The sequence below is a fragment of the Dermochelys coriacea genome, chromosome 8 (assembly GCF_009764565.3).
Source record: "Dermochelys coriacea isolate rDerCor1 chromosome 8, rDerCor1.pri.v4, whole genome shotgun sequence".
NCBI classification, from domain to species: domain Eukaryota; kingdom Metazoa; phylum Chordata; order Testudines; family Dermochelyidae; genus Dermochelys; species Dermochelys coriacea.
In genome coordinates, this window is record NC_050075.1 from 46,609,588 (window position 1) to 46,753,766 (window position 144,179).

General features: G+C 47.4%; 1 protein-coding gene and 1 long non-coding RNA gene across 3 annotated transcripts; both read right to left on the minus strand.

The window, feature by feature from the left end:
• Window positions 1–41,929: 41,929 nt before the first annotated feature.
• On the minus strand, window positions 41,930–77,512 carry LOC119860038 (flavin-containing monooxygenase 5-like). Of its 2 annotated transcripts, XM_043490916.1 has the most exons (10): window positions 77,271–77,512; window positions 75,280–75,401; window positions 68,551–68,688; window positions 64,313–64,501; window positions 61,369–61,531; window positions 59,960–60,102; window positions 58,254–58,453; window positions 55,755–56,110; window positions 53,811–53,883; window positions 41,930–44,859 (listed from the first exon to the last, which is right to left on the minus strand). In XM_043490916.1, exons 2-10 carry the CDS (start codon window positions 75,280–75,282, stop codon window positions 44,505–44,507), a joined length of 1,620 nt encoding a protein of 539 aa, XP_043346851.1. In that variant the 5' UTR covers window positions 75,283–75,401; window positions 77,271–77,512; the 3' UTR covers window positions 41,930–44,504. The 2 variants fall into 2 exon arrangements, with proteins under 2 accessions (XP_043346851.1, XP_038269068.1); XM_038413140.2 differs by lacking the exons at window positions 75,280–75,401; window positions 77,271–77,512 and adding an exon at window positions 69,349–69,620.
• Window positions 77,513–77,997: 485 nt separating this feature from the next.
• LOC122455540 lies at window positions 77,998–94,410 on the minus strand. The gene is made up of 3 exons (XR_006273780.1): window positions 94,213–94,410; window positions 88,929–88,934; window positions 77,998–78,007 (listed from the first exon to the last, which is right to left on the minus strand). It is a non-coding gene; the product is annotated as an uncharacterized LOC122455540 (long non-coding RNA).
• Between the last annotated feature and the right edge of the window lie 49,769 nt (window positions 94,411–144,179).

Consider the following 144,179-nt stretch of genomic DNA (forward strand, 5'->3'; position numbering starts at 1 on the left):
AAACTGGAGGATAAAGAAAGAAAAAGGAAGCATGACCTTGAGTTAGAGACAAAACACTTAGAGATGGCAAGGGCTAAGCAGAATATACCAGACAACCCTAGCAATCCTCCAGGTACCGCTTCCCATCCCAGAAAGTTCCCCACCTACAAGGCAGTTGATGATACTGTGGCCTTTTTAGAAAATTTTGAAAGGGCCTGCCTTGGGTACAGCATCTCTGCAGACCAGTACATGGTGGAGCTGAGGCCGCAGCTCAGTGAACCTTTAGCAGAGGTGGCGGCTAAAATGTCTAAGGAACACATGAACAGTTATGAACTTTTCTTAAAAAAAAAAAAGCTTCCTCCCCACCCCCCAAGATTTGAAAGTATCTTCTTTCCCCATTGGTCCTTTTGGTCAGATGTCAAACAGGTTATTTGAGCTTCTTAACCCCTTAGACGTAAGGAGGAATTCTAGGCTAATCTTAGCTATATGGTTATGACAGGGGGGTCATGGGTGAGCTGGGTCAGATGCCAGGGAAGTCAGGGTCAGGCACCAAGCTGCAGGCGAATAGCAGAATCAGGGTCCAGCTGGCCCAGGATACCAGGAAGTCAGGGGACAGGCACCAGGTTATAGAAAGCAAGAAAATAGAAAAATGAAGGACAAACCAGGGTCAGAAGCTGAAATCTAGAGTCTACAGCAAGCTGAGTATGGAGCAGAAGCAGGCAAACAGTCTGAATTGTTGCTTAGACTACTGCCCATCATGACTTCCTGGTTTAAATATTAGCAGCAGTCAATCAGTGGGCTGTAAAGGGCTGCTACTCAGGCCTTGCTGGGTGGTACTTCCTGCTGAGCCTCACTTCACAGGGTGTCCAGCAGAACCGTAGCCAAAGCTCCCAGTGGTGATGCAGACACTTCAGTTACCCCAAATCCCTATGGTTCTAGGCTCTAGTCCTGCAACTTCTGTTGAGAGTGTGTCCCTCTGTCTTTGGACAGAGTAATCCCTAAAAAATCAACTGTGTTAGCAAGCATGTCTTGGTTGGGGTTGCGCTTCAGACCAGCTTACTTAAGTAGCTCATCCAGAAGCCTAAGGTTCTCTTCCTGGGTAGCAAAACAAGGGTCATCAGCATACCTGAGAGAAAAAAAAGAGAAGATGGTTTAGAACACAGAAACAATGTGTGCTTCATTTGCCCATGACAGATAGGAGAGTTATGAAAACCCTGTTGGAGGCAAATCCATGTATACTGTTGTCCCTCAAAGGTACAAGCAAACTTATACTGACATTCCAGATCTAACAGAACAAATCAAAAGCCATTCAATATGCAGGGTAGAAAACCACCATCAATCAGGAGCTATGGCCAATGTGGATGAACATGCAGAGCTCATGCTGTTCGCTGTGAAAGCAGCAGGTCTGCGGCTCAGCACCAGATCGATTGTTGCACTTCCTGGCCTTTTGGTACACCTGCCACAGTTCCTTCCCCTTCCTATAGCACTGCTTCTGGTCCCTGTTGTACCCCATTTCCTGCATCCTCTGTGCAATCTTTTTGGGGAGGTCCATGTTTCTACTGCTGGTCTACAGCTGGGCTTCCCATAGGTCCAGGAGATTAAATACCTCCTGTCTGCTCCAGGCAGGAGAGTGTCTAGAGCGTGGAGCTGGCATGGTCAGTTGCACACAATAGAGCACTGCTAGGTGTGCTCACCAAGCTGGGCAATCAGGAAAAGGCCTTGCAAAAATATGCTGGCTGTTTTTAAGGATGGGGATGGGTGGTGTCTGGTCTCTGCCTTGATCTCTGGGCGGTGAGTAGAGTTCACAATTATGACCAGAGTGGACGCTGTTGCAGGGCATAGGGCATTGTAGGACAACTGCTGGAGGACTGTTAAGGTCAACATAGATCACAGAGTGTCTATACTCACACTGTTTTGACCTAAGTAGGTTGACAATGGCTCAACACCATTCAGGGAGGTGATTTTACTGCATTGCCGTAATGGGTACTTATGTCGGCTGGAGACAAATTTGAGTGTAGGCATGTGCATAAATAGCTCGACACAAGGCAGTTTATGTCATCTGTGATGGGGCAAGGCCAGACGGCTATAGAAAAGTAGTCTTATTGGGATCCGGGAAGTGGGCGGGCGAAGCCCGTCCACTGCTAAAGGATCCTCCCCAGCCTAAAAGGGGGATCCACAGGACCTAGATACCCAAAAAATTCCAGGGGACAACTAATAAAATAACAGGGACAGGAGTGCGGTCAAAGGGTCAAAAGAAGGGAACCGGACGGGGACACCGAGCAGAGAACCCTGGACAGCGCCCACTGCTCCTCAAAGGCGTCAAGGGAGTCAGAGGACGCCGCCCAGAGGAACTCTGCCCGGATACGTGAACGGACCGAGGATCGGAAATAGGCCCCACAGTCACAGGAGACTCCATCGGCCAACCTCCTCACTCTGGTTTTGTAGATGGCCATTTTAGCTAGGGCCAGGAGGAGGTTGACCAGGAGATCCCGTGACTTTGTGGGGCCACGGATAGGGAGTGCATAAATGAGAAGGTGAGGGGAGAAGTGCAACCAAAAACGTAATAAGATATTGGTGAGGAGCCGGAATAGGGGCTGCAGCCTGGCACACTCCAGGTAGACATGTGCCAGGGTATCCCTCACGCCGCAAAAGGGGCAGGTGTCTGGGATTGTGGTGAACCGCGCCAAGTACACGCCCGTGCTCACGGCTCCGTGAAGGAGCCGCCAACTGACATCCCCGGCGGGCTTTGGGACTAAGATGGAATATAGGCTGGCCCACCGGGGCTCTTCACCCTCCAAAGGTGGAAGGAGGTCCCGCCATTTTGTATCGGGGCGGGACACGAGGGTGCGGGCGTGAAGGGTGTGGAACACGAGCGTGTAGAGATGTTTTCTTGGCGCGGTTTGAAAACAGACCGGCTGCATCTTGTGCAGCCGGCTTCTAGTGAAGGGGTGAAGGGATCGGTTGGGTCCACGGGGGAGGGGTCCAATTAAAAGGTCCGGCGGGCCTGGGGTAGTGGGTGGGCGGGGCGTGCCCTCGTGCAGGACCCGGTCGAGATAAACCCGAGCAGCGGGCGGCAAAGCGGCCTTCACCTCCTGAAGTATGCATCGGGGAGTACAAGGTCTGGAAAGCCCCATGCGCTGAGCGAAGGTTAGGGGATCCAGCCAGTCTCCCCGGTCATAGTCCAGGAGGTCTCCGACTCTTGTGACCTCTGCCAGGACCAACCTCTGGCGCACCGAGCGGGACTCCGCCACCTGCAAACGGAGCTGGGGGTTGTGTAGCAGGGGCTCCGCGAGGAGATCTGCCCCCTCGGTGGCCGCCACGGACCTGCTCGTTGTAAAGAGTTTCCAGGTCCGGAGGAGGTCCTGGTAGAAGACTGGCAGCCCGGAGAGGTCTCGCGGAAGACCTCTCGGATGGAGATAAAGGAGCTGCCGGTCGTATCGGAGCCCTCGGAAGCGGCGCAGGAAGGCGTGCGCCAGTATGCTCCACGCCGGACTACCTGCACCATAAAGGAGCCTCTGCAGGGTCTGGAGGCGGAAGACATGGACCTGAGTAAGCAGACATTTGAGGCCCTGCCCTCCCTCCTCCACAGGTAGATGGAGAACCCCTGCAGGGACCCAGTGCAGTCCTGACCAAAAGAACTCCAGAATCGATGTCCGCAGGTTGGTCAGGAAAGCCGGGGCCGGGACCAGGGTGTTGAGCCGGTACCAAAGCATGGACAGGACTAGTTGATTAAGCACTAACGCTCTCCCTCGAAGGGAGAGGCACCGGAGCAGTCCTGTCCATTTCCGGAGCCGCTCTATCACCCCGCCCTCTAAATTCTGCCAGTTCTCCGGCGGAGAGGGATGCGTGGCAGAAAGGTAAACGCCCAGATAGAGCAGCGGACCCGTGCTCCACCGGATGGCTTGAAGCGCGGGTGGGCGGGGGCTCGCCTGCTGCCAGTCCCCTACCACCAAGCCAGAGCTCTTGACCCAGTTGACCCGCGCGGAAGAGGCTGCTGAATAGATGGCCTGGCAAGCCTCCACTCGCACCAAGTCGCCCGGGTCCTGGACCATGAGGAGCACATCATCAGCATACGCCGACAGGACCAGCCGCAGCTCCGGCTCCCTCAGCACCAACCCTGTCAACCTCCTTCGGAGGAGACAGAGGAAGGGCTCGATCGCCAGAGCGTAGAGCTGGCCTGAGAGGGGGCACCCCTGCCGTACTCCTCGCCCGAAGTTGACCGGTTCGGTCAGGGTCCAGTTGAGTCTTACCAGACACTCTGCGGAAGCGTACAGCACCCGGAGAAAGTTCACAAACCTGCGTCCGAAGCCAAATGCCTGCAGAGTGCTCATTAGATACCCGTGATCCATCCTGTCGAACGCCTTCTCCTGATCTAAAGACAGGAGGGCGAACGACAGACCATCCCTACACCCAAGTTCCAATAGGTCCCGGACCAGATATAGGTTGTCGAAGATACTGCGGCCCGGGACGGTGTAGGTCTGGTCTGGGTGGACCACGTCCGCCAGCGCGGACCCTAGCCTCAGGGAGATGGCTTTTGCCACGATTTTGTAGTCCGTGCTGAGGAGCGAGACGGGACGCCAATTTCGTAAATCGCGGAGGTCCCCCTTCTTCGGCAATAAGGCGAGCACGGCTCGCCTGCACGAAAGAGGGAGGACCCCGCTCTGCAAAGACTCGGCCCAGACGGTGACTAGGTCTGGGCCCAGGACGTCCCAGAACACGCGGTAGAACTCCACGGTCAGCCCGTCCATGCCCGGAGATTTATTGGTGGGCATGCGACGGAGGGCTTCCGAGAACTCGGCCAGAGTGAGAGGCAGCTCTAGCCGGTCTCGGTCGCCCACGCTGACCGTCGGGAGCTCCTCCCACAGCACTCTGCAAGCGTTAGGATCGGTCGGCTCCGGGGAGAAAAGGCTTGCATAGGCTTGCATCTCGCCCTCTCGCACATCTCCACCGGATCCGTGAGGGGGGTGCCATCCTCAGTCAGTAGGCAGATGATATGTTTCTTAGCCCCCCTCTTTTTTTCCAGGGCATAGAAGAAGCGGGAGCCGCAATCCATCTCCCGAAGGAGACGGATGCGGGATCGAACAAAGGCACCCCGGGCCCGATGGTCCTCGAGGCTCCGGAGCTCCTCCCGCTTCTCCCGGCACGCTCCGCAGAGGGGTGGATCCTCGGGGCTGGCGGCCAGACGCCTCTCCAGCTCTAAGACCTCCCGTTCCAACTGCTCTATCGCTGCATCCCTCCGTCGGCTGGTGCCCCGGGTGTAGTCACGGCAGAAGAGCCGAGCGCGCACCTTCCCTACGTCCCACCACCGCCGTGCCGAGGGAAAGGCACGCCGCTGCCCTCGCCAGGCCAGCCAGAACTCCCGGAAGGACGCCACGAAGCCCGCATCCTCCAGCAAGCTGTTGTTAAAATGCCAATAGGCCGGCCCCGGCCTCTCCGCGCAGAGGGAGGCTGTCACGGTGGTTATGTGATGGTCAGAAAATGGGGCCGGCCGGATGCTGGAGGAGTGGGCTCGTGTAAGATGAAAGCGTGATAAATAAATGCGGTCCAACCGGGAGTGGCGCGACCGATGGGCCTCCACCCGGACAAAGGTGAACGTGGAAGTGTCATCCGGGTGGTGGTCGCGCCAGACGTCCACCAGGGAGTGGTGTTCGACTATCTCCTGGAGGACGGCCACGGCGGCCGGGCTCTGCTCGGTTCCCGAGCGGTCCCGTTCCTCAAGGGTGATGTTAAAGTCCCCTCCCAGGACCAGGCACTCCTGAGGATCCAAGGTGCCGAGGAAGGCGGATGCCTGCTGATAGAATTGCAGCCGCTCTGGGCTCGCTGCTGGGGCATAGATGTTGACGAGGTTGACTACGAGCCCCTCCATTTGGACCCGGAGGTGCAGCAGGCGACCCGGCACAGCCTCGGCGACCCCCAGCACCTCGGGCCGTAGGTCGGGGGAGAACAGGGTCGCCACTCCACCCGTATGAACTGTGAGGTGGCTAAAGTAGACCCTGTCTCCCCAATCCAGCCGCCAGCTGTCTTCGGCGGTCGGATCCGTATGGGTCTCCTGCAGGAAAACCACAGAGTACCTCCCCTCTCGAAGGAAGGAGAGCACCTGGGACCTGCGGAGACCCATCTTACAGCCACGGGTGTTCAATGTTGCGATGGTAAAGGGTGCCATGAGGAGGGCTGGGGGGGATCCTCGCCGGCAGGGATGCTCGTGGCTCCCGGCGGGCCGCGTAGCAGTCCGTGACCCACCCCGTAGGTGAGTAAGGAGTCACGGAAGTGGCGGACCCGCTGGTAGGCCGCGGCGCCCTGTCTCCCGGTCCTTTTCCCCTCCCGCATGAGGGCCCTTGCGGCCCGGAGGATTTGATTAAAGTCCCCCCATCGCTGGAGGGCAAGCTGGACTTTGTTGCGGGAGCCACGGACGTCTTCTAGGAACTCCCGCAACTCCTCTCGCAGCGCATGGGGGGCTGGGGTTATGGTCTGGTTGCTCCCCGATGGGGCCCTTGGTACAGCCCCCTGGCCCAGCGAGATGGGCAGACAGGGTGCGGACCCCCGACGGGGCTCCTGATGGGTTGACCTGAATGCTGGGGCGATAGGGGGCGGCGGAGGGAGGATAGCAGCCCCTGGTGGGTCGGGACGGGCAAACACAAAGGCCATTCCCTGGGAGTCATCTGTTGGAAAGGGGAAGGAGACTGTCCCAGGGGTGGCAATAATATCTCGGGAGGTGGGCGGGAGAAGGGCAGGGGCAGGGGTAGAGGTGAGATTCTGGGTCGGGAGAGGGCTCTCACCGATGCCGGGCGCAGCTGTCTGGTGGATTTGGCAGCCACGGCATCAGGAGGTGGACTTTCTTCTGTAGGGTCCTCTCCCGGAAAGGAGGTCGAATGCTCCTCACCAGCGAGGGATGCCCCTGGTGGCTCAGGTTCCAGCCGCGTGGCACTGGCCGTCGCCTCAACTGGCTCGGTGGCTCTCAGCAGGGTGCCTTCTGCAGCCGGGTTGATGGAGGAGTCCAGGGGCTCCTCGGAGGTGGGAGCAGAAGCAACGGTTACGGGGAGGGAGTATGGGGAAAGGGGGGCTGGAAAGAAGTCACCCAGATCGAGGCCCGCTGGCATAGGATCGTCCTCCCCCTGGGTGACCGGGGTCAGACCCAGGGCCTCGATCTCCTCATATATAGAGGGGAAATTGTTTTCTGCTACCCCGGGATTCTCCCCGCCGGCACCTGATGCGACTATTACTTCGGGGCACACTGGGGTTTCAGATGGTGCCTCGGGGGTCTTGGAGGGGAGGGACTCCCATGGAGGGGAGATACCGCCTTCCAGTGCTGCCACGTTTTCCCCAGCCGGCTCTGGTGGATGGAACACACCCGTGGGTAGAGCGGAAGGCTCGGCATCGGTGCCCCCCTTCCTGGTCTTCCGGGGGGCCTCCGCGTCAGATGGGAGGAGCGGAGCTCGAGCCTTCCGCTTGCCCCGCTTCCCCTGGACTAGAGCCCAGCCCTCCATGGCATCATCCAGGGGCTGGCTATTAGGGGTTGTGTCAGGGGGCAGAGGCGATGGCTCAGGGACTCGAGGGGGTAACGGTGGGGCAGCACAAGGGAGGGAAGATTCCCCTTGGGGCGGGCCCTCTCCCATGCAGGGCGGTGTCCCTGCCGCACCCTCCTCCACAGGCCCCGCCAGATTGCAAACAGCGGGGGCGGGGCTCTCCCGCTCGTTTGGGCATAGTGGGGGAGGTACCCCTTGGGCCCGAGCGGGAGCAATGGTGGACTGGGAAGGAGGAGGGGCAGTTTCGGGTGCCGGGCAGCCAGGGGCGTCGGCGATGACGGGGCCGGTGTCCTGCCGGGGCTCGGCTGTCCTGGATGCCCCTCCTTCTCGGGCCAGGGGGCAGTCCCTCCGGACGTGCCCCATCGCCCGGCAGAGGTAGCACCGGGCCTCCCCCGTGGAATAATGCACCCTGTAATGGGTCCCCTGGTAGGGGACTAGGAAAGACCCCTCGAGTGCCTCTCCGTCGCGCGCCGCCGGCGGCAGTTGAAGCTGCACTTGCCGGCGGAAGGAGAGGACGTGACGGAGGGCGGGGTCTTTGCAGCCCAACGGGAGAGGGCTGATGACAGAGATGGGTTTCCCCAAGGTAGAAAGGGCGGGTAACAGGGCGGCATTGGGGAGAAAGGGAGGGACGGAGGTCAGGACCAGGCGGACGCCCAGGTCCTCTAGCGGCTCTAAAGGGACGAACACGCCCCCCACCGCCAGGCCCTTCTCCACTGCCTCCTGGGCGGCGGCCTCCGATGCTAAGAAGAAGACGACCTTGCCATACATTTTGGAGGCCGCCACAATGGCCGTGGGCCCCACCACCCTCGCCAACGCCCGCACATAGGTCTCCAAGTGGGGTGAGGCGGGCACCAGGAGGCAACGGACGCCGTGCTTCCTGGTCATGGTGGGAAAGGGGCCCCGGCCGCTATAGATGGTAGCGGAGGTGGTGGGCTGGAGAAATGACGTAGCGGCAGGCGAAGGGGCTGCCGCCACCTGGGCGTATGCTCTGGGGGCCTGGGGAGGGACACCTGCAGAGCTGGTGGAGGGAACAGCGGGGAGGGGCGCCCCAGCTGGAGATGGGGCCGGGGCATCGGGGGCAGCCCCTGCCATGGAGGGCCTGGTTTTTTTAGCAGGGCCTTTCCCCTTCTTCTTCCCCTGGCCCTTCCCGTGGGCTGGGGGGGCTCCCCCCAAATCTGAGGGGGTGATAGACGTGGCAGCAATGGAGGTCACCCCGGTGCCCGTCGCTGCTGGTGCCCCAGCGGGGGCGATGGCAGATGGTTTGGCAGCGGAGGTAGAAGCTTGGAGGGGTGACAGAGGGGCATGCGGGGGAGGGGGAGCTCGGGCTACTGGAGAGGTCTCACCCGTCTCATCCCCCGCCATCATGAGCAAGGAGGAAAGGGGGACACCAAAAGGAGAAGGGGAGAGGGGAAGCAGGTCGACCACTCCTCCCCGCTAGGCTGCAGGCAGGGGAGGAGGGCGCCAAAAGGGGTGGGCTGGACGGGGGGCAATGAGGGGTTAGGGGTCAGTCACCGACACAAGGTGGAAATTCCGGCTCCTCTTGGTGCACTATGGGGGGGGATTCAACAATATTGAAGGTGCAGTGAAGAGGGTTGCAACTGAAATGGGGAGTTGCACAAGCGCTGGCACTGGCCGTCGCCTCAACTGGCTCGGTGGCTCTCAGCAGGGTGCCCTCTGCAGCCGGATTGATGGAGGAGTCCAGGGGCTCCTCGGAGGTGGGAGCAGAAGCAACTGTTACGGGGAGGGAGTATGGGGAAAAGGGGGCTGGAAAGAAGTCGCCCAGATCGAGGCCCGCTGGCATAGGATCGTCCTCCCCTTGGGTGACCGGGGTCAGACCCAGGGCCTCGATCTCCTCATATATAGAGCGGAAATTGTTTTCCGCTACCCCGGGATTCTCCCCGCCGGTACCTGACGCGATGGTTAGGTGGATGGGGGGCAATCAGGGGTTAGGGGTCAGTCACCGACACAAGGTGGAAATTCCGGCTCCTCTTGGTGCACTATGGGGGGGGATTCAACAACATTGAAGGTGCAGTGAAGAGGGTTGCAACTGAAATGGGGAGTTGCACAAGCGCATGGGAGGGGGCATGGGCACACGGAGCGAGGGGCTAAGCGGTCTGGGGGTAGAACAGGGAAACCAAGGGGCTAGCTTCAGAGGCTGGGGCGGGGCAAACAAACAAAGGCTGAAGAAGGAAATGGGCGGGGCAGGCAAACAAACTGAAGCTAGTAAGGGGGGCTGGAGCAAAAGAGGAGGCAAAGCAAGTGGCAAATGGGGCAGGTAGTAAAGGGCAAAGCTGGGGGTTAGGCAGTCCGGGGGGGGCACATGTGCCCATGTGCACTTGCACAAGTCTTTTTTAGCTTGCTGCTGCTTCTGGCCCAAAGGGTGGAAATAGGGCGTGGCAAGCCAAGCAAGCAGCTGAGTCCAGAGGTAGGAGCTGAGTCAGATGGTATACAGCCAGTGGGGGTGGTGGAGGGGGCAGCGGTGGTGGTAATAGTGGTGGGGGTTGGGGGGGACACACAGATGGATCCGGGGGCAGCTCCACGCCACACCCCCTGTGTCCCTACAAACACAGTCAAAACCCCCACCGCAAGCGCACAGTTTGAAAATTACTCAGTCTTAGGTCCCCTCCACGGTGGTCTGCAAAGTCTCTAGGTGCTGCCCCACTGGCAGATGATCCTCTTCTTCTCCTCCTCGGGCTTCAGCAGCTCCAGGCAGCTGCCTCTGCAGCAGCAGCAGCTCCAGGAAACTCCAGGTTGTAGTCCAGGCAGGCAGAAAGGACCCCTCTCAGGTGGTGATGGTGGTGGTGGTATCCACAACAGCAGTGGCTGGGGTCCCTCACTCCTCCTCTCTGGGGAGTGGGCTAGCAGCCCCCCCCCAGGGCTGCTGTTGGAGCAGTAGCAGCACCCAAGAGTGGGGGGTCCAGCAGCCAAGTAGCAGAGAACGGGGTGGGGGTGTCTGGCTCAGCCAGGGGAGCAGCAGGGAGAGCTTAGGGCCTAGCAGCAGCAGGAGTAGCAGCTTCCCACCTCCCTCCAAGCTAGAAGGCTATGGGAGAGCAGTCTTATTGGGATCCGGGAAGTGGGCGGGCGAGGCCCGTCCACAGCTAAAGGATCCCCCCAGCCTAAAAGGGGGATCCACAGGACCTAGATACCCAAAAAATTCCGGGGGACAACTAATAAAATAACAGGGACAGGAGTGCGGTCAAAGGGTCAAAAGAAGGGAACCGGACGGGGACACCGAGCAGAGAACCCCGGACAGAGCCCACTGCTCCTCAAAGGCGTCAAGGGAGTCAGAGGACGCCGCCCAGAGGAACTCTGCCCGGATACGTGAACGGACCGAGGATCGGAAATAGGCACTACAGTCACAGGAGACTCCATCGGCCAACCTCCTCACTCTGGTTTTGTAGATGGCCATTTTAGCTAGGGCCAGGAGGAGGTTGACCAGGAGATCCCGTGACTTTGTGGGGCCACGGATAGGGAGTGCATAAATGATAAGGTGAGGGGAGAAGTGCAACCAGAAACGTAATAAGATATTGGTGAGGAGCCGGAATAGGGGCTGCAGCCTGGCACACTCCAGGTAGACATGTGCCAGGGTATCCCTCACGCCGCAAAAGGGGCAGGTGTCTGGGATTGTGGTGAACCGCGCCAAGTACACGCCCGTGCTCACGGCTCCGTGAAGGAGCCGCCAACTGACATCCCCGGCGGGCTTTGGGACTAAGATGGAATATAGGCTGGCCCACCGGGGCTCTTCACCCTCCAAAGGTGGCAGGAGGTCCCGCCATTTTGTATCGGGGCGGGACACGAGGGTGCGGGCGTGAAGGGTGTGAAGCACAAGCGTGTAGAGATGTTTTCTTGGCGCGGTTTGAAAACAGACCGGCTGCATCTCGTGCAGCCGGCTTCTAGTGAAGGGGTGAAGGGATCGGTTGGGTCCACGGGGGAGGGGTCCAATTAAAAGGTCCGGCGGGCCTGGGGTAGTGGGTGGGCGGGGCGTGCCCTCGTGCAGGACCCGGTCGAGATAAACCCGAGCAGCGGGCGGCAAAGCGGCCTTCACCTCCTGAAGTATGCGTCGGGGAGTACAAGGTCTGGAAAGCCCCATGCGCTGAGCGAAGGTTAGGGGATCCAGCCAGTCTCCCCGGTCATAGTCCAGGAGGTCTCCGACTCTTGTGACCTCCGCCAGGACCAACCTCTGGCGCACCGAGCGGGACTCCGCCACCTGCAAACGGAGCTGGGGGTTGTGTAGCAGGGGCTCCGCGAGGAGATCTGCCCCCTCGGTGGCCGCCACGGACCTGCTCGTTGTAAAGAGTTTCCAGGTCCAGAGGAGGTCCTGGTAGAAGACCGGCAGCCCGGAGAGGTCTCGCGGAAGACCTCTCGGATGGAGATAAAGGAGCTGCCGGTCGTATCGGAGCCCTCGGAAGCGGCGCAGGAAGGCGTGCGCCAGTATGCTCCACGCCCGACTACCTGCACCATAAAGGAGCCTCTGCAGGGTCTGGAGGCGGAAGACATGGACCTGAGTAAGCAGACATTTGAGGCCCTGCCCTCCCTCCTCCACAGGTAGATGGAGAACCCCTGCAGGGACCCAGTGCAGTCCTGACCAAAAGAACTCCAGAATCGATGTCCGCAGGTTGGTCAGGAAAGCCGGGGCTGGGACCAGGGTGTTGAGCCGGTACCAAAGCATGGACAGGATTAGTTGATTAAGCACTAACGCTCTCCCTCGAAGGGAGAGGCACCGGAGTAGTCCTGTCCATTTCCGGAGCCGCTCTATCACCCCGCCCTCTAAATTCTGCCAGTTCTCCGGCGGAGAGGGATGCGTGGCAGAAAGGTAAACGCCCAGATAGAGCAGCGGACCCGTGCTCCACCGGATGGCTTGAAGCGCGGGTGGGCGGGGGCTCGCCTGCCGCCAGTCCCCTACCACCAAGCCAGAGCTCTTGACCCAGTTGACCCGCGCGGAGGAGGCTGCTGAATAGATGGCCTGGCAAGCCTCCACTCGCACCAAGTCGCCCGGGTCCTGGACCATGAGGAGCACGTCATCAGCGTACGCCGACAGGACCAGCCGCAGCTCCGGCTCCCTCAGCACCAACCCTGTCAACCTCCTTCGGAAGGAGGTTGTAGTCCAGGCAGGCAGAAAGGACCCCTCTCAGGTGGTGATGGTGGTGGTGGTATCCACAACAGCAGTGGCTGGGGTCCCTCACTCCTCCTCTCTGGGGAGTGGGCTAGCAGCCCCCCCCCAGGGCTGCTGTTGGAGCAGTAGCAGCACCCAAGAGTGGGGGGTCCAGCAGCCAAGTAGCAGAGAACGGGGTGGGGGTGTCTGGCTCAGCCAGGGGAGCAGCTGGAGCAGCAGGGAGAGCTTAGGGCCTAGCAGCAGCAGGAGTAGCAGCTTCCCACCTCCCTCCAAGCTAGAAGGCTATGGGAGAGCAGTGGGAGAGAGAGAGAGAGAGAGAGATTCGCTCCAGGCTAAACAAATCCCTGGGACCAGGATAAGTGAAATGGCAGCTGCTCCAGGTCAATTAAGACATGTGGGGCCAATTAAGAACTTTCCAGAAGGCAGGGACAAGGCTAGGTTGATTGGGACATCTGAAGCCAATCAGGGGCAGGCTGAAACTAGTTAAAAGCCTCCCAGTTAGTCAGGTGGGTGTGCATGTCAGGAGCTGTGGGAGGAAGTTGCGCTGTTGGAGAGGCTGAGTAGTACACACCATATCAGGCACAAGGAAGGAGGCCCTGAGGTAAGGGTGAAGTGGAGCTTGAGGAAGTGAGGGCTGCTGTAGGGGAAGTAGCCCAGGGAATTGTACATGTCATGTTTCTAAAAGGTCAGCAACCATAGCTCATACTATTAGGGTTCCTGGGCTGGAGCCCAGAGTAGAGGGTGGGCCCAGGCTCCCCCCACCTTTGCCCCCTGATTAATCACTGAGACTGGGAGACAACAGAGACTGTACAAGGAAGGATAACTTCTCCTTACTTCCCTCACTGTCTTATGATGAAAATGGCTCAGTAGACTGTGACCCTTGTCTCTAGAGAGAGAAGGGTTACGTGCAGGGTCACGGTGAGCCTCTGAGGCTACCGAAATCCGCCAGGAAACACAGGACCCACAGAGGCAAGGACAGAGCTTTGTCACAAGTGGTGTCAGGAGTGGGACTTTGTACACAGTGCGGCAGAAGAAAGAGGGTTTAAAAAAAAAAGTGCACTGGGGTTTTGGATTTTTTTTTTGTTTTGGTTTGTTTGTTTGCTTTGTACCACAATGGAGGAGGTGGTAAGAGCTCTGGTCCAAGCCACGGCAGCCCAGCTGGAGGCCACCCAGGTTCAGGCAATGACACAACAGGAGTCTATGCGGCTACAGCCAGAAACCAATCAATTATTGATGAGCCAGGCGACCCAAGATCGTGCCCTGTTGAGGACCAGCTGAAGGTCCTCACCACCCAGGCCCGGGGGTCTGATGGGGCAACCCCGAGGGCCACTGTCTGTCTGCCAAAGATGACGTCAGGAGATGACATAGAGGTATATCTCCTCTCATTCGAAAGGACTGCTCAGCGTGAGGCGTAGCCCCAGGAGCAGTGGGCCAGCATTCTTGCCTCTTTTTTGGGTGGAGAGGCCCAGAAGGCCTACTTTGACTTGCCTGCCATGGATGCCACTGACTATACCCTTCTGAAGGCAGAGATCCTAGCACGATCAGGGGTAACGGCAGCGGTAAGGGCCCAGAGGTTCCACGAATGGAAATACCAGGAGAACAAACCCCCGAGGTCCCAGCTATTCGACCTCATACACCTCGCACGGAAGTGGTTACAGCCCGAGGTGTGCAGGCCAGAGGACATTTTGGAGACCCTGGTCATAGACCATTACATGCGGGGATTGCCGCCAGATCTCCGCAAATGGGTAGGTCAGAACGATCCGTCCACATACGACGAGATGATCACGCTGGTAGAAAGATGGATGACAGCCAGGGAACTGATCTGACTACCCAAGGAAGGCCCCTTTTGAAGCAAGCATCCGACCCCAACCCTGGAAGGTTGGGCAGCCAAATCCCTCGGGAGTCCTAGGTGGAAGAAGGGGGGGGGGGGCGAAAACCAGCGGGGACCCCAGAAGGAAGGGTTTGGCCTGAGTTGGGGGGAACCTTGGGACTAAACCCCCTAGCCCCCGGGATAGGGGAGTGATTAAAAGCAATTATAGATGTTATGCATGTGGGGAGTGGGGACACATAGCAGCATAGTGTCCCAGCACCAAGAAGCCTATGCAATGTAACTTGGGGGATTGGGAGGTCCCATGCTCCCTTATCCACCTCGCGGGGGTCGCATTGGCCCTGCATAATTACACCAGGCCAGTGAGGATAAATGGAGCAGATACTACAGCGCTTGTGGACTCTGGGAGTGCTATCACCCTCATATCAGGTAAGCTGGTAAAAAGTAGTCAACTGCTACAAGCCAAATGCATAGCAGTGACGTGTGTGCATGGGGCCGTGAGCCATTACCCCACCATCCCAGTGGAGATAGAGGTTCAGGGAAACCCCATTGAGGTGACCGTGGGCGTAGTTCCTAAACTCCCATATCCTGTAGTCATTGGGAGGGACTATCCAGGGTTTGATAATTTATTCCCCCTGGAGAGGCTGGAGGGAGGTGGGGACCCTGAGGACAGCGACTCATCACCGGGGGAATGTCAACTCCTGATGTTCGCTGAGATTTCTCAGGTTTCAGAGTAGCAGCTGTGTTAGTCTGTATTCGCAAAAAGAAAAGGAGTACTTGTGGCACCTTAGAGACTAACTAATGCTCAAATAAATCTGTTAGTCTCTAAGGTGCCACAAGTACTCCTTTTCTTTTTGAGATTTCTCAGGATCTGTTCTCAGCCCCCCGAAAGACCCGGAAGACAAAAAAAGAGAGGAAGGCTGTGAAGGCCTTGGGAACCCGAATCCTGACCCAGGGCCAGAAGACCTCCCTAGTAGACAGATGGATGTGAGCAGCCAACAGAGAAACTTCCACCACAGAAGGTGAGCCATAAGCTGACCCCAGCCATGACAGCAGCGAGCTGTTGGAAGAAGCAGAAGCCAGCCCCTGGAAGCTTGGGCAGGTTAGTCCCGGGAGAGAGACTTTTCGGCGGGACCAGGTGGAGGACCCCAGATATGATAACGCCAGGAAAGAGGTGGCCGAGATCGATGGGATACCCGTGGATGGGAAGGTCCAAGGTCCTGGGCCTTACTTTATAGTGAAGAAAGATCTCCTGTACTGTGTGGTGCAAATGCAGGAGCAAGAGATACAACAATTTCTGCTGCCACGAAAACATCAAAAAGCCATATTGAGTCTCACCAACAGTCACCTGTTTGGAGGACACTTAGGGGTAGAGAAAACCCAGGCATGGATCCTGTGGAGGTTCTTCTGGCCAGGAGTACATGAAGATGTCCGGCGATACTGTACCTCTTGTCCGGAGTTTCAGTTACATAGCCCTCGCCCGCACTTGTGGGCTCCTTTGATACCTCTTCCAATAATAGAGGTTCCTTTCAAACGGATAGCCATGGATCTGGTAGAGCCCCTAGAGAAGACAGCTCGGGGCCACCAGCATGTGCTTGTTGTACTGGACTATGCAACCCGATACCCGGAAGCTGTTCCCCTGCGCAACACATCTTCCAAGACAATAGCTAAGGAGCTAGTACAGATCTTTGCCCGGGTTGGGCTACCCAAGGAGATATTGACTGATCAAGGGACACCTTTCATGTCTAAGTTGATGAAAGATCTCTGTTCATTGCTCCATGTACAAGCCCTACGGACCTCTGTATACCACCCGCAAACAGATGGCCTCGTGGAAAGGTTCAATAGGACCCTCAAGGCCATAATCAGGAAAGTGGTGAGCCGGGATGGGAAAGATTGGGATACCCTGTTGCCTTACCTCATGTTCGCCATCCGGGAGGTTCCGCAAGCCTCCATGGGTTCTCTCCATTCGAACTACTATATGGGCACCACCCTCGGGGCACATTGGATATAGCCAGAGAAGTCTGGGAAGAGGAGCCAAATCCCGGAAGGAACATAGTTGAGTATGTACTGCAGATGAGATAGCCCGAGTTACGCCCATTGTACGGGAACACTTGGAGAGAGCACAGGAGACCCAACGAACTCATTATAACCACCAAGCGAAGCTTTGACGGTTCCAACCAGGGGATCAGGTGATGGTACTGGTGCCCACAGCAAAAAGTAAACTGTTGGTCCAGTGGCAGGGACCCTACAAAATAATCAAAGCCATGGGAGATGTGAACTATAAGGTGCGGCAGCCAGGCCGCCGGAAATCGGAGCAAATTTACCACCTCAATCTTCTAAAACCTTGGCACGATCGAGAGGCATGCTTAGTCATGCAGGAGACCCTTCCCCAGGAGGATAACTTACATGAGCAAGTGAGGACATCATCCGATTTGACGCCGATCCAAAAGATTGAGGCAGCCGACATGATTAATCGCAACCAAGATGTGTTCTCTACAAAACCAGGGCAGATGACTGAGACCTATCACCATATCCACATGATCCCCGGAGCCAAGGTAACATTGAGACCCTATCGAATCCCAGCAGCCAAAAGAGAAGAAATCAAGGCCGAAGTAAAGAAAATGTTAGAATTAAGGGTTATTGAAGAATCTTACAGTCAGTGGTCCAGTCCAATTGTTCTCGTGCCTAAACTTGACGGTACCATGAGATTCTGTAATGACTTTTACCGACTGAATGAAATATCCCAGTTTGATGCATACCCCATACCACGCATCGATGAACTGGTTGACCAACTGGGTAGTGCCCGATTCTTGACTACACTGGATCTGACAAAAGGGTACTGGCAGATTCCTCTGACCAAAGAAGCTAAAGAAAAGACAGCATTCTCCACCCAGGATGGCCTATTCCAGTACACCGTCCTCCCTTTTGGGCTACATGGGGCCCCAGCCACATTCCAGCGCCTCATGGATAAGCTGCTGCGCCCTCATACTAGTTATGCAGCTGCATACCTAGATGATGTCATCATCCATACGCCAGACTGGGGAACCCACTTGGAGAAAGTTGAGGCAGTACTGCGCACCTTAAGGCGGCCTGGCCTCACTGCTAATCCTGCTAAATGTGCCATAGGGCTAGCAGAGGCTAGGTACCTGGGATATATTGTGGGAAGGGGCATAGTGAAGCCCCAAACAAATAAACTAGAGGCAATTCAAAACTGGCCCCAGCTGACCTGAAAGCAGCAGGTCCGTGCATACCTAGGCATGGTAGGTTACTACCGACGTTTTATTCCCCACTTCGCCACTAGGGCAAGTCCCCTAACGGACCTGGTGAAGGCCCGAGGTCCAGACATGGTAAAGTGGACCGATGCAGCAGAGGGGGCATTTACAGACCTTCGGATGGCCCTCTGTAATGACTCCATACTCATAGCCCTGGACTTTAATAGGGAATTTATTTTAAAAACAGATGCTTCCGAGGTGGGGTTGGGGGCAGTTCTGTCGCAAATGGTGGGAGAAGAGGAACACCTGATCCTCTACCTAAGCAGAAAGCTTCTCCCAAGAGAACAGAAATACGCAGTAGTCGAGAGAGAATGCTTTGCTGTCAAATGGGCTATGGAGACACTGCGTTATTACTTCTTAGGCCGGCGATTTACTCTTGTGATGGACCATGCACCCCTCCAGTGCATGCAGTGGAATAAGGAAAACAATGCAATGGTCACTAGGTGGTTCTTATCCCTCCAACCATTCCAGTTCTGCATACGGTACAGGGCTGGATGCCATCATGGCAACGCTGATGGTCTGTCATGAGCATACTGCCTGGCGTCCCAAGTTGCCCAACTCTATGGTGTTGAGCAGAGGCGGGGGGGGGGGGAGATATGTGACAGGGCAAGGCCAGATGGCTATAGAAAAGTATTGGGGATAGATATATTAGCTCCAGGCTAAACAAATCCCTCATACCAGTATAAGTGAAATGGCAGCTGCTCCAGGTCAATTAAGACATGTGGGGTCAATTAAGAACTTTCCAGAAGGCAGGGACAAGGCTAGGTTGATTGGGACACCTGAAGCCAATCAGGGGCTGGTTGAAATTAGTTAAAAGCATCCCAGTTAGTCAGGTGGGTGTGCATGTCAGGAGCTGTGGGAGGAAGTTGTGCTGTTGGAGAGGCTGAGTAGTACACACCATATCAGGCACAAGGAAGGAGGCCCTGAGGTAAGGGTGAAGTGGAGCTTGAGGAAGTGAGGGCTGCTGTGGGGGAAGTAGCCCAGGGAATTGTACATGTCATGTTTCTAAAAGGTCAGCTACCATAGCTCATACTAATAGGGTCCCTGGGCTGGAGCCCGAGTAGAGGGTGGGCCCGGGCTCCCCCCCCCCCCCCTTTGCCCCCTGATTAATCACTGAGACTGGGAGACAACAGATACTGTGCAAGGAAGAATAACTTCTCCTCATCTCCCTCACTGTCTTATGATGAAAATGGCTCAGTAGACTGTGACCCTTGTTTCTAGAGAGAGAAGGGTTATGTGCAGGGTCACAGTGAGCCTCTGAGGCTAGCGAAATCTGCCAGGAAACGCAGGACCCATGGAGGCAAGGACAGAGCTTTGTCACACATCCTAACTTTCTAGTATAGGCCAGGCCTCAGAGTTAGCCTGGATACAAAGGATTATAGATTGAAAGCAGTATGCAAAACTTTGGTTCATCCACAGAGGATCATGGGATTCTGGTTTATCTGCTAAAGGTTTCAACTTCTCTATGAAGCCTGTATTTCAATGCCATTCCTTTGTAACTTTCCAGAATTCACTCTCCCTGTTCCTCCCCAGAACTTCTAGAATAATTTGCTGGCCTGTAACTAATCTCCTCCTTCCCTGCTTTGCTTCTTTCCAGTTTCAGACTGCTGATTGTTCTCAGCTCACACACAGTATTAATCTATCTACACTCATTTTGGGGGGCTCTAGTTAATCAAATGACCAACCACAAATTAGTATTTCACATCAGGGCAGAAGTATTTACAGTCTCTATTCCTGAAGCAGGAGATATTCATGCACCTTGGCTGAATCTATGTTCTTTGGCATCCTACCACGTTTTCTTGCTTAATATCTAGACTGTGGCTGCAGCCTGATTTGGAACCTTTGCTTGGTTTCCACTGTAATGGAAATTTACAGTATGTTAATGCTACCTAGGGGCCTCTCCTAACTTCACCAAATGTAGGGTCCTTAAAACAACTGAGAATCACAATGTTACTGGCTCTTGGAGCCCATTTGTCACAGATCTTCATCCTTGAAATTTATTGGGTCCCCCCTCAGTCTTCATTTCTTAAGACTAAATATGCCCACGTTTTTTTTAGCTTTTCCTCATAGGTCAGGTTTTCTAAACCTTTTATCATTTTTGTTGCTCTCCTCTGGACTTTTTCCAAAGTGTCCATATCTTTCCTGAAGTGTGGCGCCCAGAACTGGACACAGTACTCCAGCTGAGACCTCATCAGTGCCAAGTAGAGTGGGACAATTACCTCTCATGTCTTACATACAACACTCCCGATAACCCCCTGCCCCCCAATAATATTAGCCAGCTTTGCAACTGTATCACATTGCTGACTCGTATTGAATTTCTGATCCACTATAACCCTCTATTCTTTTTCAGCGATATGATCACCTAGCCAGTTACTTTCCATTTTGTAGTTGTGCATTTGATTTTTCCTAAGTGAAGAACTTTGCACTTGTCTTTATTGAATGTCACCATGTTTAATTCAGACCAGTTCTCCCATTTGTCAAGGCCATTCTGAATTCTAATTCAGGCCTCCAAAGTGCTTGCAATCCTTCCCCACCTAGTCTCAAATTGTATAAGCACACTCTCCATCCCTCTATCCAAGTTATTAATGAAAATATTGACTAGTATCAGACCCAGGACTGAACCTTGCAGAGCCCCACTAGGTATATCCTCCCAGTTTGACAACTAGCAATTGATAACTACTCTTTGAGTGTGGTCTTTCAACTAAATTGTGCACCTACCTTATAATAATTTCTCTTTGCTCACGTTTCCATATTTTGCCTAGAAGGCTGCCTTCTCCTTCTTCTGAGGCATGCTGGGTAAAGCCAAGATAAGGAGGCGCTCCCAGGTCCTAATCAAGTACTGCAGGCCTGGGTCAGGGCCTAATGATCCAATTGCACCTTCAGTTGGAGGTATGTGATAAACTGGCTATTTTATTCTGGAGTTGAAAGGCTGAGGTGGCCAATTCTTGAGTTGAACTTTAAAGTGCAAGGAGCTCACTACATGAAATCCCTTGCTGTGGGCAAGCTGTGCCACCATCACACAGGCCAAACTCATCAAGGAACTTGACCTTAGACACCCAAATTGGAAAGTTTTGACCATAGCCTTTTACCTTTTGGATACCAGTTTATGTCTACTCCAGAGGAGTAGTGCCATCTGACAGCCATTCAGCAGCTACGGTGAAGTCAGTTGGTGGGTCTCAGTTGAGTTCTTGGTAAACATAGTCTCAGCATTTAAAACAAACAAAACCAGAAATGAAATAAAAATTCTATCAGTGCTGGCCTCCTTGTTGGCACTATCAACAGAGAGGCCAAGAACTAAATGGATCCAGAGACCCTCTTTTCTTTCACCACTAGAATTGATTCTTACAGTGCACCGCTAAGACATATTAGTGAGGTGCTGTTGGGAAGCTATGGATGGTCATGCCGTTTCTTTATGAGAGTGACTAGCAGAGAGGAGTAAATAATTGATTTTTAAGTTCAGTGACCAAACTGAAAAATCCTACCCCACCATCCCAAAAATTCATTTCAAGTTGAACTGAAATTGAAAATTCAAGTTTCATTTGGAGCTAAACAATTTTTCTTCTGTGTTTTTTTTTTGTTTTGTTTCAGCTATTTCCAGTTTTGTTGTTTTAAAAACTGGCCGCATTGGAAAATGAAAGGCAGTTTTGAAACAAAAACTTGAAATGAAATGTCTCACCATTTTCTTTTAAAAAAAATCATTTTTTTCAGACAAAACTATACGTTGAATTTGATTCCACTTCACAAATAGTTTCAGGGCCCCCTAAAATATATTTTTGGTGAAAAAATCTACTCACCAACCCTCCCATAAAGTCCAACAAACCAAAATTCACCTCTAGTTTCAGGTCTGACCTAGGGTTGGTTCCATCTAGTTGTCTATTTAATCCTGGGGCTCTCTGATGCAACTGTCAATAAGGAAGCCAGTTGCTGCTAGGTGTGGGATGGTGAGGTGGACACCTAGTCACTAAGAACTGGACTCAGTTCCCCCATCTTATTTCACATCCGTCACAACTGTGGCCTGGGTCAGCTTTGTCCTGGCCATCCGGAGAGGAGAGGCTCAAGTTCACTGCTTGTCCCTTCACCCATCCATTCTGCCTTTTTTTAATGGGGAAATGATGCTGGGCAGATAAGTCACTGATAAGGCAGACAACAGTGGAACAGAGACTGATTCATTACAGGCTGTGAGGAGTCCATGGAGTTAGCATAGACCCATGCGTGTTCCTTGCATATGAGCATGTTGAGATGCTTTGGGAGAATGGCAAGGATGGGGGAGGATGGAACTGAGTCTATGCAGATACATCAGCAAGCCCTTCTCCCCAGCAGCTACTGCAACCCAGAATGAAAGTCATAACCTCAGAGTAGTGTCTCCACAAGCTGTTGGGGGAAGATTCTTCCTCCCTTGACCCCCTCAGACCTCCCCAATGCACAGCCCAGTTACTCAGGCTGTGAGACATGGGAGGAGATGTTTGTGACCCTATGTAGACTTAGTGCTTATGGAAGATGCTGACTTGACAGCATTGGAGACTTAAGTTCTCTTCCCACCTCATAGGTCACACATGCCATGGACAGCTTCTCCTGCATTGGCTCACCATCTTCTTCAAACCTGCAGGGCCTCCTGTATGCATGAGAGGGGAGTCCAGTCCTTGGCAGGTCTGCTAAGACAGCCAACAACTGGCCCAGTCGGCCTGGAGGTTGTTTTCCAAAAGTACATTCCTCTTCTGTGTTTCAGGGCCAGAAACCTTCTGTGAGCCTTGCAAAAACATGCCTTGCATTTCTTTAGAGGTCACAATAAATGCTGGTGGATGGCATGGTAATTACTGAAACGGGAGAGCTGTATTCACCCCTTCTAGTGGAAAGTGCAATAATCTACTGCTAGGGTTACATGCATTGGGTTTCTCCAGGGACACCTCAGCCTTCAGGTAAACATACAGATTGCTGCTTGCTGAGTGGGTTTGATTTGTAATTTTTCAGGGAGGGACAGAATGGTTAGTGGATCACAGCTGAGCATGGGTCTCCTTTTAGGTAACACATTATCTCCTACAAGACTGTCACGAAAACTTGCCAGCCCAGGCACAAATGCTACTTGCCCCCCTTTGCCTATGACAATTATCGTGGGAAGTAATAGTAAAAATGTATGTTATTCATGGTAGAAAAGTGGCCTCAATGTTGGCATGCCCCCTTGTGGCAGGGGGTGATGTAGCAGGCTTGTCATCTGGCGCCCCCTGCAGTAGTCAGTCTCTTCTTGTGACTCAGCCCTCTGGCCAGCTCATTTAGGGCATGTCTACACTGCACACTTCTTTCGGCGACATGTAGTGTACATACCTTTGTAGTCCCCCTAGCATGGGTATAAACAGCAGTGTAGACAGTGAGGCATGGCTTAAGTAAGTAAAAGACTCACATGAAGGGTATGGATATGTACCCAAATATATACCCTGCACAGCTCTCTACTCATCCAAGTTGGGCCTCCCCATTTACATTGCTATTTTTGCCTCCCCACCGCTGGAGCCTTTCCCCCGCTGCAGGGTAAGACTCTGGCAGCAGGGAAAGACTCCAGCAGGGGGAGGCAGTGGGGAAAGTCTCCGGCTGCAGGGAGGGAGCCTTTTAGGGTGACCAGATGTCCTGATTTTATAGGGACAGTCCTGATATTCAGGGTTTTTTCTTAAATAGGTGCCTATTACACCCCCATCCCGATTTTTCACATTTGCTATCTGGTCACCCTAGAGCCTTTCACTGACACATGTAACTACACAGCGCAGTGGGGACATGGTGTGTTTTTCACTGTGGCGTCATGTATGCTTACATGCCACCACCAGTGGTGTGTAGGGTATATGTAGCTTTATAGTCCCCCCCCCCACTTCTTGGGTAACAGGGAGTCCAACAAAGAAAAGTCCAATGTCCTTACATCGGGTCTTTGGCCCCTGACTCTAGGCCAGTGGTCCCTATACCCCGTTGTCTCAGGCCTTCAAAAGTCCTTATCTCCTTATATCAAGGAGCCTCACACCACATTCCCAGGCGGCTGGTTGGAGAACCCAGGCCCTCCCTCTCCTCTGGGTTCCAGCCCAGGGATCCTGTAGCGAGCAGGTAAGGTCTGTTTATCAGACCCACTCCATGTTTCCTCCCTAGGCTTCTTCCTACCTCAGCCTGTCAGCAGGCCTTTCCCACAGCCCACTGTGCAGTTGTATTCCCAGGTTCCATGACCAGTCTAGGTTCTCTCTTCTTTCAGGCCAGGGCTCACAGGGCTCCCCCTGGAGTTCTCCAGGAAATTCTAACTGAAAAGAGAAACTCACATTAACTTCTGTCCTCCTGAGGCAGGATCTTTCGCCCTCTTCAGTTACCCCTGCTCCATTCCCCGACTGAACACCTCCCATGGTGCTCTCCTTGGACATCCAGACCTGCCCTTATATCAAGGCTCACCACCAAAGCTTGCTCCACCCCAGTGGCTGCTCTGTATCTCTCCTGACCCCTCACCAGAGATTCTTCTCAGGGCAGAATCCCAAGGCTCCCCTCTGTCCCCCCCTGCCCAGAAGTCCTTCCTTTGCAGGACCTACCCAGTTCCTTCCCAGCTGGGCTTCATCCTTCATTGGGCCTGGCCCACACTCCAAGTGCAATCAGGACCCCTCATTGAGCTCTCCAGTTCCCCATAACCCTTTCAGTGCTAGCGTCGGATTTATACCCCAACACATTCACCTGTCTGTCTAAAATATGGACACTTTGGGCAAGTGGATGTTACCATTAGCACATCCAGGCCAATTTCCCTACACTATAGGATGGTAAAGCACTGGACTGGGACTCAGGAGACCTGGATTCTATTCCCACCTCTGCCACTGGCCTGCTGAGTGACCATAGGCAACTACCTTTAACTTCAATCCCACTCATCTGTAAAATGGGGATAAGGATACTGATCTCCTTTATGAAGTGCTTTGAGATCTACTGGTGAAAAATGAACGATATTATTATTGGTATAGAGCTCCCTGTGGAAAATCACCCTTTTCAAAGCTATGCATGTATTGGTAGATCTGGATTGTCTTCTACTGGATCTACCTTGGAAAGAAATGTAGGAAATGGGGGGTATCAGCTCAAAGCCACAAGACATCAATAAGTGGACAGACCCAGAAGAGCTGGACTTGCTCACCATGCATTTTTCTAATACACACCAGGGCAAACTCATCCCAAGGAGAATTCCACTGAAGTCAACCTACCTACGCACAGGATGAGTTTGCTCCATTTTACCTAAGTAACTTGGGCTTCTTGGAGGGCCCCTGTCCAAGTGCGTGTATGCTCCACAGGAGATTTACTCTGGAAACCTGAAACTTGTCCCAGAAGGCCAAGCGTCTCCTGTTCTGACCGATCTCCTGCACCTGGCGCACCTTCATGCCTCCTGCTGCGAAGGTAATCCAGTTCTGCAAAGCACAAGATTATGTAAGTGTTTGCTAAGGTCTTAAAGAAAGAAAAACCACCAGTCAAAATAACACGCCCACAAAACAATAGAGAGGATTCACCCACAAATGAAACACTGGTCCTGACTAGCCTAGCCACCAAGGAAAGGGGCAGCCATTCCAACAGAAGATGCTGCAGGATTGGGATTTGACATACCAGACCATGGATCCATCCAGTCTTATGTTCTTTCTCCAGCAGAGGCCAAAAGCTGGTGCTTCCTAGGAAACCAGGGCCCCACTCTCCATAACGAACAGAAGCTCTACGCTACGTACTATGAATGGGAACCATTTCCCTCCTGACCCCTACGGGGGCCGGGTTTGCGTCTGAAGCATGAGATTCGTCATTACTGCATCCCAGGTTGCACGGCTACAAATATTACTGGGGAAGAAACTATCTAGTCCCCTTTAAAGCTTAATCTGACCCCTCCCTGGGTGACGTGGCTCTGTATCAAGCCTGGAGCCTGTCTACAGGTCGCAGGCTCTGTGAGAGATGATGGTACCCTGCCCCTCCCCACGTATGTGGTTGAACCCCCTGCACATGGATCATGCCTGATATAAGGAGAATCTAAGGGCTTATTGTTCCATGAGTCGGACTATTCTGTGGGACCTGTGCTTCAATCCATCCCATGTGCTCCCGCTGGACAGGTGCCCCTCCAAGTCACCCTCAATGCAAGGCTGTCCCTTCATTACTTCCCCTGCTTACTGCAGGCCTGGATTTCAGCTCCATCCTGTGGCTATTTCTCATCCCTCCCATTCCCCATTTTCCATCAGACTAAACACAGCCTAACTAAGCATGCAGAGACAGGCTATCCTGCAGTGACCCAAGCGCTGTGATCTGCTCTGCTCTGCAGGAGGGACAAAGCTGGAAACTGTCAACTACCAGATTGGTGGTTTTTTTGTTTTTGCTTTTTAAGAATCCTTTATCCCAGTTCCAAATCAGTCTAATTGCCAAATGAGGCCCTGAACACAGCTGGGCAGCAAGACTGAATTATGGATGTTTAAAGAATTCTGTTATGAAATCAAGTGGGATTCCCACCCCCCTACCCCCTAAGCAAACAAAGTGTAGTATTTACCCTGGCCTGCCCTCTGCCCAAGAGAGAAATCAGCAAGGTCAGTGACAGGCAGCTCAGCCTCAGGCCCAGATATGCATTTGTGTCAGAGGGCACAGTTACAACACAGTTAAAGCAACGTTCTGGTTTGTAATAGGGGGAACATTAGCGGAGTCCTGAACTTCAGTAAATCCTCGATTAGTTCAGGCATTACAGAGGGCCAGATCTGCAGCTGATGCGAACTGGTGTAGCCCGATTGAAGTCAGCTGAAGATCTAGCCCAGAAAGTTTTAAAACAAATCCTAAGTGATACACATTGTGATCTAGTGGGTAGGGCGCTGGACTGGGATTCCTGCAGGCATGGATCCTACTCACAGCTCTTCCACTGACCTGCTGTATGACCTCAGCTCTCTGTGCCTCTGTTTCCCTTCCTACACACTGTCTGTCTTGTCTATTTAGACTGTAAGCAGTTATGTGTATGTATTAGATCTGGTACAATGGGGCACCAATCTTGCCTGGAGTTCCTACGCGCTACCTTAATACCATTTTGGGAGAACATAATTTAAGTTGATCAACTACATTTCTTTTTCAGTTAGGTTTTTTAAAAAATGTGACAGAGCAAGAGGGTATTGTTCAGTGAGCAACTAAGAGCAGAATATTTTTGTTTAAATGGGACACACCGTCCGCTTGACTTCTAGGACATGAACAAGTTAGAGTAATGTCTGGTACCAAACTTGTCCTGGACCCCCGCCCTTCCTCCCTTCAGCAGGTTTTGTGGTTTAACAAAGCACAATTTCCTGTTTTATAAATATGTTTCTCTCTCTCTGCCTTGGTAAAGATGCGCTCAAACCAGCAGAGGAAACAGACCAATTTAATTGACTCTACAGAGGAAAGAGTGAAACTGACTAAACATAAAGGCCCAGATCCTCAAGGTATTTACATGCCTAACTTCCATTGAAATCAGTGGGAGTTCGATGCCTGAACACCTTACTGGATCTGGGCCAAAGTGCTATCAAATGCACAAAGCAAACCTACGAAAAATAGAGATGACTGTTTCAGAGTAGCAGCCGTGTTAGTCTGTATTCGCAAAAAGAAAAGGAGTACCGGTGGCACCTTAGAGACTAACAAATTTATTAGAGCATAAGCTTTCGTGAGCTACAGCTCACTTCATCGGATGCATTTGGTGGAAAAAACAGAGGAGAGATTTATATACACACACACACAGAGAACATGAAACAATGGGTTTATCATACACACTGTAAGGAGAGTGATCACTTAAGATAAGCCATCACCAGCAGCGGGGGGGGGGGGGGAAAGGAGGAAAACCTTTCATGGTGACAAGCAAGGTAGGCTAATTCCAGCAGTTAACAAGAATATCAGGGGGACTGTGTCGTTCTTACCTCTGGTTTCTTTCAACTGCAGTAATGGTAGATGTTATCTCCGCCTTAGCGTGGATATGTTGACCATGTCCTTTTAACCTGTGATTTGGAGCATGATGTTGCATGTCAGATTAGGTGTGCAGATGCACATGCAAAAATGCTCTTTTCCTAGTTGCTTTCACGGGAAAATTTTCAAAGGCATATCAAGGTTTTAGCAGCACAAATCTCATTGCCGTTTGGTGGGACTTGCGCTCTTAAAAACTCTTAAGCTGTTTGAAAATTGCCTCTGTATTTATTAAGAAAATAAACCCATTTCTTAATGGCCTGGCACTTTACTCTGTGCTTCACATGCATTATTTAGAAATGAGGCACGCTTCCTTTCTCAATGGACACGTTAGCATTGGCATGAGCCTCTTCTGTCTGAGCTACAAGAACTAGCCCTGGTATCCCAAGGGCTGTAGCAGACTCATAAACCTGTACGTAGTCTAGTCACCACAGGGAAACAGAGCCACACGTATATGCTTATACCTGTATGGCCCACTAGCCTTCCATGTTTTTTTCAATGATAAAGATGTACCAGATTCTGTGTGGGTTTATTAGTCAGTTTTGGGCAGCCTTGTTGAAGTTACTTGGAATATGAGTTGGATTCTCTCTCTCCTTGGCATAAGCATAGGGTCAGGTTGTCACGTCGCATGGCGTTTTCAGCAAAAGGAAAGGTCACATCTTCTAAAATTTGTATTTACTGGTTATGTCATGACTCCGCATAAAAGTCTGTGGCTGGAGTCCAAGAGCCGTTTGCTTCCTTGGACAATGCAAACTTACTGTAGCTGATCCAAACAGCAGATGGGGCCCTGTCTATTTTGAAAGCTCTCCAGGGAACCGTAAGGGGTCTCAAGTTGGGCACCCAAGATCAGAGGCCAAAAATGTGGCTGCTTTCTCGGCTGTTTGCCTACTACCACGCAGATGACCCATTTGGACTTACCTTCCAGAGCTGCTTTTTGCTCACTTCCACCTGTTTTAGGCATGTACAGGTCCCCCGTCACCATAGTAGGTGAGAACCTCTCAGGCGTTAATGTATTTATCCCCACAACACCCCAGGAGGCAGGGAAATGCTCAGGTTTACACCTGGGAAAGTGAGATATGGCCTTGGCAGCTCAAATGACTTGGAAGGCAAGTTCTTTGGGGGAGGGACCATCTCTTCGTTCTGTGTTTGGGGAGTGTCCAGTGCAATGGGGTCTTGATCCCTGATGGGGGTCCCTATGCATCAGCACTATAGAAATAATCACCACTAAGCATCAGGCACAGCTCTATGCCTGAAGACCAGGGTGGTTTGCAGAGTCAGGGTAGAGACGGGCCTTTCTCCTTTGGAGACACTCATGCATGAGGCCAGATTGCCTTTGTGTGGGGGTGCAGGGACAAAGGAGACTTCCCCCAATTCCAATGCACTCCAGAAAGAGGCAAGGCCAACCAGTCTCTTTCCTAACTGAGAGGAGTTGAGGGGTGATTCCTGCCAGGCATCCCCAAGGAGAAGCTGGGGCCAGCGCCATGCCCCACACCCTGCAGTGGCTCAGACTGCTAGGGGAAGCAGACTTCATGGTGCAGTGTCTGCACTAGGGAGCTGGAGGAAGGATGTGTTGCCTGTGGGGCTCCCTGGTGTGAGGAGTGCAATTTTGCATCATGCCCACACCCTGCTCCACCCCAGAGCAAGCCAGGCAGCAAAATACCCAATCTGGCCCGTAATATTTATCTGCCTTACAGCTCAGCTACCCATGAATTATCAAGCCCCTATAAACATGATCACAAGTTCTCTCTTATTAGACGTGCATACTTTTTCTGTGCAGCAGAGAGTAAAGTTACCCTATTATGGGAGTTAATCACCCATTATTACAGATCCGGTTGAATTAGATACTGTCTTTACTCCAGGCGGGATTACCCAGTGCTGAGAATACACCCAGGGAATTGTTTCCAGGTGCTATCTGAATGGAGGCTGCAAAGAAAAGAGTTTGCAAACAGTGACTGTTCCATAGAATGACAAACAAACAAAGCTCTGGAACAGGGATTTTTAGCTACAGACCTATCCACCCTGCCCTCTGGTAGCTGAACAGCGTTGAGTTTGTTGTACACATGGCCCTGGAAAGAGCTGCTGTCTAATGCCAGAGATCTCGCTATGTAAATCAACCAAGTGTCATCCAAGTAGGTCTAATCTGCATTCCAGAGATACAAGATTCCTAGCAGGAGATAATTGGATTGGAAAGAAGAAAACTCCAGTAGAGGGGTGGTGGGGCGTGGAGAGAATTCGTGGAAGTAGAGAGCTTTGGTTGGCAGATGCACATGAGCAGATGACAGGATTGAGATTTGTACAGTTGGACTGTTGATTTTCCTCTTTCTGCAGGACTGGGTAGGCTCAGGGGACTGGTGAGAGAATAAGGCACTTTCACATCTAGGCAGCCAGCTTGAGAATGCAGAATTGTCAACCCCATGTGTTCCATAATCACCAATCAGTCCCCCACAAATCTTGAGAATAGCTTAGAAATCATGAGATTTTTTTAAATAATAATTGTGGATTTTTGTTGTTGTTGTTGTTGTTTTTTTAATGGTTCATTTGGGTCACATTTTCCAGTTTTTCTCCACAGCCAGAAGGACTAGAAATTTACTTTTAAAAAAAATCACATGACTCCAGAAGATGGGGCTTTCAGAAAAACACCAAATATTAACAGATGCATGATAAAATCATGAGAGCTGGCAACCCTGAGAATGTGCCATCTCCTCAAGGTCAGAAAGGGAAAATTTGGCCAAAACATCATGGTTAGAACACGGTCCACTTAGAGGGGCAGGTGGGGCTTTAGCTGGTTGGTGTTGTCAGATTTGAAGGGCGAGCTCCAGAAAGACATGCTGGGAAAAAAGTGAAGCCTTATATTGTGTAAACTTCCACTCCCTGCCCCGCCCCTTCCCCCAAGGCCCCGCCCCAATGCCTCTTCCCCCCCATAACCTCACCTCCCGCTCACTCCTCTCTGCCCCTCCCCATGTCGTTTACCCTTACAGAGGGTAAGAAGTGATGGGGCCATGGCCCCCTGGTCTCCCCTGGTCCAGTGCCCCTGCCTGTCACATGGTCATCAGGATTCCCTGGTGAGTTAAACAATTGCGGTCAGGGGACTCAGGACCCCCCAGCAGAGCAAACAAGCAATCCCTGGGGCAAGGTAGAAAAACGCTCAGTCTATGGCCCCTAAACCTCCTGGCTGGGGCAAACATAGCAGTTGGGGGCTCTGATCCTCTGGGCAGGGCAGAGCAAACATACCATCTGTAGCCCCTGGAGCGGGGCAGAGCAGACGCTCAATCTATAGCTGGATGCTAACTTTCTAATTGCACAAAACCGAACACCTTAGTCCCGCCACTTCCCCAAGGCCATGCCCCCTTCCCCGCGGCCCTGCCCCCCACTCACTACATTCCCCCTCCCTCAGTGGCTCACTCTCCCCCACCCTCACTCACTTTCACTGGACTGGGGCAGGGAGTTGGGGTGCAGGAGGGGATGAAGGCTCCATTTGGGAGTGCAGGATCTGGGGTGGGGCTGAGGATGAGGAGTTTGGAGTACAGGAGGGGGCTCTGGTTATGAGGGGGACTCAGGGCTGGGGTAGGGGTTTGGGGCATGGGCTTACAGTGCCTGCAGCACCCGTCCTTCCCCTCCTTCTGAGCCAGCTCAGACTGAACTGAGCTGCCTCCTTTTATCTGTCCCTTCTACCTGGAGCATGGGTGTGGTTTCCTGAGCCTACAGTGATTGGTCAGGCCCCATTTGGTCAGTGTGGGGTTGGTACACCCCACCACAAACCCTACCACTGTCCTTCCCCAGATCCTATTTTCCTGCTTCCAATCAAGTCCCCCTTTGCTATACTGTTATTTTTAGGTGCATCATTTCTCTGCTGGGGTTTGCGTTGACGTGCTTTACCGTTTCCTGTGTGCTGTGTGTTACACGCCTTGACAGTAGTGGTAGCCTCATGCATTTTCCCAGGGGACAGCAACCCTTGTGCCTTGCGCACAGAGCAGAGTCACCTTGGGTGGAGGCACCTGGCATCACAAAAAAAGAACCCAGAACCCAACCCATGTAAGGAGGGGGAAGAGGCCCCTCCAAGTAGCAAGCATGCCTCGGGGGAGGGCTACACCATTGATACAAGCTACTAATTGTAACAACTTTCCATACAGCTGATCTGTGCTGGATCGAAGTCCCGAGGGCGGAAAGGGTCTGCATTAGGGCTGGTCAAACACTTTCCACTAAAACTGTGCTTTGAGAGACTGAGTGAATTTTTTCATGAAAAAGTGAATGCAAAAAACAGGAAGACTTTCAATTTGCAAATGTTGCTGCAGTGCCTCATGGGAGTTGTAGTTCAGTGGCCTCATGTCCTCATTTTCCTCCATGGGATGGCCTCCTTGGATGAATGGCAGCTCTCATGGAGCAATACCTCCTCTCTCCAAAAGAGAGATGCAGTCCAACCAGGGTGCCTGGCCTATGGAGGCAAGTGGGAGCAGGAGACCCCCAAACAGCGATTTCCATGAGGCCCCATGGCAGCATTTCCAGATAGAAATATTTTGGTGTGGGCCAAAATGTTAGTTTTTTGACAAAAAATTGAAGTTTTCTGCCCACCCCTCCCACTCCCTCTCTGGTTTTCCTACTCCACACCACTCTGCAGTCTCTTATCAATTCCCAGAACCATTCCAGACATATTTACCCACCTCCTCTGTGCTGGCAGCAGCCCTATGCTCTCCTGCTGCCATGAGCACTTCAGCCCCGGGTGTGCATTCCCCAAGGCTGCTGTGCATGTGTGCTAATGGGAAAGTAAACGTAAGGAGGAGTCTTTTCTTCTCTGCCTGGCATAGCCCCCATTGAACGCTGCATTCCAACAGGTTCTTGGAGCAGCGGCTTCAAGACGCCCAGTACAAGCAGGGCTGGGAGAGCTGAGTACAGAGACAAGGATCAAAAGACCTGCCAGCCTGATAAGGTCTCTCTGGGCTGCTACCAAGCCCCATGAGCCGGCCAGCTGGCCTGAAGTGTCTCCACAACATGCAACAGACACATCTCAGGAAGCTTTATAGTTCTTACCAGGCTGTGGTACAGCATACAAACATCTTTGCTTCAGCCCCTCAAGGAGCCCTTTGGGGGTCTCTATAAGAGTTCAAGTCAGTTTCCTATCCCACGTTCAGGAGTCCTCATTAGTCCTCCTGGAGCTGGGCTGTAACTCAGGATCACTTCCTTTCTATCAATAACTCTACTGTTTCCTAGGCCCTTGCAAACATCAGAGTTCCTAAAACCATAAAGGGCCCCCCCAGTCCCTACTACCCTTACAGGGGACAGAACGCCCCTGTTACTCAGACCAGGCTCTTTCTTTCGGACACCCAGAGCTGATTTGCTGTTCCCTGGTAATTCCAACTTAACCAGATTTTGCAGCCTTTGAAGCCATCATTTTCAGAAGTGCTCAACTCTCATCAAGGAACAGAAGCCCAGAGCCACTACGATATTTGGGCTCCGGAATGACACTGGTTTCAAGGGAAGAGAGGCCATGACTTAGGTCAGGACACAAGCAGCCAGATTCTCAGAACAAATGGGTGCTGCCCTCTATTGAGAATCAGGCCCTAATTGCAGCCAGATGTGATCTCTGTCAGATGAGAGGGAAGCCCAAAGCTCCCTGACCACTTGTAATTACTGATTAGCCAAGGGTATTTTTTGCAAGTGCGGGAGATTTAAAATCCATGGATTGGCTTAATTCCAGTATGATGACCGCATGCAAACAGGGAAGCTGCTCAGTAATGGAATGCATCAGGTACCAGCAGCATGCCACGAGTACTGCAACTCGGAGGCAAGCGCTGTAGGTGCTTCCGCAGCCAGGCCTGGTAGGCTCTAGCTCGGGGGGAGGGGAGCCCACTAATCACTCAGACACATGGTATTTTCCTAGGGCTTACAGGGAAGGGCAAGGTAGCAGATACCCGAGGTACAGAGGCTTAATAGTTCCAATTCAAAGTAAGCAATAGCAATACTTGTTTGGGTCCTTGGGGATGGTCCAATAGAGTCTCTGGGCTCCTCAGCCTAGTGTCTGGGGTGCCCTCCCCAGTCCAATCTCTCTTCATGCAAATAAAAACTTGTGGGTTTCCCAGCCCCTCTGCCCTGGCTCCCTGCCCAGCTGCTGCTACTCTCCCACTCAAGTCCCACACCAACCTGCACCCACTAGGGATGTCCAGCAATCACAACCTGTTCCACACATGGCTTTGCATAACGTTTCTGAGGAACTGTTTCTGCACCCAGGATCTTCACAGCTCCTGGCTAGCCATGTGGTCTCTGCACCCAGAGTCTTCGCAGCTCCTGGCTAACCATGTGATCTCTGCACCCAGGGTCTTCGCAGCTCCTGGCTAGCCATGTAGTCTCTGCACCCAGGGTCTTCTCAGCTTCTGGCTAGCCGTGTGGCTACTCTTCCCACATTGGCGCTCGGATACTTCCGGCTACAGGACCTTTCCTATTACCTTGCTAGGAGAAAGGGGAGGGGGCTGATGGGAGTTGTAGTCTCTTGCTTAGCAGATCCATCACACTAAATTCCCTCTCCAGGTTCAAATATAGTATACGCGGCATTATTCTTCATTCCCTGCTCTCCACTCTTGTGTTGTGTTGCCGTGCAGTGTTACGCTCATGCATTGCATCCCAGCATTCTGCTAGCGCAGGGGTTGATTCGGCATAGTTTGGGACGTGCGGTGGGATCTGGTGTAACAAAAGGGCACTATGTTATTGTTTTCTATAACCTTCAAGGGGCAAACCTGGGCTCCATGGAAGACCCTGGCAAAACTCTCACTGACATCAATGGAGCCAAGATTTCAGGTCAAGTCTTTAGGAAACCGCTGGCGGGAAACAGACAACCTCTGGGAAAAGGCTAAGACCTACCATGAGTCAGGTGAGCTCCCCACCCCCCTAACAGGCCTGGTGGCAGCTGGGGGAGAATCCCCCAGGTGCAGGCCCTACAGAAGACAGCTGGAAAGCTGCCTTCAGAGGCCTCTATCACAAGACCTGGCATAGGGGCCGTGGTTCCAGCCTTGCCATAGTTAGCAGATGCTGAGCTGTGCTGAAGTCCACAGGGCAGTGGAAGGGAAGCTGTTGTCTTAGGTTCCCAGGCCTAAGATTGGTGGGGGGGCCTCTCCAGCCCCTGATGGGAAGGGCATGTAGATGGCTTAAAGCCACCTTAGTCCCCCGTCCCCCTAGGCTGCAAGTTCTGTGCAGCCACACATCACAGAAGCTCAGCCAGTATGGATCCCCCTAGCCTTTGTGCCGAGCGCGAACTGGGCTAGAAAGGGGCATTAGAGAGTCTTCATAGAAATGAACAAGAAGCCAGGAAGGGCCCAGAGTCATTGCTGCCAACCCAGCTCCTGCCAATAGTAGGAACTAGGAGAATATAAGGAGGCCAGGAGAGCTGGCTGTATTTTAAAGAAGCCTTATTGAGGGCGCAGGAACAAACCCTTCCGATGTGCAGAAAGACTAGCAAATATGGCAAGCGACCAGCTTGGCTTAACAGAGAAATCTTCAGTGAGCTTAAACTCAAAAAGGAAACTTACAAGAAGTGGAAACTTGGACTGATGACTAGAGAGGAGTATAAAAATATTGCTCGAGCATGCAGGAATGTAATCAGGAAGGACAAAGCACAATTGGAGTTGCATCTAGCAAGGGATGTGAAGGATAATAAGAAGGGTTTATACGGTATGTTAGCAACAAGAAGCTCAGGGAAAATGTGTGACCCTTACTGAATGGGGGAGGCAACCTGGTGACGGATGATGTGGAAAAAGCTGAAGTACTCAATGCTTGCCTTGGTCTTCACAGACAAGGTCAGCTCCCAGACTGCTGCACTGGGGAGGATGTAGGAACATAAGAACATAAGAATGGCCATACTGGGTCAAAGGTCCGTCCAGCCCAGTATCCTGTCTACTGACAGTGGCTAATGCCAGGTGCCCCAGAGGGAGTGAACCATCCATCTCCACCCTCTGACAAACAGAGGCTAGGGACACCATTCCTTATCCATCCTGGCTAATAGCCGGTAATGGACTTAACCTCCATGAATTTATCCAGTTTTCTTTTAAACCCTGTTATAGTCTTAGCCTTCACAATCTCCTCAGGCAAGGAGTTCCACAGGTTGACTGTGCGCTGAGTGAAGAAGAACTTCCTTTTATTTGTTTTAAACCTGCTGCCATTGAGCAGTCCTCAGTGGTGAAAGAACAGATTAAGGACTATTTAGAAAAGCTGGACATGCACAAGTCCATGGGGCCAGATGCCATGTATCCGAGACTGTGCTGAGAGAGTTGGCTGATGCGATTGCAGAGCCATTGGCCATTATCTTTGAAAACTTGTGGTGATTGGGGGAAGGCCCCAGATGACTGGAAAAAGGCAAATATAGTGCCCATCTTTAAAAAAGAGAAGAAGGGGAATATGGGGAACTCCAGACCAACCAGTCAGCCTCACCTCAGTCCCCAGAAAAATCATGGAGCAGGTCCTCAAGGAATCCATTCTGAAGCACTTTGAGGAGAGGAAAGTGATCAGGAACAGTCAACTTGGATTCACCAAGGGCAAGTCATGCCTGACCAACCTGATGAGACCAACCTGAATTATCTATGATGAGATAACTGGCTCTGCGGATATAGGGAAAGCAGTGGACATGATATACCTTGACTTTAGCAAAGCTTTTGATACGGTCTCCACAGTATTCTTTCCAGCAACTTAAAGAAGTATGGATTGGATGAATGAACTATAAGGTGGGTAGAAAGCTGGGTAGATCAATGGCTCAGTGTTTAGTTGGCAGCCAGTATCAAGTGGAGTGCCTCAGAGGTCAGTCCTGGGGCCGATTTTGTTCAACATCTTCATTAATGATCTGGATGATGGGATGGATTGCACCCTCAGCAAGTTCGCGGATGACACTAAGCTGGGGGAGAGGTAGATATGCTGAAGGGTAGGGGTAGAGTCCAGAGTGACCTAGACAAATTGGAGGATTGGGCCAAAAGAAATTTGATGAGGTTCAACAAGGACAAGTGCAGAGTCCTGCACTTAGGACAGAAGAATCCCATGCACTGCTACAGGCTGGGGACTGACTTGCTAAGCGGTGGTTCTGCAGAAAAGGACCTGGGGATTACAGTGGACGAGAAGCTGGATATGAGTCAGCAGTGTGCCCTTGTTGCCAAGAAGGCTAACGGCATATTGGGCTGCATTAGTAGGAGCGTTGCCAGCAGATCGAGGGAAGTGATTATTCCCCTCTATTGGGCACTGGGGAGGCCACATCTGGAGTATTGCATCCAGTTTTGGGGCCCCCCACTACAGAAAGGATGTGGAAAAATTGGAGACAGTCAAATGGAGAGCAACAAAAATGATTAGGCAGCTGGAGCACATGATTTATGAGGAGAGGCTGAGGGAACTGGGCTTATTTAGTCTGCAGAAGGGAAGAGTGGGGGGGGGGATTTGATAGCAGCCTTCAACTACCTGAAGGGGGATGGCAAGGAGTATGGAGCTTGGCTGTTCTCGGTGGTGGCAGTTGACAGAACAAGGAGCAATGGCCTCAAGTTGCAGTGGGGAAGGTCTAGGTTGGATATTAGGAAACACTATTTCACTAGGAGGGTGGTGAAGCACTGGAATGGCTTACCTTGGGAGGTGGTGGAATCTCCATCCTTTGAGGTTTTTAAGGCCCGGCTTGACAAAGCCTTGGCTGGGATGATTTAGTTGGGGTTGGTCCTGCTTTGAGCAGGGGGTTGGACTTGACCTTCTGAGGTTTCTTGCAACCTTAATCGTCTATGATTCTAACTGGAGCAAGTGAACTATTCCAGCCTGCTCCCCACTCAACACTGCAGGGGTGAGGCGAAGGGATTACGCTACTCATTTGAAACAGCGTTATCATTGGCTGAAGGCTGCAGTGTAGATGAGTACAAAGGAACAAATAAAATGTCACATGGGATTCACATTGTAAAAACAAAAGGGCAGTTCCCCAGTCTAAACAAATTTGGTATCAGATGTGTTGCTTTAAGTTCCAACGCCTTCAGGAACAGCTGCAGGGGTTCCAGCTCACTGCACCACATGGACACTCGGCATTTCTAGAACACCTGGGCAAGCCGCTGCTATATTTCGTGGCCTATTTTTGCACTGTGTTCCCATTCTGACTCTCTAAGGCATTCTATGACCCTGAAATTCATTCACTCATTACAAAGAAATTGCTGGCTCTCTTACCAAGAAACAGAGCCATCTTTAGACATGTGCTGGAAACAATTAGTATTAAATGAAGCATCCTGAGTACAGACCCACTGTGAGTGACTTGCAGTTACTGGAGTCTGGAAGAGAACAGAGCATCTTCTCCTGCAGGGCATCATCGCCACCTAGTGGATGAAGTTGTTTAGTGGCATCTTCCAGTTGTGGAAAAGTGATGCAGACAGGGCTGATGCTTTTACCGGCTGACAGGTGAGACTTGCATGTTCTCCTTTAGTAGCCATCTCAATGTACAGAGATACATAAAGCTAGGCAAATATGCAGCCCTGATTCAGACCATAGTGCAGAAGTTTAACAGAATGCACTGGAGGCCCCCCCTCCTTGCTCCAGTTCAGGAAGGTGGAATCTCTGGCCTCTTCTTTGGGAAGAGGGAGGGAATAAATCCTGGCCTTCCAGCACAATTTGTAGGAAACTAGAGCGTTGGACGGGGCTCAAAAGACCTAAATTATATTCCTGGCGCTGCCACTGACCTGATCTGTGACCTTGGGCACGTCACTTCACCTCTGTTTCATCATCTCCACCTTCATCTGTCTTGTTTATGTAGCTTGTAAACTCTTCAGACCGGGGCTTGCTCTTTAGTAGGTGCCAGTCTCAGAAGGCCCAGGCACTCCCAAGATACACATAAAGAGTCAAATAATAGAGCTTCCTCGAAGTAGGGGTTAGATGACATAAGACAGAATGGGGCCCTCTGAGCATAATCGACTCCTAGAAATAAACTGTTTTCAGCAACGATTTCTTTGATTTTGGAGACTTCAAAAAGCCACTCACATTTAGTGACCTCTGCTCATTAGTCATCTTGCTCTTACACACATTTTTAAGGTGTTGCTAAAAGTAATTACTTTTTTTTGGTATGCTTGACTGACCCTAACACGCGCCCGTCTCCCTGCACTGAGAAACACCTCCCAGCTGCAGCCTAGCCGGAGGCTCAGAAACGACAAGGCAGAGCTGCTGGACTGCAGCTTTCTGAAGTGCCAGAGCGTAGCGCCATCCTGGATTTCAGGTGACACTCCAGACCGCTCTGGCAGCACTACACACCAGTGTACAAAAGGCAGTGCTGTGTGTTATGAGCATGTGCAATAGCCACCTAGGGGTAAATAGTTAATAGATAAACGTGGCAGTAGATGGTGCTCAAGAAAAGGTAGCTTAGTTCCTGGGTTTTATAGGCATGATGAAATCTGGAGCTCTTGTAAATTGCTTCCTCTGTGCAGCTCTGTACAATGGCGCCCAGCACTGTATGCAGTATAGGGTATTATTGAGACACACAATATGGCTGGGCAGGTCCATCTGCCGGGATTGAACCTGGGAACGTGTGGATCTGAAAACAAAAGCTTCTACTCCTTGAGCTAAAGGACCACCTGCCTTAGCCCAGAGGTGGCAGCAAACTCAAACCTCTTTAGGTAGTCCAGCCCCTAGGGAAAGATAGACGCTTGTGTATTACACGCTTGTGTATTACACAAAGCAGCAGAGATTTGGTCTACGACCATTGTCCACACTAGTCAACCTTTTATAAGCCTGTATAATAATCTCCATCTTCTTGCAACGCTGGTGATCATGACAGCTGCTGGAGGTAACTTAACCAGACCAAGCAGTGAGAATATTTTGTATTGAGCCGGAATGATTCTTTGAGGCTCTCAAAGCATTTTGCAGTGGCTAATGAGAGATGCTTCAGAATACTCTTGTGGATATTTTTACATGTGCTTTACAGCTGAGAAAAAACAAGCAGAGAGTGGTTAAGTGACTGTCTCATGGTCACACAGCAAAGCAGTGGCACAGCTGTCCCTAGACTTAGCTTTCTATAACCTGAACAAGAAGATGAACCACAGATTCCATGGAGTCAACTAGGAACCATGCTACCACCCATCTATTTTATAAGGGAGGTGCTCAGCCTCAGGGTGATGGGTGGCTGCACAAAAATATAAGGTAGACAGGCAGATTTGGGAAAAAAAGCCAGGGACCCTGACTTCCATTTTGCTGCTCTGCTCACAAGACCATACATCCCTTCCAATAGGCACCGTTGAACAAGAAATCTCCCCCCATGTCACAAAACTGGGAAGCTTTTTGTTTGTTTCCTTCTTTTCGCCACATAGCTCAGCTCAGGTGCATCATCTGCTTTATAATGTGGTTCCTTCTTTACATTTTGAAACTGCTCTGGACCAATGCAGGGGCAGATGGCAAGTGGCTTATATATGCCTCATTTGGGAGCTGTTGAAACCCTAGCAACTCTGAGTCAATGGCTTTAGCAGGGGTGGAGAAATCTCAGGGTATGAAAATGACCTGGCCATGCCTCCTCCTGCCCCTGATGTGCTCAGAGCCTGCCAAGATAGTAGCTCAGCTACAGCCCCATCTTCCTACCCAATTTATATAGCAGAGAGGTGTCCCGTATATGGCCTGCGGGGGATATTTTTGTGGCTGACGTGATATATTCAGGTTGCTTGAGTCTCAACTTTAACTACAAAATAAAAAGTAAGTTTCTAATCCTTGTGGCTGCACAGATACTTTCCAACCATAACCTGAGTATCTGGCTGAGTCTGCAAGCAGGTGGACCAATGGCTTAGAGGAGTGGACACCCCTCTCCCCTAATTATCTCATTGTCACGTCAACTCTAAAGCCTAATGGTGACCCCACACTGCTGCTCATTTTAGAAACTAGCCTGGGCAAAAGGGGCTGGGTGAGAAGCCAAGCAGGGTGGGGCTTGGGATTTGCTTCAAGGAAGGACATGCAGAGGGAAGAATAGAGGAGAAATGGGGAAAGGAAAGAACCAGCTAAAGGAGGATGAGGAAGGAAGAGGAACAACAGGCAGAGTAGCAGTGGCCTAGCGGGACTCCGATTGTTCCCTGAGTGATGAATGTGCTGCCGACAAGGGGCTGGAAGTTAACTGAATGTTTGTTACTTTGTAGCAGTCGTATTCAGCCCTAGATCAGCTAGCCACTCAGTGACATGCTGGAGCATTCTGCTGCAGATGGTGGGCAGTGTGTACTAATACGATAGTTCGAATACAGCACTTATCCGTCAATCTCAAAGCACTTTACATTGGTCACTCTTATTATTCCCTTTGAAAGATGGGGCAAGTGCGGCAGAGGGGGCCAAGTGACTTGCCCAGGGTCAGCCAGTGGAGAGTGGGAACAGAACACACTTCACTTCAGTCCCAGACCAGTGCCCTAGCCCCTAGGTCACACTTCCTTTCTTATAGCTCCTCCTCCCCAATTGAAACCATGGCCTGTAGTTCATTATCATGCATGGAACCTGTCTCTCTTCTCCCAATCAGCCAGACACCTGTTCTCTAGCACCTGCCTTTGGTCTGTTCTCAGGCTGTGCTGGTCACTGTAGTATCCAAGGTGCTCAGAAATATCCAGATTGCTCCTGGGAAATGTTAGCAGAACAGAAGTTTCTGGTGCCCATTTCCCTTTCTCTTAGTATGTGTCTACACTGTGGTTGGGAGCAAGCCTCCCAGCCTGGGCAGACAGACTCATGCTAATGGGGCCTGAACTAGCAGGCTAAAAATGTCAGTAAGGATTCTCTGACCTGATCAGTAGGGGCTCAGGTGGGCTCGAGACCCACAGTGCACACAGTATTATTTTAATGCACTACATCAGCACCACTAGCACAAGTCTGTCTACCTGGTCTGGGAGACTCACTCCCTGCTGTACTGTAGACAGACCCTTAAAGACCCTGGTTGGCCTAGTGAACTTCAAGCTCTGAGATGGGCATGATGGCTCCAAGTGGCTGGAGGAGGCCAGTCATAGCCAGTGTGGGCTAGTTAGATGTGGAGGAAAGATGAACTGATACAGGGGGACCTGGCTGTTGTTGCTTTGCACAGCGGGGGACCCAATCTCGGGGTCCCTAGGCACTGCTGTGATATAAAGAAAGAAGCTGAAATGCATACAGCTTCCTTTTCTCTAAGTTGGGACTAGCTGACATACAGAAGAGTGGGGCCCGCCAAGCAAAATAGAATCATATTAATAAATCATTTGCAGCAAAGACTTGTGTGTCGTTTTGAGGACTTAAAAAAGGCACCCGGATTTAGTGACTTCTCTGCTTATTATTCATGTTGCACTTACTTAGGATTTTAAAATAATTGCTAAAAAGTAAGTATTCATTTTGGGAGATATTTATTTTCAGAAATACAATGTGAGCCTTCTGGCATGCTGCTGGCTTAATACAGATAGTCTTTGTAGGTTGGTACAGATGGCACAGGAAGTCGATAATGTTGGTCACACATGGTTTTGTAAGCTATTCACAATAGCCAGCTCAAAATGAAACTACTCAGTATTTGCTTTCATTATCTTTTAAATGCTGATTCCCTGCCTGGGACATTGTACATCAGATTTCAGCCAGGAATACATGCAGCTGACTTATAAAGAACTGAGCTTTTTACTTATGATAACAAAAGTGCATAGAGACACTTAAACAGCTACTGAGGCCAAATGGAAAACTTGGAAAAAATCAGTTTGGAAACAATTCTGCGCTTGTAAGCTATGGTGTCCTATTTTACAAGAGTTAAATCAAGTTTGGATGTTTAACTTGTGCTCTAGTTCAAGTTATGCTCTGGGAATTATATCAGGAAAGTTCTCTGGTCTGAGTTACGCAGGAGGTCATATTAGATGATCACAGTGGTCCATTCTGGCTTTTCAATCTCAATCTACAAGGCAGGAGAACAGATACTTGCATAAAAACAGGTGGCAAAATTCTGCCCCCAGATGATCACCACATTGACATCAATAGGGTTACATGCTGGTAAATGGAAGCAGAATTTTTGTAAGAATCCAGCCGGTACTGCTGCTTATTCTCTATCTAATGTCATGATCTTTTGTGACATCACAATAGTTTCCTAGGAAACAGCAAGGACCCAATCAGAGTTATAGAGCTGTAGGCCAGAAGGGACGACCATATCATTCAGTCTGACCTCCTGTATTTCACAGGCCATCGATATCACCCAACACCCTCACTTTAAGCCCAACAACTGAAATTAGACCCCCGTATTTTAGCCCACATCCGGCACTTTTTACCCACACCAAACTGCCACTGAAGCCAATGGAAGTGTTGTCCAAGTAAAGAGTGGCAGTCTGGGATCCAGGTGCAGCCGTAGGTGCTGGAACTAGAGGTGCGGGGGTGCTGCTGCACCCCCTGGCTTGAAGTGGTTTCCATCATATCCAGGGTTTACAGTTTGGTTCAATAACTCCCAGCACCCCCACTATACTAATTGTTCCAGCTCCCCTGGGTGCAGCAGATTAACTGTCTTTGAAACTAAGGTGATAGTCTCACGCCAACATCCTCACCAACAGGCCGAAGAAAAAACATTTCAAACAAATATTTTGCAGTGTTGAGATCGAATTAGGCCACTAGGCAGAAAAATGGGTTTCCTTCTTGCATCAGCTCCCTTTAGCTCATAAAAACCCAAAGCAGAGGGTACTTAATTCTCCATCTGCAGACAGATTTAGTTGGTTGGCTGAGGGGGTGGGGGTGGTTAGAGAATTCCACAGCCCTCCAAACTAAGGGAACAAGGGAGTAGAATTTAAAGCCCAGAGTCCTGTCACAGCTATTTGTCTGATGTGTTCTCTAGGGAACTTTTATTTTTCAAGGGACTTTTTGTTAGCCTGAGGGCAGATCCTGCCACTATTTTATGAAAGGTAGCACAGCCCCTTGGATTAAGGGGAAAAGATAGCTGCTTCTAGTGGACTGCATGATCTCCCTTGATTCTGCAACGAGACCATCATTATTAGAGAGGCAAGGTCAGCAAGGTCGTACCTTTTACTGGATTGCCTCACCTATCTTTGTTTTGGCGATACTCTGGGATGAACATGGCTACAACACTGCAATCAGTCATTCTTGTTGCTCACACTGGCGTAGCACCTAGAGCAGTGGTGTCTAGCCAGAGGGCTGAACAGTTTATTTCAAGAAGGTGAAGGAACCACAATCAATACTTTGGGGGCAGATTCTTTGGCCTGCTCTGCTCCCTTTGAACCACCCCAGCATGGAAAGTGAGTGGAAACCACCCACTCAAGTCTCTTGCTGAGGGGTTCTCCTGGCATTGGGGAGTCTAGAGTGCATGGAGAACCTGCATAGCCAGCCCCTATATCCTCCTCTCCTCAGTGAGCATGTAGGGATGGATGGAAAGCATGATGTTAAAGCTACCTGCATGCTCTGGGAGGATCCTACCAGACCTGACTTGCAGTGGGCACAGCTGGTGGATCAGTGTGGATCCAGTTGCTAAGTCCACCTGTGGAGGAGGGGAGGACACAGTAGCCTCTGGGTTACTGTGACCCCCAAGGACTCCACTGAGCACAGCCCATTGCACAGAGATCAGGATTTGGGTCTTTGCCTCCTCTTCAGCAGCTACAGTGCAGAGGAGAGAAGGTAGAGACAACCATTTCCAAAGTCCAGGTGTACAGAGAACAAAAGCAGGTTAGTATGGCGCACAGTGGTGAGGTGGTTAGTCCAGCACTCTCTGGTTCCCAAAGATTGATCCAATGACTCTTGCAAAGCTCTTATTTGTAGCGTACTCACATCTGACGTTACCATGACAACTCCAGGCTAGGCAGCTTTGAGCAGGAAGCAAACAATAAGCCATGGAGAGCGAGCACGATAGCAATGCAAAGCAAAGGCCAATTTAACATTACAGCTCTTCTCACTCTGCAGCTGCACAGTGGTCTTGGAGACCAACACATGGATACTTACAAATAAGCAAAAATGGCAGAAATAAGAACGAACAGGCCCATTATTTTAATGCACAGAGAGGAGACGAGGTAGGTGTTGTTATCAGAGTGGGTTTTCAGAGCCCGAGTTTTTGTGGCCTTTAAGATGCGCTGTCTCTGTGTCAGGATGCTCTTTCTAGCACCATCCCACTTCCCCGGTCCAGTCAGACGGAACTGGGCTGGCGTGCATGGGCCAAACAGCACTTCCAGGGCCAGCTTCGGATCAGTCAGGAAGAGAAACAGCAGGTTGGGTTTCACGCCCAATAGGCAGGCGAGTTCATCCACATGATCGATGTACTGCACCTGCAGGGTAATGTGCTGGCTCGGGATGTACCTTAGGACAAAGGAGAAAAGCCATATAGACCGGCATCGGTTTGAGGCTGAATGTTTACTCAGACATGTCTGAGACTACTAGGATGAGATCCAGCTCTGACCTTCCTCAAAGGTAAAGATGTTGAGATCTGTGGCATACTGAAAACTATGATCTACTATTTTAAATTTCAGGGGGCATTTTCTGTCCTGCTTGCAAGCAGGGAGTTCTGAGGGAAGCATGTGATCAAAGTTAGTCTGCAAAGAGCCGAACAAGAACAAGGTGGGTGAGTTGTACCTCTCTGCCTTTGGGAGCAGCCTGCTTTGTCTCACTCTGCTTTTGGGTTCGTGTGTTATGGTCCTAGATTCTTTAAAATAAAAGTTTTGTTATATTGCTGCCTTCCAACAAGAATATTGTATGTTTTTATCTAACTTCTCTGTGTGCTGTGAAACTTAACAAGATCCAGAACTGGTTTGGCTCTTCTCTAGTTCCAATCAAAATAAAACAAACAAACATTCTGCAAGCATCATCTTGCACCAGACTGGATGCATTATGGGCTTGATCCAAAGCCCACTGAAATTAATGGAAATATACACATACATGGATTCTGGGTGGACTCCTCCTGAAGGTCGAAACAGCAGCCTGGATTTCTACATAGACTGCTTCCGCCGACGTGCACGAGCTGAAATTGTGGAAAAGCAGCATCGCTTACCCCATAACCTCAGCCATGCAGAACACAGTGCCATCCACAGCCTCAGAAACAACTCTGACATCATAATCAAAAAGGCTGACAAAGGAGGTGCTGTCGTCATCATGAATAGGTCGGAGTATGAACAAGAGGCTACTAGGCAGCTCTCCAACACCACTTTCTACAAGCCATTACCCTCTGATCCCACTGAGAGTTACCAAAAGAAACTACAGCATTTGCTCAAGAAACTCCCTGAAAAAGCACAAGAACAAATCCGCACAGACACACCCCTGGAGCCCCGACCTGGGGTATTCTATCTGCTACCCAAGATCCATAAACCTGGAAATCCTGGACGCCCCATCATCTCAGGCATTGGCACCCTGACAGCAGGATTGTCTGGCTATGTAGACTCCCTCCTCAGGCCCTTCGTTACCAGCACTCCCAGCTATCTTCGAGACACCACCGATTTCCTGAGGAAACTACAGTCCATTGGTGATCTTCCTAAAAACACCATCCTAGCCACTATGGATGTAGAAGCCCTCTACACCAACATTCCACACAAAGATGGACTACAAGCCGTCAGGAACAGTATCCCCGATACTGTCACGGCTAACCTGGTGGCTGAACTTTGTGACTTTGTCCTGACCCATAACTATTTCACATTTGGTGACAATGTATACCTTCAAATCAGCGGCACTGCGATGGGTACCCGCATGGCCCCACAGTATGCCAACATTTTTATGGCTGACTTAGAACAACGCTTCCTCAGCTCTCGTCCCCTAATGCCCCTACTCTACTTGCGCTACATTGATGACATCTTCATCATCTGGACCCATGGAAAAGAAGCTCTTGAGGAATTCCACCATGATTTCAACAATTTCCATCCGACCATCAACCTCAGCCTGGACCAGTCCACACAAGAGATCCACTTCCTGGACACTACGGTGCTAATAAGCGATGGTCACATAAACACCACCCTGTATCGGAAACCTACTGACAGCTATTCCTACCTACATGCCTCTAGCTTTCATCCAGATCATACCACTCGATCCATTGTCTACAGCCAAGCGCTACGATATAACCGCATTTGCTCCAACCCCTCAGACAGAGACAAACACCTACAAGATCTCTATCATGCATTCCTACAACTACAGTACCCACCTGCTGAAGTGAAGAAACAGATTGACAGAGCCAGAAGAGTACCCAGAAGTCACCTACTACAGGACAGGCCCAACAAAGAAAACAACAGAACGCCACTAGCCATCACCTTCAGCCCCCAACTAAAACCCCTCCAACGCATCATCAAGGATCTACAACCTATCCTGAAGGACGAGCCATCGCTCTCTCAGATCTTGGGAGACAGACCAGTCCTTGCTTACAGACAGCCCCCCAATCTGAAGCAAATACTCACCAGCAACCACACACCACACAACAGAACCACTAACCCAGGAACCTATCCTTGCAACAAAGCCCGTTGCCAACTCTGTCCACATATCTATTCAGGGGATACCATCATAGGGCCTAATCACATCAGCCACACTATCAGAGGCTCGTTCACCTGCGCATCTACCAATGTGATATATGCCATCATGTGCCAGCAATGCCCCTCTGCCATGTACATTGGCCAAACTGGACAGTCTCTACGTAAAAGAATGAATGGACACAAATCAGACGTCAAGAATTATAACATTCAAAAACCAGTTGGAGAACACTTCAATCTCTCTGGTCACTCGATCACAGACCTAAGAGTGGCTATACTTCAACAAAAAAGCTTCAAAAACAGACTCCAACGAGAGACTGCTGAATTGGAATTAATTTGCAAACTGGATACAATTAACTTAGGCTTGAATAGAGACTGGGAATGGATGAGTCATTACACAAAGTAAAACTATTTCCCCATGGTATTTCTCCCTCCCACCCCACCCCCCCACTGTTCCTCTGATATTCTTGTTAACTGCTGGAATTAGCCTACCTGCTTGTCACCATGAAAGGTTTTCCTCCTTCCCCCCCCCCCCCCCCGCTGTTGGTGATGGCTTATCTTAAGTGATCACTCTCCTTACAGTGTGTATGATAAACCCATTGTTTCATGTTCTCTGTGTGTGTGTATATAAATCTCTCCTCTGTTTTTTCCACCAAATGCATCCGATGAAGTGAGCTGTAGCTCACGAAAGCTTATGCTCAAATAAATTTGTTAGTCTCTAAGGTGCCACAAGTACTCCTTTTCTTTTTGCGAATACAGACTAACACGGCTGCTACTCTGAAACCTATCAGAGGCTCGTTCACCTGCGCATCTACCAATGTGATATATGCCATCATGTGCCAGCAATGCCCCTCTGCCATGTACATTGGTCAAACTGGACAGTCTCTACGTAAAAGAATGAATGGACACAAATCAGACGTCAAGAATTATAACATTCAAAAACCAGTTGGAGAACACTTCAATCTCTCTGGTCACTCGATCACAGACCTAAGAGTGGCTATACTTCAACAAAAAAGCTTCAAAAACAGACTCCAACGAGAGACTGCTGAATTGGAATTAATTTGCAAACTGGATACAATTAACTTAGGCTTGAATAGAGACTGGGAATGGATGAGTCATTACACAAAGTAAAACTATTTCCTCATGGTATTTCTCCCTCCCACCCCACCCCCCACTGTTCCTCTGATATTCTTGTTAACTGCTGGAATTAGCCTACCTTGCTTGTCACCATGAAAGGTTTTCCTCCTTTCTCCCCCCTGCTGCTGTTGATGGTTTATCTTAAGTGATCACTCTCCTTACAGTGTGTATGATAAACCCATTGTTTCATGTTCTCTGTGTGTGTGTGTATATAAAACTCTCCTCTGTTTTTTCCACCAAATGCATCCGATGAAGTGAGCTGTAGCTCACGAAAGCTTATGCTCTAATAAATTTGTTAGTCTCTAAGGTGCCACAAGTACTCCTTTTCTTTTTACTGACTTTAATGGGCTTTGATCAGAACCTATAGTACAGGAAATCTCAGTCAATGAGGCTTTACAGAGACACATGTAGCTCATCAGTCCTAAAAGAGACCAACCAGCCACTTCTTTCAGTTGGTGAGCTCATGTACACTTGCCATGTTTCTTCACTCTGTGTAGCTTCCCTGAGCAGGCATGGTATTGAACATGAATCCTTTGCAGGATCAGGTCCTAACTGCCTATGCAATGGAAGCAGTAAAACTGACAGACATATCATGATGTGAAATGCAAAAACCAAAAAACAAACTAGTTTTCTCTCCTCTTTTTCACCACTGCTCTGAGATGTTACATGTAAGAGTGGGTATAAATACGTGGCTAGATATGTCATTTTCGAGTTAATTGGGTTCCTTTAATTGAAGACAATCAAATCCTTAGCAAAAACAGTACTAAACAGTTGAGTTACTTTGAACAACCAACTTCTAAACAATTAGCCAACCCATAGAGCAGGTATCTTCCAGCGTACATCACATAAGCAAGGCCTAATCTGTTATCCTTTCTAAAATAAACACATTGGTCCATACTTACACCTCCTGGAAAGGGTGAGACTCCATTGACCTTTAGTTGCTTCTCAATTAACATTTAAGGAGGCAAAATAGGACTGCCCCAGTTCATGTCTGTGCAGGACCTCCAAGTTGATACCCCTATTTTTGTGAAAAGCGCCATGTGATTTTAACAACTACAGGTGGGCAGGACCTCAGTTTTACATCTTAGCCCAAATGTGGATGTCACAAAGACATACTAACAAGTAAGCTGTTAACTAAGTAACTAGCGAGAAAGACCAAACTGCCTACTGCTGAGCATATTCTTTTTAATAAGCTTGGTTATCTAATGTAGTTATGAGAAGGAGGGAAAAGCTACTTTGTTAAACCTTGGGATGCTTGCTTTTCCAGCCCACTGAATGGAGAGGAGGAAGTGTTGCTTGATTGAGAGTTGCATGTTAGCCGTATACATGTGAATAGTAGGGCTGGTCAGAAAACAAAATGTCCTTCTTATGCAAAAAAAAAATATCAGAGGTTTCATTTGTTTTTGTTCTGCAATAGAATGAAAAACTAGTCCTTTCTACAGGTTTTACGAAAAAAATGAGACCTCTTATTCCCCACCCCAGAATAGCCAGTAGCCCAGTGGTGAGAACACTTGCTTGGAATGTGGGAGATTCTGGTTCAGATCTCTGGATGGAGAATAATACTGATAGGGAAACAAGGCTTCAGTGAAATGAATGAAAATGGTGAAGTGTTTGCTGATTTTGTGGAATGAATGACCTGCTTGTCGGAGGAACTATTTTCCTTACTACTCATAGGATAACTTGTTAAACAGATCTCATTACAGTTCAGTACAAATGGGGAAGAGCTTTAGAGGATGTTGTAACAGGCATGATGCAGGCATGGGAATGGATCATGTATCAGTGGTACCTAACTGGAGAATAAAAGTAACAAAAAAAGAGAACCAAGCAGAGATTCCCACGTTGTAACATCACTAATTTGAAATCGACGGCAGCACAAAAGTTTAGATTTGTGCTAGCAAACAGATACCAGGCACTTGAAAATGAAGATAATGGAACAGTAGAAGGCAAATGGGAACATGTAAAGGAAACCTTCACCAAAACCCACGATTCAGGAAGAAACTCTACAACGAATCGCGGTCGGAGGAGACATGGCAGAAAATAGAAGAATGTCAAATTAAACAAACTAAATCAAGCAAGAACACAGAAAAAGCAACTCTGGGAGGAACATGCCATGAAGAACAAAGAAATCAAAAAGAGTGCCAAGGAAGACAAACGAGATTTTAGAAACAAAATGACAACAGTAGCACAAAATAACATGCAGACACTGTACGATATCACTAGACCAGTTGTTCTCAAACTTTTTTTTTGCAGACCACTTGAAAATTGCTGAGGGTCTCGGTGGACCACTTAGTGATCCTTCCAAATATTTGTGCCATTAGCTAACTTTTGTAAAGCACTTTGGATAAAAAGTGCTATATAAAAAAACCTTAATCATCATCATCAACATTTGTTTGTTCTACAAACAAAAACACACAACTCATATTTTAATATCAGTAGTCTCACCTTTCTAATGCGATGGATGTGCCCTCTCTCTTCAGCTGCGGCAGCCCCTGATCTGGGGCTGGGAAGGAGCTGGTCTCTCCCCTACCACAGAGCTACAGAACTGAGGCTGGGAAGGAGGGCCATCTCTCCCTGGCAGCCACAGCCCTGGAGCTAGGGAAAGTCTCCTCTTTCTCTGGCCACTGCAGCCCTGCACATCCCAAATTCCTCCCATCCCCTCTTCTCACCCCAATGCCCCCTCCCACCTACCCCCTATTCCCCCCCAAGGCCATCACCTCGCCTTACATGTGCATTTTCTCTGGAGTCTAGGCATCTAATTAGTGGAGCCACGCCTGCACAGCTCCACTAATTAGGTGGGTGGCCCTTCATTCTCTCGTGTGTGGCCGCCCAGGCACGCACCTTAGAGGGAACTATCTGCGGACTGCCTGAATGGAGCTTGCAGACCACAGTTTGAGAATCTCTGCACTAGACATTGTCAGGCAGAAAAAACAGATACCAACTGACTAGTCCAAGACAATGAGGGTAACTTAACTACAAACAGCAGAACAATTCAATATATGGAGGTGGTACTTAGGTGAATTACTGAATGGCGAGCCAATGGTTAACCCCACAGATGTAGACGAACATCTGAATGAGGACCTATTACTAGAATAGAATCATAAAATCGTAGGACTGAAAGGGACCTCGAGCGGTCATCTAGTCCACTCCCCTGCACTCATGGCAGGATTAAGTATTATCTAGACCAGCCCTGACAGGTGTTTACCCTTTTTAAAATTTCCAATGATGGAGATTCCATAACCTCCCTGGGCAATTTATTCCAGTGCTTAACCTCCCTGACAGTTAGGGTTAGAAGTATAGACAGCAGACAATTGGTTAAAAAGTGGAAAGGCACCAAGTCCAGACAAAATCCCAACAGGGGTCTTTAAGGCAGACTTAAAGAACACACTAGACAATTTGATAGGCCTCTTATAAAAGATATGGGAAGAAGAAAAATTACCAAATGAGTGGAAAAGTGATCATATAGTCAAGTTGCCAAAGAAAGGAGACCTCAGTCAATCCAAAAACTGGAGAGACATTCAGCTGCTGTCCAACCCAAGTAAATCCTTACACACATTATCCTAGACAGGCTAAAGAAAGCAATAGAGTCAGGTAGGGTTCAGACAGGACAACTCATGCATAGATCAAATTGTAATCCTATGGCTCATCATACAACTGCTGATTGAATGGCAGTCACCACTTTATGTGAGTTTAATAGATTTCCAAAAAGTCTTTAACACAGTGGACAGAACAGTCTTTGAGAAGTTGCTATGCCCCTATGGAGTCCCCCAGCAAACCTTGAATATCAGTGCTTCAATGAGAATATGACATGTCCGGTAATATACAACAGCAAATTGGCCATTCAAAGTAACTGCCAGCATTAGACAAGGATGTCTTATGTCACCCATGACCTTGCTACTGATAACGGATTGGGTAGTAAAAAAGAAAACAGAACCACCAATGAATACACTATGGACTTTCATCTAGAAGACCTCGATTTTTGCAGGCAATATCAACCTGTGGTCCCATGTCCACAGAGATATGCAAGCTTAAACACATGTTCTTCAGCCTATGTGTAGTTAGTAGGACTGAAAATCAACACAGAGAAGATGAAAGAATCTTCAAGAACCACAAGAATCAATACACAACAGCAATAACACTTTCTGGGATTGAGAGGGGAGGTCCAACACTTCACATATCTTGGCAGTATTGTAAGCAAAACAGGTGGAACAGATAAGGACATTAAATCATTAAAGCTGAAACAGCAAAAGCTAGTCATCCCTTCACAACCCTAAAGCCAATCTTTAGAAACAGAAACCTCCCAAAAAATTAACAAATGAAGAGCTTTGGAGGAGGATGAAACAGAGACTGGTAGGACAGGAAATTATGGTACAAAATGGAGCTAGCTAGGACACATATGGAGGAAAGGACTGAATAAAACAACAAGATAGGCGCTGGACTGAGATCTCCAGGCAAGAAGCAAAGAGGTATCCAAGGCCAACTTGGAAACACACAACAGGAGCAGAACTGAAAATCATCAAAATGGCATAGGAAGACACTAAGACTGCAGCAGGAGATCACCAAAAATGGAAGGCAGTGGTGAAGGCCCTATGTTCCACATGGAATAAAGAGGTTATAGTAAGCCATGTTCAACTCCCTGCTCCCTGCTGACAGGGCAGGTGTTTGAATCTGAGTCTCCTGCATCTCAGGTTAGGAGACCACTGGGCTATTGGCTATCCTGGGCTCTCTTCACCATAAGTGCCACCTTGGAGCCGAGAAAACTTCCAGATGAACTTCTCATTGAAACTGCTACATTTTGGCAAAGTTTCAGTTTTGATGAATCTGAATTTTCAGATGAACATCTGTTTTCTCAAAATATTTCTGGCCAACTCTAATAAATAGTCATTTAATAGATGAGGTGCCACTCGGTGGCACTCAAGAATATGTAGCATAGCTCCTGTGTTTTATAGGCTCAATAAAAGATACTGAGCACTGGAAATGGCTTCCTTTGTGCATCTCTGTAGATCAGCACTTAACGCTTAACAGATTGGGCCTGATTTTCTTCTCATTTTCTCTGGTGTGAATCAGGAGTAACCCCATTGAGGTCAATGAGTAACACTGGAGTAAAAGCAGTGTAAGCAAGATGAGAATCAGGCTCTAAACCTCTATCAACCAGTCTCTAGGCCCCGAGTCCTCAGAAGGTTAACATACGCCACCATAGCATATCCAAATTTCCTGCCTGGAACACACAGAAATAGAGATCTGGGTATCTTCCTCCTCCTCCTTTTTTTCCTAGTGTATGATCAAGCTGAAGCAAATTTTGTATTTGTTTGGCACTTGATAGCTAGTAATAGAACCAGTCAGTCATGGGCAATACAAAACCCAAATTCTGACACTGTAGGGATTCTGCTCGGGTGCTGGAAAAGAGCAGCACTAGTGAGAGACACACAACACGCATGGGCAGGTCCATCTGTAGGGATTGAACCAGGGAACCTAAAACAAAAGGCTCTACTACTTGAGCCAAAGGACACATGCCTTAGCTTGGAGGCGGGAAGAAACTCAAACCTCTTTAGACAGTCCAGCCACTAGGGGGAGGCAGACACACAGGTGCATTACACAAAGAAGCAATGGTTGCCTTGGTCACCATTGCTCACCATGATCAATGTTTTATCATTCTATATAATAGTCTCCTACCGTTTCTCATTCTCCTTTATCTTCTTGGCAATGTCGGCCATCATGTCATCTAGTGAAGGTAACTTAAGCAGACCTGAGAAAAACAGAATATTTTGCGTTTAGACAGGGCGACTCTTTCTGGATCTCTAAGCATTTTACAACCTCTGACAAGGGATGCTTCACAACACCATTGTGTCTATTTTTACTTGCCCTTTACAAATGGGTAAAATGAAGTGGAGAGCAGTTAAGTGACTTTCTCAAGGTCACACATTGAAGCAGTGGCACAGTTATCCTTACACTGAGCTTCCTATAACCTGAACAGGGAGATGAATCAGAGATTCCATGGTGTTGACTAGAAACCATGCTATCACACACCTATTTTATATAGAAGGTGCTCAGTTACAAGGGTGATGGGTGGCAGCACAAAAATATAAGCAAGACAGACAAGTGAAGCTGGGGAAAAAAGACAGGGATCCTGACTTCCATTGTACTGCTCTGCTCACAAGACCACACTTCCCTTCTAATAGGGCACCACTGAACAAGACACCTTCCCCCACTTCACAAGTCTGGGAAACGTTTTGTTTTCTCCCTTTCTTTCGCCACATAGTTCAGCTCAGGTGCATCATCTGCTTTATAACACGGTTCCTTTGTTAAATTTTGAAACTGCCAATGCAGAGAGATGGCAAGTGGCTTATATCGGTCCCATTTGGGAGCTGCTGAGCCCCTCGCTACTCTGCTTTAGTCACTTTAGCAGAGTGCACAAATCCCCAGGGTATAAGAATGGCCTGGCCGTGCCTCCTCCTGCCCCCATTATACTCAGAGCCTGCCAAGATAGTAGCTTAGCTACAGACCCATATTCCTATCCAATTCAGATGGTACCCTTAGGCTAGAGAGTGGCCTGCTAAGTATTTGGCCTGTAGCTGGTATTTATGAGGCTGACATGATATATCCAGATTGTTTGAATCTCAACTTCAAATAAAATAAGTTTCTAACCCTGTGACTGCAGAGGTACTTTCCAATCGTAACCTGAATGTAACCAGTGCAGCGATATCTGCAGCCAGTTTGAAACAATGACTCAGAGGGGTAAACTCCCCTGTTAATCACCTTGTCATGCCAGGTAAAACCCAACAATGACCCTTCAGAGTCAACGTTAACTGTATCTCATGAAAGCTTATGCTCAAATAAATTTGTTAGTCTCTAAGGTGCCACAAGTACTCCTTTTCTTTTTGCAAATACAGACTAACATGGCTGCTACTCTGAAACGTTAACTATTGTGTGGCTGCCCATTTGAGAAAATGAAAGGGGCAAAAGGCGGTGAGAAGCCAAGCAGGGTGGGAATTGAGATTTGCTCCAGGGAAGGATGTGCAGAGGGAAGAATAGAAGAGAGACAGGAAAGGGGAGAGGAATAGCTAATGAAGGATGAGGAAGGAAGAGAAACAAGGAGCACGGGTAGCAGTGGCCTACCAGGAAGTAGACTGACCGAGTGATGAACATGGCAATAAGGCACTAAGAATATAACTGAACGTTAAGTTAGTAAGTAAAGGCTGTATTCACCCCTCAGTGACCCCTCACTGATATCTGTAACAACAGTAGCTCTTACACAGCACTTTTCATTGTTACATTTTGCAAAGGGGGAAACTCCGCCCCAGAGAGATGAAATGACATGCCCGAGGTCACTGACAGGGCTGGAATGAAACTCAGCATTCCTGAGTCCCTGGCCACCACTTTAGCCAGTAGGCCACATTGCCTCTCTTCATTTGATACTCTGCCCATGGGGCATTATCAAGCATGGATTTCAGCCTTCTCCTTCAAATCAGCCTCGCATTGGGTCTATGCCGGTCTATATAGGTTCTCAGACTGGGCTTGTCACTGTAAGTATGGGAGATCCTGAGAAATGTACGGAATGCTGCTGGGAAGTGTTAGCAGAGTGACAAGTGGAGAACCTCTGGTGCCCATTTTCCTTACCCTTAAAGACCCTGGTGGCCCAGCGAGTTTGAAGCTCTGCAATGGGCATGATGGCCCCCAGTGGCTGGAGGAGGCCGATGATAGCCAGCGTGGGCTTCTCCAGGTGAGGAGGGAAGACAAACTTATACAGGGGGACACGGTTGTTGTTGACTTTGAGAATGTTCTCCTCCAAGAAGGGAAAGGAGAAGTTGTATCCTGTGGCAAAGAGCACGATGTCAATGTTCTCCTCCTGGCTCCCGTCCTCAAAAATCACAGCCGTGTCGGTGAACTCCTTCACATTGGGCTTCATCAGCACCCGGCCAGAAACGATGGCATTGGGCAGGTCATCCCCCACAATTGGGTACTTGCTGAGAAACCTGTAAGGTCAGGAAGGAGGAGAGAACTGAGTGTGAATAGGCTGTGCTGGGTTAGAACAGTGGAGACTCAAGAGAAGGTCTGATTGCAGTGTGAGTAGCTATACCTGTTCTACCTGTCTGGTAGATCTATGCTGCAGTTGAGATGTGGGATTGCAGGACACGTAGAGATACCTGAGCTAGCTTTGCTCTAGCAAGCTCAAAGCTCACTAATGTAATAATACTGGGGTAGCTTCAGCACCGGCAACCCACTCAAGTATGTACCTGGGGTGGGGTTGTACTCAGAAGGCTAGCCCCTTCACTGCCCCCACTGCCATGGCAACATTGCTATTGCTACCTGTCCACATTCTTCCCTTCCATTGTTGCAATGATCTAGCTAGAGCAAAGCTATCTCAGATCTTCCCGCCTGAACTGCAATCACACCTCCCGATGGCAGTATAGACACAGCACAAGTAACAATAGCAATGAAAGCAGGGTGACACAGGATTGCACTCTTACTTATTTTGGGTGCTTACTCAGGTTGCTAGCTAGCCTGTCCTGAAGCCTTTTCTGCCATATTTTCACTACCGTCATTACATCTGCGTGCTAGATTAAAGCTAGAGTGGGTATGCCTACCTGGGCTACAGCCACACCTGTGCTTGCAGTGTAGGCATACGCTAAGGCTAGAATGGTCAAAGGTACCTAGATTTATTTGGCACCCTGTTGCAGGGTGCAGCTGTCCCTGAGCACCATCTGCTGATTGAGGGTCCCGACACTTACTACTCTGACACCATTTTAGCACAGAAAGCACCCATGTGTAGGTTTATTTACTAGTCTTTCAAATAACTGTCCACAATCTTCAAGCAAACCTTAATGTCCCACTTCTCTGCACTGAGTTCTTCAGGGGCTCAACTCCCTCTTCCTGGGCAAAGACCCTCATTGTTCCTTCACCAGTGAAAGACAACTAAAATGATAGCCTCCCATCCCAGGGTAATCACAGTCTTTCCCAGTCCATATATGCCACTCCTTGGTGCTACCTTCTTTCCAACGGGTTCCAAGCAGCTTCCTCCTGTTACTTCTGGTTCTTTATTTCTGGAGACACAAACCATGGACCACCTCCCAGGAGCCTGGCTTTGCCCCAGGGCCTATCCTAGTTCCTTTCTGCAGCTGCCATTTGCCACATTCTTCCCTCTCTGCAGCTTTCTTCTTGCTCTTAACTCCGGCGTCACCCTGCCCCTCATTTGGCCCAGGCTCAGTCATCAGGGAAGTGGACCCACTTCACTTACAGGGGCTGGCCACCCTGTGCCATACCCTGTGCCCAAGGGGTAGAGTGCCTAACCCCTTGGGGGGCTTTGAACTTCTCTGCCCAAGTTCTTGTAGACATGCTAGTTGTCTAGTGCTTAGTGCAGGGAATTTAGAGAGAGGACTCCTGATTTCTGCTCCTGGCTCAGCCAGTGACTTGCTTTGTGACCTTGGGCAAGAAACTTAAAAGTCTATGAGGGATGGACTTGAGCTGCAAAGTTCAGCCCTCCATCCTGAGTCTGTGAGTATTCCTGTCCCAGGCTATGGATCTTCGCCCTGTGGGCATCATTTTACCAGCCTGTGAAATAGGAACATTACCACTCACCTCCCTCACAGGAGGTTTGTTAGGCCTCATTCAACCACGCCGAGTACAAGAACAAGACACTATGCACATGCTCATGTGACCAGCCCCTCCCACTGCTGAGGTGACACTATTTTTAGTGTCATAATTCGACCAGAGCTAGCGCACGTACATTTACTTGAGCTGGGAATTACCTCCCCAGCTTGAAGTCCAAAGTCACATGTTACAGTGTCGCCAGGTCTTGTGATTTTATTGCGAGTCTCACGATATTAGAGGTTTTTCTACAAGCCCAAGCTGCAGGAGTTAAGTGATCAGGCGGGCACCTCAGCTTTTTTTAAGAAAAAGTAAGTCTCTAGCCCTCACGGTTGTGAGGAAAAGCTGGAAAACGTGATCCAAATGCACCCTAAAACCTAAAATCTCATTGACTTTCAGTGAGACTTTGGCTCTAAAGTGCCTAAGTCACTTTTGAAAATGGGACTTAAGAAACTAAGTCACTTAGGAGTTTTGGAAAATTTTACCCATAAAATGCCCATGGCTGGGAGAGTCCTGAAACAGAGGTGTTACCTGAATTGAGGTTTCAGTCCATAGTTTTCATGGTTAAACCTCGCATTCAGTTTGTTCTCCCCCCACCGGTTCATCAGGTACAAAGGGATGATGTGGCGCAACAGATTTTTAAAGCGTGTGAAGTGTACCACGTCGAGGGGGAAGCCGTTGTCAGAGACGCGATTCACCACCCAGGCGCCTGTCCTGGTGCTGAGAAATACCTGCCGGAAGAGATGCAGAAATGCAACAGGTCAGGGCTTTTGGTCTTTGTTCTGTGCTTGTACCTTTCTGCTTGCGAGGTGCAGGCTACTTGGGGTTAGTTTCATTGCTAAGCAAGTAGTATCATTTGGGGATATCATGGTGCGATGGCCTGGCCTCTCTTTGTATGTGAATAAAAATAAATATGTTTTACACACACACAAAAAGAAGACAAAATGGATCCAATCCTATAGTCCTTCCTCATGCAAAAATCCCACTGAATTAATTTATTATCATCATTTGTATTCCAGTGCTGCCTTGGGGCCCAACTCAAGGATCGGGGCTCCCTTGCGCTAGGTACTGTACAAACAAAGGTGATGAAGACAGTTTTCACTCCAGAGAGCTTGTAGTTTAGAATGAGGACAACACATGACCAGTGAATGAAAGAGACACATGGAAAGGGAGGGAGGTGGGATACGGTAACAGTAAGATGAACAGGTTCTGCATATCAGACAGTAATTTCTGCTTGCCACTTGCTTAGGGAAAACTTTCATTGAGATGGCTAAGTAAAGATTAGGACTCTGCAGGACTGGGCCCATTTTAAACGACTAAGGACAAAATTCTTCTCTCAGATTCACCCAGTAATTCTGACCGTGGATTTCCTACAGAATTAGGGTGAGCAGAGCAGCAGAGAGGAGATCCACTGTGTGGACCCAACAGTCGAAGTTTGCCCCAGTTTGTTACTCCCTCTTTTAAGTGTGGCTGTAACTAAATCAGTTTTCCCAGATAAATGCCCAGGAATTCCTTAGGAGCTATGCTTTTCTTTCCCAGTCTGGGGGAACCCCAGCGAATGTCTGTGGTAGTTCTGGGAATCAAACAGGGGACAATAAGCCATACTGAATATGTGAAATCACTTTGGTTTAAGACACTCCCCCTTTTCTTTTACTTACAGCTTCCTGGACATAAATTGCAATCTGAAAACCTTAAGAGGTCATTTGGTAGCCTACAGTGATGGTCCAAAACACTGCCTCTTACAGTAGACCTTGATCTGAAGCTCACTGAAGTCAGTGGGAGCCTTTCCACTGACTTCAGTGGGACTCAGGTTGGGTCCAAGCTGTATTACACACTAAAGTGACTTTAAGGCTAAGATGTATTTGTAAAGTGAGACCAGTTACAATTTCTGCCTTCTTACCATTTGCATGGCAGTGGGTACATAATGAGTTGCATGCACTGTTAGCATGGGGCTGGGCTGGGCACACATTGATGTACATCGGGAATAAATTTAGCACTACAGCTTGCAATTACATTATTGGGCCATTACTGTCTAGTACTGTCCTTACATGATGCAAGATGAAGATTCACTGTGAATGAAACTTGTGCAGTCATATCAGAGGCAGAATAGGAAGAAAAGTCTTGAGCAGAAACTCGGATAAGAAAAAGTCTTATTCATACCCAGTAGCTAAATAAAACAACTCAGCACCATCCAACCTGTGAGGCTAAAATTGCTGGAAGGTGATAGCCAACAGTACCTGTTTGGTTGTGTGACTGAGATCCAAACTAATGTCTACTCCAGAATTTCCCAAGCCAACCACAACTATTCTCTTGTCCCGAAATTCTTCTGGATACTTGTATTCCCGGCTGTGCATTATTTTTCCTTTAAACTTCTCTACACCTGCAAGGGGAGAAGAAACCAGAAGGTGAAACCTCAGCCAGGAAGTCATTACATAAAAAAGAGCACTTCTACACCTGGCCAAGATGCATCTCCAATGCCTGGAGAGGGTGTGAGAAAGTCCATGGAGAGTCTCTGGATAAGGGAATACCTCCATGCAGGACAACAGTATCTCTAGGGTCATTACAAGGGTGTGTGTACGGTTTTTAGATCCACTCACAGCAGGTCTACATGCCCTGAGGGAGGAGAGCAGCAGGCCATAACCAAAACTTCTCTCAGACCTAACTATAGCTGGATGTTGCCCCGAGATGTGGGCACCCAAAACTTTGTTTCTGGTTCAAAGGCTTGGAATCCATCTCTCCCATCACAGCTCCCTCAGTTTCCAGGAGCAGAGCCCTTCTAACTGGATGTTGCTTTTGGGTTAAGGACTCAAAGATTTTTGCCCTTGGCACAAAATGGGACAAGTCCTAGGGAAGGACAATATACATGAGCAGGGTGTGCTTCTGCTGACCCTGCCTCCCTCTATAGTTTGACTAGGCTCAAAATGAGATGAAGATTTCTAACCATCTGAAGAGTGAAGTTCTGGAATAGCCTCCCAAAGGGAGCAGTGGGGGCAAAAGGCTTAACTGGCTTCAAGGATTGAGCTTGATAAGTGTATGGAGGGGATGATATGATGAGACAGCTTACAGTGGCATCTGGCCCATTGGTGACTGCCGGTTGCAAAAATCCCCAACTGCTGGAGATGGGACACTAGATGGAGAGGACTCTGAGTTACTACAGAGAATTCTTTCCCAGGTATCTTCCTGGTGGGTCTTGCCCACATGCTCAGGGTCTAACTGATCATCATATTTGGGGTCGGGATTCGCAGAGACCCTGGGAGGATTTCGCCTTCCTTTGCAGCGTGGGGCATGGGTCACTTGCAGGTTTAAACTAGTGTCAATGGTGAATTCTCTGTAACTTGAAGTCTTTACTTCATGATTTGAAGACTTCAGTGACTCAGGCAGAGGTTAGGGGTATATTACAAGAGTGGGTGGGTGAGGTTTTGTAGCCTGCAATGTGCAGGAGGTCAGACTAGAGGATCATGATGGGCCCTTCTAGCCTTAAAGTCTGAGTCCATGAGCTGAATTCCTTTGAAAAGATTCACAAGCTCTAGGGCTGCGCAGCCACCCTAAATAGCCCCCTTATCTCAACCACTGCAGCCCGTTCATTTCCAGTTAGAGTAGGTCACACCCCAATCACCACAAGACTTGATACTTAGTATCCACTGACCTGGGAAGCATTCCAGGGGTAAGTAAGGATCTATGTGGTGGCCAGTGCAAACCAAAATGGCATCGAAGATGGCCCAATTCTGCTTCCCATCTGTCTCCGTGACAACATCCCACTGGCCAGTGGTGGAAAAATCGGAGCATTTTCTTATACTGAGCACACTTGTCTAGAAGAAAAGCAGACAGCCCCTTACTTTGGCTTGGCTTTATTTTATTCCTCTATTCATGCTGAAGCATGCGGTATGAGAAAGCCAAGATACCACATACCCAAAGAAGAAGCCACATACCCAAAGCCAGTCAGGCAAAGGAAAACTGTCTGAATGACAGCTTACGCATGCTTAGCTGGAGCCATGGAGAAAAGTACAGGGAAAGCACTATACGTGTACTAATATACCGGGTACCAGCCATCACAGTTTTGGGGGGTAACTGCACCGTTGACACCCCCCTTCCTGGGCTGCTCAAGGAATACCCCATGTCACCTCCCTCTGGGAAGAGACCTGCATCCTTCCTACAGACCATGAACTTTAGGCTACAGCCCGTCTGCACTTCCCTGTGTTTCTCTCCGCAGGTAGGACTAAAGTCCAGCCCTTGCGCTTTGCTCCCTCTCCAGGGTCTATGACCACCATATACCAGTGGTTACCAGTAACCGGAGAGCTCTTTCAAAGCAGAGTACATTTATTTTAGGATACATGCATTACAGAGTAAATATAAAATAACTAAAAGAGTCTAAATGCATATTTAAGCTTGCCAGTTTCCCCATCAGTCCTGACAGATTCCAGTCCTTCCAGCCCTTCCTATGGGTTTGGTCCCCTTGTACATAAGGTCACATCCGTTTGTTGGTTTAAAATGAAGGCTTCTCTATCAAGTCAAGCTGGCCCTCTATATCCCAAATCTCTGACTCCTAGCTCTCTTGAGCCTGACTTGAACCAGTGTATGAAAACCACCCGAGCAGCTGGTTCTTTGCCGGAGCTATTTACAGCTCCTGGGACTTCATAATTACCCACCCCCTCCTTGATTCTAGGTCCTGGTCAGAGTTTGGTAGACCTGCCCAACCAGCCAGATGACAATCCTTGGCTCACAGAAATCTAGATAACATATACAGATAACATTCAGGAAGTTAATACAACAGTCCCCCCCATGCATGTGGTTGTAAATATCTGTCATACAAGCCCTGAAAAATGGGGGCTTACATGCAGAAGAGGTACAGCTGGAGGGTGTGCAACCCCAAAGCTATATCAAGGCTGAGGTTTCTTTGTAAAACATAATCAGTTGCAATTTCTGCATCCTCATCATTTGCATGGGCAGTGGGAGACTCACACTCAGTGTGCAAGGCTGGATAGGTCATTACTACTAATACCACACCAACTAAGTGCTTCACCAACGTTAAAAATGTACAAGCAACACAAGAAGTGAAGAAAGTAAGTGCATCCAATCAAAATGGCAATTAAGGGAGGGTAAGGAGAATGTGAGTAATTCAGGACATCAAAGCTAACAACTTGTTCTTGGGGACTGTGTCATGGAATTGTTGATGACCGCAGTTGGTCCGGGCTTGGTTTTCACTTCTCATCAGAAAAGTTATTTGTCATTGAAGCTTTTTTCGGGGTGTGACGCTGGCAGACCAGGTGCCTGCTCAGGCCAAGGCCCCAAGGCCAACTGAACACTGACAAATGCATAGCTGGAAACCAGTCTGGCTCACCTGTGTGTTAGTATTGTTAAAATAGGTATTCGAGTTACAAGAATGTGTTTAGTGCTTGGATTTTATTGAATGCTTGCAGTTGCCGCCTGCATTCATCTCATTTATAACATCTTTATTCCATGTCATAAGATAATATTTATTGTTGGCTCTGTAACTGTAAATCACCAGACAGGAGAGAACTATTAATGAGACTGAAATACAAATTTCCAACAGGAGGTGTTATGCACTGCCCATAAAAAAACGAAGACCCATCAACACCAGACAAACCACTGTGGAACATCAGAGGACAAAAGACTGTGTTAATTACTCTCCCTAATGAAGAGCTGTGCAATTGAATTCCTCCCAACAGCTGAATCTGCAACTCAACACAGAAGAGGGAAGGAATAAAAAGCCCTAACAAGGAGGAATTGTATCTTTTATGCTTCTTGGACTCTGAAGGGCAAGGGTTACTATGCATGAGCAAAAGATCCCCAGGCCTGGGTTAACCCTAAAGGCCGTATCAAGCTTATTTATCATAAAAGCTTCTATTACTTTTTGAAACTTAAGATTGGACACACATTTGTGTGTCTATGTTTACCTGTTTTAACCTTGTAAATAACTATTTCCTTTTTCTAGTTAATAAATCTTTAGATTGTTATAGGATTGGCTACAAATGTTGGCTTTGATGTGAGATCGAAGGTGCAACTGATCTGGGGTAAGTGATTGATCCAGGGAGTTACCTGAATATTGTTGTGATTTTTGGTGGAAGGCAAAAGGCAAGCTTGCCTAGGTGGCAAGATAGATCGGAGTACACAAGGGGACTGTCTGTGGCTCCATGTTAAGGCTGTTAAAATGCCTGAGGAATTTACACTTGATACATGGTTGATGAAATCCAAGTATAGACCTCACAGCCAGTTTGGGGTTTGTGCCCTGCTACTTAACAGTTGTTCTGAGGTTGGTACTCATGCTCATGAACCACTGCAGGACAACTTGACAGAGGAGCAGGGCAGGAAAATCTTTTTGAGTAGCTCTAGACGTGCTATCTATTACTACTATCCAGCCTTCCAGGAGAGCTAATGTAATTAAGTTTTGCTGAAATATCACCACACAAGACATTGTTTGGTGACCATGTCACATAATGTCATGTGTGATAATATCACAGCATCCCATGCAAGGTCATCAAATGGGGGGTATTTTATTGGGAGTAGGGGGAGCAGTTAGCCCCCAGAGCCGCACTTGACTTCCACACCTCCAAAGAGATGTCATTTTTTACCTGAAAGCGTATGTATCGAAGAAGATCAAAATGCTTGGCATACATTCTGAAGTAGTCCATGACTTTGCTGTTGTGCATGTAGTTGGGGTAGTCCTCTGGGATGGGGAAATCACTGTAACCCATCATTTCCTTGGAAGTGTTAATGGTCACAGATTTATAAATACTGGCTTTCCAATTTGTATCACACTCCTATAGGAAACAACAATACCAGGACAGGATTTTCAAATAATTAGTCCGGAGGCAATACAAAAAAGGTTCATCATTCAAGTTTGCTTGACATAAAAACATCCCAAAGTTCAGATGCTTAACTCAACCTATTTCACGAGTCTGAAAATCTAGGCTGCAAATTTTATGAGGAAAGACATGCTTACAACATTTCACCACTTCCAATTCCAGCCCCAGCTGGGACCCAGAAGGGAAGAAGCAATGCAAAAAAGAATGAGCAAACATTTCTAAACCAGTCTGGCTTGGATGTGATGTGTGTGATGTTTTAGAGGGAATGGGAGTTTTGTTTCAATGGACGCTGTTCACCTTTCGCTGTGAATACTACCCTTGGAAATGGAGTGAAACCTGAAGATTTCAGTCAAGATTGTGGGCACCATATTTTTACAATAGAGGGAAAAATTGGAGTCATTGGGAGAATTTGTCAATAGCTGAACAGGAATTTATGTCGTCCCCCACCCCCTCCATTATATAAGAATTCTGAAAACTCCTTATATCATTCTTGACAAAAATAGTCATTCAAACCCCCCTCCCCCAAATCCAATCTTACAGGGGTAGTACTCAAAAGGACTTAAACCACTACAGGTGAAAGTCAGGAATTTTCAAGCTCACATGTATCCTGTGGGATTTGAAATTCCCCTCAAAACTATGCCTTCCTGAAAGTAAAGAGCAATATTGTTCACCAGGGCTTCCAGCTGATAGATACTAAATATTCCAAACAATTTGGCTGTGCTATATTACTGTCTCAGAAATCTTATTCAACCAGTTGGTACCTACTGTATTTCATGTAGAATATACTTACAATGATCACTTTTAGAATGAAATCAAGACAAATGTTTTGTTTTAGCTAGAGTTTTCTAGATTGTAAAAGTCATTTGCAGCTCTCCAAAGCACAGGAAAACAGAAAAAGGGCCCATTACGTAGTGGAAACCAATATCTCTGGATATAAATTACATTCCTAGTTATTGTTCACGTTTTAAGAGGTGATCTGATCTCCATGTTTGGAGCTGAGAAGGAATGTCTCCTGGGGCATACTGACAGGACATGGATACTTGCGACTTTTCACTTTCATTCAAGGATCTCAGTGTTTCATGACCATTAAAAAATAAAATCTCATATCACTCCTGGAAGGTAGGGAAATATTATCCTCATTGTTAAAGAGGAGTACAAAAGAATAGCACAAGTATGAAGGGACAAAATCAGAAAAGGCACAAAATGCGTTACATATAGCAAGGGGCATAAAAGGCAACAAGAAAAGGTTCTTTAAATACACTAGGAGCAAGAGAAAGATGAAGGAAAATGTAGGTTCTCTACTTAGTGAGGAAAGATTGCTAATAACTGATGACATCAAAATGGTTGAGGCGTCCAATTCCTATTTTGCTTCAGTCTTTGCTAAAAAGGTTAATGGTGACCAGATATTCAAAACGATTATCATCATCAAGGGGGAAGGAATGCAAGCTGAAACAGGGAAAGAACGGGATAAAGAATATTTCAATAAAGTTACATGTTGTCTAGTCAGCAGGGCCTAATTGAGTTCATTCAAGGGTACTTAAGGAACTAGTTGAAGCAATCTCAGAACCATTAGCAATTATCTTTCAGAACTCATGGAGCACAGGTCAGGTCCCAGAGGACTGGAGAAGCACAAATGTAGTACCTATCTTTAAAAAGGGAAACAAAGATGACCTTGGGAATTATAGACTGGTCAGCCTACCTTTGATATCAAGAAAGATAGTGGAATAAATGTTTAAACAATCAATTTGTGAGCATCTAGAGGATAATAGGGTTATAAGGAATAGCCAGCATGGATTTCTCAAGAACAAATCATACCAAACCAACTTAATTTTCACCTTTAACATGATTACTGGCTTAGCAGATAGGGGGCAAGCATAGTCATGATATATCTTGATTTTAGTAAGGCTTTTGACTCAGTCTCACTTGACATTCTCATAAGCAACCTAGGGAAATGTGATAGAAATTAAATTGCTATGAAGTGGGTGCTCAACTGGTTGAAGGACCACACTCACAGAGAAGTTATCAATGGTGTGCTGTCAAACTTGGAGGGTCTATCTAGTGAGATCTTTCCAGGGTCAGTCCTGGCTCTGGTATTATTCAATATTTTTATTAATGACTACAATAACAGAGTGGATAGTATGCTTATAAAATTTGCAGATGTCATCAAACTGGGAGGGGTGAAAGCACTTTGAAGGACATGAGTAGAATTCAACATGATCTTGACAAATTGGAGAATTGGTCTGAAATTAACAAGATGAAATTCAATAAAGACAAATACAAGGTACTTCATTTAGGATGGAAATACCAAATGGCAAACTACAAAGTAGAGAATAACTGGCTAGGTGGTAATACTGCTGAAAAGGATCTAGGGTTCACAAATTGAATATGAGTCAACAATGTGATGCAGCTGTGAAAAAAAAATCTAATATTCTGGAATGTATTAACAGGAGTGCCATAAGTAAGTAAGTCTTACTGTACTTGGCATTGGTGAGGACTCAGTTGTCGTAGTGTGGCCAATTCTGGGCACCACATGTTAGGAAAAATATGCCCAAATTGGGGAGAATCCAGAGGAGAGGAAACAAAAACGATCAGTGGTTTAGAAAACCTGACCTGTGAGGAAAGATTTAAAAAACTGGTCATGTTTAGTCTTGAGAAAAGTCGACTGGGGGGGGACATAATAACAGCCTTCAAATATGTTAAGGGCTGTTATAAAGAAGACATGGAGCAATTGTTCTCCATGTCCCCTGAAGGTAGGACAAGCTGTAATGGACTTAGATCTGCTGAAAGAGAAATTTAAGTTAGATAGTAGGAAAAACTGTCTAACTATAAGTGTACTTAAGTGCTGGAATAGGCTTTCAATGGAGGTTGTGGAATCCCTATCATTAGAGTTTTTAAGAAAGTGTTGGACAAACACCTGTCGGGGATGATCTAGGTTTACTTGATCCTGCCTCAGCAAAAGGGGCTGGACTTGATGACCTCTTAAGGTCCCTTCCAACCTGACATTTCTATGATTCTATTATTGTAACTTGTGGGGAAATGGAGGCAAAGCATAATCACACAGAAAATGTGCGAGAGAGCAGGGATCTAAACTCCAACATCCTGACTCCCATGCCTATGCTCTAGCCACATGGCCCTCCTAGGTTAATACCAATAAGGTATGCATTAGAGTTTGCTGGAAAGTGCTTTTTCTCCTTCCTGCTTCCCATGACACTTTCACAACAAATCATTTAGTGAATGTGATAGGGTGAAGCACCTAGAAAGCAAGGAGTGAGGGAAAGAGCTGATTGGCTGGATGGGCTGTCAATCACCCAGAGAGACCAGGTGGAGACTTCCCTATTGCCTGAAAAGGATTCTGGGTGGTGAAGCCCTCTGTAAAACTCCCTGTCTTCCAGCTGGGAGTCAGAGTTGCAGGGGGAAGTGTCATCTGGAGGAAGCTGGGCCTGCTGGAGTTGTGTTATGGAAGGCATTCCTGGTGGTGCTCCTTCCCCCTGCCCTTTTTAATTTAAAATCAACCCTGGTATTTTTTTTAAATCCCTTTGAACTCCATCTCACTGCTTCATCCTTGCCATTGATCACCACCACAGTGAAACCCCCAATTTTCCTTTGAAAAACCATATTGATAGAAAATGTTTGACCAGCCCTAGTAGGCATCCCTTACTCAATTCACTTTCCGTAATGGCATGGTTCTTAGGCATTGGTGGATCTCCCTTATCCCCAGAATCCTCTCTTCCCTCCTCTATTTATGATATTAAAAAGGTATATGCCGAGAAAAGTCATGCAGCAAGCAGTCTCCTGTGTATGGGAAGCCCACTCTGATTTGAGGAATAACACTGCTGTGTATATTGCCCCATGGAGAATAGGCATATTTCAATGTAGTCAGCAATCTCACTGCTCATTTCTATTTGGGGACATGTCTAGTTGTGCAGGAAGAACTGGAGTATTCAGAAGCCCTTGGCTTACTATGCTGTCTATAATGCAAGACCCTGGAGACAAACTCAACTCACCTGGAACCGCCACAGTCCCCCGATGTCTTCACTTCTCTCAAAGCATGTTGGCTGGAGTCCTTCATCTAAACAGCATTTAAGGGCTGTTAGGCCACTGGCCCCTGCTCCAATAACTGCAACTCTTTTTGCCATAGCTTTCTGTGCTAGGGAGGATAAAGCAGAGTCAATCCATCCCTGAGTAGTTCAGCTTCCATTCTCATCATCCAAGCCCAGTCTTCACACGGCCTTACCTGAGTTTGCCAATGGAGGGCTGTAGCAACAACAGGCTTTTCAGGACTTCAGTCAAATATTTTAATTAATATTTAATTAAAGTCCCTTTGATTAAGGTTGTTTTTACCTCATTGCCATTTGAGCAGAGAAAACCAATTTGGGGTAGTTTAAAAACTTTTATTCAAGAACATAAACAGCTAGAAGGTTAACTCATTTCATACGCTTCCCTGAAGTACTAAACAACATGAGAATTAGATTGAGATTACAATGTTCAATCTGGTATTTAGCTGCAACACTCTGAGCACCTTTTCCAGACCTGAAGAAGAGCTCAGTGTAGCTTGAAAGCTTCTCTCTCTCAGCCAACAGAAGTTGGTCCAATAAAAGATATTACCTCACCCACCTTGTCTCTCTAATATAAATCAAGCTAGCCAATTCAAGGAGTTAACAATAACACAAACTACAAGTGGTTAGCTAAAGGGAGACTAATAGGAGAACAGCAATTGGTCAAATATGAGTACAATCAGTGCATGAGTACAATCAGCAATCAAATGACAAAGTTAACTTACACCAGTGATTGAAATGGCTTACCTGGTCTTTCTATCTCTGTGCCGTTTACTTAGCAATGTATACTCTCCCTTGCTGGAAAAAATCAGTAAAGGGTTGGAGCTTTCCATATCATGAAAAGCCATCCCAGCGTCTGTGGCAGGAGTCTCAAACATGTGGCCTGCGGGGTTATTTTCTGCAGCCTGCCAGCTCCCCGCGACCCCCAGCATTTACCAAGAGCGGCTCTGGCCTGGTGTGCACTGGGGACAGGGCAGGCTCCCTCCCTCCCTGCCCCCGCGCCGCTCCGGGAAGCGGACAGGACCTGGGGTGGGGGAGCACAGGGGTCTGTGTGTTGCCCTGGCCACTCCTCCAGGTACCTCTCCCAAAGCTCCCATTGGCTGGGAACAGGGAACCGCGGCCAATGGAAACTTCGGGGGAGGTACCTGGAGGAGCGGCCAGGGCAACACACAGACCCCTGTGCCCCCCCACCCCGCAGGTCCCGGACACTTCCCGGAGCAGCGCGGGGGCAGGGCAGGCAGGCAGGGAGCCTGCCCTGCCCCCAGTGCGCGCCGGGCGGACCCACCCCCCGAACCCCTCCTGCACCTGAACCCCTGCCCTGAGCCCCCTGCTGCACCCCACACCCCTCCTGCACCCCGACCCCCTGCCCTAAGCCCTCTGCCGCACCCCTCCTGTACCCCAACCCCCTGCCCTGAGCTGCCTGCCGCACCCTGACCCCCTGCCCCACCCCATATCCCGACCCCCTTCCCTGAGCCCCCTGCCACACTCCGCACACCTCCTGCACCCAACTCCCTGCCCTGAGCCCTCTGCTGCACCCCGCACCCCTCCTGCACCCCAACCCCCTGCCCTGAGCCGCCTGCCACACCCTGCACCCTGACCCCCTGCTGCACCCTGCACCCCTCCTGCCCCCTCTGGGGGCAGGGAGGGGGCGGAGTTGGGGTGGGGATTTCAGGGAAAGGGTTGGAATGGGGGCAGGGAAGGGGTGGGAAAAGGCAGGACAGGGGCGGGGCCTCATGGAAGGGGTGGAGTGGAGGCAGGGCAGGGGCAGCACGGGGGGTGGTTAGTGGTGCGGCCCGCGGGCCAATGTACTAGTCCTCATGTGGCCCTCGTGGTCATTTGAGTTTGAGACCCCTGGTCTGTGGCAAAGTTTGCTTTGAACCTAGGGCAGGGGTTCTCAGGACAAATTTTTTGGTGGCCTCAGAGTGTAGCCACCAACTCTTGCTGGTGGCTACTCTCACACTTTTTCCTAAAATACTTAATTAGCTTTAGGAAAAACAAATAAATATACATGTCCAATTCACTGTAATTTATTTATTGCTAGCTAGTAAATCTGTTGTAAAATGTGATATTAACAAACATAAAAGTAAAGGAGTACTTGTGGCACCTTAGAGACTAACAAATTTATTAGAGCATAAGCTTTCGTGAGCTACAGCTCACTTCATCGGATGCATCCGATGAAGTGAGCTGTAGCTCACGAAAGCTTATGCTCTAATAAATTTGTTAGTCTCTAAGGTGCCACAAGTACTCCTTTTCTTTTTGCGAATACAGACTAACACGGCTGCTACTCTGAAACCAAACATAAAAGTATCACTTTTCACTGAAGACTTACTGATCCCTGGCACATCTGGGGACAAATTAACCTGGACGGGAGAGTGAGGGTAGGCAGTAGGGGCCAGGGGCAATGGAATTTGGGGGGGGCAGATAGTGGGGGACCAGAGTCTGAAGCCCTGTAGCCAGGGGACAGGGATGGAGTCTGAAGCCGGGCAGCCAGAATCTGCCACCCCATCACTCCAGGGGTGAAGCCCAAAGCCTGAGCCCCACTACCCCTGGGAAGGTCGGGAACTTACTAGCTGCCTACTCCTCTAGCATTTTGCCCCAGCTGTCTCCAAAAGGGGGCAAGGCCCAACCCCTGCTTGCAGCCCCAGCAGCCAACATCAAGGCAGTGCATCCAGGAGCAACAGGGAAGGGGAGAGCTGCTGCTTTGTCCCACACCCCCAGTGACAGCCCAGGAGGCTGTGGCTGCAAGAAAAGCTGCTGGTGGAGGCATGCAGCCAAGGTGGCGGCATTTGAGAAATGCTGACCTAGGTAGGGTAACTTATACTATGGGCTTATCTGCATATGCTCTTCCTGTTAAAAAAGAGTCTGTCTTATGCAGGTGGAATCGGTAAAGAAAACAAGATTGTTAAGGTGACTTGCAACAAACTGTAGCAGAATCAGAACTCCAGCCATCTCTGCATGCTGACTGGTCTGTCGATCCAACATGTAGTGTCCTAATTTGCCCAGAGTAGGCCTACTCCTGAAACTGGTTTACCACCAGGCTGGTATGAACAGCCATCTATATAAGCCAGGGGGTACTTCTCACACATTCCTTATCCTAATAGAAGTGTCTGGTCTATGTTGCAGGCAGTTCTGAGAAGTTGCTTCCTCTCCTCCGAGGGTCTGCTCTGCAGCCATGAACTTCAGCTAACCCCTGTGCAGTTAGCAATTTCTTGCTTCTGGTGCAGTACCTCTCTCAGGGCATTCCCTACAGAGCTAATGTCCAGGTTACAACACAAGTTCTGGAAACTGTTCCACTCTATCTTATCACTATCCAGAAATCTAGTGGACTGGTGGAAAGTTGCTAACATAACTCTTTCTCCACCAACATGTTCCTGAAAATTTTGGACAGCGCAGACAGTAGCAAGCAAAGCCTCATCAGGATCTGATTACTTCCTCTTACTCCACTGAAGTTTTTGCTGGCTTAAACTGTCACTCTGTCGTCAATATCATGTTTTTGGTGCAGTACAGTGACTGCCACACTAGTCAGTGGGACCCACTTCAGTGTTTCCCCTCTCTCAGGATAAGCTAGGCATGGAGCCTGGGATATCCTTTTCTTGAACTCCTTCAACTGCTTCTTCCTATTCTCGCCACCAAATCCACAGTGTTTTTCAGTGGTTCTCAAACTTTTTTTTTCATGGACCACTTGAAAATTGCTGAGGGTCTTGGCGGACCACTTAGTGATCTTTCTAAATGTTGTTTGTACCATTAGCTAACTATTATAAAGCTCTTTGGATAAAAGCACTATATAAAAAATCTTATTAATAATAATTAACAGGTTTTTTATTTTACAGATAAAAGACCACAACTCATATTTTAATATCAGTAGTCTTACCTTTCTAATGCAACCTTTCTAAGTCTTACCTTTCTAACCCACCACGGCAGCCCCGGGGCTGGGAAGTGGGGGGGTCTCTGCTTCTCTCCCCCACCGCAGCAGCCCCTGATCTGGGACTGGGAAGGATGGAGGTCTCTCCCCTGCCACAGAGCCACAGAGCTGGGGCTGGGAAGGAGGGGGGTCTCTCCCCCGTCACAGCAGCCACAGAGCTGAGGCTGGGAAGGAGGGCCATCTCTCCCCAGAGCCGCAGCCCTGGAGCTGGGGAAAGTCGCCTCTTTCTCTGGCCACCGCAGCCCTGCACATCCCAAATTCCCCCCACCCCTCTTCTCACCCCACTACCCCCTCCCACCTGCCCCTTATTCCCCCCCAAGGCCACCACCTCCCCTTATATGTCCGTCTTCTCCAGGGTCCAGGCACCTAATTAGTGGAGCCACGCCTGCACAGCTCTGCTAATTAGGTGGGTGGCTCTTCATTCTCTCGTGTGTAGCCACCCAGGCACGCACCTTGGAGGGAACTATCGGCGGACCGCCTGAATGGAGCTTGCGGACCACTGGTGGTCCATGAACCACAGTTTGAGAATCTCTGTATCTTTCTGCAACAGGATAAGAAGAGGCTGAACAATTTCTGAGTACTCACTAATCAACTGCCTAGAGTAATTACGGACGCCCAGAAATCTTTAACTCTATGAAAGTTGCTGGGGATTTTATTTCCTGAATTGCCTGTACCCTGTTGACTTGTGGCCTAATATCTTCCGGACTTAACTCTATTCTTAGGTATCACACCCTTTTCCTGCATCAATGTCCTCTAGGCAACAAAATCTTAGCTCCACCCTGTCCTGAAACAACATGTATCTTCTTTCTTTGCAATGTTTTTTTCCAGGAAAGGGTCTTGAGCAGCATGCCATCTACATATATCATATGGTATAGCTTCGTGCAGAAGCAAGTTATATTCTTCAGGGGCATTAGAGTACCCGAAGATGCACCTTTTCCAGGTGAACTCTTGGTGACTGAATGAAAAGACCTATTTATATTGATCACCTGGATCTGTTTTTAGCATCCAAAACACATTTGCTATATCCAGAGCAGAGAAGATTTTTGCCTCAGACACAAGAGCTTTCCTCTGATCTGTGTACCCCATTGGTCACTGGGATAATGTATTAATTTATTAAGCTGTCTAGAGTCTACCATGAGCTGCCAGTCCCACTGGGTTTTACAATAGGCCAGATTGGGCTATTAAAGATGGAATTACACTCTTAGAAAGGAAAATAATATATGTGTGTATCTAATGTCTTTTGCATAAACTCATAAATGGCCAATGTATTCTATACTGCCTTATGAAAACGGGGCGCTCATGGTTCTGTGGTGATCTTAACTTCCTGTAGGCTAGTTTCTCCAGTCACAAGAGTCCTTTGCAGAGATTTCACAGAATACTGTCGATAGCTATGTCAACTCTTCCTTCTGCCAATCATTCTCTAGAGCATATGTCCATTGTACCTTTCCCTCTACTTATTGTTCTAAGACCAAGGGTGGGTGACTGCGCTCTTTTTCCATTGCACTGATTTTCAGAAGTGTGTGTGTGTGTGTGTGTGTGTGTGTGTGTGTGTGTGGAGGGGGGGTTGATTAAGAAATATTTTCCTGAAAGCATCATGCCATCCCTCCTCATATCACGACTTGTTACTACACCTACACCTTCTGGGCTAGCATGACAATTTGCCTCATGGTGGTTTTATCTGGCTCTATAATCTACTCTATTCTTTCTCTGATATAGGCTGGTAACTATTCCAGATATAAAATTGTCTCAGATGGGAGGGCTGGTCCAGATCCACAGCACCACTACATTTGAAACAAACCCATTTCATCACTGGATAAAAGGACTTGGGGGTGTCATCCTTATGCAACCTAGGCTTGTAAACCAAAGTCGTGTGGCTCATCACCTGTGCATAATAATTGGTGAGCTCAAGGCATGATTTTTCAAAATTTTGGTTGATGTCTGGGGATAGTGTTTCCAACCAGACTCTGGGGTTTGTAGTTCAAGTCCTCTTTAGAAATCTCATTATATCATTTTCTGAAACACCTTCAACATTTGCTAAGAAAGTGTTAACTATAGTGATATGCTCATGAAGTCGAGCTCCCTTCATATGGGGGCAAGATTCTCAAAGTCTGTTTAGCTTCTTCAAACAATTCCTATTTATCTAGACCTTAAGGCCCGGGAGGACCATCCCCAGAAAGAGTTCTCTCTACCTCAGGAACCTCCGGGGCACTGGGGAGTCTAGGTGCTGCCAAGAATCTTCCTAACCTACACTTAAGAGTAACCCTTTCTGAAAATAACTCATGATTTTCATCACCCACCCTTCTGATTTTCATCACCCACTCCCTCTGAGAGCCTTGACCACTTTATCTATTTCTACGTATAGGCTGTCTACATCTTTTGCTAGGCCTCGAGCTTTTTTCTTCTCAGAGTTTAGCATCTCTCTTTCCTTTGACAAATTCTCCAATTCTCTGTTCAGTATGGTGGAACCACAAGCAATACACAAGGATCTATCTTCCTAGGATACAATGCTTGCCACTGCATCTTTCAGGATTTGGCTGAGGGTCTCTTGCAAACTGATTGAAATCTTGTCTTTCCCATTGTGACTTGCTAACCTCTCTCCCTAGCTAGATGGTCTAGAAGGTAGGAAGCTACCTCGGCTTCATGTTCTATATGAATTGGTGGACTCATCTTTAGGGACTGGAATTAATTCACTTTATCACAATGTGGTGTTTGAAGTAGGACACTAGGTGGAAGAACAACTGAAAAACTTAGCTCACCATTTGATTCTTCCAGGTGTGGTGACCAGAGGCCTTCTTCTGGCGTGCCGTTGGGCAACAGGTCTTCCTCTGAGAGGACAGGGAGAAAGTTCAGCTTCTCCACAATCTGAAACAAAGCTTTCCTGCAGGCGAATGTAAAAAATACAAAGGGAAGTTTTTCATCTCACAACTTTATCAAAACTCTTAGGGAATCTTCTATTCCAGACTTCTGTGTCTGGTTTGATTGAACCGTGTGCCCCTGCCCCCCCTCCCACTTTCGGCACTCTCACCAGGGAGTTTCACTTCCTTACAGGGTGAGCTTTAGGAACACAGTGATCTGAAGGCAACTTCTTCTTTTCTCACTCACTGAGCAACTTTCAGCTTGGAGCTTATTAACTCTTTACCAAACTGTTTATCTTAGAGAGAGGGGTCACAGGTACACTTATCAAAGACACCTTTACGCACCTTGAAAGGATGTCTCTCCTAATGACTGATACAGTATCCTGTCAATGATGCCAATTTGTAATAATGGGGTTTTTGAAACTTGAGTCAAATGTTTTATTAATATTTAATTAAAAGTTCCTTTAACTAAAGAGGTTTTTGCCTCATCACTATTTGAACAGAGAAATCTTATTTGGGGTGGTTTGATAACTTATTTGAGAACATAAACAACTAAAAGGTTAGCTAATTTCTTATACTTCCCTGAAGTACTAAATAATATGAAAATTAGATTGAAATTACAATATAAATCAAGTTAGTCAAATCAAGGCATTAATTATACAAATTAGAACTGGTTAACTAAAAAGAGAATAATTTGAAACCAGCAACTGGTCAAATCATTGCATGAGTGGAGATCTGGAGCTCCACGGGGGAACTGAAGAGGGGACATACGCACCCCCCCGAATGATCTCATAAGGCCCCAAATTCTTGTCAGAAAGGCCAAAAGGCGGACACTATGTGCATCCTTTATATAAATTATAAATCTCAGCAAAATAGTGACTTTTTAAAAACTCTTACAATCCAAGACTTTCCAGGGGTCTAACTAGTCCATGGATACCTGGAAGGTTGTTTATTTTTTAAATGGTGACATCCAGGGCCCCCAGAATACTCACTTGCCCTCCAAATAATGGGCCCCTAGAGTCAGCCCATGAGCACACTCAATAATTAAATCACAAAGTTAACATGCAGCAGTGATAGAATGGTTAATTAGGCCTTGTGCAAACTTTCAGTGGCATGTAGGATACATGCAGCTACATGCTGCAGTGAAAGGCTCCGGCAGTGGGGAAAAGCTCCAGCAGCAGGGAAAGGCTCCAGCAGTGGGGAAGCAACAGGACACTACACTGCTAAAAGTAGCCATGTAGATGTGGGTGGCACTGCTTGGGCATGTAGAAAGCCATGTAGGGTACATACCCTAGGATTTTGGCATTCTCTAGTCACAAAAGCAGTGCCTCATTGTCTACACTGCTATGTATACCTATGCAGGGGAGGGTGGGCGTGCACTGTCTGTACTCTACATGCCACTGTAAGTGCGGACCTACACTCAGTCTTTCTATCTCTATGCAGGTTTCAGAGTGGTAGCCGTGTTAGTCTGTATCAGCAGAAAGAACGAGGAGTACTTGTGGCACCTTAGAGACTAACAAATTTATTTGAGCATAAGCTTTCGTGGGCTAAAGCCCACTTCATCTGATGTATTGGATGAAGTGGGCTTTAGCCCACAAAAGCTTATCTCTATGCAGTTTACTTATCTACTTCTACTTTTCCTTGTGGAAACAATAGGTTAAGGTTTGGATCTTTACGATCCCCCAGTGAAATTTAGTGATCTGTGGCAAGGTTTGCTTTGAATCTAGGTTAATTAATGCCCAATGGCAACTTATACTATGGGCTTATGTGCATGTGCTATTTCTGCCCATCCGCCTACCCACCTTATGAAGACTCAGACAAGTCTTTTCTCTCAGGTATCTCTACACAAGAATTCAAATAACCTGCTAAGGAAACCAAAAGAAGAAATTTACTTAGAAAGAGAAAATGGATCGGCTTTTCAGCTTGCTTGGTCTGTGGAGCCTCAGAGTCAGTCAGGAACTGCAGTGTAGGAACCGAGTGATGTCTTCTGCCTGAGATACCGTCACACAAGTGGGTGTTGTCCTCCGGTCAACCGGCTGGTCTGCGATGTCTTTGTCTCTACTTTCCCTGAGAAAGAAGTAGGCGTATCAATCACCTGGCTGTTGTCGTGGTGACCTCGGGAGAAGCACACTTTCTTCCTCATTTGACTGGTCTTTTATTGATGAAACTCAGACTGGTATCATCCCACAATACCCCTCTGGTGATCTGCTCATCGAATCAGGGGCACACAGGTTTCACACCCGAACTGTGTCATCCAATCCTGATCAAGTGAGGTCAGTCTGACATTTGGTCCACGCTTGGGACCCCCCTTCCTAGTGTACTAGTTCTTTGTCACATCCACAATCCGTGTGTTTTTGTCAAGCAAGCAATATTAGGGGAATAAGAGGAGGTCATGACTCTACCAAAGTAACCTCTTCCGCATGGCTTCTTGACTGTTAGGGTCTGATGCTTTCCTGGTCATAAACTTATGACCCATTGTCCTTTTACTTAGAAAGGTTGTTCCCTACCCATTCACACATCTCACATTCACATTTCCTCAAGGCCTATGAGACTTCATGACCACAGTAACAAATTACGGAACTGTCACCCTGTCTGGAAAACTGTGAAAAGTTGTTTCACTCTATCACAGCTCAAAGTCAAATAGCTTCAAAACTTCTTGTTAAATCTATTAACATAAACTTATCAAAATGTGGCAAAATTTATACTTAATGTCTATATTACCATAGGCCTATATGTCCTACTCCTTCCCCTACCTTCACTGATGGAATAAGGAGGCTACTTTGAGAATTTCTTATTACATCAGACGATCCTTACACAAGATAAACTTCAAACACAACACATTAGTATTTCAAATTGCATGATTAATTTCTCATTCTTAAACTAATAGTTAGTCTAACACTTAATTATAAAGTTATTAGTAACAATTAAACAACTGACAACACTAGAGCAATGTAATTATATAATATCCGGTGTTAATTTTATCTCATCTGATGGTAAAAAGACAAGAGATGGTAAAAAGTTTGTCAAGAGAAAAAGCAAAGACTGAATGGGTTTGACTTTGCAACATCATCGAGATGTTGCGTATGAAAGATAAGGAATCCTGGAGGTCGACTCTGATGCCCAGTTTACAACAAGCTGCCACCAAGCACGGTCTGTGCATCCTCTAGTCAGCTTTGCCGTGTTTGCAAGAGAAGTTGACACCAGCTCGTCCAGTAAAGAATCAGAATGGCAGCTTCAGCCCGAATCTACAGGGCCAGTTGCTTGTGCAATTGGTCAGCTAGATTATTTCCTTGTGCAACAGGATCCTGCTCCTTAGAATGATCTTTCCCAGTACATTGTCAGGTTTGCTTCTTGCATTAAACCTCTATTAACAAAATGTGTATAATTTCCTTGCCATGAGCCCTTTTCATGTCACACTTTTTCCATTCAGCTAATTATGCTAAAAATGTCTCATGTAGGTGGAACTGGAACAGACAACTAGCCTGTTAAGGAAGTGACTTTCAACAAACTGTAGTGGAATCAGAACTCCAGCCATCTCTGCATGCTGACTAGTCTGTCGGCCCAGCGTGTATTGAGTGTCAGGGACTGTGCCCTGCAAGGCCGGCTCCAGGCGCCAGCGAACCAAGCACATGCTTGCAGGGGCAAATGTAAAGGGACGGCAGGACGTCGGGCTCTGAGGTGGCAATCTGCCCTTGGTGGGTGGCGGGAATTCAGCGGCCGCACCTTCACTCCGCCTCTGTGTTCGGTGGGCAGGATTCCGCCTCCCCATTCGGCAGCAAGTTGGTTTGTTTTTTTTTTTGTTGCTTGGGGCGGCAAAAACGCTGGAGCCGGCCCTGGTGCCCTGATTCGCCCATACCAAGCCTACTCCTACAATTGGCTTACCACCAGACTGGTATGAACAACTGTCAATATAAGCTATAGGACATTTTTCATAGATTCCTTATCATAATAGAAGTGTCTGGTCAACGTTGCAGGCAGATCAGACATGAGGGTGTCACTTCCTCTCCTCCGAGGGTCTGCTGTGCAGCCATGGACTTCAGTTAACCCCTGTGCCATTAGCCATCAAACTTCAGCTCACCCTATGCCACTAGCAGTTTCTTGCTTCTGGTGAAGTGGATCTCTAAGGGCTAACGTCTGGGTTCCAATACAACTTCTGGAAACCTTTCCCCTCTATTTTATAACTAACCAGAATACTCATAGGCTAGTGGCAGGTTTCTACTACAACTCTTTCTCCTCCAACATATTCAGAGGCATCATTTGCTATGGGATGGGGATGGGGGTTAGTTACCCTCCCCCCAGACCTTGGTTTGCCTGCCCCAGACTTTCATATCTCCTTGCCAGCTGGTTCTGAAAGGTTTCCCAGGGCTGCAAAGCCGGGGCTCCTAATTGTTGCATTGTCAGTGCAGTGCCCCTATCCCTGCCAGCCAGCCAGTGATCAGTGGTTGCAGCTTGGGCTGGAGCTGAGTGTGGAGTAAGCCAGGCCCCAATCTCTGATCTCAACCAGCAATCAATGAGAGATGCACATCTATGGCCCTCCATCCCCACCTCCCTGAAAAGGACTGACCTGCCACTTCCCCAGCTCTCCTCTGGGATGGGCCTGGCCTGCTAACCTGCCATGAGCAGCTACAGCCTCACTGGAGATGCAGAAGTGGAGAAGCCGATGCATCTTTGCCCCCTCGCCCCTGAATTTTTCTGAATCATAGAATCATAGAATATGAGGGTTGGAAGGGACCTCAGGAGGTCATCTAGCCCAACCCCCTGCTCAGAGCAGGACCAATCCCCAACTAAATCATCCCTGACCTTAAAAACTTCTAAGAAAGGAGATTCCACCACCTCCCTAGGTAATGCATTCCAGTGTTTCACCACCCTCTTAGTGAAAAACTTTTTCCTAATATCCAACCTAAACCTCCCCCAGTGCAACTTGAGACCATTACTCCTTGTTCTGTCATTTGCTACCACTGAGAACGGTATAGATCCATCCTCTTTGGAACCCCCTTTCAGGTAGTTGAAAGCAGCTATCAAATCCCCCCTCATTCTTCTCTTCTGCAGACTAAACAATCCCAGTTCCCTCAACCTCTACTGATAACTCATGTGTTCCAGTCCCCTAATCATTTTTGTTGCCCTCCGCTGGACGCTTTCCAATTTTTTCACATCCTTCTTGTAGTGTGGGGCCCAAAACTGGACACAGTACTCCAGATGAGGCCTCAGCAATGTCGAATAGAGGGGAACGATCACGTCCCTTGATCTGCTGGCAGTGCCCCTACTTATACATCTCAAAATGCCATTGGTCTTCTTGGCAACAACGGCACACTGTTGACTCATATCCAGCTTCTCGTCCACTGTAACCCCTAGGTCCTTTTCTGCAGAACTGCTGCCTAGCCATTCAGTCCCTAGTCTGTAGTGGTGCATGGGATTCTTCCGTCCTAAGTGCAGGACTCTGCACTTGTCCTTGTTGAACCTCATCAGATTTATTTTGGTCCAGTTCTCTAATTTGTCTAGGTCCCTCTGTATCCTATCCCTACCCTCCAGTGTATCTACCTCTCCTCCCAGTTTAGTGTCATCTGCAAACTTGCTGAGGGTGCAATCCACACCATCTTCCAGATCATTAATGAAGATATTGAACAAAACCGGCCCGAGGACCGACCCTTGGGGCACTCCACTTGATACTGGCTGCCAAATAGACATGGAGCCATTGATCACTACCCATTGAGGCCGACAATCTAGCCAGCTTTCTATCCACCTTATAGTCCATTCATTCAGCCCATACTTCTTTAACTTGCTGGCAAGAATACTGTGGGAGACTGTGTCAAAAGCTGAGCTAAAGTCAAGGAATAACACATCCACTGCTTTCCCCTCATCCACAGAGCCAGTTATCTCGTCATAGAAGGCAATTAGATTAGATTAGAAATGATGCCCTTAAAAATAACCCTGAAAAAGTTGGACAGCCCAGGCAGCCGCAATCTCATAATCCAAACAAGAAAAGGAGTACTTGTGGCACCTTAGAGAATAACAAGTTTATTTGAGCATAAGCTTTCATGAGCTACAGCTCACTTCATCGGATGCATTTGGTGGAAGTGCCACAAGTACTCCTTTTCTTTTTTGCGAATACAGACTAACACGGCTGCTACTCTGAAACCTGTTGTAATCCAAATACTTCCTCTCGACTTCAAGGATGTTCTTGCTGGCATAAGCAATTACTTTCTCTTCAGTTTCATGCTTTAGGTACAGTACAGAACTGACACAGCAGTTGGTGTGATCCACTTCAGTAAGAAAGGGTTTCCCTCTCTTGGAACCTGGCAGGCAAACCTGGGATATACTTTTCTTTTAAACTCCTTCCCTGCTTCTTCCTGTTCTTCCTCCAACTCCATGGCGTATTTTTCTGCAACGGCTAGGAAGTAGCTGAACAATTTCTGAGAACTCACTAAGAGACTCCTAGAGAACTTCTCAGCGCTTTTAAAGTTTTGGGGCATTTTATTTCTTGTAGTTCATTCTCTGCAATCATCATCAGTGTCCACTCTTCATATCGCCTTATGCAAGATTGCCAACAAGGGTCTGTAATACTAATAAGGTTTTCAGGACTTGAGTCAAATGTTTTATTATTATCTAATTAAAAAGTCCCTTTAATTAAGGTTGTTTTTACCTTACCGTCATTTGAGTGGAGAAAACCAATTTGGGCTATTTTTATAACTTTTATTCAAGAGCATAAACAACTAGAAGGTTAACTAATTTCGTACATTTCCCTGAAGTACTAAACAAGATGAAAATTCAATTGAAATTACAATGTAAATCAAACTTCTCAATTCAAGGAGTTAACAATAATACAAATTAGAATCAGTTAGCTACAAGGAGAACCATTTGAAACCAACAATTTGTCAAACCATTGTATGAGCAGTATCAGTAATCAAATCACAAATGATTGAATGGCTTACTTAGTCTTTTTATCTTTATGCATCTTACTTAGCAGCTTATACTTTCCCTGGTGGAAATGAGGGGTTAAGAACTGGACCTTTAGTGAGCTGTGGCAAGGTTTGCTTAGAACCTAGGTTAATGACAATTAGCAACCTATATATGGGCTTTAGAGTAGCAGCCGTCTTAGTCTGTATTCGCAAAAAGAAAAGGAGTACTTGTGGCACCTTAGAGACTAACAAATTTATTTGAGCATAAGCTTTCATGAGCTACAGCTCAGAAGTGAGCTGTAGCTCATGAAAGCTTATGCTCAAATAAATTTGTTAGTCTCTAAGGTGCCACAAGTACTCCTTTTCTTTTTATATATGGGCTTATGTGCAGATGCTATTATTGGTACCACACACACACGCACGTGCATCCCCTCCCCACAAAAGGCTAGGACAAGACTTTCCCTACACAGGTATGCAAATCCCTACACAGGTATGCAAATATCCCATCAAGGAAACAAAAAGAAGATAATTAAAAGAGAAAAAGGTTCTGCTCTTCAGCTTGCTTGGTCTTTGGAACCTCAGAGTTGGTCATGAACTGCATTCTAGGGTACCAGGCGATGTCTTCTGGCTGAGGTACCATCATGCTAGAGGGCATCATCCTTCCAGTCAACTGGCCAGTCTACAATGTCTTTGTCTCTACTTTCTGTGGGAGGGAAAGTAGGAGTATCAGCCATCTGGCTGTAGTCCAGGTGACCTCGGGCAGAGCACACTTTCTTCCTCGTTTATCTGGTCTTTTATGGATGAAACTCAGGCTGGTATCATTCCATAAGACCTCCCTGTTAATCTTCTCACCGAATCAGGAGATCCCAGGTTCCGCACCCCAACTGCATCATCCAATCCTGATCAAGTGAGGTCAGTCTGACTTTTGGTCCACTCATAGGACCCTCCTTCCTAGGGTACTGGTTCTTTGTCACGTTCACGAGTCCATGATTTTTTCTCAAGCAAGCAATATTAGGGGAATAACAGGTCATGACTCCACCAAAACAATCTTAACCCTCCTTATTTGGGTGAACAGTCAAGGCTCCTAAATGGCTTCTTGACTACTAGGGCCTGGTACTTTTCCAGGTCATAACTTATGACCCATTGTCCTGTTACTTAGAAAGAGTGTTCTCTACCCATTTACACTTTTCATGTTCACACTTTCTCAAAGTCTACAAAACCTCATGACCACAGTTAGAAATTACAGAACTGTCACCCTGTCTGGAAAATTGGGGAAGTGCATGAAAGGTTCTTTCACTCTATCAAAACTCAGACCCAAGCTGCTTCCAAACTACTTGTTAAATCCATTAACAAACTTATTTAAATATGGCAAATTAAAGTTTGTATGTGATGTCTACATTACTATTGGCCCATATGGCCTACAGGTCTCCATTATAGCTACTTATACAATCCTCTTTCTTATGAAAGGGACAATTCACCATTAGGAACTGGAGAGAGAATTCATTTCACTTAGACCTTCATACAGCACTGAACACTCAGCTTTGGGTATCAACCTGGGTCAGATTCAGACAGCTGCATAAGAGAGAACTGTTGTCTAGCTTTTACTACTTGCTTTCAGCCTTGATCACATACAGCATCTGTGTTGCTTTAACAAGTTTTACATCACACAACAAAAGCAAATCCTTTTAGTGGATCAAACCTCTCAATTTAAAATATTTCTGACACTTGGCCCTTATTTTAAGCCTTTTTGGCAATGTATTTTCTCTAAAGTACATAAATTGTAAGATATTCTTGCTGTATGTTATACAATCTCAATCAAAGAGCTGTATTCCGTTGCTTTCTGGGGCTGCACATACTACACAGAACCATAATGGGTCAGATCCGTAGCTGGTGTCAATGTGCATAGCTCCATTGATTTCCAATGGAGCCAAGTTATTTATACTAGCTGAGGATATGGCCAAATGGAGTAAATAAGTGAAGTTTCCCCATGTAACCAACAGCAGAATTTGGCCCCATATTTCCATTATTAAAGTTCTCTGGATTGTGACTGTAACCGATGTCTGTATATAGATGTAAATAGTTAATGGACGAAGTATGAGTAGGATGGTGTGCAAGAATATGTAGTATTGTCCTGGTTTTGTAGGACCAATAAAACTTGGTCTGATGAATGGCTAATGGTTTCCTCTGCATCTCTGTACCTCAGCTCTTACCAGGGGAAGTGGTGGCAGTGGGAGGAGGTGTGGGATATTACTGTGCTCCTGATATTCCCAGCAGTCAGATAGCTGTTAGCAGGAAATGTATTTTACGTTCTCCATTGCAGCTGTGGCTCCCTGATTCTTAGGCTGAGAGCTGCTCTGACTTAATGTCTTGATCATCTCACAATTGTAGGCCACCTCTCACACTTGTCCAGCCATCAAAAACCCAACAGTCTCTAGCTGCCAAGGCCTCCTTGTCACAGGACATCCTGCACTTGTAACTGATGTAGGTCCAGCTCCCCTGGGCCAGGCCCAGGCCCAGAACAATTGACCCAGTTGGGATATCTATAGGGGTGGGGCTGTAACCAGGGCTTTAAAGGGTCAGAGAGCCCTGGGAGAGGGAACTGGCAGAGAGCTAGGAAGCTGCGGGAAGCCAGATTGCAAGAGTCTCCTGGGAGGGAGACAGTGAAAATCTAGAATGTAAAGGGTGAGCAGAGGAACTGTTTGTGCTCCTTTAAGTTTGGGCAGTAAACCTGCCTATAAGAGACTGTAGGCTTGGCCATGAGTCCTTAGCAAGCTGAGGAGAAGCCCTGCCTTGTGCCATGTGGTGGCAAATGTGGGCATAACGTCCGGCTGCTGATGCAAAGGGAGACCGAGGAGAATCATTGGTGCCAAGGAAAAAGAACATGAAAGCCAAAATATTGACTGACCTCACCAAGGTCAAGGGATTAAGAGGATGGAGGAGGTGATCTGCCCATTGGCAATGATGCAGCAGCAGACGCCCACGCAGCAGGAGACTGCTTCTATTCCTGCCACCGCTGTAACAAAGCTACAGAGCCAGCCTATGTTCCTGCAGTTGATGGAGAGCCATAATGGGCACAATTCTCTACTCAACGGCATGGCAAGAGGCCCCCTTCCAGCAGCTGGTGGGGCTGCAGAAGTGGTTGGGCCAATGGCCTCAATGGAAAATAGCTGGTGATGGAGAGGGAAGCCCAAGCAGGCTAGTCACTGGCCTGGTGTGGCCTTCTTTCATACCTTCAAGATAGTGGTATGAGCAGTAGCATGGGAGGAATCTACTTGGGTGGCCCGCATAGCGCTGTTTCTGATGGGGAGATGCATGTCTACCCCACGGCAGAGGTTGATCTGGGAGTCCGAGGTCAGAGAACTCAGCTACACGCTGGGGTAGTCAAGAATCTGCCACGGCCAGTGATCTTGGGGAGAGACTGGCTGGGTTTCCAAGCCCTGATGCAGGTAAGAGTAGAACAGCTGCCTAAGACAGGAGAGGACCAATGGGCAATTGGAAAAGGAATGGAAGGAGCTGAAAGACCTCAACCATCTACAGAGCTTATGGGAAAAAGCTAAAAGGTATCAACAAGAGCTAGAGGACATAAGCTCCTCCCAGCAGAAGAGAATCAACTGATTGATAGGATGGGAATAAGAATTAACATTGGTTAAGTGCAGGCAGAGTGGAATACAGCAGTGCTTAATGTTGATGTGAGCCAACAGTCTGAAAGAGCTCTCACCTGCTGTCTATTGATAAACTGGGAGGAAAGACTTCAGGGTCAGGCTATTTGCAGAGACACACCTACTTCGCCTAGATGATCAGGAGACAGACCTGGTTTGCTAAAGTGATAGATTTTGGCTGTTTTGGGTTAAATTTCACTTAAGTCCCAGATGCAGGGGTAATGAATGTTATCACCTCATTGTATGACTGCAGAGCACTTGGCCTGGTTTTAATATGCCCAGACTGAAAGTGTGTAACCCAACTGGCAATGTGATCCCTTGCTTTCACCAAAAGAATGTCATGTAACATCTCTGCTGAAAGCCTGTGTCAGACTGATCAACATAGAACTTGTGAGCTGTATGTAAAGAAACTTTGTGAGGAGTTGTGTATATATACATATTAAGAGCTATGTTGTCTAGTCTAGGGCATGTCATTAAAGACAGGTTACTCAAAGGAAGCATATTCTCCAAACACGAGGTGGGAGACACTTAATGTCCTGGTGGACCATTGTGTTTCTTGCAATAGAAGTCTATTAGCATTCCGAGTCAAATGCTAAGAAAGAGCTTGCAAGGATTTCAGAAGGAAATGAATTGGAAGAGATAAACAGTGAGCAGGGAACATGATTTTCAGTTGAGCATCAAAGGGCTAGTCTGGTACATCTGGGGTGCAGCAGAACCCCTCAGGTATCATTTAATCTGTGAGGACAAGTTACCAGCGGGTTGGAGTTTACAAAGAAATCTTTGCCAGTCTGGTTGAAAATACTGGGAGAAGGACTTGGGTAAGCAAGCCTGTAGGAGACAGGGAAATGTCTTGTGAGCTGAGTTAAGGATCTAGCAAGCATATTATGATTTTTTATATGCAACCATTTGTTTCCAATATTCTTACTTATTTGAATCTCTGTTCTTTGAGAACAAACATTGTTTTCACTCTACCTAGAAGTACTGCAGACTAAATGGAGCAGCGATCCCAAGCTGAATCCTGTAAGCTGGTGTGTGTGCTATTCCTTTGGGAACAGAGGATCTGAGAGCTCTGGGAGTGTTCAGTGGATCAGGATCTGGGCACTCCTGATAACGCTTGGAGGACTTGGGTTGGCTAGCCTGTATGGAGAGCGCAAGGCCTGGCAGACTTGTGTTGCCAGAGGATGGTGGTTTCAGGGAGCTGACCCACAGCAGGCACAGACAAGACTCCCTCAAACGCAGCGCAGATGGTGTCAAGGTGCCCCACAGCCCTGGGAAGTGGCACAGGCCGTCACCCCAAGTTTAATTTCACTTGTCAAACGGGGCTAGTGAGGCTAAATCCAAGAGACAGTCAAGATGGGTGAGGACAGTTGTTCCTATGTGGTGGTGTGGACTGTATTTAAAGGATCTTAGATACAATCTGACTCTGTGTGATACTTTTTTGGGGGGGGCAGGGGGACATCACCTGCAGTGTCCGGGGGTGAGTTGCTACTCCCTGCTGGCCATGGGAGGGAGCCCTGTGAGCCCACCTGGTGAAACTCTCCCCAGCCACCAGCTGCTTGGCAACACAGCCTCTGCTCCGGGTTCCAAGGCCACCTAGTAATGAGCACACCCCATTTTGTTACACTCAACCAGTCCCCTCTCTTCTGGGCATCCACAATGCTCACCAAGCTGCTGTCTCTGTGGAGATAATGCAGCCCAGTTCACCGGCTGCACCACAAGGCATCACTCTCCTCAGCACCAGGCACTGCGTCAGGTTTATAGTAAAATGGAATTGAAGTTTATTTAACAGAGAGTGAGGTAAAGATTTAAATAAAAGCAAGTAAAAGGATATGGAAACATCAGGTTACGGGTAAAAGAAAAACATCAGACAACCTACAACCTATGCTTTGTCTAATTGGGTATTTTTGAGAAGTTTCTTATGGTGGGATCCACTTTTCATGAGACATCCCAGCTGATATAGTCCCCTCCTGTAGCGGATAAACCACTAGGGCCAACCTTCTGTATACAATCCTCCACTATTGTTTCCTGGCCAGTGGCCCCTTCTTCCAAGAACACTTGTGGGGTCCTTTTGTCCTTGTAAGTCTCCAGCCTGCATTTACTCCAGCCAGTAAACCAAGGCTGTCTCTACAGGCATTTGTTGTTCTTCTCACGTTGATGGGTCGGTGATCTGGCTCCCGCTCCTCACGTGGTAGGTTTCACTCCCAACAATTCTGGAACCCAATGTCCTCCTAAATGCTACTAACATCTCACAATAGCCGTCACAATCAGCTAGACCGTAGCTTTTGCACAACCCCCTTCGGTGGAATATTGAAAAAGTGGTTGGACACGGATATCCCTGCCAAGGCAAGTCTGTGTTGCACCCTCCTCGTACAGTGTTTAAAGGCAGGTGATTGGACTCAACTGGGAGCCCTCGTTTCTGCTCAGCCATCAGCAGAGCTAAAGTCACTGATAAGCCAGTCTACGGGGCTGAGCCTTACAGCAGTTGGGGGGACAGTGCTCCGGCAATAAACAATGCAGAAGAAGTGGCAGCAGGGAGGTTCTCCACTCCCCAATGAAATCACTAAGGGCTGGAACCTCAGAACACGGCATTGCAACTAAAGGTGGCAGCAGCGAGCAGCAGCAGAGGCATCACCCAGCCATCCCACCCCCAGGCAGGAGGAGAACCCAGCTGAACACACCCGGGATTCCGATGACAATCCACCATGTCTGGGGTGTAGCAGAGGGAAAAGGGGAGTGATGTGTAAAAAGCACTTTTGCACTGCAAGGTGGGAAACTGAGGCAAAGGACTACTGCCTAGGATACTGAGGGGGCCGGCATTTTATTTCGTGTTGGCATATATTGTTTTGGTGTTTTCCCAAATTAATACTCTGTCCACTTTCTCTTAATAAAAGCTTTCTTGTTATAGCCAGGCTCACCACTTGTGAGTGGGGAAGTATTGCCTCTTAGATGTGCACAGTGGTGGGGTTTAGTTTCCATAGTTTCTGGGTGGGTGCACGAGCCACTTTTGTTTTGTATTGTTAAGAGGAACCCCTCGATATTGCTGCTGACATCACCTGGCTAAGACCAGTGTCTGGTTTTGGACTGAAACACCTGGTCGAAAAGGGATCCTGGAGGCTCTCGTCAGCACCGCTGACTGGGCCGTTGAGTGTCCTGTTCATGGCACCGCACAGCCACCGTGCCACGCAGCTCCCATGTCGGGAAACAGCCAGCCTGTCCAGCTCCTAGCCTTAGGAGCTTCTGGGGGCGGAGGTGGTCCGGGTGCTGCCCCATCACCCACCCACACGCATAGCTCCCATGGGCTAAGGCAGGGCAGGGGAGGAACTAGTGTGACTCGTGAGCGCTCAGCAGGCCTTTTCCGCAGCTGCCCAGCCCTCTTCTCCTCACACTCCTCATATGGCTGGGTTTGAACTGCGGTGCGTACCCTGTGGTGAACCACAGTCTGTCGGTCACCCCATTGCCGGCACCCAGGAGTTCAAAGTATCTGTATTCATGTCTCCGAGTGCTGGGAAGGGGGCTACACCCCCACTCCCCCATCACTGCATCCCTCCCCATCCCAACCCCCCCCACTCTCATCCCTGAAGCCCTCTCAGTCCCAAACCCCCACACCCCCATCTCCCATCATTGCATCCCTCTTCGTACCAGCCCCTGCTCCCTTCTCCCTCACTACATCCCTCTCCCATCCCACCCCCCACACCTACCCATCCCAGCCCTGTACCCCTTATAGCTCTCTCCCACCCATCCTCTCCACCTCCTAGAGCCACCACCCCCATGTCCCTCACCCCCCCACATCCCTGCACCCCATTTGCCTCCATACACTGCTGCAATCCCATTATGTCCCTGTGCCCCCTACATCCTCATTTACTGTAGCCTTCTGCCTCCCCCTGCATCCCCATCCATCCCCTCCCCTCTCCTTCACCGCCCCCTCTCACCTCCACCCTGCTCTCATCCTTGGCCTCTTTCCCTCCCCATCCTCTCTCCTCCACCCCCACCCCCACCCCCACCCCCACTTTACCCCTCCAGCCCACTCTCCTCCCTTCCCAGCTGGGTGATTTAGGTAGCCCCTGGAAAAGCGTTTGAAAAAGTGTCTCTGTGTAGGCAAGTGTGTGCATGCATGCACTGTATATGTGTAAGAGACTGTGTGTAAGTGTCTTTGTATAGGGAGATGCGTGTATTGCCACATGGGTGTATATCTGTGTGAATAAAATTTGCAGCCTAACTCTTTGACTTTTATTCCTTTTGCTGGCTTGCGCCCAAAAATATGATGGCATAAAATATGTGTTTATTCATTTCATAAGTTTTTAAAAGAGAAGGGAACTCTAAAAGAAATGTATTATTTCTTAAACAGTGAATGTTGTTGACTAGTAACTGAAGAAGAGCCAATGTGCCATACGTTTCTTCCCACCTTTGTCTAGCTACATTAAAAACTCTTTATTGCATACTTTCTCTTTTTATATGTATGTCCAGCACCTACCACCTGATCTTCGTTGGGGTCTCTAGGCATTAAACAATAATTGTAATAATAAATAATGTGGAAGTATATTTGTTAGTGCATGCTAAATGTCTGCACATGAATACACATGTACCTGCATGTAGTTGTAGAAGTCAGTTTCTACAGATTTATTTATATAGTTATCTGGACAGGTGTGCATTTCTGTAGTTGTGCTCTATGGATTTGTATTTGGGCTTCAGGAATGGGATTTTAATGGCCCCATTGCAGCTGTGATAATGTATAGTCTGAATGGAGAGAGGGGCGAAGGGAGTGAGCAGGGGATGGGGCCTTAGGAAAGAGGCAGAGCAGGGGGTATTTGGTTTCCTGGAATTAGAAAGTTGGCAACCTTACACCCGGCTGAAGAGTTACACTGGAGAAGAAGTTGGCCAGGCTCCAGGTAGAGAAAGGAGCCAGGGACCAGAGACTGATGGCAGAGTCAGATCAAAGTACAGTGGTGACCCAGAGACTACTTCACCAGTAGGCCTGGGCCCAGATAAGAGGCCAGGGGTAAAAGCAGTGGTCCTCTTTGGGAAGAGAGATGAAAGACACCTGTTTCATGGGTTCCGTTATGAAGACTGGAGAACTGCCAGAGTGACTAGTGGCCGCAGAATGCAAGATACAGCTGATTCAGTGAGAAAAAAGGATCTGGCTGTGGAACATGAGGCCACAAAGGAAGAGAGGGTGACCAATCCTCTGGTCAGCAAATGTGAGGGAGAACTAGAGACTCTGCTTGCAGAGACCTTGAAGCCCTGGAAAGGAGGAAGTTAGGTGGACTGTGCTCTGGGGAGGGGGTGAGTTTTGAAGCTGGCTTTAAGGACGGAGGGGACAGTGCTGTGCATGAGTTTATATGTAGACTCTTATGTGGTATTTTGGTTTGGGGGTGAGGTGAGAGCAGCCCCCCATGGGGCAGAAACAGCCTGCCTGTGAAAGAGGTGAGGGAGGTATGTCACAGCGGGATGGGCCCTGCAACTGATGTAGATCCAGCTCCCATGTGTCAGAACAGAAGCTGCCAGTTGGGCCAATTAATGGGGTGAGGCTGTACCTGGGGCTATAAAGGGTCAGAGACACCCTCACTGAGAGGGAACTGGCTGGGAGAGAGCTAGAAAGCCGGACTGCCAGAGAGTCCCCTTGGAGGGGAGGAATAAGACACTAAATGACATCTGAGCAGAGAAACTTTTTAAGTTTGGACAAGAAGCCTGCCTAAAAGAGATTGTGTGTATGGCTGAGATCATGTAGCAAGCTCGGAGAGCCCAACCTCATGACACTACCTTTCCCCTGACATCTTCTGTAACACAATGAGTGCAACAGTATGTGGCTCAGTGAAAAATTTGGGGACACTATAAAACAAATTGAATTTAATACTAAAGGTCTCTAAGCCAGACTACTGCACTAATAGTCATTTTCAGATGTAGTTCATTAAAACCCTCTCTTTTTAACCTAAGGATGCTGCTGGTGCAGAGTTTGTTTGCTGCAGACTCTAGATCCAGTGAGCTGTGCAGCACATGAGCCCCTGACAATTGCTAGCTCTACACAAATTGTGTTTGTGGTCTTACATCACCCTATACTTTTTGTAGGGAAAGAACAGCTGAAAAAGCCAAGCAAAAGAGACATTGAGCTTGTCTAGACTAGGAAAGCCTCCAAGAAGTTAACCCATTTTAAGACTGGCTCCACTAAAATCAATGCATCCGATGAAGTGAGCTGTAGCTCACGAAAGCTTATGCTCTAATAAATTTGTTAGTCTCTAAGGTGCCACAAGTACTGCTTTTCTTTTTACTAAAATCATGGAAACTGTCTGGAACACTCTTGTAGGCAAGAGAAAGCCACTTGGACCCTCTAAGTAACCGAGTTGATTGTTAAAATAAACAATTGTTCCAGCCACTCTTCTGCCCTGGGGATATTGCTCCAAAGCAGATAAGGCCAGTATATGCAAGGCTTGTGCAAGGAAAAGGGCTAAGAGTACAGTTGGCCAAAAAAAAAAAAAAAAAAAACACAACCCAAAGCAAAACAAAAAACCAACACAGTAAATACACATTAAGCAGATTGAAATTAAAAGAAACAAAAACTAAAATATTTATTTCAATATTCAAGACATTCTGACAGGCTATGTTGCTGGTTGATTAAGCATGAAGGGGGGCGGGGGGTTGGGTGGTCAGTTTTTATGATTTTACTGAGGTGCCAGTTAGATTTAAAAGCTGAAATCTAGCAAAGTTGGTTTGTCAATTGGGTAAGGGTTACAGCTAATACTGAATGGAATCTAATAGGAAACCCTGAGTCCAGGAGCATTAACTTGGTAATTTTCATGCTGGATGCTTTTCAGGTCAACTTAACTTGTCATGATTTGAGAAACATTGTTCATTTGCTTATTCTTAAGCAACCATTTATTAATTCACCCAGAACCACACTGGTGATTAATTAGTGCACAATTAACAGTTCACCACTCGAGTGTAGACACAACCAATGTTCTAGATGTATACCACACACACACACACACTACAGTTCTGCAAGAAATTATCACAGTCTAGAGTGGAGGTTCAGCAGTTATGCCAAAGAAAAATGCAAATTGCCAAGTTACATTTACTTACGATAGTTAATTTTTAATTCTTTTGTAACTAGCATTTAAGCACACTAAGAATGCACGTATCTTTAAGGGACTTTTAAGAATGTGGTTACTACTGTATGAATGGATTTCTTATGCCAATTTATCTGGACTTAGAGTTAAAATTTAAAATATAGTTCTTTGATGTCTCACTACACAGTGCAGACTTAAGATAATTTAGTTATTTCTATTAAGCAACAGAAAGGGAAATACAATCACTGAAACCAAATCTCAACACTTCTTATCCTTTCCACGTGGCTGGTCCAGGTGTCAGTCACCCTTGACTTATGTCACCATGCCTCAGTGGGTCACAACTGAGAATACCAAATTCAGGACAAGCTGCTGACACACCCCAAAACTGGTGGTTATTCTTCCATGAGATATATCAAACCAGCAACAAAAGTAAACATCTGTCTCACCGCACTGGCTAACAACAAGTCAGAAATGCAGTCTTCTTAAGAATTCCAGTCTTGGATACAACACTGAGACACTAGACTCAATTATGAATAATTATTTAAAACCAGTTTAATCAAACGAAGTGTTGTTCTGATCCCAAAGGACCAGCCGCATACCCACGTCAATATATAACTCAGATCTTACCCAATAATCATGCAGTTGTCAATCCTTTAGTATCTAAAGGTTTATTTATAAAAAGAAAAAAAAGGCAAGAGTTAAAATTTGTTAAAGGAATCAAATATATACAATAAATGCAAAGTTCTTGAATCAGCCTTGTAGCCGTGATGGAATAAACTGCTGGCTTAAGTCTATGGTTACTTCCAAATCGTTGGAAGGCCCTCCGTCCCTTGGTTAGAATGCTCCCATTTGTATAAGTCCATAGTCAAGGGGTTTGAGCACGAAAGAGGCAAAATGGAGATGTTTCCAGGGCTTTTTTTGGCTTCTGCCAAGTGAAGGGGAACCCATTATTCTCACTGTGGAAAATTACAGGTAACTAACAACAAGATGGTGTTTGGAATCACGTGGGCGAGTCACAGGTCCATGCATGCTTCTCTTAGTCATAGTAAAAGCCATCACCCATACTTCAGTTAGAACATTCACAGGAAAGTCCATTAAGTGTAGATAGGTGGACCCCATGGTCCATTGTGAGTCAAGTGTTCTTTTATGGGCCATTCAACTTGAATAGTTCCTTCACAACGTGTTGGGTAAATACCTTGTGGGTGCTACCCAGAAGCAAACACATTTGAAATACAGGTACATAGTTAATATTTATAACTTCAGATACAAACATGAAATATGCATACAAATAGCATAATCATATTCAGCAAATCATAACTTTTCCATGGACCCTTATTTGACATACTTTGTACTAGATCTGTAGTAATGATATAACAGTGGTAGCAACAATGATCTACATGGTCATATTTTAATCAGATAACATCACGTGCCACTGCTTGTTGGGTACAGTCAACTCTCCACTTGCACCTGGTGACCTCTGTTTTATATACTCTAACTTCAGTGCTCACTGGAGAACTGGACACATGCTGAATGAGTACTCAGATTTCAGCTTCCATCAGCATCTAGTAGACAGCGTTGCTGCATAACAAATGGGGGAGAGAAGCAGGAATGTGGCATGCTCAGGGGAGGAGGCGGGGCTGGGGCATGGATCTGGGGAAAGAGTTGGAATAGGGGCAGGGAGGGAGTGGAGTTGGGGTGGGGTCTTTGGGGAAGGGGTTGGCATGGGGGTGGGGCAGGAGTGGGACCTCATGGAAAGGGTGGAGTGAGGGCAGGGCAGGGGTCAGAGGGGGTCGAGCAACAACGGGAAAGAGGGAAAGTCGGCACCTATGGTTGGGATCCCCCCTTAAAGGGATTTTTCCTAATATAAACCAGGGTATAACTTTGGGATCGCTTTCTACATTTCTCCTTCCTTGTGCCAGACAATTCCTACTACATCTAGAGGGCAAGAGTTATTTACAATGAAAAGCCTCAAAATTCCTTACAATCTTCTAAATCTGGAGGACATACTGAATACATTCTTTGATTGTACACAAACATTTCATGTTATTCAGGACTAATAATTGGACAAGAGAGATTATCCATGTACAGAAAGCAGTATATGTGACTCAAGGCAAACAAATGTGCAGATTCTAATTTGCAATGAAAAATTACAGTTTATAATTTGGAGTGAATATGTGGTTTGCATTTCTAGGGGTAAAAGATAGTTTGCCCCATTTGACTTCCCATCTTACAGCCAGTGATTTCTAGTTTGACTAACTTGCAGCTTGCCCACTCATCTCTTGATCCACTCACAATGTGCAATTGCAACGTGCCTTTTCTTTTTGTCCGGTGCTCAGGCAAAAGCCTTATTGCTCTAATTATAGCTGATGTTTCTACTTCTTCCAGGTCAACTTTTCATTTTCAGGCTCCTAAAAAGTTTCAAATGCAGGTGGAGACCCCTTTGGAAATCTTAGTCTGGGGAACCCCAGGGGTCCGTGGACCACAGGTTTAAAACCACTGCTATGGGGCTGATATTAGAAGGTGGCAGTATGGTGACTGCAAACAAGTAGCTGCTATTTTAGCACACTGGAGGCAGTGCAGGAAGTTGTTAACCATGCACAATAGCTGTTTTAAAGTTGGTGAGAAAGGCTTCATTAAGGGCAGACACTCCTCCATGGGCACATTCCCCCTTAGTTAGAAGCTGGATGCTCCTGACTAGTCAATACGGGGTTCTGTTGGGGTCCAAAACTGGTGTGGTGGCTGTATTGAGCACCACTCCGACTCAGATCCAGCCCTGCAGGGATAAGGTAGAGCTGCCAGGAGTAACCCAGACTGGATCTGTGGACTGGATCTCAATACCTTTAATTTTACAGAAGTCAGTGGGAGGGAGAGTGGGAAAACACCATAAGAGGAAGAATCATCGACTGGAGCGAGGCCAAACATCTTTTTGTGAGTTTTATTAAAACTCAGTAAGCCAAAGGCACTGTACCAGCTTAACAGCCACAGTCATTGAAAATTTCTCATATTTGAAGTTGAGTATGTACTCTATATTGTGGACAGTGAAATAATTGGTTATGCTGTACAACTCAATGTTTTATTGCCAATACCAAGGGTGAAGATAGGTGAAAGCAGAAGATCTCATTGTCAGAAGTCCCAATCCTGTACTTATTTTGTGAGATTTAAATATGTATATTAGGCCCTGTGTTATATTGTTTGTTTTAAGGGAAAAACAACAACTCTTTATTTAGTGATGTTAATCTAGCTAGAGCATATTGTAATGGTCCACCTTTGGAGTGTTATTCAATTAAAAGAAATTTCAAACTGCAAGTCATGTGCGTGCGTAAGTAACTGTTGTATGGTAAAGACTGGTGCTGGATTCCTAAGAAAAAAAAGCAAATTATATTATGACTTCCACTTTTTAATCTTTAGAGGGTTCCTGAGAAAATCCAGCAGTAGTCTCTCGGGGGAGATATGAATTAATGATCTGTGCTAGTCAGATAAATGTCTTCTGTAGAATACAATTGGTAAAAACTCAATTTACCTCCCCTCTACGCAGGTTACAGAATGGGCTATTTTGCATAGGAAACAGGGCCAGTTCCAGTGTTTTTGCCACCCCAAGCGGCAAAGGGTAAAAAAAACAAACCAAGCCTGGTTGAGCTGCCGCCGAAGTGCCGCCGAAGACCCAGACATGCCGCCCTGATGACGGACGGAGTGCCGCCCCTTTCTATTGGCCGTCCCAAGCACCTGCTTCCTTCACTGGTGCCTGGAGCTGGCCCTGATAGGAAAGCAGGGCGTCACCCTTGCTTGCTAACTTGGGATATACTTACACTAGTTTAAAACCCACAACAGGAAATGTCTGAGTCTGTAGATCCACACTCTGGCTACACCACTGAAAACAGCTGCTCAGACATTGGGCTTGGGCTGGATCGCAGGCTCTGAAATCCAGGAAGGGAGATGGGTTTCAGATGCTGAGCAGCAATGTCTACACTGCTGTTTTTAGTGCCATAGCATGAGCCCGAATCTGTAGACCTGGGCTCTGAGATGCGCTGCCACAGCTTTTAAATTGCAGCATAGATTCTCGCCTAGATAGATAACAATACTCATTTAGCCATTTTAGTTTCTATTCTCAGGTAGAGGAACTCCTGACAGTGGCTGATCTGTGGGTCCTTAAGGTGACTCACATGATGGGAACTATTTTCCTATTGTCTTTACTTCCTAGGTAGATCTTATTTGTGGATAAAACAGCGGGATGGCTTTTCTAATCTTAACAGTGCCTTAAAGACAAGTGTATCCTTGGAAGTGCAGGGGTGAAAGTAAGCTGGTATGGGCCAGTACGGCGTACCAGTAAAAAGTGGCTACCGGTACCGGCCCGCACTTGGCCAGCGTTAAAGCACCAGAGCCCCAGGCCCTTTAAATCACCGCTGGAGCCCTGGGCAGTGCGGATAAGGCAGTGCAGCTGGGGGACGCGGACCCCCCAGCCCTGCCATTTCCGCACAAGGTGCCCGCCCCTGTACCGGTAAATGTTGAATGTTACTTTCACCCCTGTGGAAGTATGATAAATGTTAGGTACTAAAGAAGTGGGACTTGATGGTCAGAAGTGGCATCTGAGCCCATTCGTCACAGAGTCCACTCACCGTAGGTGGCACCTCCCTCCTGGCTGCTCTGTGGAAATTAACAATTTCCAGGTCCTAAAGCTCTTTCTGCTGCTCACTGCATGCCCTGCTCCTGTGCTGTCCGTCCCAGTCAGGATGCTTCTTCTTCGTGACTTGGCCCTCCAGTCAGGTAACTGTGTTTCCCCCTTCCAGGGAATCAAAGTCTTTCTTCATCAGCAGCTGTAGACAGTTTTTTCGTTCACTGCCTCACTTCCCCAGTGGCTAGTAGGGGAACCCTCTAATCAGCATCCAAGGTCTGCATCACCCTGAATCTTTCTGCCTTTTCTCCTAGCCTTTCCAGCACACTCCCGCCCCCCCAAGCTTTGCCAACCCAAACTCCCACCTCCCAGGGAGTAACTGAGGACTAATTTCTTGAGCCCCAAACACACTTCCCTTCCCTCAGAGAGTCACTGAAAACTGCTTCCCTATTCTGCTATCAGCTCCCTGATTTTATAGAAACCCCACTTGTTCCTGCATAGGTGAGCTTCCCCTAATTGGGGCTTTCCTCTCAGCCTTAATTTCCCCAGTTTGCAGACTAATAGTTTAATTGGCCCTTCTGACCTCCATTAACCCCTTCAGGGTGAGCCTGGGGAAACATACCCTATTGCCCCTTTTAAACAGATTCAACATCATCAGGTAGGAACACCTACCCCAACCCACTCTGTGACATACTATGGCACAATCGAGACTTCTGGGGGCCTGCGTCACCCCTGCCATGCAAACTTGGGTGCCTCAGAATGCTTTGTGTAGTAACTCCCCCCTAGGCTTATCACAAATTATCTTACAGTAGTTAGTGATGGACAGGGGAGCTTGAGCTGGGTTGTTCTTGGCATGGTGTGGCCTTCCTCAATACCTTCAAGATAATCATTAGAGCAGCAGGGTGGGAAGAATGCACTTGGGTGGCCTGCATAGCACTGTTCCTGATGAGGAGATACACGTCTGCCCCATAGCAGAGGCTGAGCTGGGAGTCCAAGGCCAGAGAACTCAGCTACATGCTGGGGTAGTCAAGAATCTGCCACGGCCAGTGATCTTGGGGAAGGACTGGCTGGGTTTCCAAGCCCTGATGCAGGGAAGAGTGGAACAGCACTGTAAGGTAAATGAGGACCAATGGCCGATTGGAAAAGGAATTGAAAGAGCTGAAAGCCTTCGACCATTTTCAGAGCTTATGGGATCAGCAAAAAATCTAAAGAGCTGGAGGACATAAGCACCTCCCGGCAGAGAATTATCAACCAATTGATAGGACTGGAACAAGAATTAACATGGATTAAAGTGCAGATGGAGAGTGGAAAACAGCAGTACTTAATGTTGGTGTGAGCCAACAGTCTGAAAGGGCTCTCACCTGCTGTCTATTGATAAACTGGGAGGAAAGACCTCAGGGTCAGGCTATTTGCAGAGACACACCTACTTCGCCTAGATGATCAGCAGACAGACCTGCTTTGCCAAAGTGATAGATTTTGGCTGTTTTGGGTTAAAATTCACTTAAGTCCTGGATGCAGGGGTAATGAATGTTATCACCACATTGTATGACTACAGAGCAGCAGACCTGTATTTAATATGCTCTGACTGACGGGGTGTGACCCCCAGATCTCTTAATGTCAACTGGTACAGGGACTCTGGGATCCTCTGGTTTCACCAAAAGAGCGTCATGTAACATCTCTGCGGAAAGCCCGCTCAGACTAGTCAACATAGGCCTTGTGAGATGCATGTACAGAAAGTTTGTGAGGAGTTGTGTATATACACACACACACACACACACACACACAAAGAGCTATGTTGTCTAGGCCATGTCGTTAAAGACAGGTTACTCAAAGGTATCTATCTAGTGTATCTTGGAACTAACTTCTCCAAACAGGAGGTGGGAGACGCTTATTGTCCTGGTGGACCATTGTGTGTCTTACAATAGAAGTCTATTAGCATTCTGAGTCAAATGCTAAGAAAGAGCTTGCAGCAACTTCAGAAGGAAATGAACAAGATAAACAGTGAGCAGGGAACACGATTTTCAGTTGAGCATCAAAGGGCCAGTCTGGTACATCTGGGGTGCTGCAGAACCTCTTAGGTATCATTCAATCTGTGAGGACAAGCTACCACTTGGGGTTTATGACAGGGGTGGGGTGAGGTGGAATCTTAGCCGGCCCAGTTGAAAATGCTGGGAGAAGGACTTGGGTAAGCAAGCCAGTAGGGGACAGGGAAATGTCTTGTGAGCCGAGTTAAGGCTCTAGCAAGCATATTATGATGTTTTATATGTAACCATTTGTTTCCAATGTTCTTACTTATTTGAATCTGTGTCCTTTGAGAACAAACTGATTTCATTATACCTAGAAATACTGCAAGCTAAGTGGAACAGCGATCCCAAGCTGAATCGTGGAGAGAGAGAGAGAGTGTACGTGTGTGTGCGCGCGCGCGCGCTATTCCTTTGGGAATAGTGGATCTGAGACCTCTGGGAGAGTTTGGCAGATCAGGGGCTGGGCACTTCTCCTGATGCTTGGAGGAGGTTGGCATGTGCCTATAGCTAGCCTGTATGGAGAGTGCAAGGCTTAGGGAAACCTGGCAGGCTTATGTTGCCAGAGGCTGGTGGTTTCAGGGAGTTGACCCACAGAAGGCACAGACAAGATCCCCTCACGCTCAGCACACATGGTGGCGACATGCCCCACAGCCCTGGGAAGTAGCACAGGACGTCACCCTAGGTTTAACCTCACTTGCCAAATAGGGGTAGCAAGGCTAAATCCAAGTGACAGTCAGATGGGTGAGGAGAGTTGTTCCTATGTGATGGTGTGGACCGTGTTTAAAGTATCTTAGACGTGATTTGACCCTCTGTAATACTTTTTTTGGGGGGGGGTCACCTGTGGTGTCCGGGGTAAGTTGCTACCCCTGCCTGCCATGGGAGGGAGCCCTGTGTGCCCACCTGGTGAAACTCTCCCCAGCTACCAGCTACTTGGCAACACAGCCTCTGCTCTGGGCTCCAAGGCCACCTAGTAATGAGCACACCTCATTTTGTTACACTCAACCAGTCCCCTCTCTTCTGGGCATCCACAATGCACACCAAGCTGCTGCCTCTGTGGAGATAATGCAGCCCAGTTCACCGGCTGCACCACAAGGCTTCACTCTCCTCAGCACCAGGTACTGTGTCAGGTTTATAGTAAAATAGAATTGAAGTTTATTTAACAGAGAGTGGGGTAAATATTTAAATCAAAGCAAGTAGAAGGATGTGGAAACATCAGGTTACAGGTAAAAAAAGCATCAGACAACCTACAACCTTTGCTTTGTCTAGTCAGGTATTTTCCAGAGGTTTCTTGTGGTAGGATCCACTTTTCATGAGACACCCCAGCTGACATAGTCCCCTTAACAGATAAGTCACTCAGGCCAACCTTCTGTATACAATCCCTCGCTATTGTTTCTTGGCCCAGAGGCCCCTTCTTCCAAGAACACTCATGGGGTCCTTTTAAGTCTCCAGTCTGCATTTACTCCAGTCACTAAACCAAGGCTGTCTCTATAGGCATTTGTTGTTCTTCCATATTGATGGGTCAGTGATCTGGCTCCCGCTCCTCACGTGGTAGGTTTCACTCCCAACAGTTCTGGAACCCAATGTCCTCCTAAATGCTACTAACATCTCACAATAGCTGTCACAATCAGCTAGACCGTAGCTTTTGCACAACCCCCTTCGGTGGAATATTGAAAAAGTGGTTGGACACGGATATCCCTGCCAAGGCAAGTCTGTGTTGCACCCTCCTTGTACAGTGTTTAAAGGCAGGTGATTGGACTCAACTGGGAACCCTCTTTTCTGCTCAGCCATCAGCAGAGCTAAAGTCACTGATAAGCCGGTCTAGGGGGCTGAGCCTTACAGCAGTTTGGGGGACAGTGCTCCAGCAATAGACAATGCAGAAGAAGTGGCAGCAGGGAGGTTCTCCACTCCCCAATGAAATCACTAAGGGCTAGAACCTCAGAACATGGCATTGCAACTAAAGGTGGCAGCAGCGAGCAGCAGCAGAGGCATCACCCAGCCATCCCACCCCCAGGCAGGAGGAGAACCCACCTGAACACACCCCGGGACTCTGATGACAATCCACCATGTCTGGGATGTAGCAGAGGGAAAAGGGGAGTGACATGTTATGGGCACTTTCACACTGCAAGGTAGGAAACTGAGGCAAAAGACTACTGCCTAAGATACCGGGGGGCAGACATTTTACTTAGTGTTGGTGTATGTTTGAGTCATGGCTGAGGCGTTTTCCCAAATTAATGTTGTGTCCACTTTTCTCTTAATAAAAGCTCTCGTTACACACAGGCTCACCACTTGGGGTTTAGTTTCCCCAGATTTCTGGCAGAGGGTGTGAGCCGCTTCTGTTTCTTATTGTTAAGAGGAACCCCTAGATATTGAACCTCACCTTTCCCGGTGACACCACCCAGCAGAAGAGTTATGCTGGAGCAGGAATTGGCCCGGCTCCAGGTAGAGACAGGAGCCAGGGACCAGAGACTGATGGCAGAGTCAGATCAAAGTACAGTGGTGACCCAGACACTACTTCACTGGTAAGCCTGAATCCAGATAAGAGGTGAGGGGCAAAACCAGTGGTCCTCTGTGGGAGAAGAGATGAAGGACACCTCTTTCATGGGTTCCGTTATGAAGACTGGAGAACTGCCAGAGTGACTAGTGGCCGCAGAATGCAAGATACAGCTGATTCAGTGAGAAAAAAGGATCTGGCTGTGAAACCATGAGGCCACACAGGAAGAGAGGGTGACCGATCCTCTGGTCAGCAAATGTGAGGGAGAACTAGAGACTCTGCTTGCAGAGACCTTGAAGCCCTGGAAAGGAGGAAGTTAGGTGGACTGTGCCCTAGGGAGGGGGTGAGTTTTGAAGCTGGTTTTAAGGATGGAGGGGACAGTGCTGTGCATGAGTTTATATGTAGACTCTTATGTGGTATTTTGGTTTGGGGGGGTGAGGTGAGAGCAGCCCCCCATGGGGCAGAAACAGCCTGCCTGTGAAAGAGGTGGGGGAGGTATGTCACAGCGGGACTGGGCCCTGCAACTTACATAGGTCCAGTTCTCATGCGTCAGAACAGAAGCTGCCAGTTGGGCCAATTAACGGGGTGAGGCTGCACCTGGGGCTATAAAGGATCAGAGACACCCTCACTGAGAGGGAACTTGCTGGGAGAGAGCTAGAAAGCTGGACTGCCAGAGAGTCCCCTTGGAGGGGAGGAATAAGACACTAAATGACATCTGAGCAGAGAAACTTCCTAAGTTGGACAAGTTGCCTGCCTAAAAGAGACTGTGCGTATGGCTGAGAGCATGTAGCAAGCTCGGAGAGCCCAACCTCATCACACTACCTTTCCCCTGACATCTTCTGTAACACAATGACTGCAACAGTTTGTGGCTCAGTGAAAAATATGGGGACACTATAGAACAAATTGAATTTAATACTAAAGGTCTCTAAGCAAGAAATTATCACAGACTAGAGTGGAGGTTCAGCAGCTATGCCAAAGAAAAATGCAAATAGCCAAGTTACATTTACTTATGATTATCAATTTTTAATTCTTTAGTAGCCAGCATTTAAGCACACTAAGAATGCACTTGTCTTTAAGGGACTTTTAAGAGTGTGTACATTTATTACTGTATGAATGGATTTCTTACGCCAATTTATTTGGATTTAAAGTTAAAATCTAAAATGTGGTTCCGTGATGTCTTACTAGACGGTGCAGACTTATTAAGATAATCTAGTTAATTCTTTTAAGGAACAGAAAAGGAAATACAATCATTGAAACCAAATCTTAGCACTTCTTATCCTCTTAACCCTGGGATGGGGGAGAATCCTTTCCATGTGGCTGGTCCAGGTGTCAGTCACCCTTGACCTGCCACTACTTGCTGGGAACAGTCAACTCTCCAGTTGCACCTGGTGACCTCAGTTTTATATACTCTAACTTCAATGCTCGCTGGAGCACTGGACACATTTCTACTGGACATATGTCAAATGAGTACTAGATGCTAACGGAAGATGAAAGCTGAATAGACGGCATTGCTGCATAACTAATTATTCAATCCATATCTTATTGGAAGTTTTTTATGTTTGATTCATTTCTAGGATTGTATTTCACCAATCTCTGCTATCAGTTGGGATCCCCCCTCTAAGGGATTTCTCCTAATATAAACCAGGTCATAACTTTGGGATCACTTTCTACGTTTTTCTTTGTGCCACACAATTCCCACAACTTTTAGAGGGCAAGAATTATTTACAATGTAAACCAACAAAATCCCTTATACTCTTAAATCTGGAGGACATACTAGGTACATTCTTTGATTGTACATAAGCATTTAATGTTATTCAGGATTAGTAATAGAACAAGAGACATTATCCACATACAGAAAGCAGTATATGTGACTCAGGCTAACAAATGTGCAGATTCTAATTTGGGGTGAAAGATTAGAGTTTGTAATTTGGAGTGAAAATATGGTTTGAATTTGTCGGGGTAAAAGGCAGTTTGCCCCATTTGACTTTCAGTCTTACAGCCAGTCATTTCTAATTTGACTAACCTGCAGCTTGCCCACCCATCTCTTGATCCACTCACAATGTGCAATTGCAACACCCCTTTTCTTTTTGTCCGGGGCTCAGCCAAAAGCCTTATTGCTCTAATTACAGCTGCTGTTTCTACTTCCTCCAGGGCAACTTTTCATTTTCAGACTCCAAAAAAGTTTCAAAAGAAGGTGGAGACCCCTTTGGAAATCTTAGACAGTCTGGGGAACCCTGGGGGTCCATGGAGCACAGGTTTAAAACAATTGCTCTAGGGTTGATATAGAAGGTGGCAGTGCGATGGAGAGTGGAAAACACCATAGAGGAAGAACCGTAGACCGGAGGCCAAAGGCACTGTGTAAGCTTAACAGCCACAGTCATTGTCAGTTTCTCGTATTTGAAGTTGAGTACGTACTCTGTGTTGTGGACACTGAAATAATTGGTTATGCTGTACAACTCAATGTTTTATTGCCAATTGCCAATACCAACTGTGAACTTAGGTGAAAGCAAAAGGTCTCCGATTGTCAGAAGTCCCCTTCCCTGTACTTATTTTGTGAGATTTAAATATGTATATTAGTTAGGATTTCGGTCCTGTGTTATATTCTTTGTTTCAAGGAAAAACAACAACTCCTTAGTTACAGGTTTCAGAGTAGCAGCCGTGTTAGTCTGTATTCGCAAAAAGAAAAGGAGTACTTGTGGCACCTTAGAGACTAACAAATTTATTAGAGCATAAGCTTTCGTGAGCTACAGCTCACTTCATCGGATGCATTTGGTGGAAAAAACAGAGGAGAGATTTATATACACACACACAGAGAACATGAAACAATGGGTTTATCATACACACTGTAAGGAGAGTGATCACTTAAGATAAGCCATCACCAACAGCAGGGGTTAACTGCTGGAATTAGCCTACCTGCTTGTCACCATGAAAGGTTCTCCTCCTTTCCCCCCCCTGCTGTTGGTGATGGCTTATCTTAAGTGATCACTCTCCTTACAGTGTGTATGATAAACCCATTGTTTCATGTTCTCTGTGTGTGTGTGTATATAAATCTCTCCTCTGTTTTTTCCACCAAATGCATCCGATGAAGTGAGCTGTAGCTCACGAAAGCTTATGCTCTAATAAATTTGTTAGTCTCTAAGGTGCCACAAGTACTCCTTTTCTTTTTGCGAACTCCTTAGTTAGTGCATGTTGTAATGGTTCATCTTTAGAGTGTTAGTCAGTGAAAAGTATTTTCAAACTGCAAGTTGTGTGCATGTGTAAGTAATTGTTATATGGTAAAGACTGGTGCTGGATTCCTAAGAAAAGAAAATCATATTATAACATCCACTTTTTAATCTTTAGGGGTTCCAGTAGAAAATCCAGCACTAGCCTCTCGGGCAGATATGAATGCATGGTCTGTGCTAATCAGAGAAACGTCTTCTGTAACAGACAATTGGTAAATAAAATTAATTTACCTCTCCTCTATGCAGATTACATAATGGACTGCTTTGCATAGGAAAGCAGGTCATCGCCCTTGCTTGCTAACTTGGGATATGCCTACACTGGTTTAAAACCCACAGCAGGAAATCTCTCAGTCTGTAGATCCACACTCTGGCTACAGCACTGAAAACAGCTGCTCAGACATTGGGCTTGGGCTGGATTGCAGGCTCAGAAATCTGGGAAGAGAGATGGGTTTCTGACGCTGAGCAGCAATAAGAAAAGGAGTACTTGTGGCACCTTAGAGACTAACAAATTTATTAGAGCATAAGCTTTCATGAGCTACAGCTCACTTCATCGGATGCATTTGGTGGAAAAAACAGAGGAGAGATTTATATACACACACACACACACACAGAGAACATGAAACAATGGGTTTATCATACACACTGTAAGGAGAGTGATCACTTAAGATAAGCCATCACCCACAGCAGGGGGGGGAAAAGGAGGAAAACCTTCCATGGTGACAAGCAGGTAGGCTAATTCCAGCAGTTAACAAGAATATCAGAGGAACAGTGGGGGGTGGGGTGGGGGGGAGAAATACCATGGGGAAATAGTTACAGACAGCCCCCCAATCTGAAGCAAATACTCACCAGCAACCACACACCACACAACAGAACCACTAACCCAGGAACCTATCCTTGCAACAAAGCCCGTTGCCAAGTCTGTCCACATATCTATTCAGGGGATACCATCATAGGGCCTAATCACATCAGCCACACTATCAGAGGCTCGTTCACCTGCGCATCTACCAATGTGATATATGCCATCATGTGCCAGCAATGCCCCTCTGCCATGTACATTGGCCAAACTGGACAGTCTCTACGTAAAAGAATGAATGGACACAAATCAGACGTCAAGAATTATAACATTCAAAAACCAGTTGGAGAACACTTCAATCTCTCTGGTCACTCGATCACAGACCTAAGAGTGGCTATACTTCAACAAAAAAGCTTCAAAAACAGACTCCAACGAGAGACTGCTGAATTGGAATTAATTTGCAAACTGGATACAATTAACTTAGGCTTGAATAGAGACTGGGAATGGATGAGTCATTACACAAAGTAAAACTATTTCCCCATGGTATTTCTCCCTCCCCCCCCACCCCCCACTGTTCCTCTGATATTCTTGTTAACTGCTGGAATTAGCCTACCTGCTTGTCACCATGAAAGGTTTTCCTCCTTCCCCCCCCTGCTGTTGGTGATGGCTTATCTTAAGTGATCACTCTCCTTACAGTGTTTATGATAAACCCATTGTTTCATGTTCTCTGTGTGTGTGTGTGTGTATAAATCTCTCCTCTGTTTTTTCCACCAAATGCATCCGATGAAGTGAGCTGTAGCTCACGAAAGCTTATGCTCAAATAAATTTGTTAGTCTCTAAGGTGCCACAAGTACTCCTTTTCTTTTTGCGAATACAGACTAACACGGCTGCTACTCTGAAACCTGAGCAGCAATGCTTACACTGCTGTTTTTAGCACCATAACATAAGCCCGAGTCTTTAGACCTGGACTCTGAGACATGCTGCCACAGCTTTTAAAATGCAGATAGTTAATAATACTCATTTAGCCATTTTAGTTTCTATTCTCTGGGGGAGGAACTCCTGACTGTGGCTAATGTGTGAGTCCTTTAAGTGATTCACATGATGGGAACTATTTTCCTATTGTCTTTACTTCTTAGATAGATCCTATTTGTGGATAAAACAGGGGGATGGCTTTTCTAATCTTAAAAATGCCTTAAAGACAAGTATATCCTTGCAAGTGCAATAAATGTTAGGTACTAAAGAAGTGGCAATTGATGGTCAGAAGTGGCATCTGAGACCCTTCGTCACAGTGTCCACTCACCATAGGTGGCACCTCCTCCTAGCTGCTCCTTGGAAATCAGCTCTTTTCAGGTCCGAGGGCTCCTTCTGCTGCTCATTGCACGCCCTGCTCCCATGCTCTCAGTCTGAGACTCAGAGTGCTCCTTCTTCATGACTTTGCCCCCCAGTCAGGTCACTATGTGCGTTTCCCCCTTGCAGGGGATCAAAGTCTTTCTTTAATGGGTATCTTAGACAGTCTTTTCATTCACTGTCTCACTTCTCTAATGACTGGTAGGGGAAGTGAGCCCCACTCTGTACTCTGGGTTCCAGCTCTGGAACCCTCTAATCAGCAGCCAAGATCTGCACCCCCTGAACCTTACTGCCTTTTCGCTGAGCCTTTTCTTCTCTTTTAGCTCCCTACACCCTACTTTGCCTGCCCAAACTCCCACCTCCTAGGGAGTAACTGAGGACTAATTTCTCAAACTACAAACATGCTTCCCTTCCCCCAGAGAATCACTGAAAACTGCTTCCCTACAACCCTTGTGCTATCAGTTTCCTGGCTTTATAGAAGCCCCACTTGTCCCCGCATTGGTGAGCTTCCCCTAATTGGGACTTTCCTCTCAGCCTTAATTTCCCCCAGCTTGCAGACTAATAGTTTAATTGGCCCCTCTGGCCTCCATTAACCCCTTGTCAATATACCCTATTACCACTTTTAAACAGAGTCAACACCACCAGGTAGGAACACCTACCCCTACCCTGTGATATACTAGGCACAATCCAGACTTGTGGGGGCTTTATCATCTCTGCCCTGCATCCTTGGGTACCTTACAATGCCTTGCTGTAGTAAGTCCCCCCCCCCCCCTTACAGCACACAAGCTACACTGAGTATCTGTGTGTAACTGCAGACTGCCAGCTACACCCTGGCTCTCACCAGCCTTGGCTGTACTGCAGGGTGACTCCCAATACACCCCCAGTCCCAGATCTTCCCCCAGAAATGTATGTCCTACACTGCCCAATCCTCTCCTGGACCATACAAATATATATATATTAAGTCACTTATTCCTTTAAGGGACTAATATGCCAGTTTATTTTAACTAGAGTACCCAGGCATTCCAAGTTATAAAACCACTGGATTAGACAAAACATGTTTATTAACTACAAAGAGATACATTGGGGGTATAAGTAATGAGGCTTAAGAGTCAGAAATGGTTACCAGATAAACAAATGCTTAATACCTACTTAAGAAACTCTCTCTCACCCCAGGCTCCAGCAGATTACTGACCAAATTCTTCTGGTCAGGACCCCTCCCCCAAAGTCCAAAAGCTGTTTCCTTTGCCTTTTCAAGTGCAGAGAATGTGAGGCACCACGGGGGGGGGGGGGGGGTTTGAGAAGAGAGTGTCTTGGGGTGTTTCAGTCCCCACTCTCGAAAAACATTTCCAGCTGAGATCCAGGAGACAAACTATGTGGAAGGATATTCCCTGTTGGGTTTTTTTTCCCCCACCTGTTAGAATTTCCTGTGTTTTCCCTCCCTGCTTGTTGACTGCTGCTTAAATCCAAATTAAGGCTGGCACACAATCCTTCCTCTGTTTAGGACACACCTGCTTTCTGCCTGGGCAGGGTGGTGAGTTTTGGAATATGCATTAACATCATCATACAGGGGAATTGTATAACTGCACAGACTATGTTACCACACATTTTATAAGGACAATACTGACCAACAAGTTATGAGTTTTCAAATGATACCTTAAAACGCATACCTTGTACAAAAATTACTATGATAACATATAAGATGCAAATATAAGGATATACTCCATCACACCACCCTTCTGATTTTCACTTGGATTTGGCATCACTTTGCCCTGCTTAGCAAGTGAGGTTAAAATTAGGGTGAAACCCCCCACCCCCAAGATATATTAAGCAGTTTGGCTAATCTTTAGTCATACAATAAAGATATCATTGAATTATCCCTGCATCCAAGACTAGAGTGAATTTTGACCCCAAACTGATCACTTTAACAAAGTCTGCTGATCACTTAGGCAAAATAGATGTGTCTGTATTTGCACCGTCTGCTCCTGAGGTCTCTTTCCGCAGTTCATCAACAGATGGCAGGAGAGAGCTCATTCAGACCTCTAGTTTAGGAGACAAATAGATCACTCCTGGTTGCCTGTTGAAGAAACTAAACTATCTCACAGAGAATACAACCAGCTGAGTCTGTGGTAAAGACAAGAGTTCAGCTTGGTTATGTGCTGGCAGACTCTGGCCAACAGGACACAGGATGGAGGGGGGAGTCTGGGCATTGCTTGCTTGCTTTTGATCTTTATATTAAAGTGTTTGTAAAATAGGGATGATGTATCATGATCTTAGAGAGATCCTGTTCCATGGAGAGTATGATAGGACACCAGGAAAAAAAAAGATAGAGAATATGGAGAGTTAGACTAGAAGCAACTCAGCCACAGGGCCAGAGCAGTGTGCAGGGTTTAACAGAGTCCCACTTGTTCAACTTAACCTGCATTCAGCATCTCTCTTGACAAATGAAACAGGGCTTTGCTCATTCATGTTATGTTCACAGCATACACAGAAGTTAAAGACAGTCAGATATTCTTGCTAGAAGGTAGAAATCTAACACTACTTTGTTTGTTATAATCCAGAAGAATAACACAATAACCAAAAAGAGAGAGGCAAAGCCAGCTGCTCTTTAAGGCCAAGAGGTACAACTCACATCACCTTGTTCTAGATTGATTCTTTCCAGACTGATCACTTCTAGGCCCAGACCACACACTTCCCTACAGAGACCCTTAGTCTGCAAGCAGGACCAGGAACACCCTGCCCTCCCCCCCCAAGTAATAATTTGCAATTCTAGCCCAGTCCTCAATACATCACAGCTAGCTAATTCAGGCCCCCTATTCCCTCCAGCTAACTCATTCCCTGCTAGCCCCCTTTTACCTTAGCCCTTTTCTCCATGCATAGCGAGAGCCTAGTAGGCAACAAACTTCCTCTAGTAGCATCTTCCTGTTCTGAGGGAAGAGGCAGAATATATACAGACTTCTTTCCCAGAGCTTGTTCTGGTTGGCCAAGAAAGAGGGGAGCATTTCCTCACCCACTCTACAAGACTCCTGGTCCTGGACTCTTAAATACAGACTATTCCCCAGGACTACTTTATTTCTCCTCCTATCTGCATCTGCTATTTTCCTAGACCTTTAGAGACCTCAAAACTCCCCAAATCTTACCATGTCCATGCTATGGAACAGGGGTTGCCCTGCTACCCTTATGGGATCAGATCACCCAAAAGAATTGTCCAGATTAACTGAAGGGATCAGCCAGAAGTTGGGAGATTGGAGGCTGATATCATCTGAATGGTTCAGAGATGCTTTCCACAGAGAAGCAAGTCCCATGACTTTAGTTAGTGGAAATAATAAAAGAGCCAGTATCTGAGCCTTGATATGTATATTGTTAGAGAAAAAAAGTGTGGAGGAAGAATGGTCTGGGCACTGGACAATGGGCAGTGGACAAGAAAGCTGGGAGACCTGGGTTCAGTGCCTGACTCTGCCGTGGACTTCCTGTGTGACCTTGGGCAACACTTAACCTCTCCATGCCTCAGTTCCCCACCTGTACAGTGTAGTATTAGGGTAATACAGTGCTTTGCCTCACAAGGGTGCGGGGTGTCACTGCTTGCCCTGTAACCTTGGGTGCCTCACAATGCTTTGCTATTGTAGCTCCCAGCCTGGGCCATTCACAACCAACGTACGAGCATGCAGATCACTCCCTGAGTGTCTGTGGGCTATCCAGCCCTGGCTCAGCCGCTCTGATCCCAGCAGCCTGTGTACAACCCCACAGCTCCACTCTGGCTCCCACCAGCCTGGGTCATTAGTTGCAGGGTGACCCCAACACACTCCCAGTACCAAATTTTCCCCAAACCACGTGGTCCAGCCCTCTCCTGGGCAGCTCAGAGAAATAATGTTTGTTTGTTCCTCTAAAGACACAAAAACACAGTGTATTAACTTAACTGGGTGTAAATACACCCTTCCCTTAATATCATATGTATATTATCAAAATATACAAGTTGCAAGTCAAACCAAACAAAATATGCTTCTAAAAGTCTAAAACTTAATCTAGCAAGAAACAGGCTTTTGTTCAGGATGGTTTCTCTCATCAGTCTACCTTCTTCCCAGCAATGGCTGATTTTCCTTCAGCCAGGATCTTCCGCAAAAGTACAAGGTGCCCACTTCCTTTGTCTTCTTAGGTGAAAGATCTTTGCCTAAGCAGGTTTCTTCCCTATACTCAGTTCCAGAGATCTCAACCCTCGTACTGGTTGAAGGACCCATCTTTCTCATTTTGCATCTCTTGTGTCTGTCTAGTGATGGATGCCAGACATGGCTTTCCATCTTTACTTATATCTTCCAAAGTTCAAACAACTTGCTTCAAGAGCCAGGATGACTTTGTGCTGTTCTTCCCTTCCCATGGGCTTCCCGTTCTCTATATGGAAATGGGGCTTCCATTGTTTTGATTCTAGCATGCTTGCTTTGCATAGGAGACTGGTAGATAACCATGACATTCCCTCCTGTCTGGGCAGACTCTATCAATGAGTATCCATAGTTCCTTACATAGTGTTAATACATACACTTCCCAAGGATATTAACTACCAGTGTGTCATTAGCTGTCAGAAAAGACCTCTTACTCTACACACTCTTATAATACAATAATATTCTGTACAACCAGTTGATTCAATTGCTTATCTCTGGAGATTTAACCCCGCACTGTCTTTATAGCCCAGTAAACATTTGAAATTGATTCTTCTCAAAAGTAAAACCCAGACCAAGTTTTTCTCTCTTGCTGGGTGCAGATGCCAGGCTATCTTCTCCTCCACTTGTTAGTGTGAGGTTTGCCTCCACTCCTTGTTAGCTTGATGGGCTGGTTTACAGCTTATAGGGGAATTGAGGGACACACACATTCCTTTGTTTAGGACAGATCTGTTTAATACCTGCCCCAACACACCTGGTTTGAACACATTTTAGTTATCATTTCAGCATATGCCCGTAACTCTTAATACCCACCATATATATACATGATGCGATATTATTAATGACCAGTGAGTCATTAGTTTTCAAATGATACCTCACAAGGCATATTTTGTACAAAGATTCATACACCAGGGTCTGAACACAGGGGCACTTAGTGTCGCAGCTCAGCACCGCAGACCATTGTTTGGTCTGTTGCTGAGCTTGGCATAAGAGTGAATGCAGCTGGCTTCTGCCCTCTGGAGCTGCATTCACTTGTGGGAAGGCTGGAGAAGGGCAAGGCTTCTACAAGCCCCTCCCCCAGGGGGCCCAGCTCCCTTGGGAAGTGTGGAGGGGATGTGGCCATATCTCGAAGCTCAACCCCTTTGGGGAAGCTAGCACTACTCTGGGCTCTAATCTCACATAGTTCACACGGCACCTGAAGAAGAGACTTTGAGTCTTTGTTGTCCTCTATCCACTGTAGCTTCTCCATCTGGGCCAGTCTGGACTTGAACGGGTGCTACAACGGGAAATAAATCTTAAAAGGAGATTTATGTAATGATTAAAGCTAATTGGCTTGAATGATGCCTCGGAAGGGAAATGTTTTCTTATTTCAGTCCCAATCTCCTTGGGCACAAGCCTGTTTTTCATAAGGTCAGTAATTGCAAACAGACGGCATAGGATAGAATGAAAGAAGTATGCGCTGGCATTTCAAAGCCCTGTTTTCAATTATGGCCATTTGCAGAGTATTAAGGGGAAATATTTTATACAAGACCACTGCAAAAATAGATTTTGTTTGTCGTTAACTTTGAAACAATGTTTGACTTAAGGGCTGAAATTTCCATCGGCCAGGTCTGGCTTTCACAGCACTGTCCTGATTGGTGGGGAAAGAAGTGGGTCAATATGGCAATGTACTTAAGAGCAGATCTTCCTATATAAGGACTTATTTTCATGCGGGAAATACCCTACTTTTTCCCTGGCCAGATTTCTCTGTGCGTCAGCTTGGAATTGAATCATGGGTTTGTCTCAGACATGAGAAACCCACCCAAAGCAGCTTGTTTTTTTATAGAAATCTGGGCATCTCTGTCCTCAGTTGCCATCTGCTCCAGAAGTGCTATTATATCAGTGTACATGTGGACATGCATCTGTGTACATCAGTGGTCACCAAACTTTTTACCTTGCACCCACCATACCCTTGTCCATGCCACCCCCTGAGCCAGAAACAGGACTGTGGCTCCAGGACTGGGAGGACACAGACAGGGGTAAGGGGGCCGAGGCTGGTGGTGGGGGCCGAGGCTGGCAGCTGGGACTCTGGGCATGAGAGCAGGGCCCTGGGCATGGGGCCGGCAGCTAGGGCACTGGGTGCAAGGCATGGGGCCGGCAGCCGGGGCCAGGTCCAGGAGCAGTGCTGGGTGGCACTTCCTCCCCACCCCCTATGGGGGCTGTCGCCCCAGCCATGTTCCTCCAAATGTTCCGCCATACCCCCTGTGATAAGTGAAGAGGTGGGAGGGAGCTCCCTTTTATGGACACCCAGCCAGCCAGTTAGCTATAAAATCCCTCTTGGTTGCTGTTCTCTACTTGCTTTACCTGTAAAGGGTTAAAAAGTCTGACTGCATGCACAGGTAAAAGGAAGTGAGTGGGCACCTGGCCAAAAGAGCCAATGGGAAGGCTAGAACTTTTTAAAATTGAAACAAGACTCCCCTTTTGTCTGTGTGTGGTTGTTCTCCCGGAAAGCAGGGACAGGGCTGGACTATGCTGTAAGAGCTTGCGCCGGGTATGGAAAATCATTAAATCATACCTAGAAACTACTCATTTGAAACCTCCGATATGTAAGTAGATCAGGAAATGTCTAGGAAGACATGATTAGGTTTATCCCTTTTATTTCTTTAAGGCTTGTGGACTTCCCTGTGCTAACTGCCAAATGCTTTTATTTTGCTTGTAACCATTAAGCTGGACTTCTAGAAAACAATTCTTGATGTTTAATTATTATATTCGCTCTTTTTAAATCTATCAATAGTCTAAGTTCCAGATGTATTTTCTTTCTTTTTGTTTTTAATAAAATTTACCTTTTTTAAGAACAGGATTAGGATTTTTGTGTCCTAAGAGGTTTGTGCATGTTGTTTCATTAGCTGGTGGCAACAGCTGATTTCCTTTGTTTTTCTTTCTCATCTCTTCCCTGGAGGGGGAGGGGGTGAAAGGGCTTGAGAGCATCCCACAGGGAGAAATTCCCAAGTGCTCCTTCCTGGTTATTGGTTTTTTTTGCACTTGGGTGGTGGCAGCATCTACCCATCCAAGGTCAGAGAGAAGCTGTAACCTTGGGAGTTTAATACAAGTCTGGAGTGGCCAGTATTAATGTTTAGAATCCTTGCAGGCCTCCACCTTCTGCACTCAAAGTGCCAGAGTGGGGAATCAGCCTTGACACCCCCTAAGGGGTGTGCCCCACAGTTTGGGGACCTCTCATGTAAATGGATGCACACAGAATCATAGAATCGTAGGACTGGAAGGGACCTTGAGAGGTCTTCAAGTTCAGTCCCATGCGCTCAAGGCAGGACTAAGTATTATCTAGACCAGGGGTCCCCAATGTGGTGACTGCAGGCGCCATGGTGCCTACCGGGGCATTTTTGTGCACCCGCAGGACATGCCACCACCGAAATGCCGCTGAGAAGTATTGCCGTTTCTCAGCGGCATTTTGGTGGCGGCGATTATTGCTGCTGCTGCTTTTCGGCGGCGGCATTTTAGCGGTGGGTGTGTGGCACCCGCCACAGTCTTCTGGGAATAGCAATATGCTATTCCCACAAGAAAGGTTGGGGACCACTGATCTAGACCATCCCTAACAGATGTTTGTGTAACCTCCTCTTAAAAACCTCCAGTGATGGAGATTCCACAACCTCCCTAGGCAATTTATTCCAGTGCTTAACTACCCTCAAGGGTATGTATACTTGTGTATCTGTAGATATGTACACAAGTGGGCACATCTGTTCAACCAGATCCTTTTCCTTCTCTATCTCTTCTAATTTCTGTCTTTTCAAAGTCTCATCCCATTACTTTTTTTTTTTTGTAGCCCTCACCCATTTCTTGATGACATGAGCCTTTTGTCAGCACCGTTGTGCCAGGACCCTTTAATCCAGCTCATCCTCTCATGGGCCACCCAGTTGCATGTCTTCTGCCCATTGCTACACATTTCCCCACCTGCAGTCAACTAATGGACAGTGTGAACAAGATGAGACCCAGCACCAATCTCTGTGGCTCTGCACCTTTCTCCTGCCAGTTGCTTTCTGGCCTTCTGTTACCTGCCACATCTCTCAGCCCAATCTGCACCTGCCCATTTCTTCATGCTGAGTTTCTCATCAGGGGAAGAATTGCAGTGGGCTGCCATGCAGGACGGTCTAGGGTGAGGCCTCAGTTGAGACCTTCATTCACCACTGAACTAACAGCTCCTTTCCACCTTCAGTGCTTACATTTGATGAGTTAGCATTGGCTGTTCATTGCAGCGGATGTGCACTCAAGCAAAGCCTCACACCGCTATCTCTTAGCCCCTTGCTTGCGGATGAGTGGAGTGGCATCCACAGACTCCATCTAGCCCCACCTATGGTAGAAACAACTCAAGTCCTGGGAGGGAGCATATGTGTCCTAATAGAAAAGTCCTAGAGCAGTGAATAGCGATGAAACCAATAGGGTCCTACAAAAATTACTCTAAATACCTATAGAACTGAATAGTGAACAAGAGAACCTTGCCATAGTTTTTTTCAGCTATCCTATAAGAATTCTGTAGCGGGGATATATTTCTCCAATCAATTTTATAGGATGATTTAGAACAAAAACCAATGCAGTGGAAAAATGAAGGATTTCTATGGAAATCAGTAGAGCTTTCCCACAGGGATATGCTTTATGAAAAGGGAATTTCGTAAGGCTTAAGTGTTCAAAAACAACTCTTGATTTTGGGTGCCCAATGTGAGCCACTCCAAAGAGGCCTGATTTTCAGAAGGTGGGTGCTCAGCACTTTCTTAAAATCTGGCCCCTTTGAGGTGTCTCAGATTGGGCACATGTAATCAATAGTGACTTGGAGAACCTGGGCCATTCATGATTCCAGGATGTGGAGGAGCACACTGGGGGTCGGGGGAAGGAAATAGAAGGTACCAAGCAGCAAAGAGAGTTGCACAGAGTCCAAGTTTCCATTTAAAGTGGCTGGAGAGACCCAGGCCAATGGTGTAAGTAGACGCTTCTCTTTTGTCCCTAAGCCCTTGTCCCGCTGAGCAGTTGAGATGGAAAAGACACCACGCCCTAGGTTTCAGCCAGACAATTTAGTGACAAAGCCAGGGAGTGACGGCTTGGAAGATGTTTTGTGCAGCGGGAGGAGAGAATAAGGGACGAGGCCCTCTGCAGGAGCAGTGTGCTCTTGCCTCAGAAAAGCGGGACAGTGTGAATGAAATGGAGTCCAAGAGCATAGAGCACCTTTGGGATCTGGCACACAGAGCACAGATGGCCTCTCCAGGCCACAGCTGGAGAACATTGGTATGGGGGTGATGAGAGAGCTTGCAGTACCCACGTTGCACCAGACTGTTGATACATAAAGGAGACTGGTCCCTAACATCTGTAAATGCAACATTTTTTACCAGGGCTAAATTCACTCGTGATCACAGTCAGGGTCTTCTTGCCAGTATCACAGGGGGACAAGAACAAGGCAGCCCCATTGCCATCATATTCAGGAGAAATTAAGTATGAGAATGTTTGGGGTGCATTCTGCCTTCATTTAGCCCTGTGCACCTTCCCCTGTAGTCAGGGGAGCTTCACAGCCATCCGTAGATTAGGACAGTCCATATATCTGTGTAAAAATAAATCTCCTGGTGCCAGCGGTGCTTGCTCTTCTCCCTTGAGTGACAAGAGATCTTGAGCAAGAGACAATCATCGTGGGAGGAAGGATAGGGTAGAGATTAAGGACCTACTCAGGGCCTCCTGTTGCTGCTATAGACTTTGCACATTACCTTGTGCATGACAGGAGGAGTGGGATTTTTCAAAGCACCTAAGTGAGTTAGAAGCACATTGACTTTCTAGGGGACTTGTGCTCCTAAATCTTCTAAGGATTCCACTGCTAGTCTCTCTGTGCCCCAATTCCCCAGCTGTAAAACTAAAATGATAAACATTCCTTTGGCTGTTTGGACTGTGAACTCTTTGGGGAAGATTGTCTCTTACTGTATTATTACCCTGCTATGATGCAAAAGGAGTATTGGGCGTTGTTCCAGGTTGAAGAAGAAATTGGTGTTGGAGGCCAGTGTTTCTGTTGATAAAGTTCTGTTTATTTGCAAATATGCACAAAGTCCTGTTTTCCTGAACACAAGAAGAATAAAACAACAAGAGACAGTATCTTTGCACACAGTTCAAGTCCCTTTCCAGTCAGCACTTAGCCCAAAAGCTCTCTCTCTTAGTTTTTCTCAGGGCCACATTCCCAGTGTGTGTCCTGTCTATCCTTGGCTTTTTTGGCTGTTTCGATCTCTGCTCTGGTGCTTCTGCCTCTTTCTCACACACAGCTGCCCCAATCACTGCATTTATAATCAGTCTCCATGGAAATCCCTTAGCCAGCATGGCCCAGTCACTGGTTTCACTCAACTAACATAGGGGCATTTAATGGTTCTGTCATTTAGCCTGAATGGGTGATTCTTAGTACACCCATTGATCCCATAGCTCTGTAATCTATGCAGCCACAAGCACCTCTCAGCATAACAATATGTGCAGCACCTGGCACAACAGAGCTCTGATTTCAGGCAGGGCCTTTAAGTCTTATCCTAGCATTAATGACAACATGGGAATGAACCGCTCTATGCTGTAGTTTGAAGAGTGATTCTCCACTAAGGTCCGGCTTACAAGCCCTCTAGGCTTCAGTGGTGGACGTCACCAGTTTTAACCAGAAGACCACGAGAAAAGATTTCTTTGTGCTGTTTACAAAAGCCAAGGACATATTTTCCTTTTGGAAATACCACAAAAAGGATGTTTCTCATGGATATTCAGAAGGATGTGTCCGCCTTTGAGAGTAGCAGAGCACTGGGGGGTGAAGCTGGGAGCTATAATGCAAGACACAAAGGACCAAGTATGACCAGATGTTTTTTTTTGGCAGCTCCACATCTCAGAGTGAGGGAGCCACAGCACCAGCTCAGATTTGAGTTTGCGAGATAAAGTCAAAGAGCTACATTTGTAGTAGTTCCTGAGGATTGTAGGCCTCTGAAAGGCACGTTTGTGTAGCCAATACAATATGAAGACCCAGGTAGCTTTCCAGAAAACCACTTCTCTCTGAGTACGTGGAAGAGCCATAAGTGGAGCACCTTCTCTTATATGCACCATGCTAAACATCATCATCAGCAAGTGCTCACTCGGTTATGTGGAATGGGTGAAGAATTGCAGCTGATAGAGCAGGAAGAAGCTATCACCTACAGCATAGGCTCCCCCCTATGAACAACAGTTCTTAGGAGAAGTAAAGAATACGCTAGCCATTGGCAACTACCAAGGAATATAATTACACAAGCTAGAATTTGGAGAGGACCCCCCTGTGTCTTGTGAAAAATGCCCTGGGGTCTTCAGTGATGGCAGCTGATTACCTCTCACCCTCCAGCACCTTGGGCCTATATGCTGGGGCAGTGGTTCACCACTGATGGAGAAGGAAGACTGTCATTCATTGAGTTGCCAGCACTTCTTCAGCCACCCCTGAGGTAAACAATGGGCAAAAAGGCAAATCCCCATCCAGCAGGGCAAACTCTTGCATTCTGAGCATACCCCTGTTGCAGTGGGATGCACAGTGGCTCTGAGCTTCAGGTTTGGCATGGGTGCTTCTGGGAGCTTGGGGATAGGTGACATTTCCATTCCTGGCTTCACATCTGGGGCCTGCCCATTTCTCAGTGATCCTCCAATAGTCAGACCTTAACAGCTAGGCTGTGACATGGAGTCACAAAGAGGCGAGCGTTGGGGTGCACTTCATTCATGGCCTCAGAAAACAGCAGCAGCATCTTCCCTCTATGAAACCAGCTTTGGAGATCTGCTGAGAAACAGAGATAACATGTCTCCACAGCTTCCCCAGGAACAGGGCTGGTGCCTCATCACTGTGGGTCCAATCTTGAGGTCCTTCCACTGCCAAAATTCCCTTTGGGAGTCAGCAAAGGGCTTATACCAGACTGCAGAATCAGGCCCCAAGAGTTTTGCCCACTGCTGCTCAATAAGCTTTCGGCTGAGAGGCTTTGCCTGCCAAACCCCACTGACAGCTAGCAGGGGACATGCTGCTGATTGTCAGAACACTGGAGAGAATGAGGCCACGGTGCTTGGGCTGGGAAATATTCCTCCTTGTCCTCAGTTCTGTGCAAGCAGCACATTCCAGCCTTCTTGCCACACCAGTAAGCCCTGGCTGGTTGGGATTTGGCAAGGACTTTCCTGGGTCAGCTTCCATTCTGCACAGAGCCCACATGTGAGAGTTGTTAGATTCAGGTCTGCCTGGGAGAATGGAACTGACAGTCTCGCAGTGTGGGGGAGCAACATGGGAACACAGGAGGTGTTTTTGGATTCAGGGTCTGGGACCTGCTGCACCAGTTCTGGAGAAACGCATTCATAGGTCAAGGCAAGGGCCATTGGAGTTGGAGATGACAATGGTGTGGTGGCAAGGGAGCATTCACTTGCCCCTTTTCTTTCCCTCTTCTCTTCCCCTATTTCCCTTCCCCTTAGCAACTTCTCTTTTTTTCCTGTCCATCCCTCACCCAAACCTTTTACACCTTCCTGACCCATCTCTGCTCTTCCTCCTTGTGACAGGGGCTGGGCTTACTGGTGGTTAGGTCACTGGGTCCCAGTTTTCTCCCAGCTCTGGTCTTGCCAACAGTCACTCCAATGGTGGATCACCAGCTGGGTTCTTCTGGGGTAACAGAGTCCAACAAAATAGATATAGTCTAAGGTCCCATGACAGAAAGGATCTTCAGCCCACCTTCAGACTCTGGCATGCCCCTGACCAAGGGATCACAATGTCTCTACCCTCTCCTGATCTCCAAGGGGAGGATGAAGGGGATTTATGTCTCTCTACAAAATGTGTGGTTGGTAGGGGCCCCTGGGCCCTCCTTCTCCACCCAGCTCTGACCCAGGGCCCTACAAGAGGCAACATCAACCGCTCTGGAGTGTTCTGAGTCTGCCGCTCTGGGTCACTTCCTGCCACTCGTCTGCACACAAGGCCGCAAAGTCCTTCTCTTAAAGCCTAACAGAAAATGGCAAAAGCAACTGTATCTTCAGCCCTGCGGGGCTCAGTGGCTGGTCTTCTTCTTTGCCGGCGAGCCCCAGCTTCCCACTGGCCCAAGTTCTTGGCTTGCACTCCCCATGCCTAGTGGGTGCCACACACTCTCCTCCCCAGAGTTTCAGTCAGGCAGGCTACAGAGCCAGAGCAGTCCATATCCAGTCAGGCTCCCAGTTCAGGGCACAGCCTTCCAGGCTTCTCTCAGCCCAAGAGAAACCTCTCTGGCACCTCTCAACTGGGTGTCTTCCCTGAGGCCTAGGTTGGTTCCACTTGCAGGCCTCTCCTTTTCAATAAGGACTCCGGCTGGGCCCTTACTCAGGAGCTCTCAAGAGAGGCCTGTTCCCCTCTCCTGCTGCCCCCCTTTGGAGCTGGAGGGCTCCCTTTTAAATCCCTCCCCCAGCTGGAGCAGGCCCTGTAAGTGTAGCAGGATGGAGTCACAAGGGCCCAGAACCCCATTAGTCACAGAGTGGGGTTTATACACCCCACTCCACCCATATTTTCCCCTTTGTCCTCTCTTCCTTTCCTTGCCCTGTTTCTTCACCATCCTTTTGCCCCTCCCTTTCTACTTTTCTACAGCCCTTTTCCTTTCCCTTTGGTCTCTTTCCCTCACCCGTTTTCCTGCTCTCCCACAGTTCTTCCATCTCCTTTGCAGGTCAGGTTGTGCTCCCCTCTACCACCTCTGCCCCTCCACCAAAATAGAACAATGGAGAGAAGAGTTTGGCTCAGAAGCTCCTAACCCTAATTCTTTCTCTACGCAGACCTTCATGTTAACCTTGACCCCCTCACTCTTCTGTCATTTTCTTCTCCTTTCCTGTTCTCTTTCTTTCCTTTACCTTTTCTCACTGCCCTCTTCTTTCTTTTGTTTTAAGAATAGTTGTTCTTTGACTTTAAGAACCCAGCTCTGCATCATTACACCTTTGTTCCCTCCATAGGCACAAAGCAGTCACCACACGAATCAGATTCATGGTCCATCCAGTCTAGTTTCCTCTCTCCAACAGTGACCAGCACCAGATATTTCTGAGGAAGGTGCAAGAAGCTCCAGAGCAGGCCATTAATGGACTGGCCTACCCATTGGGGAAGTTTCTTCCTCTTCCCCTTGCTGGTTTAAATCCCAGAGGATGAGGGCTAATCATCTTGCCTAATCTAACATGGCTGTTCTTATGACTACGGCTACGATTTAATCACAGGTATTTTTGGTAAAAGTCATGGACAGGTCATGGGCAATAAAAAAATTAATGGCCTGTGACCTGTCCATGACTTTTACCAAAATTTTCCTGACTAAATCTCTTCTTCTGTGGCCCCTGCTGCTCAGGCGCTCCCTGGAGCCAGCTACACTGGCCACTACTCTGGCGGTCCCTGGAGCCAGCTGCCTGGGGCTGCCCGAACAGCAGCTGGTGCGGCTGGCCCTGGGGCAGCCCCCAGGACCGCTGCTCAGATGCTCGCCGAGGCTGCCCCCAGAACTGCTGCTTTCATGGTCCCTGGAGCCAGCCGCACTGGCCTCTGCTTGCGCAGTCCCTGGAGCCATCCACACCGGTCTCTGCTGTGTGGTCCCCAGCACCAGCTGCCCGGGGCCGCCTGAGCAGTGGCTGGTGCCGCTGGCTCTGGGATGGCTCCCAGGACCACTGCTCAGCAGTCCACGGGACCAGCGGAACCAGATACTGCTCAGGCGGTCCCCAGACCCAGCTGGTCCTGGGCCTCCTGAACAGCAGCTGGTGCAACTGGTCCTGGAGCAGCTGGTCCTGGGTCTCTCCAGCAGCAGACTGCGTGGCTGGCCCCGGGGTGCCGGAGCAACTGGCCCCGGGTTGCCCAAGCGGCTGCTCTGAATAAATGAATATTTAGACTAGATTTAATTCAGACTAATTTGACTGTTGATTCATGGAGCAAATTACTTAGCTCTGTGCCTCAGTTTCCCTAATTGGTAGAGTGGGGACCATAAGACTTTTTGAAATGTTATGAGGTGTTCAAATTAAAGGCACTAAGTGCAAGCCAGCATCCATTCCCTCAGCCTCAGGCTAATATTATTTATGAGCAACGCTTATCTGATTTCTGTGCACTCTAGCCCTCAGGGCCAACTGCTCGGGTAGCCCTGAAGTCAGCTGCACCAGCCACTGCAGAAGTCATGGAAGTCATGGAAAGTCATGGAATCCATGACTTCCACAACCTCTGTGAAAGAATCACAATCTTACTCATGACTCATATACACGTCCAGTCTTTTTTTGAATCCTCCTAAGCTGTTGATCTCACGGACATCTGATGGCAGCAAGTTCCACCTGCTAATTATGCTTGGCATAAAAAGGGATTCTTTAGAGCAGTTTTAACATTTGCTGCCTTCCAATTCTATCAAATATGTCCTCATTCTTCTGTTATGAAAATAGATAAATAGGAGTGTTCAAGGTGCCTTCTCTCTACTGTTCTTTATATTTCTATATGTTTATCGTGTCCCCTCTTCTCTGATTCCTCTCTGAGCTAAACAGTGACAATATTTTTCGGTCTTTCTTCGTATGGAAGACTCTCCAGGACCGGGATCCTAATCATTCTTGTCACCCTTTGCTGAACTCCTCTAGTTCTGTTCTGGAGACCCAAACACAGCACCTCAGGTAATATCTTTCACTATTGTTTTTTGTTTTGTTTTGTTTGGTATTATGTCTAGTTCTGAGTGCCACATTTCAGGAAAGATGTGGACAAATTGAAGAAAGTCCAGAAAAGAGCAACAACAATGATTAAAGGCCTAGAAAATATGACCTATGAGGGAAGATTGAAAAAATTTGATTTGTTTAGTCTGGAGAAGAGAAGACTGAGAGGAGACATGACAACAGTTTTCAAGTACTTAAAAGGTTGTTACAAGGAGGAGGGAGAAAAATTGTTCTCGTTAACCTCTGAGGATAGGACAAGAAGTAATGGGCATAAATTGCAGCAAGGGCAGTTTAGGTTGGAGATTAGGAAAAACTTCCTAGCTGTCAGGGTGATTAAACAGAGGAATAAATTGCCCAGCAAGGTTGTGGAATTTCCATCATTGTCTAACCTGCTCTTAAAAATCTCCAAACGCCTGTCAGGGATGGTCTAGATAATACTTAGCCCTGCCATGAGCCCTTCCACTCCTACGATTCTATTCTAGGATTATTTCTCCTTTGAGCATTGTGCTTTCTTCAGCTCATTTTTTTTTCTTCTTCCATCCTTCCCATTTGTTTCCAGGACCTTTTTCCTTTAGCTAAACTTTCCCTTCAAGCGATTTTTTACAATTTCACTGTACTTTCTTCATATATCATTTATTCAATATTCATTGAATAAATGAATATTTAGACTAGTTTTAATTCAGACTAATTAGCAGTCTAATTCTAGAGAAGTAGTCTGAGACTCTGGTCAGAATTTGGCTGTTGATTCATGGAGCAAACTACTTAGCTCTGTGCCTCAGTTTCCCCAATTGGTAGAGTGGGGACCATAAGACTTTTTGATATGTTATGAGGTGTTCAAATTAAAGGCACTAAGTGCAAGCCAGTATCCATTCCCTCAGCCTCTGGTTAATATTATTTATGAGCAATGCTTATCTCATTTCTGTGCACTCTAGCCCCCAGTTGGCTTTTGTATCCCTCATCACACCTTTTCCCTCTGTTATGAGGTCAGATCCTCAGCTGGGGTCAACAGAGCTACATCGACTGATTTTGGTGGCTAGGGGCTCAGAAACTGGACCCTTTTGCCTCCTCTAGGGTGACCAGATAGCAAGTGTAAAAAAATCGGTATGGGGGTGGGGGGCAATAGGTGCCTATATAAGAAAAAGCCCCCAAAATCAGGACTGTCCCTATAAAATTGGGACATCTGGTCACCCTAGCCTCCTCCCTCCCCAGGCTTCCTGGTTGTCATTTTTCTTCCTTCGGTTTGTTGTGTTCTTGTCCACAAGGTGGCACTGGGGTCTCCTTAATGCCTTTGCACAATGGCCATGTCAGAACTGAATTCTTTCTGACTGTTCTAGCTTAGGTACTTATATGGCCCTCATTGCTGCAGTCTCTGAGCCCCTCACAGTCTAATGCATTTATGCTCACAAACCCCCTGTGAGCGAGGGCAGTGCTGCTAGCCCCATTAAAGAAGAGGAATTGAGAGTATGCCCCAAATCTCTTTGTTCTGAACACATGCATTCCAAGTACCCAGGGTGGGAAGGCTCCTCCTAGGTTTGTACCAGGGTAGAACTTTCATATTTCTTGTCCTTTTCCTTTGGGACATTCCAGGATTAGCCTGTGAGAGTAACTCCCTACCTGTTGCTATGGTAAAACATTCCTAGGTCCTGCTCCTGACAGTTTTCCTATCCACTTAAGCCAAAGCTTACTTCAGCTAATGCCAGGTGTTCTGGTATACTTGCAGTGCTGAATTTGTGCCAGGGCTGAGCCCTGGAACCTCTAGACTTGGCAGTTCATAGTCTTGACACCTCTGGTGCTTGCTGCATCAGTTATGAATGTAAAAAAATATTGCTTGTGCCCCAGCACCTAATTGCTTGAGTTCCGGCACCTCTTTCCTTACAAATGAAGTACTGGATACTCGATGTGGGTGGACAGAACTTTGGGGAGAGTCTGGAAGACTCAGTTACTGTAACTTCCCAACACTTTTATTAATACTATGCCTAACATTCTCATTCACTACATAAGAACAGCCAGACTGGGTCAGACCAAAGGTCCATCTAGCCCAATATTCTGTCTTCCAACGGCGGCCAATGCCAAGTGCCCCAGAGGGAATGAACGGAACAGGGAATCAAGTGATCCATCCCCTGTCGCCCATCCCCAGCTACTGGCAAACAGAGGTTAGGGACACCATCCCTGCCTATCCTGGCTAATAGCCATTGATGGACCTATCCTCCATGGACTTATCTAGTTTTTTTTGAACCCTGTTATAGTCTTGGCCTTCACAACATCCTCTGATAAGGAGTTCCACAGGTTGACTTATGTTATGTGAAAAAATACTTCCTTTTTTTTTTAAACCTGCTGCCTATTAATTTCATTTGGTGACCTCTAATTCTTGTGTTATGAGAAGGAGTAAATAACACTCTTATTTACTTTCTCCACACTAGTCATGATTTTATAGACCTCTATCATATCCCTCCTTAGTTGTCTCTTTTCCAAGCTGAAAAGTCCCAGTCTTATTCATCTCTCCTCATATGGCAGCCATTCTATTCCCCTAATAATTTTTCTTGCCCTTTTCTGAACCTTTTCCAGTTCCAACATAGTATTCCATTAGTATTCTATGAGTGTGAGTGAGAGAGCACACACATTTTCTCTCCACACTAGTCTGGTGGGGCTTTAACACACACTGTTGTATATCTCGAGGCTCCCCCGCCTATTTAAGCATTTTGGATAATACGCAGTACTACAAATCAATAAAGAGCAGTTCTTGATATCACCCAAATTAGGGTCAGTCCTGGATGGTGTGGACTACTCTGGCCCAGATCCCGCAGAACACTTAAGCACATACTTAACTTTAAGAATATGAATGCTCCTATTAAAATCAGTGGGCTTATCCACATGCTTAAATTTAAGAATGTGGCAAAGGCACTTTCCTGGATCAGTCCATAGTGAGTCAGAGAGATATGCCAGGGAAACCTATGCTTTTTGATTAATCCACTTTTAAAAAAAAAATATGTTCAGCCAAACACAGGTGTTTCTACCAGTTTGAAAGACATCTCCTGTAGGCTGAAGTTTTCCAAGTTACCCAAGGTGTTTGGATGTCCAGTATCTATTGAAAAATCAAGGGATTTGGACTTTTAGAACAAGTGGCTTTTACAATCTCAGCCGTCATGGGGTATATACCATTAGGAGCAGTAAAAATGTCAAGCTGGTTCAAACTTTTAAAGTGAACCCATTTCTGTTTGGCAGAGATGGATGCAAAGGCTTAATCAGGCAAGACAACTCTACTTTGGAAGTCACTGTAGACTGTGTTGTACTAGTACAATAAAGTCTTGTCTTGATTACTGTCTCATATGTAATCATTGGATTAAATACCAGCTAGCTAGCTATTCATTGCTTGCCCATAGTATTAACTATCAGGCAAGCATCCATTTCATAATTTTTAGAACTCTGCACATTTCCTGAAAGCATGTAAATGAACTGGAAGCGTGTTCCCTTGAAAGTTCACCCACAACTCATGAAGCTGGACACATCCAAGATCTGATCTTCAGCCTCGGGGATTCCCATAGGAGTGGAACACCTGACTAGTTTCCAGAATATCACAGAAGGACACAGCCCAGGCAACTGATCAGGGTGCTGATGGATTTGTGAGAAAATACAGACACCACTATCCAGTTATCAGTGCACTATTTCCTAAAGTTTCTGAAAGACCTTCAAGGATTACTGTGGTTCCCACATAACCTGCATCAGAAGAGGTATAAAAGAAACAGGTTAGAGTGTTGGCGGAGCAAAATGAGAGCCAACCTTGATAGGTTGGTGAGCAGAATCCAATGCCATGGTCACAGGGGAGGCAAAGTCTCCTCATGTCTGCTGTAGAAACTGGAAATTCACAGTGCTGAACTATTCTGAGTGGGAAACAATTTGTCAACCCAGTCTGTCTACACTCAAAACCGTTGCACTTGACAGATCAGAACACCTGGATGTGAGACAATCTCTGGATCCCAGAAGCTACAGAATTCAGAGCATGCACATAGCTGGCTGAAGCCACATCACACTCCGCTGTGGGTTTCTGTCCATCTGTTGTCTGGATGACACAGTCTAGGCCAGGGTAGGCAACCTATGGCACGCGTGCCAAAGGCAGCGTGCGAGCTGATTTTCAGTGGCACTCACACTGCCCGAGTCCTGGCCACCGGTCTGGGGGCTCTACATTTTAATTTAATTTTAAATGAAGCTTCTTAAACATTTTAAAAACCTTATTTACTTTACAGACAACAATAGTTTAGTTATATATTATAGGCTTATAGAAAGAGATCTTCTAAAAACATTAAAATGTGTTACTGGCACGCAAAACCTTAAATTAGAGTGAATAAATGAAGACTCTGCACACCACTTCTGAAAGGTTGCCAACCCTTGCTCTAGGCATTTTTTGGACATTTCACTACTCCTGGACATCCAAATGGCACCAGTGATCAGAAATGGTCCATCTCTGGATATATCTTTGAAGAGCCAGGACCCGGCCTGCATCCTTGTTAGATGAGGATGATTTATAACATCCAGAAGTGTACTATAAATATGGATGTTACAGTGACATAAGAGAGAGAGAGAGAGACAGACAGCTGAGCCAGGCGGAGCAGCATAAACCAGGACCTGCGATCAGACCCCCACTCTTTCCTGGTCCTAGTGTTACTGCAGATTTTATCTCCTTTTGTGGGCTCTGATTTTACAGACCTACTCTGCTCTGGCAATACAATGGTTACATTAAAAAAAAAACACCAACCAACAACATGTTTCCTGTTTATGTAAATAACCCCAATCTCTCTGCGGAGAACAGCAATGTTCCTAACCTTGGGTCACTTATACACTTGGAAATCCTGTCTTTAACAGGAGTCGAGACATAAATTTGAAATATGTGGGGATCTTCTCATGCAGATCCCTGGGGCATCCCGATGAAAGACAAAACATCCTCTCCCTGGCAGGCGAAGTTTCCATTCTTTGCTGTGCTTCACCTCGTGATGCCAAAATCTCAGTCTTCTGTCCCAGGTGTTGATTCTGCCTCTGTCTTTTGACTGCTGCACGTGTGTAACACCCCCCCCTCCATCTCTCTGCTTTGCTAAGGGCAACTCTCAGGGGACTCAGAGCAGCAGCTAAGTCCCCAAATCTTGCATTTGTGGTTAAAACCACTCAGCTTGGCAGAAATAAATATTTACTTCTGCTGTAGCTCGGGGTGTCTCTAGGTGGCAGCAGGAGGGACAGAAGTATTTTAAATAGAACTGGCCACAAAGTAGGGATATTGAGGCAGGCCGATTTCATCCATGCAATACTCGTACGCTGAGCTCATGTATTTCAAGTATTGGCAGCAGTGGCCCTTGGATAAGCCATCAGCCTTTCCCAGTGGATCTCAGTGCACTTCCATTCCAGGTACTTGGCTTCAGAATCATTGATCTTCTCTGTTCGGGAGAGATTATAGACCCCTGAGCAAAGCATGCTTTTCTTGCCAGAACTCATGATGGGGGCCCCATCAGCAGGGTTAATGCTTTTGGCTGAAGGAGAGAGAGGTGCTGTGGGCTTGGCCGAGGATCCTAGACATTAGAGGACCTCAGGGTCTGAGCTATCAAGTATCCCAGTTCAAGAATGTGAATGCACCAATGACAAGTGTCCTTTACCAAGAAGGTTCAGACCTTGGTGCCTTGTGTCTGAAGAAGAGGGCCACTCTTTCTGTGATCAGTGGAGGTCTATGTACTTGTGTTGCCCACCATTTAGGATATACACCTTCAGAGATGGGTACAAAGCAGGGGATCATTATAGATTCATAGAGATTCATAGATATTAAGGTCAGAAGGGACCATTCTGATCATCTAGTCCGACCTCCTGCACAGTGCAGGCCACAGAATCTCACCCACCCACTCCTATGAAAAACCTCACCCATGTCTGAGCTATTGAAGTCCTTAAATCATGGTTCAAAGACTTCAAGGAGCAGAGAAGCCTCCCTCCAGTCAACCATGCCCCATGCTACAGAGGAAGGCGAAAAACCTCCAGGGCCTCTCCAATCTGCCCTGGAGGAAAATTCCTTCCCGACCCCAAATATGGCAATCAGCTAAACCCTAAGCATATGGGCAAGATTCACCAGCCAGATACCCAGGAAAGAATTTTCTATAGTAACTCAGATCCCATCTATCTAATATCCCATCTCAGGGGATTAGGCCTATTTACCCTGAATATTTAAAGATCAATTACTTACCAAAATCCCATTATCCCATCATACCATCTCCTCCATAAACTTATCGGGTAGAATCTTAAAGCCAGATAGATCTTTTGCCCCCACTGCTTCCCTTGGAAGGCTATTCCAAAACTTCACTCCTCTGATGGTTAAAAACCTTCGTCTGATTTCAAGTCTAAACTTCCTGGTGGCCAGTTTATACCCATTTGTTCTTGTGTCCACATTGGTGCTGAGCTTAAATAATTCCTCTCCCTCTCCTATATTTATCCCTCTGATATATTTATAGAGAGCAATCATATCTCCCCTCAACCTTCTTTTAGTTAGGCTAAACAAGCCAAGCTCCTTAAGTCTCCTTTCATAAGACAAGTTTTCCATTCCTCGGGTCATCCTAGTAGCCCTTCTCTGTACCTGCTCCAGTTTGAATTCATCCTTTTTAAACATGGGAGACCAGAACTGCACACAGTATTCTAGGTCAGGTCTCACCAGTGCCTTGTATAATGGTACTAAAACCTCCTTATCCCTACTGGAAATGCCTCTCCTGATGCATCCCAAAACCGCATTAGCTTTTTTCACAGCCATATCACATTGGCAGCTCATAGTCATCCTATGATCAACCAATACTCCAAGGTCCTTCTCCTTTTCCGTTACTTCTAATTGATGCGTCCCCAACTTGTAGCTAAAATTCTTGTTGTTATTAATCCCTAAATGCATAACCTTACACTTCTCACTATTAAATTTCATCCTATTACTATTACTCCAGTTTACAAGGTAATCCAGATCCTCCTGTATAATATCCCGATCCTTCTCTGAATTGGCAATACCTCCCAGCTTTGTATCATCTGCAAACTTTATTAGCACACTCCCACTTTTTGTGCCAAGGTCAGTAATAAAAAGATTAAATAAGATTGGTCCCAAAACCGATCCCTGAGGAACTCCACTGGTAACCTCCCTCCAGCCTGACAGTTCGCCTTTCAGTAGGACCCATTGCAGTCTCCCCTTTAACCAATTCCTTATCCACCTTTTGATGTTCATATTGATCCCCATCTTCTCCAATTTAACTAATAATTCCCCATGTGGCACGGTATCAAATGCCTTACTGAAATCTAGGTAAATTAGATCCACTGCATTTCCTTTATCTAAAAAAATCTGTTACTTTTTCAAAAAAGGAGATTAGGTTGGTTTGGCACGATCTACCTTTTGTAAAACCATGTTGTATTTTGTCCCATTTACCATTGACTTCAATGTCCTTAACTAATTTCTCCTTCAACATTTTTTCCAGGACCTTGCATACTACAGATGTCAAACTATCACTTTTTTTCCCCTTTCTTAAAAATAGGAACTATATTAGCAATTCTCCAATCATTCGGTACTACTCCTGAGTTTACAGATTCATTAAAAATTCTTGCTAATGGGCTTGCAATTTCAGGTGCCAATTCCTTTAATATTCTTGGATGAAGATTATCTGGGCCCCCCGATTTAGTCCCATTAAGCTGTTTCAGTTTTGCTTCTACCTCTGATATGGTAATATCTACCTCTATATCCTCCTTCCCATTAGCCCCAAGATCCTCTTTAGCCTTATTAAAGGCTGAGGCAAAGTATTTGTTTAGATATTGGGCCATGCCTAGATTATCTTTAACCTCCACTCCATCCTCAGTGTTAAGCAGCCCCACTTCTTCCTTTTTAGTTTTCTTCTTATTTATATGGCTATAGAACCTTTTACTATTGGTTTTAATTCCCTTTGCAAGGTCCAACTCTACTCGACTTTTAGCCTGTCTCATTTGATCCCTACATGTTCTGACCTCAATTAGGTAGCTTTCCTTGCTGATCCCTCCCATCTTCCACTCCCTGTATGCTTTCTGCTTCTTCTTAATCACCTCTCTAAGATGCTTGCTCATCCAGCTTGGTCTACAACTCCTTCCTATGAATTTTTTCCCCTTTCTTGGGATACAGGCTTCCGATAGCTTCTGCAGCTTTGATTTAAAGTAATCCCAGGCCTCCTCTACCTTTAGATCCATAAGTTCTTCAGTCCAATCCACTTCCCTAACTAATTTCCTTAATTTTTGAAAGTCAGCCCTTTTGAAATCAAAAACCCTAGTTGCAGATTTATTTTTGTTAATCCTTCCGTTCAGTTTGAACTGAATTAGCTCATGATCACTTGAACCAAGATTAACCCCTACAACCATTTCTTCTATGAGGTCCTCGCTACTCACCAAAATTAAATCTAAAATGGCATCCCCTCTAGTCGGTTCAGCAACTACTTGATGAAGGAATCCATCAGCTATCGCATCTAGGAAAATCTGATCCCTATTATTATTACTAGCACTGGTCCTCCAGTCTATATCTGGGAAGTTAAAGTCTCCCATGATCATGCAGTTTCCATTAGTATTAACTTTAATAAAGACATTAAAAAGGGCTTTATCCATATCCAAATTAGATCCCGGAGGTCTATAGCACACCCCAAGCACTATCGTAGGAGAGGCTTTACTAGTTTTCTTCCCCAATGTAATTTTTGCCCAGACGGACTCTGTCTTATCCATTGCATCGCTTCTTATTTCTTTACATTCTACCTCATCATTGATATACAATGCTACTCCACCACCTTTACCTTTGTTTCTGTCTTTCCTAAAGAGCACATACCCTTCAATACCTGTAGTCCAGTCATGACTACTATTCCACCATGTTTCTGTTATCCCTATAATATCTGGTTTCACTTCCTGCACCAGTAGCTCTAATTCCTCCATTTTGTTACCTAGACTCCTCGCATTGGTGTACAAACATCTTAATTTTTGCTGTTTGGCCTCGCTCACATTTTGTACCCTATTAGGCACAGTCATTCTACACCAGTATAACCTATTAGACTAGTATCCACACCGCCCTCGCTCCTTATATACATTCTCCTACCTACGGCTGTATCCATTCTTACTTCATCTTCTTCCCTCTCAATGCTAAAATCTGGCATGGAGATTTTCTGGACATCTCCCATCCATCTCCCCCCAATTCCTAGTTTAAAGCTCTCTATCAGTTGTGCCAGCCTCGATCCTAGAAGTCTATTTCCTTCCCTACTCAGATGAAGTCCATCCCGAGAGAACTGACCTCTGTCCGTGAATGCCTCCCAGTGGCCATACATCCCAAAGCCCTCCTTATAGCACCACTGCCTAAGCCATCTGTTGACAGTCATAATCTTGTCAGACCTTTGTTGCCTTTCTCTAGGAACAGGCAGGATCCCGCTAAAGATCACCTGAGCCTCAATTTCCTTAAGCGTCTTCCCCAGCCTAGCATAGTCTCCCTTAATACTTTCCAGCGAGAATCTAGCCATATCATTTGTTCCCACATGAAGGATAATTAGGGGATTCTTTCCCGCTCCCTTTAGGATCCTTTTCAACCTCAGGTCTACATCCCATATCTTAAAAAGAAAAGGAGTACTTGTGGCACCTTAGAGACTAACAAATTTATTAGAGCATAAGCTTTCGTGAGCTACAGCTCACTTCATCGGATGCATTTGGTGGAAAAAACAGAGGAGAGATTTATATACACACACACACACACACACACACAGAGAACATGAAACAATGGGTTTATCATACACACTGTAAGGAGAGTGATCACTCTCCTTACAGTGTGTATGATAAACCCATTGTTTCATGTTCTCTGTGTGTGTGTGTATATAAATCTCTCCTCTGTTTTTTCCACCAAATGCATCCGATGAAGTGAGCTGTAGCTCACGAAAGCTTATGCTCTAATAAATTTGTTAGTCTCTAAGGTGCCACAAGTACTCCTTTTCTTTTTGCGAATACAGACTAACACGGCTGCTACTCTGAATCCCATATCTTAGCACCTGGAAGACAGCACACCCTTCTATTCTCAGGATCAGCTCTAGTTACAGGCCTGTCTATTCTTCTCAATAAAGAGTCCCCGATCACATAGACCTGCCTTTTCCTGGTGACAGTGCTATTCTCCAGTCTCTCCCCTGTTCCCTCTGGCTGCAAGTTCTTTCCATTCCTATTTTCCCTTACAATCTTCTTCAACCCATCCTGTATCCTCCTGGGGCTCATATTTGGTGTAGTCTCCCTTGACTCTTCCCCTTTTTCTATAGGACTAGCCTCTCTTCTCTTCTTCCTTACCCTTCCACCTTCAACAAGTACCTGCTGAGCCCCTTCTTCATTTTCCAACTCTGCAAACCTGTTCCTAAGCTCTATTTCTCCTTCACTAGCCCGTCTTTTTCTCTGCCTGGTTCTTTGAGTCACATGTTTTCACTGACCACTTTCCTCATCCAGTCTCTCCTCAAAATTCCCCAGCCCTGGTTCCATCTGTGAGTCTGAGCTTTTCCCTTCAGATACCTCATATCTTTGCTCCATCATCTGCTCAAACCCCTTCCTAAACTCAACCAGACTTTCCACCTGCATCTCCAAACCTCGGATCTTTTCCTCCATCAGCTCTATCAGACGGCATTTCATGCAGAAAAAACTCTTACCGGTTCCCCCCTCCAGGATCATGTACATACCACAGCTTCCACATCCAGTCATCCTCAATGTGTCTTTCACTACAGGAGTCACTCCCACAGCTGCCTCTGTATCTGTCATCTCCTTCCCACCTAAATCCTGTTAATCTGGGAAACACAAGCCACACCAAAAAGACCACACCCCCCCCCAGCAAAAGCAAACCCCAAACAAGCACCACAATACAAACTCCCCTTGAAAACTCCCACTCAAACTCCCCTGTTTAGAGCTCTGTTTGCTAGCTCCTGTGCCGCTGCAGCTGTCTGTCATTAGGGACATTAGGGATTGTGCCTCTCGAAGCCTAGTTACTGACCTGGTGCCAGACCTTCAACTGGTATAAATCCATGTAGTGCAATGGCACACCACTGATTTACACCAGAGAAGATCTGGCCAGACAGTGTGAATAAGAGCAATACAGCTTTGCTTTGCAGATGTGAAGAAAAGGTTATTTCAAGCAAAAAGAGCACAGGTTGGAGGCTTAGAAAAGGACTGGCTCTTCCACTCATGTCCATAGCATGCCAGTCCCAGCATAGGAATTCCAAAGGCCCGTTTAGGCATATAAGGAGCAGCTCTGACCATCCTCCCTGCCACAAATGCAGGGCAGTGAGGCAGCCTGATTTTACAATTAGCATAATAAATTCTTCTGTAAATTAACAGATTTGCAAAATGAAGGTCTGGCATTGGAACACCCCATTATTCAGGCCTGGGGTTTTGGTTTATGGGGACAGGGCAACTTTCAGATCAGGATCCAAGTTCATATTTTGGATAACTCCAAAGTTGGAGAGTGTTTGGAGTCAGGTTTTTGGCTCAGGCCCATCTTTAGCCATTACTGGTCCTCTGAATCATCAAGTCCCTGCAGGCATTTATTATTTAAACCCTATGCTCACAGAATCCAGGCCAGCGTCATTCAGCTCTGCCCACTCACAACAATGGTGCCTCCTGCTGGCCAACCTGGGGTTAGCTCTGCCAGTTGGTACACCCTCTTCAGGTGGTGTCTCTCCCATTGTCCTCTCACCCTCCAGGCCCACTTCACTCCAGATACTGCAGCATCCTCTTCATGACTTGGCCCTCCAGCTGGGTCACCATCTGTATTTCCCCCATCTGGGGTTACCCCATTGTTTTTCTCTGCAAAGAGTCCCAGGCAGTATTCTTCTGTGCTGCCCTGATGGTGCCACTTTCCCAGTGGCCAGTAGGAGAACCCAAGGCCTCTCTCTACTCCGAGTTCCAGTCCAGGGACTCTCAGGTCAGCAATTCTGGGTTTCCTCTTGCTCTGCCCTCATTCCTCCTTCACAGGACTGCTTCCTACTCTTCCCCCCCCCGCCCGGGAGTACCAGTTCCAAATCCTCTTCTCTCTTCCTAGGGAATGACTGCTACCTGCTTTCCCAGCTTCCCTGACTGGTCTCAACACCTGGCTTTATAGGCCCCACCTACATGCCCAGCTGAGCGTCCTTTAATCAACTCTCTGCTCCCCGGCTACTCCTCCAGGTGCAGCCCGGGCAGTTAATTGGCCTACCTGGCCACCTTAATCCCTTCTAATCCTGTGTGGGGTGAGTGCCTCATCACAATAACACTTTCAGCGTCCAGAGGCATTTATAAGCATTAACTGTGGTGACTAATCTCCATTACATATCTGTATTCGCATTTTACAGACAGACATTTTACAGATGTCCTGATTTTATAGGGACAGGCCCAATATTTGGGGCTTTGTCTAATATAGGCGCCTATTCCCCCCTCATCCCAATTTTTCATATTTGCTGTCTGGTCACCCGAGTTCAGAAGGCAACAAGAAATTAGACACAGGTTATTTTTAACATCAGCCCTTAGTAAAAGGTTGAGTCCATGAGGTAAAAAAGAACAGGATGATAGGACACCAGCACAATGTCAAGACAGAGGAGACCTCATTTGTTAGTTCGTTGACACTCCCCGTTTTTTGTTTTGCTTTTCTAGTTTGGGACACACTCTAGTACTTGTGAAATAAGCAAGTGTTTATCAAGCCAGAGCTACACACAAAGGACTCTCTCTCCTGCTATTCCATTCCTGAGCCTCCCTCTAGGAAGAGACAACTAATCTTGCTATGGCTTGTGGGGAAAAAAGAGGTTTAGATCTAGATGTAACCCAGCCTTGTAACACTGACATGAACATTTTTCAGCCAGGACACAAAAGCTCCTTGCCACAAGAGTAAAGGGGAGGGTGGGGGTGCGTAAAATGGACTTGCCTATCAAATAAAATGCCTTAACCCAGGTGACTAGGAAAGTAGGAAGCAGAAGGCTGGTGTGAGCTGGTTAGCGATAATGGGATGTCATTCTCCCATTCTTTCCAGAGCATGCTTTAAAGACAGTAGAGCAATACAGATCAGTGCCCTCTAACTGAGTAAGGTTAGGCAAACAATGTCAGTGTCCCATTTATATTAACACTGACGTTAGCAGGTACATTGAAAGATTAAATTGTTTATGGGCATTCTGTGCTGTGATTTTACATTTGTGAGCTGCCCACCTTTCAAAAGCATTTACTGATCAGTACCTCCAGCACTAGTCATGTATCTAAATCATTCTGTTCCAGTAAGTGGCAGATAATGGGTACTGTCACTGCTTCTTGCTGTGGTCATTGTAGAGGTCTCAACTTCCCCTAACTGATCCTCCTCAGTTTGTTCTCAACCAGATCAATTCATGGATCCTTGCCTCAACTTGAGTCTACCAGCCCTTCCATTTAGGGCTTGCAGTCTCCTAGTGATTGTCTCAAGGGCCACCTGGTGCAGAAGTGCCTTTGCTCTCTCAGGCCTCTCTGCCTGCTTTTATTTCTATGGTCCCTCCCCTTTATAGCAGGGCTTGTTTTCTCTGGGGGTTGCAGCTGTGGTTGCCTGTCTCCATGACTGGCAATGCTGGCAGCTGCATAGGGGTGTGATCAAACTGCTTGCCTGTAAGTAGGAGAGACTCTCTTCTCCTCTCCTCCTGGGCTTGTAAATCCCAGGACCGGCAAACAACAAACACCCAAACAAACTCACAGCAGCTAGTCACAGAGCCCAAATAGCAGCGTAGATATCCCTGCATGGGCTGGAGCCCAGGGTCTGAGATCCTCCTGCTCTCCAGGTTAACAGAACCTGGGCTCTAGGCCGAGCAGGAACATCCACATTGTTATTTTTAGCCTCACCAGCCTCACTCGACTGACCTGGGCTCTGCGACTTGATGGCGTGGGTAGTTTTTTGCTGTGCAGATGTACCCCCACTCACTTAGGGGCTCAAGGCATAAATTGTCAAGTGCCTAGGACCCAGACCCTCAAGCATAGACACCTAACTTCCATCCTGTTTATTGCCATGGGAGTTAGGTGCCTAAATACCAATCTGCCAATCTGACGTGGGGGAAATTCCTTCCCAACCCCACACTTGGCCATCAGTGAGACCCTGAGTTTGTGAGCAAGAACCAGCCAGCCAAGCGCCTCAGACAGAGAATGCTCGGGGCTACCTCAGAGCCCTGCCCTCCCTGCCCAGTGTCCCATCTCTGGCCATGGCAGCCCTGATGCTTCAGAGGAAGGAGATAAAAAAATACCCTGGAAAACATTGGCTGTGGGCAGGAATCACTTCCTGACCCCCACAGCTGCGGGCTGAAACCTTGAAGCAAGAGCTTTAGCAATATAAGACATGAACTAGCAGTGAGCCCCAGGGCCGTTGCGTCCTGCACCCTCCCATCACAACCAATCCGGACTGTCTTTCAGTGAGACTCAGGCACCTAAATACCATTGAGGATCTGGACCTAGGAGACTGTTTCCAAAAATGACATCGGTACTTTGGAGCTTAACTCCCATTGGGCGGCAGGCGCCTAAATACCTGTGGAATCTGGCTCCTAAGTCATTGGGTGGTTTTAAAAATGTTCCCCATTGTTAAAATTCTTTATGTAACAGATTGAAAATTGGTTGGAGACTGTGTGAAAATGGATTGTTCCTACTCAGATGGGGGGCTGAAGCAAAGGAGGGGGAACAACCCAGAAAGAGAGAGAGAGACAAACACAGAAGGCCACATTCTATCCCAGCTCCACTGAAATCAGAATTTGGTCCAGATCCCATATAATCTACATTTCAGGTTCTCATCTCAGTCATGCCAGCATAGATGGCCTGTGATGAGGAGGTCAGATTAGATGTTCTAATGGTCTCTTCCAGACTTAAAAGCTAGGAAAGAGGAGTAGCTCCACTGATGTCAACGGGGTTACACTCCTGGAAAGCTGGGGAATGTGAGATCAAAATTGTGCCCCAGGCTTCAAGGCACACTTGGATTTGGCATGTAGGTAAGTATAAGATCAGGAGTTTTAAATGATGAAAAGAAAAATGATAGGGCTAGAACTAGATTCTCCATTCTGGCCTAACTGTGCTCACGTGAAGGAGCAGGGTGGAGGGGACAAAAGGTGTTTTTTTTAACCATTACTTTACCTCCCCATATACTGAGGCTGCCTGGAGCCTTTAGGCGCAGGGCTGCTAGAGACAACTAAGGGGGGGCGGGATAGAGGTCTATAAAATCATGACTGGTGTGGCGAAAGTAAATAAGGAAGTGTTATTTACTCCTTCTCATAACACAAGAACTAGGGGTCACCAAATTAAATTAATAGAGAGCACATTTAAAACGAACAAAAGGAAGTGTTTCTTCACACAACGCATAGGCAACCTGTGGAACTCCTTGCCAGAGGATGTTGTGAAGGCCAAGACTATAACAGGGTTCAAAAAGGAACTAGACAAGTTCATGCAGGATAAGTCCATCAATGGCTATTAGCCAGGATGGGCAGGGATGGTGTTCCTACCCTCTGTTTGCCAGAAGCTGGGAATGGGCAACAGGAGATGGATCACTTGGTGACTACCTGTTCTGTTCATTCCCTCTGGAGCACCTGGCACTGGCCACTGTCGGAAGACAGAATACTGGGCTAGATGGATCTTTGGTCTGACCCAGTATAGCTTTTCTTATGTTAGACTCAGTTTCCCTGCTCTCAATATGGCACTGAGCCTGGTTGGAACTATGGAACTACTGGTATCTGACTGGACAGCCCTCAGAGACAGCAGCTGCTATAACTCCCCTACCCTTGGTCTCCCTTATTCTTTGGTGAGGCTGACTTTGAGGCAGAGAGCACTTTAAAAGGGCCATGCAGCCTTCATGCTGCATTTGCTGCTCCAGCCATAAGCTGGCAGAGGGACAAAGCAAACTGAAGTGAAATCTCCCTGTTACATTTCAGGGCACACAAATAAAGACATTAGATAAAAACAGAAATCCTCTGCTGGAAGGTAACCATGTAACACAACTTTAGTTCTTAGAATTCTAAATGACAGCACAGAGAGAGACAAAGCAGGCTGCTCCCTAAAAAGAGAAGCACAACTCTAGGCTCGATGTTTGCAAACTGATTGCTGTGGCCTTCCCTACAGAGCCCCCTATCCTGCCAGCAGGACCAGGAAACCACTAAAGTGATAGCTCTATAATTTTAACACAGTTTTCCACCCACCACACTCCCCACCAACTTGAGTCAAGAATCTTCCTGGTAACTCGGGATACATATACATAACACTTCTCCAACGGGGACTAACTACATTTTGGGGGCTAGAGGGGAAGAAACCATTCCTGGCCCTTGAAGCTAGCTGAAAAATGAACAATTTTTTTTAAGTCTAAAAGTTGTTTTTGTGTCAGTGTGTGAAATGGACCTCTTTTTTGGAAAAATGTTCTCAATCATTATCATTCCTCCCCCAGCAAATATTTATTATTAACTATATCTAGATGGTTCCCAAACACCCACTAACAATTTCAATAACATTTTTAAATAATGATTTCTGAAAAAAAGCACAACGTGTTTATCGCAGAAAGAAACTTTGCCTCAGCGTCAGCTGTGAAACTGTCAGTTTTGGAAAAATGGCCCATTTGGGGCAAAAAAAGCTGGCTCTCCCCGCCTGTCCCCCGGCTGGTAGAGCTCGCTCTCCCCTGGTAGCCAGAGGAGCTGCATCTTCCCCTGCAGCCCCAGGGTCGGAAGAGCTGTCATCTCCCACCCTGGCCCAGGACTGGAGGAGTTCACTCTACCCGTCCCAACCCCAGAGGAGTTCTGTGCCCCCACTGATTGGCGGGCCATGCCCCTGTTTGCCCCCTCTTGCGCATGGTGAGAGAGACAAGCTTTCAAGCTACACAGAGCTCTTCTTTAGAAGTTGGTCCAATAGAAGATGTTACCTCACCCACCTTGTCTCTCCAATATCCTGGGACCAACACAGCTACAGGAACAGGGACATACTTGGCGGGATCATTGATGCCCATGTGGATGAGCAGAACAGAGGGTTGGTCAGAGGGACAGATGAGCCTGGGCAACCTTCCTGTAATGTCTCAGACACAGGCTCCAGGCAGGCAGCACACCTCCTGGGACATCAGGTCAGGTTGGCAGATGGATGCCTCTATTCCCTTCAGATGGGAGTCCCGACCAGCAACACCCTAGCCTCTGCCTCCTGGGTGTGGTGGCCGTCTGCCTCCCACCTCTGGGGGCAGGTGGTTCCTCCTCCTCAGTCTGCTCCTGACCTCCTGTTGCCAGCACAGGATACAGGACCTTGACTGCAAAGAACAGGAGATCTGGGTGGTGGGGGTGTAGCACTGTCTGCTGCCCGAGGTGGCCAGCAGTCAGCCTCCTCCTAGTAGAACAACTGGTTCCCCTTCCTCCTCTGGTGCCACTGTAGTCATCTGTAGTCAGCAAGCATCCTCCACCCCAGATGTTTCCATGTGCATCCTGTCAATAAAGTCCTCGTGCTCCTGGATGCTACACAGACAAGTCCCCTCCTCCTGCAGGTCTCTTACCTGCTTCCTGAGGGACTCCAGCAACAGGCACTCTCACAGCAGGTGATTTCCCCTGCCTGGCTTTTGTCAGGGGGGACACATAGGCTGCTTTCCCAGCCTGAGTGGAAGCCTCCAGAGTCCGGATGCCTGTCTGGCAGGGCCCCACAACTGCAGGCAGTGGAAGAGCTAGTAGTGTTGGCCGCACACCATTTTCCTCCCACTGTGGGTTCTTCCTTGCAGAGAACCTGCGGGATAAGGAAAGGAAAAACAAACCAAAAAACCCGACCTCCCTACCTTCCTCCACTGTGGATCTCAGCTGGTTAACTCTTGTCTCACCAGCCACATGCCATGGTGGATTCTCCATTCCTTGAAGTCTTTTAGTCAGGGTTTGATGCCTTTTGTAGCTCAACCAGAAGATATGGGCCTGATGCAGGAATCACTGGGGGACAGCCTCTGGCCTGGGTAATACAGGAGGTCGGAGCAGATGATCATAATGGTCCCTTCTGGCCCTAAAACAGATCAATCTATGAATCTGTAAGAGGCGGGGAAAACTCATTTGGATGGGCTCCCTGCCCCTTGCTCCAGACAATCGTGCATTCTCCACTCGTACAGTGGGACAGATTTGTGCCATGTTTTTTATGTTACTGTCCACACCATTGGTACATAAAAGCCTGGTCCTCAGGCTCAGCTGGGCCATTGTGGTAGTTGATTGTATGAATAAGGAGTTTAACACCCTTAACTTCCACCAGAGCCGTGGGCATTTCACCCACAAACCTGCTTAGCTGGAGCCGACGCATGAACTTCGGAACAAATCGGTGTAGAGAAAAAGGACATCTGAAAATAAGGAATGGTGGAAAATCACCAAGATGGGCATCTGCAGTGACCTTTGTGTTTCCATAACCAGTTCTTTTTGTTTCCCATGAGTTTGGGAGCAGCCCATTTCACTAGTTCTTATTGTCATAAAATTCCAGGCACTATTGAAATTCCAGTTCTTCCTTGCCCACCACTCAGTACTCCTCACTGGAGCTGCAGAAGCTGCTTGGGGATAATGCCCTGAGGTCTGACATATTGGTCAGGCTTGAGCCAAGGGCATCAGGCTGGAGGCCTAAAAATATCACGGCCCGTAATCCATCCATAGAGCCCAGGATAAATGAGGGACGTTATTAGAACTCGGAATCGGGGGAACTTTAAAAAGAACTGACCTGAACTTTCACCCAGTACTAAAACTGAATGCAGACTAAACCTCTGAATCCCTTGTGAAGATTAGGGGTTCAGATATGATTAGATAGATAGATGATAACTTTCTCACTGTACTTCCAGTGTGAGTTGAAAGAGAAAATGTCAGAAGCCTCATGAGAACCTATTCTTGGGAGATTTACAGCTCAATTCTGCAGGCATAAGGGATTCTTGGAGTTTAGATAAACTTTGGGTAAGATCCAAACATTTGGGGGCTTACTTCAGTTCCCAGCCATCTAAGGGCAACCCCCCCCCATCACTAATTAAAACACAGTCCGAAGACTGCTAATATTTCTTACTGTCAATGAGTGAATCAGTTGTCAAGACTGAGTTCCAACTCACAGATGTAGTACTGTAGAGCAAAGGAGTTTTAAATCTCTCCCCCTCCCCCAACAAAATAGAGCGTAATCAGATTGTTCCAGTTGGCTAGGACAATGAGTTAGAACCCATCTGGGAAATGCACTCTGATTGGCCAGTTTCACAGGGAGGTTTCTCCTTTCTGTTTGGAGAAGAGCATGTTCCAAGGAGATATAGAAATACCTGCAAAGTAACTGTACAAAGGAAGGCAGGTCCGGAGATGGTAGGACATGGGACAATGGCCTGGAGCTAAAGAAAGAAAGGTTTAAATTAGGAAAAACTAGCCACCATAGCTGCCGATGTTCAAGAAGAGGTGACATGAGGCAGTAGTGGGAACAGGATGCTATAAATCCTGTTTATTATGGAAGCATCAGTCACAACTCCATAGACTGAGGGTAGCTTCCATTCTAAGCTCTGTTATTAACCCCCCTTCCTTTGGCTTTGGACTGTGGGAACTGATTTGTTTGCAAATTGGGAGGCCTAAACCATGGTATGAGAAGGAGCCTTGCAGAGAATTTGGAAGTGCCGGATTACAGATAACTGTTTGCTACCTAATCAAAAATTACATGTGGCGGGAAAGTTTTCCACTATGTCTCACGATTTTGGGGCCCACGTGTTCTCAGAGCTCCCAAAGTCACGCACATCTCCTTATGCTGGTCACTGGAACATTCCGCCTTCTCACTGGGAAGGTAGAAATTGCATTACAGTGGCACTGGGCAGAGGCAGGACTGGTAGCTGAAAATTGGGGTGCATATCGAAATGACACCTACAAAGTTCCCTCTTCCTGGCCAACATCTGAAGCGTCACTACTCCCTGAAACCCATAGCAAAGCCAAGAGCCATCGCCTAATTGTGCAAATGTGATAAACAGCTGTTCCAATTCCATCTCATGTGCATGCTACTCGTGTGCTTCTTGTCTACATTTTAATAAGCTAATGTTCGGGACTAGTTAAAGTAGCTGTCTTGACTTGTTTAACTCAACAGCCGCAGACGTTTCACTGAGCTGATGTGGGATTTATGTCTCACTAATGCAATAATGTTTGGTAAGCAGCGCGGTTGCAGCAAGATTTATGTCTGCTCAGCAATCCGAGAACAATTTATACAGCCCGTCAGAGGTAGAGTTACAGGAGACGCTGCCTGAGAGACACTGTGAGAACAGTTTGTTATTGCTGGCCTATTGTCCTCTGGGGGGACCGAGGGCTGGAGCATTTTAGCTCACTAACATATTGCCCCTGCTAATGTTTTTCATTAATAAAAATAAATACAAGGGCTGAAATAGTGGCTTGGCTTTGTAATGTGCTCCCATCACTCACGTTTCTAGTTAGCCTTTTTGTTAATGAGCAGAAAGAGAAGGAGACAGGGTGGGGAAGAACCCACCATGCTCCAAATCGACTTGGATGGAGTGCCTTGGTCTTGTTCAGCTTCCCTTGCGGAAAAAGCAGGGTTGCAGAGTAGCCGTTTTGTCCGTCGGGTTTGGTGCATGCTTGGAGTAAAGGTGTCTCTTCTAACTTCATGTCAGGGCTGATTTGTGGCGAGGAGATAGGGTTTTTTCCTTTTTGAGCCCTGCCAATTTCTCTTGGCACCAAATGCTGGTTCCAGGCCACAGTCCAAGTGAGTGGGCAAAGGATTCCCACTGCTGCTAGGGGAAAGACATCCTCTCCGTGCTAGGGGTTGGGTGCCCCAAGGTGCAGAGCATTGTGGCTCCAATCCAGCAAAGCACTTCAGCATGTGCTTTAAACATGGTCTTATTAACGTCAGTCGGACTGCGCATAGGCTCAAAGCCAAGGCCAAGGCCAAGATGAGGAGCAGTGGCTCAGCTGCATCATGGATGGCACTACAGCTTCTGGGCTGCAGCAGTGCCT

Coding starts and splice junctions, on each gene's coding strand:
- LOC119860038 (XM_043490916.1), bottom strand. Junction 61,532..64,312: donor TTCGATACATACGCTTTCAG/GTAAAAAATGAC, acceptor CTTTTCTTCTAG/ACAAGTGTGCTCAGTATAAG. Junction 53,884..55,754: donor GGCCACCAGGGTCTTTAAGG/GTAAGGAAAATG, acceptor TGTTTTTCTCAG/GTCTGCTTAAGTTACCTTCA.